General features: G+C 33.4%; 1 protein-coding gene across 1 annotated transcript; it reads right to left on the bottom strand.

The window, feature by feature from the left end:
• Positions 1-44,669: 44,669 nt before the first annotated feature.
• LOC110996202 (lachesin-like) lies at positions 44,670-112,199 on the bottom strand. The gene is made up of 9 exons (XM_045632404.1): positions 112,064-112,199; positions 99,936-100,215; positions 88,437-88,564; positions 86,998-87,183; positions 56,182-56,371; positions 47,931-48,062; positions 46,589-46,717; positions 45,393-45,575; positions 44,670-45,142 (listed from the first exon to the last, which is right to left on the bottom strand). The coding sequence occupies exons 2-9, from the start codon at positions 100,042-100,044 to the stop codon at positions 44,778-44,780; spliced, it is 1,422 nt and encodes a 473-aa protein (XP_045488360.1). The 5' UTR covers positions 100,045-100,215; positions 112,064-112,199; the 3' UTR covers positions 44,670-44,777.
• Positions 112,200-114,118: the final 1,919 nt, after the last annotated feature.

Below are 114,118 nucleotides of genomic sequence, written 5' to 3'. Positions count from 1 at the left end.
GGTGAGAATAACGCTGTTGCTGGTGATAAACGAGCCACACAAATATTCTAATACCATCCTGTTTTTGATGTGAAACATCTATAGCCGCACGTAAAACCGATTTCTGGCGTGGCGACGCATGCCGTGGCGACGCGTCGCCACGCTATATGATATACAGTCTAAATGCAGTAGTAAATTTCACATGAAAAATGTTTAATGAAAATAATGTTTATTCAACAAATAGTCATCGTTATCTGGAAAAAAAATCGTAATATTTTATTTTATCATTATGACATATTTAGTTCCTATCACAGTCTGTTCTTTTCTGCATATTACTTTAACAAAATAATGTCGATGTTTCACATCTGCCAGGCGTCCCGTGACGGCTCACATTTTTTTGTATGTAATAGTAATTTAAGGAGACAAACGGGCAGAGACTCACCTGATGTAAAGTGACACTCACATTGCCAGAAGGCACGCTAGTTTGGTGCCGAGAATGCAAGAATTAATATGCTATTTTCTTAAGTCGAATTGGTTCGGAAATACTTTACTGGGCAGCTCGTTCCATATAGCGATGATTCGTGGCAAACACTGCCTTAGATAACGCTCAGTTGCGGACGGATGTCGAGGTGATACGGATGGTATTATAATATGATAAGTTTATAATAAGCCTTAAGGTTAATTAGTCATTTACGACTAAACATCCCTAAGCTTAAAATTGTAATGTAATTTATTGTTTATGCACGTCAAAAAACGTATTAAAAAGATGAATCTAATAGATTTTATTAAGTCAATGTATTACGTAAGAGAGGCAGAAAACTACTGCGCCTGATCCAGTAATACTCCGGACTCGAGTATTACTCCAGTAATTTGGACTTTCACCAATCGAGCAAAAGAAAATAACGACCTTGTGATGGCGATACCCGGACGTAAATCGGTATCGCCGGTTTAACTATACCTCTTGTGAATACATTTTTTTTAAACAGAAATTCAGAAATTAAAAATTGTGTGTGACATAACATAATATACTTTATCAATAGCATCAAAATACTTATCCAATTATTTTTACTGATTAGCTAATTTATTTCTAAAATGTATTGATTTACAAGTATTGTACGAACAAACGCCTACATGTGATGTGCCAAATTAACATCGATCAAAATAGGTTTTAATTAGTCATATTTACAATAAAAGGCGTCTATTATAGATATAGACAAAATACTTTTTGTTTAAAAAGATTTCAAACTTGGCCCTTATCTCTGCATATACTTTAATATTAAATTCCATAAAAGTTATGCACAAATAAAAACCGGTTGATCAAACTACTTCATAGTTGATAATTGAAAGCTTTATCAATAGGATCATACTCCTCAAGTACAGTAAGTAACTATTTATATCTTACTTTTTTCGATGAAACATCTGTCATGTGGCTGTGTGTATAAATTATAATGTACAAAAATAATGTTTTTTACCCATGGGCCATTGTATGTTGGCCTATCCTCTTCAAAACATGAGAGTATTTTACGACAACACAAAACCACATCAAAATTTTTAATATTCTACAACAAGTTTCGTAGAGATATTATCAATAGTATTGAAAAAAGTTATGCATTGTGAATTTTTGTTTTGATGTTTAAAAATTTATAACCAAGCTGAAAGTTCCTGGACTAATTAAAAAGATTAATTTATTACCTGTATTTTGAAATTTACTTACGATACGATCATATGAATTTAAAAACGTACTAGCTATATATAAGTAAATTAAGATCTATGTATTGATACGATTCTGAATGTAATTGTATAATAATCTGAAAGGAAGTAATTAAATCTAGAAAACTTAGTAAAATAATACTTTATGATCACAAAAATATTACTATTTCAACTTAGTTAGCGTATCTACGCGTATAAAACCGCTGTGCATTGCTAGTAAAGAATAAACACGGTTTTTAAGTTTGTCTAAAGACCACAATTTATTACGCCTCACTTTTTATCACACTCTTTTAGCACACTCAATAAAACTTGTTATATTTTATGCTCAGCAATTATTGTGCAGTTTCGTTAAACGGCGCGTTAAGAAGCGAAGGACAATGATGAATGGGACACCATTAGCGTGCTAATGCATTTTTCGTGTTGCACTTGAATTAATGCGTCAATCTTATACTGTAAATACAGAAAATTGCTCTTAAAAATCCGCTGAAGCATTGAGGAATGTTACATACACTTTGAGGTACAGTTAGCGATGGTACGCTGCGACTCAAGGTAACATTTGAAGATGAGATGTGCTCCATTGAACTTATATGGTACAGGAAACATTCCAAGAAATGCATGTCAAAGTCCCAACTATAAACAAAGACATAAGAAATATCGAAAAATAGAAGAAACAGAAATCCAAGTATTAAAAATACGAAACGTATTTCTGAAAAATCTTAGTATTCTACGAAGATCTCTATAACAAGTCAAGCTTAATGGAAGGTTTAATGAGAATACTTATATTCACAGATATCGCATTGATATTCTTTACGCGGCTACCCCGTGTTTGGTTGAAAATGCCAATTTACTTTCCGGCTGAGTTGCTACAAATTTACTGATAAACTTTTATAGAAATTATTTAAGAGAACTTTTGAAATCCTACTAATGCACTCAGGTAATTAATTGTTTATTAAAGGGTTTCCTGGGTATTAACGCATTGTATTTCAATGATAATCTCTGTTTTTTTTCTAATTTTATTATTATTAACCTTTTGTTCAATCCATTGTCAAAGTGAAATTTATATTTGTATATAAACGATTAATTATCAATTTCTAAATGTACTAATTACTTTATGCACATTATTATATACTTTTACCGCATAAAACGCGTTCAATAGTTTTCAATTATGCAGAATTTAAAGAATAAAATGTCGTGAGTTATGTAACCTAACATTAGTTAATATATTTTAGTAAACAATTGAAATCGTAAACTAAATGTTAGCAATGATCACACACATGAAGCCAAAATAATTCATACACTTTTTCCCATACTCATAAATTGTAATCTAATTTTCTTGTTTCCGATAATGTCCAAAAAGGTCGACTGGCCTTATATAAAAGTGACACTTAGATTTAAGACCCCTATAAGCGAAGTTAGTTTTTTGTTAGCGTTGCAACCCCACTACCCTTAATTTTATGTTAGGTATAAGCTCATATTTTACACCCGAACCCAATAATTAATCCACTAACCAAGATAAGACATTTTTGGCAAGGGATAGAATGCAATCCCTTCGCTCTTTACACTCATATTTGATAATAATAAACCAAATAACGTATCTAAAACCGTACCAATAATATTAAAATATACATGTCTATGTTGAAATCATATCAAATAAGTTTTTATCTATTCTAAAAACTGGTGTAAGTTAAAATCTTAAGATAGGCTATTGGCACAGTTGAACTGTCATTTTCATACAAAGGTCTATCCACATATACCGATCCGACCTACAATCTATCGATTGGTTATATTTGGATTAAGATGTCTATTATTATACTGTGATTGGGTTTGGGCGTTAAACTGCAGCTATTTATTTATTTATTTTATTTATTTTATTTATTTAAGTATTCCTACAGCTAATACATTAAACAATAACCAAACAATTACATTACACACAAAAGCCAAAACGGAATACACATATAAACAGAAACATAACATAACAGTTTTACAAAGCACAGAATCGAGATGGTAAATCAAAACATATATTCAACATGAAACAACAAACAAAGCCATTATTGGTAAAAGTTACCTGAATTTTTTAAAATATTTTTTTAAGAATTTTTTAGTTACATTAAATATATCGATTTGCTGGTAATTTATGTTGTAATCTGTAGGTATGCGATACATAACCGAGTTTCGTAAATAGTTGGTCTTAGAACGAGGAATCTCGAATAATTGGATTTGCCTTGTATTGGGTGATGAAGGGGTCTTAAATAGTAAAAGCGATAACAAGTCAGGGCAGTCAATAAAACCATTGCAAATAGCATGTAAAAATATAAGGTCGCATTGTTTACGTCTACATTCAAGGGATTCAATACCAAAGTACTTGCAGGAATCCAAGTAGCTACTAAACTTTTGGAAATCCTTAAAACTTAAAAACTTAAGGAACTTTTTTTGAATGTTTTCTATTGCTTCAATGTATTTCTTGTAACTGGGGGACCAAACAGTGCTTGCATATTCTAGTGTACTCCTAACAAAAGCAAAGTATAGACATTTTATACAATTTATGTTATTGAAAGATTTGCATACACGTTTGACGAAGCCAAGTTGTTTATATGCTTTTTCTGTCATATTATCTATATGATTAGAGAAACACATTTTATCATCTATTAGTATCCCCAAGTCTCTAACTAAATTCACTTCTTTAATTGTTGTATCTCTTAATTTATAACAAAATTGTATTTTCTTATGTTTGCGAGTAAAAGTAATTTTACTACATTTTCCAATATTCAAAGAAAGTTTATTTTTCCTGTAATAGTTTTCCAATCTACTAAGATCCTGCTGAAGCTGAACACAGTTATCCATAGATTTAATTTTTAGAAATATTTTTTTGTCGTCTGCAAACATGAGAAATTGTGAATACTTGAAACAACTTTTTATATCATATAGATAAGCGTTGAATAACAACGGACCCAGTATGGACCCTTGAGGTACACCAGATGTCACATTTATAAATGTGCTCTTATGCCCCCCCGTAACTACCGCCTGCCTTCTATTGGTTACATATGATTTGATCCACCTGTATAGATCTCCACGAATTCCTAGCGCTAACAACTTATGGAGGAGAATGACATGATCGACCCGATCGAAAGCTTTTTCGAAGTCCGTATAAATAGCATCTACTTGTTCTCCTTCGTCCATTCCCTTTAATATATACTCGGTAAAAACAGTCAGGTTGCTGACAGTTGACCGATTTTTCGTAAAACCATGCTGCTGTTGTGGTAGTTGTCTTAGGATAAGGGGACTTAACGTTTTACTAACTAATTTTTCAAATAATTTGCCAAATGAATTTAGAATCGAAATTGGTCGATAATGTTCTATTTTATTTCTAGATCCTTTTTTGTGGATTGGAACAATGTGGGCTTCTTTCCATTTGGATGGGAAACTACAAAATATATTAAGCGACTGATTAAATATATTTGTCAAAGGTTTTGAGAGTTGTCTATAGCATTTTTGTACAAAAATTGAAGGTATTCCATCGCTGCCTGAACCTCTATTAATATTTAAAGATTTCAACTCTCTACAGACTTCATCCTCAGTTAGTACTACTTTGTTGCATATGTCGTCAGATTCAGGAAGGTGTTGAAGATTGTAATTAACATCAGGGGCTTGGAAAACGCTTCTAAAAAACTTGTTGAACCCTTCGCAAGCTTCTGCTTCAGTGTAGTACACTTCATCTCCGAGAATCATTGTGCTGGGGTAGCCTGGGCTGCATTGGCGTTTATTTCTCAGATATGACCACAAAGCTTTGGGATCCTTACTCAAATTATTTTGGATACTCTTCTCAAACATATCTAAGCACTTTTTGGATACAAGTTTTTGCCTAGCGCGTAACAGCGAAAATTCATCGTAGTCTCTTGGATTCCTATAAGTTTTCCACCGTTTGTGAGCTTTTAATTTATCTTTTATTATATGAATCAAAGACCTTGAGTACCAAATAGGAAATTTACTTTTACTAATATTCCGGCTCTTAGGAACAGAACTTGAAATTATTTTATTTAAAATTACATAAAAATTATCTGTCACTTCATCAATAGTATCTCCAATTAAAACATTTACCCAATCAATATTCGACAACGCTTTATTAATATCCTCATAGTTAGCGCGACGAAAGTTATATTTTATTCGTGCTTTTGGGATGGTTTCACGTAAAACTAAGTCGGTAGCATCGATTTTTAAGCAAGGATGATATATGTCAGATTTTACTAGGGCCATATCAGTTTTTGAACAGTCGATGGAAACGTTACTTAAAATTAAATCTAAGACATTATTACTACTATTAGGCGACAAATTATGTTGTTTTAGGCCGGAAATATAAATTTCATTTAAAAACATTTCGGAAATATTTTGTATTTTAGAGGTTCCTTTTTTTAATAGAATGGGCCCCAAAGGCGTCCAATTAATATTTGAGAGGTTAAAGTCACCGGCTATTATAAAGTTATCGTTTAAATTTGTGTCTATTATGCGGCTATACGAGGAAATAAACGTTTCAAGTCTTTCAGCCTGCATAGAATCTGGAGGTATGTAGACAAGGCCGATGTGGAGATTGCGCCGGCTATTGACTGCCAATGAATTATGGGGTATAGTTATCCAGAGTGTTTCAACATTATTGCAGTTCCACTCAGGCCTTTCATATGCTTTCAATTGACAAGATACATAGATGAGTAGCCCTCCCCCTATATTTTTACCGGAAGTTTCTTTCGTTCTGTCACGTCGAAACAACTGGTACCCATCACTGCACAGTTCATTGTCATAAAAACTGCTATTAAGCCATGACTCGGTTATCAAAATAATATCAAAAGTACAAGTAAGAAGATTTTGATAAAATTCATTTGTTTTTGTACGCAAGCCACGAACGTTTTGATAAAAAAAGGTTAAACTTTTGTCAACCATTGGAATATATAGAGATTGTACTAACTTTAATGTAGACTTTTAATAGAAATTTGTTATTTGGCTTTGTTATTACGCTGTTAAAACTATATTTTAATGACCAATTCAATCCAAGTCGAAATGAATAATTTAAGTAATCTACAAAACTAATAGTGAATTTATACACCGTTAATATCATAACAAAATATTGGTTCATATGGAACCAGGAAATCTCGTCTAGTAATTTTAAGAAGCAAAAACAAAGGAAGTAGTTTAAGTCTACCATGAAATACATAACAACTCTCAAATAGTACATACGAATAATACATAGTAGTAGGTTTAACGAACTATTTTTGCCAAATCCCGTTCGCAATTTATGGTTATAGCAGGGGACTCTTCGTTTCGGCGTAAAAAAATTCCACAGTTACGAACCCATACGTATTTAAAACCTTTATCGATTGCCAGCGCTTTCGCCTCCTTAAGAAGATGCTTATTATCTGGGGTCAAATGCTCATTTACGTAGAATCTTTTCGAGTCTCCTGACATCCCTATATCAGATGTATGGATTCCCCGTTTTTTACGTAGGCCAGATAATATTTTGTCTTTTACTTCGCGTGTCTTCAAGCGCACCACGATTGTTTTTGATTTGCCAGGCATAGATTGCTTCGGCTGTACACGATTGGCGAATTCAATATCGCCCGGTTGCAAATCCACATCAGCATGTTTTGCGATTTTTTGTATTAGTGAGCGTGTCGACTCGTTACTAGTTTGAGGTAAACCTACAATCTCTAAATTATTCATCCGGTTCCACTGTTGCTGCTTCCCGATTTGAGATTTTAGTTCACCTACCATGGCATTGCAATTCAAAAGATCATTCTTAAGTAGACTCAATTCCTCCCTCAGAGATTTTGTCTCTTCGACGTATGGAATAATGAAAGACTTGATTTCTTCTCGCAACTCCACAATAAGAGAAGCTTTTAGAGTTTCAATCAGTTTATTCTGTATATAACCTAGTTTAGTGTCGATTGCCTGGTTTATTCCCTCTGTAATTACCTTCTGCAAGTCATCCCTTGACAAGTGCTTGTCGCTTTGTCCTAAATCCTTTTTATGACGCCGCGTGGAGGCTTGCTGCTTTTCAGGCGATGCATCAGGGCAGCGCAGTCCTCTTCGCATACAAGGTGGGCATATCCAAGTATCACTCGATTCCTCCATTGTAAGTCCTGTACATTTACTGTGGCAACCTCTAAAGCACTGTTTGCATTGTATCTGCGTGCTTACGTCTAGGTCTTTAGAGCATGCAATGCATTTAAGCATTTTAACTAATAGTTTATTCTTTTTTCTTTATTATATATGGAAGAAAATAAAAAAAATAAAAAAATGTAATGCAAGTTTAACAATATGTGTATGTGTTCTCGTCGCTCGGAATCGAACTGGCGTCTGTTACACACTGCGATAAGAGCTTCATGCACAGAGCCACGACGTCCGTGACGGCACAGCTGAATATATCTTATAGTATTAAGAATTTAATTTTCGTGAAGATCAATGACTAATAATATTAATTAATATATAAAATAATTGTATTTCTAGTCACGCACTCACTTTGACAGTACTGACCTTGCACTAAATCACTTCATGTATCCACAATATAACTGATTGTAGGTAAATTTAATTCACTGTATTCACTGTATTTTTCCGAGAAGATCTAACATGCACTTTTTCTGCTTTTTAGCGGCTGATAATGTTTGACAAGATAGTTCCTCAATAACACAACTCGATTATCACATTTAATTTGATTATTTCCGTTTATATTAATTTTTAAATATTAAATTTATTGAGACGATACGTGTCGACGCGGACGCTACCCTCAATATGTGTTATATAAACATAGTGTTTCATTTAACATATTATATATTTGAACATACCTGCAACTACCGCCACCTAAACACGTGATATATGAATTTAATTTTGTAAAAGCTGCGTAATTAAACAACACATTCATATTTCATAATTTTATTAGTACGTAATTCGTACTTAAATAAAATTTCCAAAAACACGATTTATAAAAAAAAATACTGAGCTAAGCTCGGTCATCCAGGTCCTGATCATATAAAAAGAGCCATTTGTTCAGAGAGGTCACTATGGCAATAATCCACCTAATCCTAATAAAGTTACAATATATTTCAGATAATGTGAAATCGAAGGAGCCTTTTGTAATGTACCAATTTAAAATCAATGCAGAGCACTAGACACCATATAAATCTGATAATCACAGCGTTGTCTGTTGAAGTCTGTTGGAAATCAATACTCAATTAACATGTTATCCGAAATCAACAGCATTCCACGTAACTCGTCCATGTCTAAAGATACTGAGTTTTTGTTTTAAGGTCATGAAAAGACGAAGTCATAAATTATAAAGGTGCTGATACAGTCTATCTTGTTAGAAATTCAAGCTGATATTTATGTGATATCGTTTGAATAACTTTGTTAACTTACGCCCATTATTATAAGCGCGTTTATTCGTTTTATATTAAAGTGATTTACAACCAATGTAATGAAGACATCGACTTCAATCATCTGTCTACATTATTAAGTTTATTTAATCTTTATTTCTGTAACAAGTTAGTTTCTAATTACATAGACATATTTATATACTATAATTAGTCTTCATCGATTTATACAGTTACTAGTACTAGTAAATAGAAGTAATTATAAAATTACTTATTAAATAATATACTTCAGTGGGCAGCTGTTTCCACAAAGTGGTGGTGCGCGGCAAAAACTGCCTTGAAAATCGCGCAGTTGTGGAACGGCGGAAGTCGAGGTGATACGGATTAATAGAAGATTATTCCCTAACTTATAATATTTAATTGTAATATAATTTAAAATGGACATGATATGACTTTGAGAATTTTGTAGACATACATATACTAACGAAATTAAACTCGCGAGCTCGGTAGCCTAAGAGTAGTGTTGGCCTAGTGGCTTCACCCCGCGACAGTAATGCTTGAGGTCAGGATCAAAGCCGGCTGTTCATTAATGGATTTTCTACCTATGGGCAGATACTACTTGTTGCGTGAAGATAAACAATGTAAGGAAACCGGGGTTCCTTACACCCAAATAGTTAACTGATCGCCTATTAAAAAGTATATTACAAAAATCTGACGAAAATTACATTTAAAGCACTAATACATTATATGATTCTAAATATTATCATAGTACTACAATTTTAATTAATTGGTTAGTAATTTATTGGTATAAAATAAAAAAATCAGTGGCGTTACAACCTCTTTTAGGTCCTGGCATCAGATTTCTGTCTGTTTCATGCTCATTTTTAAATCTAATAGGCAAGTACGTGATCAGCCTCTAGTGCCTGACACACGTCGTCGACTTTTTAGGTGTATGGTGTCGGTTTCCTCACGATGTTTTCCTTCACTGTTCGAGCAAATCTTAAATGCGCACATAGAAAGAAAGTCCATTAGTGCACAGCCAGGGATCGAACCTACGACCTCAGGTAGAATAAGATGAGAGTCGCACGCTGAAGCCACTAGGCCAACACTGCTCATTGCAATTTATTAGTATAGTATTTTTTTAATCGAAATTGATAACAAGCCTTATTAATTAATATAATTATTTCCGCTAATTGAGCGTTAACAATAATTGTGCATTTCAAAGGGCGATTGGACTAATTACTAATGTTCTATTCAGGATTAGGTCTTCCCAATTACTGTGTCACTAATATAACATTTGCTAAGATCACCTTAAGCTCATGCTAAACGAAAATTAAAATCCTTGCTTTTGGTTTAAGATTACTGTATCCCCTTTTTTATAATGATCAAATGGGCAGTCGGCTCTTCTGATAGAATATCAACGCGTATAATTACAATGTAAGGCGGATCGCGGATAGGCTTTGCCTTTGAAAATGCGTATAGATAAGTAGTAGGAGACACCCACGCTGTCTTTGTTTGGATCTGTTTGTCAATTAGACTTTTACTTTTTGTCTTTGCCCACAGTATGTATATCAATTGCACATAATTTACGATTATTAATTGTTGTAAAGTGTATTGTATTGTATGTATGGATGTATGTATATACATTTTCAATAGATTATATGATATTATTTGTGTACATAAATTAATACTATTTAAATAGATTATATTACATATATCTTTTCGTGTTATCTGTATTTATTTCCCCGGAGTTGGTATCGACTAAAAGATGTAGGGTTTTTGCAGAAACTGCTCACGGTGTCCTCCATTTTCGCGGATTGTTTATATATGTAATTATAAGTTTAAATACAATAATACATAACTATAATCCGTTAAAAAGTGTTTTTCTTTAAATGTGTAAAAGTTATGTTAACAAAAGACAATACTATGTAACATTGATATTTGATATAGTTCTGTCAATATCTGTGATGTCGTCAAATTGCATTTAGTACAATAACTAAACAGCAATCGATCGAGTTACTTGTCATATTAGTATTATTAATATTTTTTTAATTCTAATTACTCTAGATAAGATGTCAGTAGGGGAATGTATCTTTAATACTAAACTCTCTCTAGGAAGGGAGATTTAGTAACTCTCTATCGTTGTAGTAACTCTACTTGTCGGATCAACGACTATGATTTGAGAACTGGGTATAATAACAAAAAAACATTGATTGACATCTACAATGTTTTGATTTATACAATTCGAAAGATAATATTTCCATATGCAATTTCATGATTACAAACTACATTTACAATAGATTATATAATATTGTTTATGTACATTAATCTGTAAACCCGTGTGAGCTGTGTGTGGTATAAAGCTTAGATGTTTTGGCAAGGCAACCGTGGATGGTGCCTAAACCTTGTAAATGCGTGGACCAACTAGAGAAGAGTCAGGTCAATTGTGATTATCATGAACGCGCCAACGCGCATTAGCTAAAAAAAACATATAAACGTAAAAATCAGTGGTTTGACAGAGCCCTATTTGAAGGCATCAATAGAAAGTTCACGTGCTACCGATAAGGCTCAAGAGTCGAGTTGAGAGTTCCATCAACATAATTTATGCGGAGCGGCAACTGAAGTGCCCCGTACGGACGATACCGTTATTTTTTCCTAACTCGCTGAATTTTGTCCCGCGCATTTTTCACGAAAACTTTGATTGCGGAACGCAGTCACGTAGTTTTTTAGCATCACTTGAGTGGAGATGCGCTTGAGTTTAATAATGTCGTGTGTTATACTGAATATCTTATAATGAAATTGGCATTTTTGACATGTTGGCTTTAAACTGACTGAATCACAGTACGAAGCACTACACAGTACTCAAATAAAATTATTTATAGTTTATTTGTAGTTGCACGCTTGAAACAAAAGTGTGTTATTGTGTTTAAATGATAGTTTGGCTTATATTGTATACAACTGATAAAGTATAACATGTGTTGTGATAAAGCATTCAATTTATGGCACTTTTTAGCACATTGTTTGCTTGAAGACTCAAAGTTGCAGCTGTATATTGTACTACGAAGTGTATCATATTACATATAAAAGATATACAGTAAAAGTACACTAAAAGAAAACTACAGTTTTAAGACACGCATGTATCTCGTAAATAATTCATAGAGAGAAATTGCTGCCAGTTTCCAGGTGCGTGATAAAACAATCACAGATTTTTCATTAAATAAAAGGGTGCGACTCAAAGCGTCGAAATTAAAACCTTTCAAAACCACTCGGATGTGTTTCCGACCTTTATCTACCTCATAATTCAATGGTTGTCATCTAGGTTATAATATTATATATTATAAATATATTTATTATAATATTATATTTAAGACTGTGATGTTTAGGATATAAGTAACTTTATATAGGCCCAGGATGATAGCTGCAAGTTGTTGGCAATTTTACATTATTTCTTTGGACATAACAAACCGAACACTTCCGAAATCTATAAAACGATAAATAATAAAATCTATGACAATGCACAACTGAACACAGTCACGAACACTCACGATTCCCAGCCAATAAATCTCTCACAAAGCCGAAAAAACAAACAGAACCATTGTGATTTGCGGTACACGTTACAATTGTATGCACCATACATACCGCCAATGTGCTAGTGCGCTGTCATGCGATTGTAATTCTTTGAAAACGCTCATGACAGCTTTTTCACGAGAGAAACGGATTTAGCACATCACTTGCGCTAAGCTGTCGAAGTTTTAAGTGCTAAAAATATAATTTTGTCTGTATTTTCGGTGTTTTATTTGTTACCATAGATTAAGTTTATATCAGACCGCCTGACAGGTTTATGGTCGCTAAAGAGAAAGAAAATTCAATTGTTTTTACGAGTTATTTGTAATTAACGTAACGGTCTGAGGATTAAGAATTTATTTATTATTATTGATTAAAGTCTACTTTACATATAAAACACATTCAGTCTTCTTATGTTAGATATTGTTTTTGAAGACCCGTAACTCATAATTTTTTTAATTAATGTAATGTTTTTTATGTAATGGGAGGTAAATCTGATGTTAAGTTATATGGAACTCTGGACTTTAACATTGCTAGAAGGCTCGCAATTGCATAGATGATTTTTTTAGAATACGTTTGCTCTTTTCTTAAAGGAGCCTTCCGAATTAGTTCGGAAATACATCAGTGGGCCGCTAGTTTCATATAAAATAAAAATAAAATACGTTTATTTTGGAACATAAATAATAAAACGCATATAGTAGTGATGCATGGCATGCAACGGCAAGGGATATAGATCAGAAGTGTCTGCGTCGCGAGCATCGTATTCCATTACAATAATAATTGTAAGCTGTATTTCAATAATTATTATACATATTTATTTAATTACAGCATACGCCAAATGTTATCTAAACATATTACATAGTAGAATATGGTCATATTGACATCATCAATTATATTTTAAATATCTTAGGATTTTACAGGGTTCCATTTTGTTATTTACTATCCTTGTTATTTACTATCGCTTCTTATATTCTGTTGTTAACATATGTATATGGAAGTGATAATAGTACAGCTCATAGTAAAACTACAATATAAATATATATTATAAATATTTCAAAGTATTTATAACTTTATTGATTAAACAATGAAACAAATTTAAAATGTAAAATTCATTGTTTTATATCGTTATATTTACAGTAAATCTAAATTGTTTCAGCAGTTCAAAGTTACTTATTTTTATAATAGAATATGTATACTGTCGTAGTTCTGATCTAAAATTGGTTACACGTAGGATATGGGACGCGAGGGCGGTAGTAGGGACCTCAATTCGAAAGGTGATCAATCTACAACTCGGTGCGGGACGACGTATGGACAGCCAAAATATCGATGGCCTGCTGAACGTATAATAAGATTTTAGATAACCATTTATTGCATGAGAAAATAGTCCTCCTTCCAAAGACAATTTAACATATACAGATGATACGCGACCCGTTTAAACCTTTGGTTAATGTTATTTATTTATCGTACACTTTCTAGACATTTAACTATGTCCTTGTTAAGAACAGATTATTTAATGTTTTACTTAAGTGACTTTAAAGACGTGATTTATGATATTTTTCTTTAATAAATAATTGTAATGTAGAGGGAAGGTAAAACTTGATAAGTTTCTTGCCCGTTCTACTCAGAACAAGACCTCCTGGTAGTTTTGCGAACGAAATATAGATATTCATATCTATCTGTACACCAGAAGCGGCGAAGAAATTAAACATTTAAATAAAAATAATCTGTGTTTAATCCATGGCTGTGCACTAATGGTGTTTTCCTTTCTTCATGCTTCACACCGTGGAAATAACAAAAAAATAACAACGAAACTGGTATATAAATATTTCCACTACGTGTATACTTAATTTTATATTACTTACTTACATCTTGTAGTGAAAGAAACTTACCCGTAGCTTGAAAGAACATTTAAATGAAAAACAGTGTAATGACTTTGTATTCCGGGTCTAAGCGCACAGCTCCAACGACTCAATAAATGGCGGCATGTACCGTTACTAAACAAAACTGCCAGTCATTAGTGTGAACGGAGAAAATATTCCCTCCAATTATCTCCGCGCGGTCAGGGAAAACGGTACGAGCGTACCTAATGACGATGTCAACCAGCCCATCAATCTATTAGGGCCTTAAGACCTAAATATCGTCTCGAAAAATCCGATCTTGAAACAAATTTAACCTGTCCGAGAAAATTATTTACGAGCCGCTCGCTTTTAGAATTAGCGCGTCATATTTTATTTAGTACCCACTTTAACAAAATGGAAATGGTAAATTATTTGGAACAATGAGGTTTTTAAAGTGTTACACGATTAGTGAATTGGCTATTTGTTATTTTAAAAATCGTTTTAGCTTATTGTTTTGTATTGGTTTATTAAAGTCTAATTAAGCATTCATAACTTCTGAAAAGGGCACACATGATTCGGTGTATTAATTTAGTTAACGAAATACATAGGTTAAAGGACCTTTTTCATTGTCCGTTGAGTGAGCTGGCAAAAGTTATATCATTTGTTAGTGCCTATAGTAGTTAGTTAATTTCTTATATTTTTTGTCATGTAATTTCATGTTTGTTTGGTTTGGTTTAATTTTTTGGTGTAATGTATATCACTTTTATACAGCGTTAAGCAAAATAACTAAGATAACAGATGTCATCTTAGTTAGTCGAAAGTGGAAATCGGCGAGACTCATGGCAAGAGGAAAGATAGAAAGGTGGAGCAAAAAACTACTTAACTGCTGCCCAAGTTACAGCAAACGCAAAAGGGGGAGACAACTCAGAAGGTAGATAGACTACATTAAAGAAACAGCAGGTGGTACATAGCAGAGAGTGGCACAGTGCAGAGAGGAATAGCGGGATTTGGAGGTTGCCTTTGCCTAAAACAAGCACACATATACACTAAAAGAGGATTAAAATGGAAATTTTAGTATTTAGTACACTAGTGTTAAGTAGGGCGAGATAGTAATGTAAAATGATGTGTTTGTGAAGAAACAATTTATTAAAAAGTGTTAGTGCCAAGTGAAAGTGCCAGTTACTCTCCTTTTCATTTAACTATGTTCAATTTTTATATTGTAATGTAACAAAGTGTCAATAAATAAATAAATAACAATAAAAAATGTTCTACAGAAATTACTCTCAATAATAATTTTGCGTGCAGTTAAATTATGCAGTGTTATAGGAAAGGTGTAATGGACATAATTTCTGTAAGCTAGTGGCCGAGACTCAAGATGCCAGCTGCGAGTTCAAATGAGAAAATTATTTTTCATTAACGCTTCGGTGCGTCCCAACGTACTCCGAGTTGAATTAAAATCAATTACTTCCAACTGAACAAACTAGAAATTTCTCCCGATACTAATGTTTCTTTACTATCGATTTATTTGGATTGCTTAGCGGAATACAGTTGTTGGTTTTGTAATTAGTGGTAAATAGAATCGTGTAGCTGATTCTTTCGGTAGATGAAAGTACTAAATAGAATTCAGGATGGAATTAAAGGACTGTCTGTCATATAGATTTATCTGCTCACAGATCTTTGTCTGTATACATTGTTGCAAATGAAAGGGCAGCTAAGGAAATTTACGTCCTAACGTCGATGTCAATTCAATAAAATTTAATTATCTGTACTCTTAACGGTGTAAATTACGCGTGAAGTGAATTCTAGCATGTTTTGTTACTTAATGTTAAGAATTTAATCACACAAACAAACGTCACACTGATAAATGAGTAACTATTGCACATGCAAGCATAGCAAGATTCATAAGAATATATTTCATAAACATTGTTTAGAATTCAATTAAATTAATATTAGAAGCAAACACAGTATTCCTACATCGCCTGACCACACCACAGTACCAATACCGAGACTACAGTTATAAATATTGATATAGGCACTCAGGTCCCCTGTTTTCTTGAGTCTCAATTCGGCGCAATAGGGCTGTACGCTGTGCAGGTTTAAATCACCTCTTTATCACCTTCATATATGTTTATTATAGAATATAAGATACATGTATCATTTATTCCACGTCATTAAGTTTGTGTCTGTAGCCATCCCTACTCAACGGCAAGGAAGTGAAGGAGGTGTCGGTCGAGAGAAGAACTAAAGAAGGCCCGCATAATAACTGTAGTTACTCGGTACTCTTTAAAAATATCAAAACAGCATACAAAGCCTATGGCAAACATAGATAGAAGAAACTAGAAGTACGTAGATACGGTCCGCTGTTTAAAAACAAATATCACACACTAAAAATTCAAAAACATACAAACATACAGCTGTTGTAGATTTGTATAAAAATTATAGATAAAAATAAATAAAATACGTTTATTTTGGATCATAGGATCATCATGGTATCACTTATTCCACGTCATTAAATTCGAGCCTGTTAGCATCCCTACTCATCGGCAAAGAAGACAGAGGGTGTTGGCCGAGAGAAAAAGCCGGCGTAAAAAACTCTCGGTACTTCTTTAAAAAAAAGCAAATCATCAACACCTGTAAGAGACTCCTACCTTTTTTTGTCTAGCTTAGCCTACTACCTCGCCTAGGTTTTTAACAAAATGATTGTTTCCGCATTAATGTCCCAGCACCACAACCAATAATATATGTATATTTAAATGAATCCAAAACTCTTCTAAATTGCTAAATGAATATATTTACATTCCTTTATTATCTAATTCCTAAGACCCTAAAGTTTTTGTCAAACGTTTTCCGAGGTATAAATAGTTAATGTTTCCGATACTGGAGTTATAATAACGAAGGAGCTCGCCCCACGTTTCAAAATAATAGAAACAATTATGACGATGTCTACAATTTGTACTCTCAAAGTAAACGTTAACTTAAGTAAATTAATACCTTAAGCCTTAAAGCGGGGAGTTTCCCAAAACAAAGCAAAATACAGAGAATACTGGATTCCCTTTTTCCAAATTGTCTTTTTTAGCTTTTTTAGTTCGAGTTCCAAGAGAAATAATAAAGTGTAAGTATACTTTTTCCTAATTATTTTTTAGTTTTTATCATTCCAGTTTCAAAAACGGTAAAGGTAGTCTGATTAACAATTATTAATTAAAAGGGATTTGAACAATGGTCTACTTATATAAAGTTGGTAAACTTTTTATATAACTATAATGAGGTTTTATATTATGATTGTTACTGCATTTTTGCACATTAAAAATGAGTTTGAAAATAGAACATAATACACTACTTGACATTTCTCTAAGTTACCCTAAAAACACGTTTGGTGTTCTTTATAATGTCAATGCATAAGATATTGCATTGTAAATTCTACATATATAATAAAAATATTTCTATATTATAAGATAAAAAAAATCGAAGACACTTTTATGTGTATATGATGAAAAATGAGTGAATGAAGACAGAACTGGGAGTGGTATACAAAGAATTGACAATGAAATGGTATGAAGTATCATAGTACTAACGAATGTATGCGGACCTGGGTATAATTATACAGCTTGTGTAATAGGTATATAATATAATTTTCATACATTCATAAAAATTTTTGCTTCAGATGACTTACAACACCGAAACTACAGACAGTTCTATAATTTAAAACTCGCTCAACATTTGATTACTAAGCAGCAGTTTATTGTATGTCAAAATGACCAATTGAAATTACTACAGATATATAGAAAAAAGCAAACGAATTTGACTAAAAAATTAACACTATTAACCTATAACTCGTAGCAATTGACGATATTTTAAATTTAAATGGGATAAAATATTGTGAAATAATAATATAATTGTAAAAACTCAAAAATTGTTTTGATTAAATATTCTGTCAAATAATATTTTTTATAGACGATGTTTTGAATTTAAATTCGACATAATATTGTGAATATTATCTTAAAACTCATTTTAAAACGTAACTTATGTTGCATTCATAACTTAAAAAATCGTTTTGATTAAAAATCCTGTCAAATAATAATTCCTATATGTATGAAATATAACTATAACGTCAATCATAAAAATTTAGATCAAAACCGATCAAAGGCACAGCGGGAACCCTTTTCGGGGTAAAATTCAATAAGTGGGCCTACTCTGGCCTCAGCAGCCTGTTTATGATATTGTTAAAGAGCCACTGACACTAAAAAGTACGTGACTCGTTTATACGATCTTTTTGGTTCAAATGTCAATAAAGGTCGACGTCTACTGAACTCTAGACTAAATTAAAGTATAAGTTAGTTTAAGAACTGCAATATTATTGTATTTATATAAATAAAAATCTATTGGATTATATGATACTGATATCTATTGAAAATATTTATTTATCCACGATTGGGTTTAAAGCCTTTTTTTCCTAAAAAAAAATAAAAATGTCACTTACATGAGAATAATACTTTAGATTAAGATTACAGTCGTTCTTAAAATAATCACAATAAAAAGATAGCTGTACATTTAAAAAAGTAAAAGTGATCAAAGAAATATGAATTAAAAGTAATTATAAGAAATAAATTTAAAAGTATTTTTGTCTAACATATTCACTGAGCTACGATTTGAATGAATTATAATATTAGAAAGTAATATTTTTTACATTTCTTGATACAGTTGATACAGCTATGCGCCATCGTAGGTAAACATTTTTTTGCCGTAGTTCATATGTATTTTAGGTAATGCGAGATATAACTGGTTCGACACAGTTTTTGCGCATAGTTAAATAATATTAACAATAAACTTAAAGAACACAGCACAACGAGTGGTTTAATACTAAGTGATGCAATCCCAAGTTCAAAAACAAAACCCAGTAAAAAAACTATTGTGAAGAAATTCCAGATTGCGAAGCACAATGTTTAATACAAAAAAAGTAATATCAATGAAATATAAATACTGACCATCACTAACGAGCATGCCGAGCAAGTAGAAATGGGTAGGCCATCCACTCTGAAGAGATTAATATTTTACCTAGGCGTGGCCATCCCAAGCTAACCTGACGTCATACAGTTGCAGATGAGGCAAAGAGAGCCGGAAAGACTTGCAGCGAGATAAAATACAATTGTGAATGCTCTGTGCCCCATGTAGACGTTATAGAACATTAAATCAATTAAGTCATACCTTCTTGGAGAATCACAGTTTTAATTGCGTTTTTTTGGCAACCTTATTTAAGTTAGCTTATTGGTATTTTTATGTTTTTAAATAAGATTAGGAGGTATTAAAAGAGCTGTTTTAGATGAAGATCTAGGCTATAACTACTAAAAGACCAAGAACGATTTATTTTACACGTTTGGTAGGTACATTTGCCATAGAAGATGTAAATAGTCAATGACATAATCAACCATCATATCGGGAACGAAATACATTTACTTCATAAACATAATTTTGTGATAATATCTATGAATATCGACAATTCAATCTTTTGTGACTCCAGTATGCGGCAAGGTTTAAAATACGGCTCAAGTTTATAGGATTATTTTTTTTCAATCAATTCTTATTTTTAAAAGAGCGATAAGGCTTTCTCATAGAAACCAAACGTTTTTATATACATATGTACATGCATTATAGCCGATCGTATTCAGGAAGGATTATTTTTACTTTTGTTATTCCATCGATAAAACGCGGTAACATTGCCTTTAGGTTGTAGTTGCTGTGACTGCAGTGAATATATTTGAATCTGTACTAAATAGCTTAGCAAATTCTTAGAATTTGAAACCAATGACAACTTACTCGATGACAACAGCATTTAGGTTTTACAAAACCCCGATTAAGTATATTAATGCCACCTAAGTAATTACATTAGTAATTAACTAATCCAGGATTCCAGTTCAAATCTCGTGTAATGTATTTCGATGTTGTGATGCATACCTATGTCTAATTCAATACCAATCAAAGATTAGTAGATATTGCAAGCATCAATTAAATCGGATAGGTCGGCTTATAGCCATAGTTTACAATTTTTTTATTTCATTATTATACCTAAACGATTCATTACATTTAAAAAATGTTCACACACACAATCACTTAACAACAACAAAACAAAAAACATTTCTTTATTCATATAGGTAAACAAGTACACTTATGAACGTCAAAAAAATTATATTAATTGTGAATTTACATTTACTGCCAGTTCTCAAGGGCGTATAACGGAAGAGAAGAACTGGCAATAAACTCTACGTTAGCTCTGGTATCATTATAGAAGGAACGATGTCATTCGTTCTTCCATTAGTCATATTCCGTGACCATGGTGGTATTTCAAGTCAACATAATGTACACTTATGAACGCCAAAAAATTTGCATTTCTGATTTACTAATAATTAATTTAGATTATAAAAATAACCTAAAAAGTTCATCTTGGCCCATGCCATGATGTTATAAGTTCAGTTGTTTTTAACACAACCAACCTTTATACGTTTGTATTGATACCAAAACCTACACAGATACATAAAATGTATTTAACCGATTTTTCGTTTAAGAGCTCTAAAGAAGGGTTCGTTCCTGTCACTTGTACAGCGTGTTATTAAATTTTTTTCCTCGCTTATAGCAATCGTTTCATTCAATTACATGCCAAAGTAGCATAGAATCGTCTGACAATGTGTTCAGGGCGGAAAAATTTATCCATTGAAAATGTTGAGTTTATTTAATTTTGTCACAACAAGCGTACTTGAGAGTGTGATTTATAAATATAACGAAGAATGTATTTTATTTTCGATTATAAGGCTGACAATATACAAATTTGTGTCTCTTAAAAATATCGTTTCATAACGTGGATTTTACGACGTCCATCTTGACCTTAATGTAGTGGACGTTGCCACATTAATAAAAAAGACTGCTGGAGCCAACGAACATAGGCTGCACCATCATATGAATGTCAAAGCTATTCAACTCTTTGACACCACGGGGCGAGAAGACTGAAGAGAAAAAATTACCATTACCATTTAAACTAGTGAATTAGTGTTAGTGCACGTTAGAATTAAGTGCTAAGCAGTGAGTGATAAAATGGAACACAAGATCAGTTTCTTCCCCTAAATAGTTATATTAGAAATCCTTGTTAGTACATTAGGTTATTCTTAAATTACTTATTAGTCTTAAGTTAGACTGCTAGATCGTAATGTTCCAGTCTTAGTTATATAACATGGATGAGAATGTGTGTATTTTTTTAATTTACATAAAATATCCTACAGATTTATTACATATCGATCGATTCGTACATAATTTATACATTCGGAATCGTTTGAATATAATAAAATAAATGTTGCAGATAACATTTATTTTGTACATTGTGTAAAGTTTCTACCAACTTTAGAACCATATGAACACATTGTAATCAAAGGAATGTCTATATTGAATTCAACTGAAACGAAAATATTCAAATTTAATTCTCAAACAAAAGAATACCATTTAGTACACGAATATATGCAGCCTTTTTACACTGAAACTCTCGAAATGGAAAAGTTTTTTAATTACCCAGCTACCGTAAACGTTAGGGTAACTTAAACTGAGCTATTAAATACAGAAAGAACGCCAGTTAAAATTTTATTTGTTTGCGGTTAGGACATAAGTCTTATTCCAAAGCTGTATTTGACATATCTCGCAGTTTTGATCAGCGAAGCGGATCTGTAGGTAACCTTTTTCCGAACATTTCCTATTTGCTCTCCACAAACGTACTTCGTGGCTGAGCGATATTTTGAGTACTGTACGATTATAAGTTTTTAAGCGACTTCAAGAAACGCTGAAACGAATTGGGTTTACCTCAAAGTATGAAGATTTCGAAATATAAATTCCTGTTTACGTAAATCATATCATACACGTAAACATTCATCGTTTCTATTAAAATATAGCTGGGATTTTGCAGAAAATAATTGTTTTTTCGTAGTAAAGGAATTCTTTGAAGCTTAGAGAAATAGTAGAGTAGTGTTAACCAAGTGGCTTCAGCTTGCGACTCTCATACCTGAGGTCGTAGGTTCGATCCCGGGCTGTACACCAATGGACTTTCTATGTGCGCATTTAGCATTTGCTCGAACGGTGAAGGAAAACATCGTGAGGACACCGATTTGTCTTACACCCAAAAAGTCGACGACGTGTGTCAGGCACTGGAGGCTGATCACCTACTTGCCTATTAGATTTTGAAAATGATCATGAAATAGATTCAGAAATCAGAGGCCAAGACCTATTGAGGTTGTAGCGCCACTGAATTTTTTTAGAGAAATAGTATGGCTTAATAAATAAATTCTCTTTTCTCAACGATTGGAGAGTTTTTTACTGTAAAAGATATGAAAAATGTGTTTTATATATACGAATTTCTTAAGTTATTAAAGTGGCTAAATGAATGTCAAGAATAGTGGTACTTGTTGTACTGTTGTAATTACTGTAGTCAGTTACTTTTCTATCAAATGCAACAGATCCCATTGACAAATAAAACATTAATTTTAAGTAACTGATATTTTAAACTAGAAGCTTATCTGCATTTAATTCCACAGGCTGCAACGTTCATTTGTTTTTTTATTATTTATCCTTATAGCCAAGTGGTTCTATGCCGTACTAACAAGTGTCATATAGACTATGTGCATATGACATGTCTCAAAGTGGTGGCTGAAAGACACAACCTCGCCTCGTAATGCGCCCAGCACACGCAGCCCTTTTAAATATTACTGCCCCAAACGTAAAACTCAAGACTTTAGACTACATTAAACCAATAAACCTATATATCTATCTTATATATAAAATTCTCGTGTCGCGGTGTTTGTGGTAAAACTCCTCCGAAACGGCTTGACCGATGCTCATGAAATTTTGTGTGCATATTAGGTATGCCTGAGAATCGGCAACATCTATTTTTCATCCCCCTAAATGTTAAGGGTAGTCCACCCGTATTTTTTTTTTTAATTTTTAGATAAATTTTTATTTGTTTATCAACTGTATCAACAGCATTAAAAAATACATACAACCCTTAATTTTTAACCCTCAAGAATCAACCCCTATTTTTTATTATAAATTATATACATGGCAAAACGACGTTCTCTCGTCAGCTAGTATACGTATAATAAACATAACGATATGATAATTCTCCGTCTATTATATGGGTCGGTTACGGTCGTGATCCCAAAGGGAATATAAATTTTCAAAGGTAAACGCAAAAGGTATTCCTGTGAATCTTTTTATGACACGATTGTATGGAAAAGCTATATAAAAGTGGCAGTCTCGGTGCTTGAGCGAAAGGGGTTCAGAGCCAATTACCATAATAGTATTCGAAAGTGAATTTTATATGTTATATGAGACATATTAAGTTGCTTTAACTTATAGTTTAAGGGTAATGCTACAAGAATTTATATACGTGCATTACTTACAGACTTATTTGCCAATAATTCTTAATAAAGATTTAAGAGAACTGCAAATATATATGTATAGAAATGTAACCTACGAAAGCATTATGAAGCGAAACTTCTTTACGCACGCTTGACTTGGGGAGTAAGCTGTCGAACGCGTAACGTAAGCGTTACGAAAAGTGTGATCGGGCAAGGCGAACGGAAGTTGCGTGGTGGATATAAGCAAGAGCCAGCAGTGCAACATTTTCTTTCTCTCTTCCTCTCATAGCCAAATACGTTCCGTATATTTAACACACTATCTGTTTTTTTTTATAAGCCTATTGTCTCGGTTTTACAATCAAACACACTAATTACTGATGTATCCAATAATGAAAATAATGAATAAAAGAAGAAAAAGAACCATGCAAAAATATTAATTTACCAATGAAAACATGAAATACATTTAAATATTTGTAGAAAATTTATACATGTATATATTGTACATATATATATATATATACAGATGGAGCGAAAGAAGTTTTATTTCAGTCGTGTGGTCATAAGTACACGCGTTTTTCGGTTTACTACATGCAATTTATTAGTCCCTATTACTTATTAAGTATTAATTTCATTGGTCTGTCATCGTCGTCGTTAAAAACAATAGTTTTTATATATGATCAAATAAACCTACTCGTAAATAAAAAATAATTTTTTAAAATGAAAGTCGTTTACGTAGTAAATAAAATGTAGAAGTTGCGTTTACATTAAGAAGACCGAAATTAGAACCGAGATAATACGAAAACAATTACGAATTCCTTTGTCATTGAGGGATACTTACGCAGGAATATAAAAGAAAGCTTCATTAAGCTTTAAGGCATTAAGATGTTACATCGAGCAAATAAAGCTAAGATTACAAGTTAACCTCATGTAGATAAAGCCCCCAATGATAAAGCATCTCAGGAAGATCAAGTCGAGGGTCTCTAATCCCTCTTTAGCAAAAACGTTTCCAAAAACCGGAGAATTCTCAGGACGTCATTACCCGATGTTAGCTGTTGGGCTTAGGATAAGTTGCAGATTTAAATTAAAAACCTTTCCTCTGACCGATAAAATGTAAGTCTACTTTTATCAATGTCAGTAACATAATGTATACGGATCATTCTAGTTTTAAGAATATAGATTTAATTTATTATGTTGTTTTTGGTACTGTATAGCGAGATTGATGTGATATGAAAATATATATATCTCTCTATAGAAAGATCGAACCATAGTTTGCTTGAGAATAGGATTTCAAAGGCCTGTGCTTACAGCAACTATTGTAGCGATATATCGTGTAGAATTCAAATTAAAATAATATTTATTAATTAATATTTAACTTTAAAATCTTAACAAACTAATATAATCTTAATATAATTAATATTGAAGTTAATGGTAATACAATTATTTACATTTTAAACTACAACTGTCCCACTGCGTTCACATTTAGCGTAACAGCTTAGAAACTAATTACATCTGTCTATAGTTTATTTTGAAATATAATTTTACAGATTCAAGCCTGTTTTTGCAACTATTATATACTGTAAAGAATAAACTTATGCAGTCATCTGAAAGCGCAACCGTCTTAGACCGGCACGGCTACCAACCGGCTTCCCTCATAAAGAAGGTACTCTTAGGTATTGGACTTAGTTTTGTAATTACGTAATTTATGTTTAAAATTATCATTTATATAATGTCCGAAAATTTTAAAATTCGTTCTCATTATCAATGAAAAGGTTGAAGGTTAAACTAAGCATTACAATTAGGCATTCCGTTAGGAAAGTCTAACTATTATTTGTTTTCTTCTGACTTAAATTACAGAAATGGTTTAACTAATTACAAGGTTCAACGTTTTGATTTAAAATGAGCAGTTACAACTGTCTAATAAAAGTTATCTTTATTATAACTACCTTTGTGCTTCGGGTCTCTGAAGCCAATTTGCTAGCATTTGTCTGGTCGCCTTCATTTTCTGGCTGAGCGGACGCGCGTGGACGATAAATAAGCTTATATTTTTTTAAAGGACGTTGTACGTTATCGACTCTGATGAATTTAAAAAGCTCTTAATCCCGTAATTCTTGAGAATATTATTATATTAAAATGGGGACTATATTCTCAGCTCTTCTCGTTCGTTCTATGCTTGATTTGAGATTTTTTAGAGAACTAACGTTTTATACACATATTACGTCAGTGCAGGATTAGGACTGCGCTGGTCCTGTAGCAAATTCTACCCTTCTCAAGTTAAGGATATTAAATAAAACAATTAATAAATATTTTTAGATTAAATAACGGCAAATATAAAATAGATACTTTCAATCAGACTCATTTATGCAAATCGTGATCTATATTCCACAAAGTGATTAAGACATTTTTATAAAAAATAAAAATCTGGCCGCTTGAAAGGTAGACGTGGTATAGATGCAAGTCTAAATATATCGATTATAATTTAAGAACATTACCGTAAAAAGTTTGTAAAATGCCTACTTATTTTTACGATGTAACGTGACAAATAGTTTTAGATTTTTAAGTGGTAGTGATGCAAGATATAGTACGCTGCTATGTGGATACGTTGGAGCGCGGGGCCCCTAAATCCGCGGGGCCCTTAGCATTTGCTTGCACTTGCTACGTGGCTGCACGTATACGGCCAAATCTTTCGTAACTCTTAAATGAGATAATTAGCTGGCTCGTTCGTAGATGTACCTGTTTTTATCCATTATCTTTATACTCTATACTTATCTAATCTTGTTTACAACTAGAAACTCCTAAATATCAAAATTTGGTGTATTACAAAAATTATACTAATTTACGTTTCTTTGAAAGTATAAGTAAATAATTGCGGTAAAAATATGTTAATTCTTACATTCGATAGATTTTGATTTTACAATTCGAGCACTTATAAAATCAAAAGATTATAAATTCAAATGCATTCAGTAAGAAAATATTCGATTATAAGCGCCTCACTGGTCAATATAATCAAGCTAATCATGTTAATTCAGATATCTGATTGTCAGTCGGTATTGTATGAGAACAAGGGATAGCCGGGGATATTAATTCTACTCAAACCTCCTACCCTACTGCAACTGTTGTTTCAGTACAATTACAGTGTTATACATAGTACACGGTAGGGCGATGCACTGTATTTTACGGTCCATTTAGGAGAATACTAATTCTATAAGAACAATACTAAGGTCGTCTCAGCCTCTTAACATAAGTGCATTTCAAAAGTAATTGAGTTTAAATATTTAGAAAAAGATACATACCAATGGCGCTACATGTCTAGTTCGCATAGTACTGCATACTGTACTGCACTTAGCAGAGAACATAAAAATGTCGTATACACAATAGCTCTATAGTTCCTGATAGACTTCTGGACATTCAAGTTCAGAATTCTTTTTTTTTTTAAGTTTAAAATTCTCTGCCAGCTTCTCGATCATAGCAGAGCTTTGTTTATGGATTTCGAAAAATAAGGTTTTATTGAAACTACATATACAATTATTGTAATAGTTCTCAATTATTATTAAGAAATATAAAAAGTTTTAATAATAAAAAAATATAAAGCTAGTGAAAACAATAACAAAATGAAAAAACAACTATATTGTACTGACAAAGGAACTCTAAGGTATTGCCTAGATATGTAATCTAATAGATGTCTATTAGATCTATTACATATCTAGGCAAAACAGTTAAAGCCTAGGCTAAATATCTTCGTTTTCTCTCAGCAGAGCATACATGTTTGATGAAAATTGGCATTATTTCCGTCTATTTCAGAAACATAAAAAATAACTTGTGGTTTACGATACGTATAGATCTAATTACGTATAGGAAACCGCGCAGTTCCCATGTCTGGACCCAAAAGTATTGTTTTTCTTTATTTTCTACGAGTAGAATAAGTGAAAAAAATCCCAGAAAAAACAAGTTTTTAATAAAAATAAAAATTAATTAACGTCATTGGAAGTTTTATTTCCTCTCTCGCGTTAATGTTAGAAATAAAACCAATTGTATTGGTGAAACGTAAGGCGAACGCAAAAAATATGTACGAATCAACAAAATAAATTGTTTCTATGGATATAAATATCTGTGCATCATTTCAATGTAATACACCTTGGAAGCTAAATAAGACGGTAATGCAAAATTCACATCACGTATCTCTCGAGTCTATCGTAGTTTTCAATCCGAACTTGGAAACTAGGAGATTTGTCACGTACTTCGCAACTTTTACAAAGGACCTTATCATCTCATCTTATGGTTTTATCCGACTACAATTGATCTAATCCACTTGATATAAGCTATGGATCGACGCGTGTCATACAATTGTTTTATATGATGTCTGACAGAAAAAGCAGTGGTGGTATCGCATCGCATCACGTTGCGATTTTAAACCCTGAGTTCGAGTATTCGAGTCACGGCTGTGCAATGGATGTATCTGTCTTTTTGCACAATTTACACTTGCTTGCTGTGAAGGCAAAGTACTAATACGTTTTAGACACAAAAATACATGACATCACTTTGGCACAGTAGACTATTTGTTAATATAAAACAATACTCATCATAAATACCAATTAGGTAAAGATAGGACAGGCGTCATTGGAATATTGTAATTCTGACTTTCCGAAACTTGCTGCGGAAGCTATTATCCGATATATTAAAGTTGCTACATTATTTTTTAGTTTTTCTATCAGTACATATGTAATATATTACATCCTTCTTGTGCAATAGTAGTTTAATTATAAAATTGTAAGTGTTATATATAATTTATTAAAAAGTAGGTAAAATCAAGTAAATATCAATAGACTTTCAACTGTACTTCTCTTTTTGTGAAGTGCATTAATAAAGTTTTTTTTATTACTTCATTTTTTTGATAGTTATATAGATAGTAGACTACGGCGTAGCTCCCTTTTATATTTATTTAAATGGCATGAAACTTGCGCATTAATGGGTCTACTAACATATTAGTAACAAAGACGACGTTAATAATATTATTTGTACGACTTTAAAGCAGCGATCGATTCTAAATGCTCAAGAGCGTATGATCAAAAGGTTCTCGATCATGATCCATCATGCTGAACCAAAAGCCGTACTGGGATAGTTTCAGGGATATGAAATTCCAATGACATGATCTTTTTAATATTAAATGTATTTATTAAAGTACATCATATCAAATCATCACATCATTTCCTACAGTATAAGTACAATCTATCTATTCTTAAATACAGTGATTTTATGAAAAATAATAAAAATTATCACTTCCTATAAATGTTAGTAGGTAAGTTAGTAGGTATATTAAACAACTATGAAATAGTTAACAGATATTTTTAATAGTTATATCAATTGTTTAAAATAACAATATTTCCAATATAAGGGGTACAAAGTTTTCCATAAAAGCGAATTGCAGGAACACCTGGGGAAAAGGGCTTTCCTCCAGACAAAAGCTCTTCTGTGTAAGCCTCTCAAGGTGACACTTTACCCGGATTAAAGTTATCGTTGACTGCCATACTGAATACAAATGCAGAATCCCTCAACCTGCGGACACGACTTTTGACGACCTTAATATTTCTCCTCGGTCTCAAAGGAAAGAAGCTTTTTAAAATTGTTCGAATAAAACAAGCATTTTATTTTTAAATGTATGTATTTTTTCAGGAAAAGTGGGGTAATTTCACTGCTCTATCTATAAATAAAATGTTTTTTTAGTTAAGTTGGATGGATCTGAATGAAATTGGGACCAGATATTTCCGTTGCGGAAATCGCTTTTTGATGAAAATCTCAATATACTGAGTCCTTCACTACAAGTGTACAAAACAACTTAACTGTAATTACTTACATACTCACTAAAAAAATCAGTGGCGCTACAAACTCTTTAGGTCTTGGCCTCAGATTTCTGAATCTCTTTCGTGATCATTTTAAATCTAATAGGCAAATGCATTTCTACCTCGAATAAAAAAAAAGACGGTATGTATGTTCTCAGGTATGTTTCTCATATTTAAATAAACTGAATGAAGACTGAACAGAAGCGAAGTAACTTTTAAGACTAACTGCAGGAAATCTCATTTAAAATATGCTAAAAGTTAATTATTAAAAGAGGAACTCTCAAAATCCTTTTCTTTAATAAAATGGAAGTCACAAAAACGAATACGAATGCTTCCATCCGTCCCAAAGGAACGGAGTTTTATAAATTCGCAAATTCACGTTCAGGGTAAGATGACTATGGTTTTTCTCAATTCAATGTAATATATTATACCGTCATATACAACTAAAGTGAAGTTACATGTTGCCCATAAAAAGTTTAAGGCTGTTGTAGCGCCCCAAAACTTAGGGTCCTGTGGAACCGACTTGGGGTCCTTCAAGAAAAGATCGTTACAATTTCCTGAAGACTGGTAATGCCAGAGTCCAGTGGTATCACTTAACATCAAATGAGTCTCCTAATTGATTTCTCCCTGTTCTATAAAAAACCCGCATTTTGTTGGGACTTACATATAACTTTTAAATCGAGCCGTTGTGGTATGGATATAGTTACTGGCAAAGCCATAGATTACTTATAAAAACAGAACCTGCCCCCGTAAAAAACGAAATTTGAGACTTCATCTCTACTCCTAAACATTACGTTAATTACTACTAATCACGTCCAAGGACGATACAATATCGAGATATCATAAACTTCTATTGAATTTTTTACTGAAAACAGTTTAACAACTTAATACAAAACACAACATATAAGTACTAAAGAAAATTCAGACCTCAACATTGCAAAAATAAAACCGTATAATCGAACGTGTTCCTTCTTGTTCTAAATTATTTATTCAATACATCACTGTCATATTTATTGTCGAGGACAATAAATGTTTATTGTCGAATTACTCAAGTGAGAAACGGTAAAGCAAAAGAATGGACAGGGCCGAAGGGACAAAAGGTTTCAAGTCGTGTTGGCGCTTACATTAAGGTTATCGTTTTGAAGCGACACAAAGCCTGACTCACTCATTCATACTACCTGTTTATTATTAAATAAGGATTCATAACGAGAAAGAACTGGTTAAATAAACACATTTCTGGTTTGCTAAGGATCTTTATTACTTGGTTTTACTTTTAATAAGACGTCAATACGTCACTAAGGGCCTGTTTCACAATGTCCGGACAAGTTCCAAATAAGCTATTATTTATTGGTAGGATAAACAGTATTTGTAGTCATACAATGTAGTTAGTAAATTCATACCCAAAAATCTAATGATTGTTTGAATTTAAATATCCGTATAGTATTTCATTTCTAATCGATTTTCAAGTGTTTACAGACAGATTTGCATAAACATATTGTTACGAAGACGGGTCAACTGCAATGTTTTTAGATTTTTCCACTACTTAGAGAACTTTTCAGCAGGCTGAAATATGATTTATGACCGTTTCAGGAGAGGGTCAATCACATATTAGAAAATCGAAATTTACAGAATGTTGCCGTAGTTTTCAGGAGGCTGAAACATTTTTTTCAGTCGGTTTCAGAACACGTATAGACGAATGGTACACTTTTCAGCAGACCCGTTTTCAGGCGTTTTCAGGCCTGGTTATAGCCCTTCGATGAAGGAATATTCTAGAACGAATTTTCTAGGTGTGGGACAAGCACTGTTTGATACGCGAAAGAGAGAAAAGTTAAGAACCTTCTCGAAGCTAGACCGAGAACTCTAGAACGCCGTACGACAAGCACGTAGCAGTGTGCGAAAGAGATAGCAAGTACGCGCGTTCTAGAATTAGGCGATCGCTACTCAGTAGCGCTCCCGCCTAGAAAGTTCTCGTAAACATCGGAAACATCGTTCGAGATTCTTCCCAGGGATATATAAGCGAGCCAAAACGCGCACTAATGAGTTTAGTTTTGAATGCGATTCCAAGCGATAAACAGCGAAGAGAAAAAGTGCGAATAAGTGCGAACCAGTGATAAAGTACTGAGTGTTTTAAGTGATTAGTGACAGTGTTTAATTGTGTGTGTTATTAGTGCTTTTCTGTGCGTAACTTCAAGATATTAGTGTAAACGAATTCCTCGTAGATTTTATTGAAATAAACCCTTGAATAATTCGACGGCGTTTTCTATCCGATCCCCTAGCTCGTAACATTTTGGTGTCAGAATTGGGGATAGAAAAATGCCAATTACTCCAAGGGAGAATAAAGAGGAGTTCGTGACAGTGTCTGCAGCAGATGCGGAGATGCAGACAAAGAAAACGGAGACTCTAATATCAAAGTTTGAAAACCTGGACAGTAGGTTTTCCGAACAGGAGAAACGCTTGTTTAATTTAGAAAGGGAGGTTCAGTGCCTTAAGATGTCTGGATTTGTGGAATCATCTGGAACGCTGGAAGCACCCACTTTTAATGGTTCTTCTTCTTGGGACGCCTACAAGGTACAGTTTGAGGCTTTATGCAAGATAAACGGTTGGAAAGATAATCAGGCTGTGGCTGCCCTTATGTTGGGGTTGCGAGGTGAAGCCCTGGACGTGTTGGAAGTTATGACAGGAGATGTGACGCTAACGCGACTGCTGGATGCGCTGGAGGCACGTTATGGAGACTCACATTTAGAGCCAGTCTACAGGGCTCAATTACGGGAGAGAATGCAGCGACCAAGTGAGAGCTTGCAAGAATGGGGCCTGGAAATAGAGAAGCTGGTAAGGAAAGGTTACGCATCCTTACCAGATGTAGCAGACAAGATATTAGTGCAAACCTTCATAGATGGAATAAGAGATCGTGAAGTCAGGCTGAGAGTGAACCTTGCTCACCACAAGAACCTGAAGGATGCTCTAACCCATGCGTTGGAGGTAGAGGCGATTCAGAAAGATCCTCGACCTTACCGCATTAGGGCTGTCACGGAAAGAGCTACTGGTCAACGTGGGCCAACCTGTTACATCTGTGGGGAAGTAGGGCACATGAGGTTTTCGTGCCCTAAGAAAGACTTCCGAGGGGATGTAAAGGCTAGACGTGGAAATACCTTAGTCATCGACGGAGAAGTCAATGGAACTAAGTGTGATGTGACACTTGATACTGGAGCTTCACGAACAGTAATCAGACACCAACTTCTGAAGACATTTTCTAGAAGCCCTTCTAGAGGAATTGCACATCTTGTTACAGCTACGGGTCAACGCATAGCCGATCGGGGAGAAGGTATCGCGACCTTCAAGATTGGTGAACGTTTTTACAGACACAAGGTTGTTCTTGCCGACATAGTAGATGACTGTATAATCGGGTTAGACTTTATGAAGTTTTACAAATGTAAGATAGATCTGGAAAAAGGGATCTTCAAGTGCGGAGAACAGGAAGTCTCCTTAAAAGGCAACTCTTCAAATGGTGGTTATGACGTCTGTAGAGTAATCGATGTGGACGGACAGGCCAGTAAGCAACAAGAGTGGAACGCAGTTCGAACATTTCCGGATAACTATGAGGAAGCCTTGTCAATACACCTATCAAAGGCAGAGGAACAATTAAAGAAATTTTCTGATATGTTATCGATCCATGAAAGAGAGCTAATAAGGAGTTCAGATGATGCGTCTCAAAGGCCAAGTGAAAAAGTCACCAAACAGAACAGAAGGGATGGTCACGTGAGGATGCTTAGAACAGATACCATTCGTTCAGATTTCGGTGGTAGATTGATGCAGATAGCACAGCAAGAGGATTGTGACATTAAACCAATTCTGGACTGGATGAAATCTTCAGCTGTCAAGCCACAATGGAGTGAAGTTGCATCTACAAGTAACACTACTAAGAGTTACTGGGCTGAATGGGACAGTTTAGTTCTACATAATGGAGTGTTATGTCGCAAATTGAAAAATGCTCAAGGCGATCATTTGCAGCTAGTGGTGCCAAGATCCAAGGTTCGCGACATACTAGAAATGTGTCATATTGAGTTATCTAGTGGACATTTAGGAGTAAAAGGGACTCTTAGGAAGGTTAAAGAAATATTTTACTGGATTAATTATCGTGAAGATGTAGAAGACTGGATCAAGAAATGTAAAGCTTGTCCAGGCGATAAGGATTCGCAGACTCGGTCGCGATGGAAAAGGATAATGATGAAAGGAAGTGATGATGCTCGGGACGAGCATGTCTAAGGAGAGGGTAGTGTTACGAAGACGGGTCAACTGCAATGTTTTTAGATTTTTCCACTACTTAGAGAACTTTTCAGCAGGCTGAAATATGATTTATGACCGTTTCAGGAGAGGGTCAATCACATATTAGAAAATCGAAATTTACAGAATGTTGCCGTAGTTTTCAGGAGGCTGAAACATTTTTTTCAGTCGGTTTCAGAACACGTATAGACGAATGGTACACTTTTCAGCAGACCCGTTTTCAGGCGTTTTCAGGCCTGGTTATAGCCCTTCGATGAAGGAATATTCTAGAACGAATTTTCTAGGTGTGGGACAAGCACTGTTTGATACGCGAAAGAGAGAAAAGTTAAGAACCTTCTCGAAGCTAGACCGAGAACTCTAGAACGCCGTACGACAAGCACGTAGCAGTGTGCGAAAGAGATAGCAAGTACGCGCGTTCTAGAATTAGGCGATCGCTACTCAGTAGCGCTCCCGCCTAGAAAGTTCTCGTAAACATCGGAAACATCGTTCGAGATTCTTCCCAGGGATATATAAGCGAGCCAAAACGCGCACTAATGAGTTTAGTTTTGAATGCGATTCCAAGCGATAAACAGCGAAGAGAAAAAGTGCGAATAAGTGCGAACCAGTGATAAAGTACTGAGTGTTTTAAGTGATTTGTGACAGTGTTTAATTGTGTGTGTTATTAGTGCTTTTCTGTGCGTAACTTCAAGATATTAGTGTAAACGAATTCCTCGTAGATTTTATTGAAATAAACCCTTGAATAATTCGACGGCGTTTTCTATCCGATCCCCTAGCTCGTAACAATATCTACAAGTTTTCTGTATTCCTGGAAAGTGGAATATAAAAAACATAAAACACTTTTTACGGGGCTTAGCTGCTAATTCTAAGCATTTCATTTAACACTTTTTATTTTAAGCCCGAATACTACTACAGCTGGCTAAAAGGCTGTGTATATTCAGTACAAATCCGGACTCGTAAGCATCTTATCTCCGGCATATTGTGTCCGGCGTTATCTAGTACCTCCTAAACGAGTTACGATTTTGCACCTTTCTTCTGACCACAGGTTTTGGCAAATCTTCCTGTATTTTAGGGACAAAAAGTATTCTTCATATTACGAAAATATCCTAGTTTAGTAAGTCTTTCTATCGTTAACTCTTAATACACAGTAAAATCTAACGAATAACAAATATATAAAAATGCTGTACGTATGAAACATTTCTGAGAAATTACAACGCTAAGAAATAAGAGAAAAATAACTGTTATAACTTAATACTGTACTCATTTTTCTACGTTAAACGAGCATACGTAGCATTACAGTATTGCAATAAATTTTCATATTGCAAGAGCAACTTAATGTTCGGACTAAAGTGTGCTATAGTTCATGTGGCCGTCATGTCTACATAAAAGGCTATTAGCGTGTTTTTATGAGCGATTCAAATAAGATTTTTATCTCAAACAAACAAAAATCATTTATTCATATAGGTAACATAATGTACACTTATGAACGTCAAAGAAAAAAGAAATATTCATTAAATGAGTGAATTTTACATTCACTGCCAGTTCTCAAATCAAGGGCGTAGAACGGAAGAGAAGAACTGGCAATAAACTCTCCGCCCCTCTTTTTAATCGCCAAGTTTTTCTTACATAATGTTTGTAAGGAGCTGCAACCATTACACCATGTTCCATATGACATCTTGAGTAATAAAGAATAATAAAATAAATTAAAAACAAAGATTTGTCCTCTATCAGCAGGAGGCATGGTGAAATAGGAGCACGCACTTGTATGTAAGTCGAGAGATCTTTCTTCTTTATCAGTATCATTAAATTCAGGCTACGTATTACTAAATCCAACCCGTATTTACTTTAAATTATAGCTATATATTATATAAATTCTAAATTATAAAGCAATTTTATAATAAGACAAATATAATCAAATTAAATGATGATCACGACATATTTGCATCCGCGTTTGTGTATGGCCGACCTTCAGTAACAGACGAAGTTGTTTCCATTAGGGTTTCTTTATTTATACGTTAATCCTAATTGGATGTTTAGGGACTGCAAGTCATGTAGGTATTATGCCGAATGACCAATCATGAGAACACTTTGTTATTGTATTCTAGTGTAATTAACGGTGAAAGTAAAAGGAGAATGACTGAGGTAGGCTTAGTAGGCTTTTTTATTGTAAATTTATCTCCCTTACCTCAAACTCATGTTAGTGGTATACGGTATTGTCCTTTGTAATATTTTAATACACTTGTAAGTTCTATTATACACCGGAAATTTAATTATTGTGTTCGATCTACTTCTACAATGTTATATATTTATTTCATTTTACAACTTAATCATTAAAGTCATATTTAATACAGAAATAACATAATACATAAAAATATATAATAATAAACAAACCTTAAAATTTAATTATTAAAATTATTATTAAAGTGTACAACTTAGCAATTCATGTTTATTATTACTCCACAAAATCAGGGATTTTTAATGCAATTCTTTTGTAAATCTAAAATTAGAAGCATTTAATGTATATTTCTTTTTTGACGTTCATAAGTGTACATTATGTTACCTACATGAATAAATGATTTTTGAATTGGATTTTCATATATTTGTATAATTATAAACATCCTAATAACATAATATAAAAAATATATAGAACATTTGTTTTGTGTTGAATTAGCTTACGAACGGCCAGCCTACACATTGTTATTACATTATTGTAGATAAAGAACAATAAAATACATGATTTAATGTGACAATATTTAATAGATTATTTTATATTTTCGGAATAATAACTGCAGCTGAGTTTTTTTTTTTTTTTTTATAGAACAGGGGGCAAACGGGCAGGAGGCTCACCTGATGTTAAGTGATACCGCCGCCCATGGACCCTCAATGCCAGAGGGCTCGCGAGTGCGTTGCCGGCCTTTTAAGAATTGGTACGCTCTTTTCTTGAAGGACCCTAAGTCGAATTGGTTCGGAAATACTTCAGTTGGCAGCTGGTTCCACAGAGTGGTGGTGCGCGGCAAAAACTGCCTGGAAAAACGCGCAGTTGTGGAACGGCGGACGTCGAGGTGATACGGGTGGAATTTCGTATTCTGCCTCGACGTCCGATGATGAAACTCAGCTGCAGGTATTAATCCGAACAACTCCTCTGAACAGTCTCCATGGTAAATGCGGTAGAAGATGCAGAGAGACCCCACATCTCTACGCAACGCCAAAGGGTCAAGCCGCTTGGAGAGATTTTGGTCGTCAACGATTCGAACCGCTCTTCGTTGAATACGGTCAAGTGGAAGAAGCTGGTACTGGGGAGCACCCGCCCAAAGGTGGGAACAGTACTCCATGTGGGGCCGAATTTGCGCTTTATATAGTTGCAAGCGGTGGCCTGGAGTGAAGTACCGTCTCGCCCTGCTGAGCACACCGAGCTTTTTGGAGGCTAATTTTGCCTTTCCCTCCAAGTGACCGCGAAACTGAACGTCGTTCGATATGTCAACGCCAAGTATTCCAATGCTAGCTGTGGCTTTAAGGAGAGTGTTTTCGAAAAGAGGAGTAGCGACAAAGGGTGTTTTTTTAGCGGAAAACGCGCAAACTTGTGTCTTTTTGGGGTTAAATTGGACTAGGTTTAGTCTGCCCCAGTCAGAGACTCCACGTAGTAGGGTTTCTACTTCAGACACAAGTTTGTTCCGGTACTCATCGGCATCTGCCCGAGAAATACTTGCCCGGCCAGTGTAAAGAGTGTCCCCAGTGCTGTCATCCGCATAGCAGTGAATGTTGCTAAGTTGCAACATATCATTGATATGCAGAAGAAACAGGGTCGGGGATAAAACACAGCCTTGTGGGACTCCAGCGTTCACGGGTTTAAGGTCGGAACATGCTCCGTCGATGACGACCTTGATGCTCCGATCGGCCAGAAAGCTAGAGATCCAATCGCATAATTTCTCGGGAGGCCCATAGGCTGGAAGCTTCGAGAGCAGTGCTCTGTGCCACACCCGATCGAAGGCTTTCGCTATGTCCAAACTAACCGCTAGAGCCTCCCCCTTGGACTCAATTGCCTCCGCCCATCTATGCGTAAGGTATACAAGAAGGTCACCAGCCGAACGACCACGACGAAAGCCGTACTGAGAGTCACTTATCAGCTGGTGGCCCTCCAGATACTCGAGGAGCTGGCAATTAATAATGGATTCCATTATTTTGGAGAACAAGGAGGTTATCGCTATTGGGCGATAGTTGGACGGTTGAGTTTCATCATCGGACGTCAAGGCAGAATACAAAATACCATCCGTATCACCTTGACGTCTATACGACGTATTGCATATAATATAAGTTCTTCTTGCTAAAAACCGTGCGATGGTCTACGCCTGAGATACTAAATTTTCCTAGGCATAAATACATAGTAACTGGGATATTGATGGATTAAATTGCAGATATAAATTTAGTCCACTACGAGTATTAGCAATTCGCTGCACTCTCATCGATATTATATACAGAACTTAGTTTGTAAAGTTTGTTGGAGTTCCTTCCGTTAATTCTACAACTATTCAGTATCTATGGATTGGAGTAATGTTGTAGTATACTCGAGATTGCACGAGTGTATTGATTTCTTACCTTGTATAAAGAAGATTAGTTAAAATAACACAACATTAATCGAGCTTAATACTCATTGAACTAATTAGAATTGAACAAAACACGCAACCTTATTTTTTTTTTCTTTCCTGTTCATATATTCATTTATTTATTTATTTATAGCCTTATATCAGAATCAATATACACATTATAGCTATTGTTTTAGTTGTCTATGATAACTGATTCTGTGTGCCCACTGGCAAAGGCCTCCCCCATTTTTTTAGTGTTAAAATTTAAATTTGAAAGGACATGACAATCTTGTACATTTGGGAGGTTGTGGTCTAATTCCCCACGGGGACCAGCCGGGTTGGGGAATGCTTCTTTTGTTTGATTATGTTTATTTATAATATATATTAAATATAATAATAAATAAAAAAATAAAATAAAAATCATACATTTATAATAGCAGATAATATAAGCCGTAATTATGTAGTTAAATTATCAATTATTCTGTACAAGTTGAAACGTATATTAATCAATATTTCAATCAAAGAAATCGTCCGAAGGATAATAAATAATAATTAAAAAAAAGCTCATAAAACCGTATAATGAAATACCGTGAATAACTTTTAGTTAACATTTAATAGTTGTTAATTAAAACGTCATAATTGTATTTAAATTGTAGGTATATCATTGCTACATATAATAATTCACTACACTATCGTTACATAACCTGAACAATATAATATACTTAAAATTCAGTATAGACATGTAACACAAAGCCGTCATAATACGATGGCACGGCATAAACTGAGAAATATCTCAGTGATATGAAGCAAGAGTGGCATATTTGAGAGTTCTTCGAACGACTTCCCGAATATTGATCAGCTGAATCTCATACCGCAACGCCAGATGCTAGCTGAAAATTACTTTCAAATAAATCTGCTGAACTTACACATATGATACACTCACGTACGAACCCGACTCGTGACAATGGAAGTGATAATTTATGTATAACTGTTTGCGATCGAGTTTCACTGTGCAAGCACCTTTTTCTAAGCAAATTTGAATTTGGAACCAACGAACGTTATTCATTTGTTTATTTTACGATTTTAAAAATTAATGATTGAGTGTCTAATAGAATAAATGTAATACAATTTATATATTCACTAGCTGACCTGGCAAACGTCGTTATGCCATGTCTATCATTTATAATAAAAATAGGAGTTAATCGTAGAGGAGTGAAAATTACGTGTTTTATATATTTCTTAATTATAAAACAATAAAAAAAATATTTATCTAAAAATAAAAAATAATAATTTAGGGGTGGATTACCCTTAACATTTAAGGAGATGAAAAATAGATGTTGTCCAATTCTCAGACCTGCCCAATATACACACAAAATTTCATGAGAATCGGGAAAGCCGTTTCGGAGGAGTTTAACCACAAACACCGCGACACGAGAATTTTATATATAAAATATAAAATCAATAAAACATGTGACATATGTAAATGTCAAATTGCTCCAGGGTCTTATTACATAAATTTAAATACGCTATCGTTATCTCAAATTATCTTACGCTTGGAAAGAGAGATTAACATTTTAGTTAAAACTTAAACTTGTTAAATGTTACAATAAAATACCTTTTGTAAAACTGAAACGATTTTTTTATTAAAAGTACACTTTATCAACAAGCTTATTAGAAATTAGAGGATTGTATTCAAGATAAGAACTCTTGAAAACATGCTGGACCTGCTTCATAGGACAATCATTGACATAATCAATTGATTGATTTATCAATTATTGTCCTCTGATCTAATTTTACATATTTTTGTTATTTTTTTTATAATACGACAAATTGTAATTATTTCCTTTTTATCTTACACACTGTTTTTTGTTTTTATATTACTCTTTTATTTATAATATTCTACGGTTTCGATATTTGTAAATATGTGAGGAACATGCATACTAACAATACAAATACAATAATAGACTTGTATAGTAGTTTTTTTTGTGTTATTTAACGAATGTATACAAATATTGTAAATTATAACTTATGAGAGTAAGTATGGAGTTTCTTGTCCATTCTTCTTAACATGAAACTAGCTTTTAGAAGGGACAACTAGAATCATCTTTATATTTTATTTAACGTTCAAAAGTGGCATTTTAGGTGGTCTAATTGGAATAAATGATTTGATTTGAATAAAAGTATTAATACTAACAAACATCAAATTGGTCATGAAGGATCAAAAATTAAAAAGTTTCAATAGTTTATTTACTTATTGCCACAGTTCTATCTTCTCAGTTACTTATGCGACAGAACTACACAATATTACACCGATAATTCTACTAGATCTAATAACTAATAAGCAAGCAACTCTAATGAAATCAGCCAGCGTCCAAACAGATAGGTCTACCTCCAGAGAAAAATCTATTTATTATATGTATTGCTCGCGTGAGTGACAATTGCCTAACCAAGTTAGAGAATACGCGTGGTACATCAAGAAGTTGAGAGTTCCGCCTTAGATTTTTGCTTGCTATCCGTAGACCTAGTATTGAAATTATATCCAGATTATGAACCCAACCCGTAAGTATCATAAATAAATACACTGACAAAGCAAGCTCTCTTCTGAGGCGTAGCTGGTCAGAACCCACAATAGAACTCACCCAGAACAAGCCAGGTCGGGTAATTAAGCAAATACAAGGGATACACTCCGTATAGCCTCTTGGAGAGGTCAATTTAATTTTAAACACGCCTATGAGACTGTATCTGTAGATTCATGTGGGGCCTACACCATCGCGTTGCTCTCCAAGCGACTTCTAACGCATTGTATACAATCTTAATTGCAGTGACATTCGTAAAGCCACAAGCTATTCGTTATATAAACTCCAGGATTGTGTAAGCGTTTTTGTATGTCTATCTATTATCTATGTGGTCCGGAAAACTAAAAAAAAAACTGAAGAATAGATCTTTTACCTCTGATTCTAGCCAACGTTAGACCACGAATGGTATTTGTATCGGGTGGACAGTTTAAACATTAAGACAATGTGCTAATGGAATGGTAAATAAGTTCATAGATGTTAGAATACCCGACTCTGAAACACATAGACACAATTAGCTTGTATAAGAAAACGTAAGACGTGTAGTAAAAATATATTATTGTTGTTATGATGACACCTAAAGACCTAGCGTAACACAGTTTTTATTTAAACTAATCCGTCACCCAAGAACGAGACAATATAGTTCTTACTTTAGTTACAGTAAGAATATGTCCATGATACTTGTACTTAAGATTTTAAATCAATATTTAACTTCGTGGGCCGATGCAACGTGACCGGAATATGTGGCAAAGCTTGTAGCGCCACGAATATTATCCCTGCGTTAATCAATATCAAAATAAACTATAAATAAATTTTATGCCTGATTGGTAGAGCCGACGAGAAGTATTTTCGAATCAATGCGGTCGGTTTAGAAAAGAGCGTACGAATTCTTAAAATGCCAGCCACGGCAGCGGTATCACTTAACATCAGGGGAGTCTTATGACAGTTTATCCTGTTGCATAAGAAGAAAGATGAAGTTTAATTGTGTAACATAATAAATGGAGAGTCCACTCGTGTTTGCTCACTTCCATATAAACAAATCATTGTTTGATTAGAGACTGTCATATTTTTTCAGTAGTGGAACATTAAAAAAATACCAAAAGTTAATTGATCTAATGATAAATAATACAACCATATGGCGAGGTGTGAGTGTTCTCGGACGCTAGTGGATTACCGAGCTACAACGATAATCTTACCGTATCAATAGGTTTATTCAAACCATCCATAATTTTAGCTTTACCTTCATTTTAACATGCACCAAGTAACGGAAGAATTAGGGTTGGATCAATTTTGTCTCAATTTCTATAATTTATTATTATTTAACCTATAGTAAAAAAAAACACACTTTCAGTATATATTTTATTTTAAAATAATGATAAAATGATATCAACATCTTACTTTTAACATTGATAAAATACAGTCATGCTAATAAATAAGCTTATATAGTTAATACATTATTTACAAAGTTATTTATTTTATTATCGGATATTATTGTCACTTAACAACGTAATGTCTATGACTACAATTATAGTTAATACAATAGAGTATTGTTAAAAAAAAACAGCGAAGTATAAGAAAATATTTTTCCAAATCGACACAGTAAGCATATATAATCTTGATCATAATTGATATGTACAATTAATAATTGGAAATTATTATATTGCATTAAAAATAAATCTACGTAAAATTATAATAAGTGCCAATCGTATGTCAAGACGTCATCTATAGTCGATGGAAGACAGATAAATGACTGTTCAAAAGCTATATATTTCGTATGATAATAGTCACATGGCACAGCATTTTTGACTTTGACGCATATATGTATTGAAGTTTTGTTCCTGGTGTCCTGCACTAAAATATAAAAAAATATTTGTTTTGTGATTTCAGATAGGACATACTTTAAACAATCTATAAAATAAATTCACTCAATGTTAAGATCGTTATCCCAACAAATATACAGGAAAGTCTATAGAGATACAATATTTTTTAAATAATAATCTTAAGTCTTTAGACATTCCCATTCGGCTCAGACATTTATGTTATTTGACACACATGTTTCGTGCGTAAACATGTTTTTTATTTACTTAAATCCAAAAGTGTTCCGATCGACAACGGCGTCATTTGCATCGTGTGGTTTCTTTTTACGTAGTAGATCTGTCACTTTATATATATATTTATATATCAGTGAAATGCCTGAATATTCGTCCATAAAGGGTTGAATCTACGTCTAAAATAAATTCTCCCAAGACTTAATATTATCCTATATCTAATAATAATAAAACAAAATTTATTAAAAATTATCAAAATTGTAAAAGCCGAAGTAAATTACCTCTACGCGGAAGACAAATTTATTATTTTATATTCAAATATGATAGTATTCTAATTATAATTAAGAATAAATTTTCATATAAAAATGTACATGCATAATCTTCATTCATATAAAACGAAATCGTAAGAGCATTCAATTTTGTTGATAACAAACCTTTCATATTAGAGGTTTTATATTTGTTAATAACTGTTGATTATAGACACTAATCATTTAAGAAATGAGCTAAATATTGTCCTTAGATATTAGAGATAACATCTTAAAAATGTAGACAATTATTTAAGAACGCTTATATTAGACCACTTGTAGGCCCAAAGTTTAATCTAAATTACAAGTTATACAAATATATTATTCCATATTTATTGTTGGTCACTATTATTGTCTTTGCGTAACATATAATATACAAAATATATTACATTCTAACACTACATATTTCATTTATCGGATTCAATTTACGGACTCCGAACATGTGTTGTGTTATAGAACTTCATTGTATATAATTTATTGTCTTAAAATGGATATTTTATTAAAAGTCCTGAGAAACTCGACTTCAAAGCGCTAATAAGATGTTTACAATTTATCTACTTACAGTTCAGCAGATAATAAAATACGTGGGCTTTATTCGGATCTGAGCCAAATTATTGGACTTCTCAATTATTCGCTGACAGAAACTCTCTAGACTCGAAACAGTATTTGCTTTAAAGGTAAAAGTCACGCACTAACATACATTTTATTGTCTTCAATGTGTAAAATTAGTTTAGTTTGTAATTTTATGTAATGACGAAGTCTATCTTATTATAATAGATAGATATATAAATAGTAAAAAGATTGTCACGAAATAAAGATGATCTCAAGATGAACTCAAGATGGCTAATGGTCATTCAGGGTCAAAACTCAGCACTAGGTATGACTTCCCTGTCAAAAACTTATTGGCTTTGATAAATGGGAGTGGTACGCAGCGTAAAGTCCCGACACTGAATCTAGCCCTTATCAACAGTTTTGATTTTGTACTTATAAGTTTTTAAGAATTTAACAATAATTGCAATGATATTGCATATTTATTAGCATGATATGCCAATAATGATATATTTATGAATTTTTTGAGTATATTTTGAAATATACATTACTTTACTTTGCTTGCAATCTTTCCTGAGATATGCAAACAAAACATTTTCAGAATTTTTCTGCTCAAATGTATACAAAACTTTATATGTTTTAAAAACCAGCTACAAAAAATTATTGTTACACCACATCTAATTTTAATAATCTAAGGAATTCGTTACATTGTAACAATAACATTGAATTACAACAATGCTCAAAATTTTAACAGCCATCGTTTTACTAAACTATTAATGTATAATTATACAATCAATAATAAATTTATGAATAAAAATATATATTTGTATACAAGACGTATACCATTGTTATACACTACATAATGCCTTGGTGGGCCTGACGGTCGAACTTTTTGACGTTCCACTCTTTGGCTGTATTCATTATGATGAGTTTGGCTACTGTTCGGTGTTCCGTATATGTTTATGTTGTAAAAGTTTAATGCGTTTACGCCTACGTGGTTATTTTCCATATCCAACGCATTTTGGTTTTGTTGCTTTTTGAGGTGTCGTTTGGGCGGGCGGGTCGTTGTTCGTATTGTTGTTGTTGGTCGCTGTGTTGTTGTTGTTGTTGTAGTCGTCGTCGTAGTTGTCGTGGTTTTCTGTGGCGTTTCTGAAATGTATATTTAATTATTAATAAATGTTACATAACAAAGTGGCTTTGTAATAATCGAAATGATGGCTTTATAATTTATATAGATTAATAATAAAAGTGTAATAAATATTTTTTATATTTTTTTTATATTCACCTTTTATTATTTTTGTTAAAGAAATTATATTTAATTTTAATAAAATCTCACTAAAACAAAGGACGAAATCAATGTGCATAAATTTATTTAAATACATTCTAAAAAATCACATACCTTTCAAGGTGATCGTAGCATTAGCTCTTCCATAAGCATTCACAGCGGAGCAAGTGTAATCACCGAAGTCGTTCTTTTTCAAGCGATTTATCGTCAAATTCATCCGAATTGCGTATTTATTCTGATTGTTATGATTATTGTCCTCAGATATAATATATTTCGAGCTGTTTAGTAGCTTTGCACCTGTAGAATAAAATTTAATATATGTATCAATTAAACTCTAAAGAGAGCAAATTTATAGTTATACAATCGACTCTGCATCGAAGCAATTCAATAATAATTCGTATTTAAACGCGAATTAATTGATTAGATACCCTAAAAATCCGATTTGACTTCATTGACCTTGACATAATATGTATAAAATAAAAACTTACAAATACTAATTTTTTGCAAAATTTTCCTTTCTTTATAAACCTATAGTTACTAGAAAGAGTATCTCGAGTTGAGGTCAGTGGCGGGTGCTGTATGGAGATGTTCAAATAAAACACTATGTAAGAAGCTGGGTAACAACTGACTTAAATGGTTAGAAATATGAGCTTATAACTAACATAAAATTAGGGGTAGTTAGTGGGGTTGCGACGCTAACTAACTTCGACGCTAGCTAAAAACTATCTTGACGTAGGGTACACAACTCTAAATATCAATTATGTTAATTGGCTATTGTCAAAAACGAGTAAAATAAAATACAATAAAAAGTAAAAGGCTCGATGATTGTTTACAGTTTTTATGCTCCTAATACCAAAAATATTTATATGTAACTAAACTAAAGTAAGGTTACATAACCCGCGCTTAGACTTTATAAATTACTAGTATATAAGTACGTGGTACTTAGCCACTAACTAATTTCAGTACACTACACATTTGTGTAGTTTTATTTTCCAAACGTCTAGCCCTTTTCAATGAACCTTCCTGTGACCTCCATGATAATACGATTTGACTGGCATACCATGTTGGAGAGAAAAAAAATCGATTATAAGTACTTGGTAGATCGTTCCACAGTCAATTAAAGCCAAAAATCTGTATCCAAATACCACATTATGCAAATCTTCCGTGCAAAATTTAATCTAGACTGCAAAAACAATAATTTGTATAACAAAAGGAATCACTGAGGCGCGTGATAACAACTATACAAACAATTAAATATTGTCAACAATCGTTTAATTATTCATGCGGTTAATTTAAAATTCATGAGTAACCTGTATGTGATTTCCCACGTTGCCATGTTGCCAGGGATTTAGGCGATGCCTCGACGTAGCATTGTAATGTCACTTGCATGTCCACCATTCGCCACACGACCACAGTTGCTGGTCGTATCAGCGGCGGAACTGTAGACACGCCAAGAATTAATAGTTAACTAATATGGTTCGGTTTGGGTAATTTATTAGCTCGAGAATTGACAGCAGAGGAAATTATGAAGAGTCTTAGTTATATTCGTTAATGGATTTCTCTTTTTTTATGAATTTCTCTTTGAACAATTAAAAGAATACTTAAGACTTTATGGTTGTTGCAAAATTCGTGTTAAGGTAGTATTGTATGTTCGAAAAGGTGGTTGAATTTATTAATTGTTTTGAATCGGTAAAATTTATCTTCATACATTTAATAAGCCCGGCAAACATCGTTTTGCCATAGATATTATTTCTTGGAAACATTTTCTTAGTTAAGTAGTATAACTATATTAAAAATAAGGATCTTAGAGGAGTGTAAATTAAGAGTTGTATGTATTCTGTATGTTGTATCATAAAAAAATGTCTAAAAATTTTTGAGGTGGACACCCCTTAATACTTAAGTTTAAAATATAGATAGTAGCCGATTCTCAGACTTACTGAATATGCTTAAAAATTCAAAGGAATCGATTGAGCCATTTTGGAGGAGTATGGGAACGAACATTATATTTTTACATTATATTATATATACTATATACTATTACGATAATACATAGACTATGAACTTGCTTGTCAGTAATAACACGATTAATTTCCGAAACGCCGGCTTCATATAACAATTAGAAACCTAACAGGACGACCACTTACTCCACAAAATAAAAGAGCCATATCCCACTTAATAGCCTATAATTTCTTAGCAATTAGAAGCCTCGTAACTTTTTATGTTAATTGTCCAAGTCATCATAAGTTTCTCTTTGTAGAATTGTGATTTTACATTTTTAGATTTCAAATTAAACATTTCTATTACATTAAAACGTTAGACTGGGATTGATTTTAATTAAAGAAACTTCTTTGGTCTCCTCTTTATTCTCTGGTCTGAATTATATATCAATTTTTGAATAGAATTTTTATACATATGTATTTCTTGGGAAAAGTCCGTTATATTGTAATTTACCATTTAATGCAAATATCTAATGGAATGGAGACCTCTTGCTTTTTTAAATTAATACAAATCAATTTAATAGGACAATCTAATCATTGGTAGGATTTTTAAATATAAAATCTAAGGACTCATATATACAAAAAATATTCTTCATATTTATTACATCACAGTATTTTCTATAGAACACAATTCAAACCAACACCGGATACTCACAAAGTACAGTGACCTCATATTTCCTGCTTTTCCTGGGCGGCACCCCATTCGACGCTATACACCAATAAGTGCCCATGTCAGCTCGTCTAAGCCCCTTCAGTAACAGGCTTGGACCCACGTAACTTTCCACCACTGTAAATATCACTCAAATGTTATGTCCTTTGAAAATATGTTAAAGTAATCCTTACTCATAATTCTTTTAAGGGCTCTATTAAACGTCATAAATATGCCTATTTGCAAAGGTGTGAATGTATGATACCAACTAGCATGCCATAGATTAAAGACTCTTACTAAATGTCATACCTCCTAGGAAAGAATAATAATAGTAACTCTTTGGTGAACTTCGTGACAACCTTTGACTTATAAATTATGTTTTTTGTTTCAATATTATTACATACGCATTTATTTATACGTTCGAAGTTCAAAAAATACGATTCGAGATTAGATAAAAGTATTTTCATATATATATAAATATTTAACGCCTCCACATAATGATAATGTGAGGTTGTGACACATAACGGCCTTTAGTGTCGCTTAAACTGCTCCGTATTTTCAAGTCGTTTTATTTCACAGGCACTTAAATTGTAAGTTTATAAATAAAAGTTTGATAAATGTGCGAACGAGGCATCGCGTTGTATTTATTGCCATGCCATAAATGAAAAACCGCGTTGGCAAAATCGCCAACAAAGGTACGTTGCGTTGCCAAACCAATGTCCACCATGTGTAGGCTATCAGTGTCTGGGTGATTCTGTTATAAGAGCCATATCATAACTTGGAACGACACTACATTGTGACAAATGCGTTGCTCATTAGCCCTATTAAGAATTCGTTATTGTTCAAATTTTAAACTTGGATTTTTTGTCAGAGTACATTAGGTATAGGTATGTGTTTTTACTGCTGCGATAGGCACGAGAAATTTTTACACACAAATACAGTATGTGTATTTTTACACACAAGTAGTGACATTAAACATCACAAGAAAGATCGCGAAACTTCGCGCATGTCTTAGACCCAAAACAATTTATCACATAAAAAACTATTTAAAAAACATTTATTTTTCCCTTTATGTCTAAGTACTTGTACATTGTAATGGCTTCGCACTTCTTGCTTAGCTAATTTATCGAAGTTATACTGAGTTCGTCTGCCGCGTTGGGGAAAAATGATGAGAGTGAACTTTTACGATGAGCGAGCATATCGTCACAAAAATCTAACACCATGAAGTTAGCTATTTAATTTAGTCCACTTTTTTATTTGTATTTATATATATAAATAATATAAGGCGAAAGATAAAAAAAAATGTTTTTTTTCTTGTTCCACCAAAGAAGTATAACTTCTAACGCGTGTACATAAGTACTTTTTTTTTTAAAAACACCTTACAATGGTTGGATGACAGAGATCGCTCGAAAGCAAGCCACCAGCCACCCGTTGCACTCTTTATTATTAAATTATGCTGTATTTCTTGTAACGAAGCAAATACTTACGCTAAAGTAGCTTGAAGCGCTGGAAAACTACTTTTGTTTTAAATTTGTATCAAAAAATAATAGCACACATTAATTTATGTATGAATGTTTAATGTGTTATATAAGTCAAGAGACTTTTGACGACATTTACAGTGAATTATTTTTACAAAGACTCTATTTGGCAAGAAATTGATTAGGTCATTGTCGTTTCTTTGGGCTTTAAATTTAGTGGTTAGTATCGATGAAAGTGAAAAATTCGGAATATATTCATAAAATTCAGTAAGAATGCTTGAAGTGGATGTTTTTACTATGCAGTAGAATTGTCGATTGGAGGAATTGAGGAGGGACAATAATCATAAGTAATAAAAAACTAATTCATAATATCGTTTAAATAATTCGTACTATAGAGTTCTTCAAGAATAATTGCATCAAAATAACAACCGTTACTTAGTCACATTATATTCCTACGAAAGATGTTATACTATAAGAATAATTTACAAATTTTAATTGTATACTTTTGAGGAAACATATTTATATTAATAAAACAGCTGAAGATGGCCTAACCGACTATATTACGAAAAGCTTTAGTACCTTGTAACACCTAACAAAATAACAGTAACAAACTTCAAAGAAATAATGTTGAGTTAAGGGACCAAATGCTTGCTGTAATATAAAAAAAAATTTTACCTGAAACAAGTTGGTGCTTAGCTACTGATTACAAATGCTGTTTTGCTAAGGATAGATATATATGTTAATTAATACCTCCAACGATAATATAGGTGATAGCCAAAGAAAATATATTAAAAAAAGGTATTTAATTTTAACAAACAAGAGTAATATTTCACTTTAACTCGTTCCTGAATTTCCCCTTAAAGTCTATAAACCTCACATAACGGTTACATAATGTTACAGAACATTGGACCTAAACTATTAGAAATAAATCGTTTCAACCACAATATAATTTCTAAACTGTCTGAAACTAGACCGCAAACGCAATTAACCATACGTGTTAAATTTAAACTAATAACGCATTGAAATTGTCCAAATCCCCGTCAAAACTAAACTTAACTCCTTAATTAACTCCGGATCGCTAATCTTGGCACGCTTTAATCAAAACATTGCGCCAATCCGCCGTTTAACGTTAGCTGTCAAATTAAATTTAAATTGAAACAATTTATAACTTTATTATGGTATACGACCTCTGATCCTTAATCTCAAGGGCGAATTTAAGTACTGTACGCATATAAAGGAGCGATTTCACTCACCTACTGTTAAAAAATGCAAGAATATCTTAATAATACTATGCCACACATCTTCTTGTTCTTCTTACAGTGCCTCTTCATTACTGGAAGTTGGCCGAGAACATAATGGCGTGAAAATTTGTCTTACAGAATTAGAAGGTGGTATTTTATAGCAGTTACATATACATATACACAGTTACACATTATCAATCATATCATCTTATTATCATAGTCAATTCTTATATTATTGTATGTCTACATCATTAAATTAATATAATTAATTAGATATCAGTAGTAGATAGTATGAAAGTCGATTATTCATTAATTTGTATTAAATCACTTGATCCATACTCTTTAAAACAGTTTAGTCCGTTATTAAATAAAATTATACATTTAATCAAAATCCCGAAATTACATACGTTCAATAGAGCTAATGTGAAACAACTTGGACTCACAAATAACTCCCATATAAAAGATTAAAGAAAACAATACGGATATGTGCAGTTGAAAATCAACAATTGTACAATTAAGAAATTCAATTTCAAACGATATCGTAACTAGCTATAAACACACAAGTAGTTTTCAAGTGGTCAAAAGCGTTCCTTATAAACAATTATTCGGCCATAAAACATGTACACTCGCCCTTGCTCGAACAATATCCGAGCCTGTATGAAATTGTGTTTTATTAACGGCATATAAAGTTGGGCTGTGTCGTTGGCAACTTGTTACTCACTCCCTCAATTTCATGTTATTATTGCCTCAGCTAATTGTTTCCCGATTCAATTATGAAACTCCGCTTTTCTTTGAAATACTTTGTCAACTATTAAATATACGAATGCAATTTCGAATTCCCAGTTCTGAGGAATATTTTTATTTTTCATATGCAAACTGTTTGGAATTTTTTTCTGGATATATTATAGAGATTCCTTTAAAAATTTGAATTTCGAACAGCATGCGTAGATTTAAAAACAGAATAGAAATGTTAAAATGATAGATTATTTAATCCATAGATATTATATTTAAAATATTACTGCAATTTAGTGGAGAGTACATCGGAGCTGGTTATAATATAATTTAGCTTTTATCGCAATTTATTAATTTTCAATTTATTATCGTTAAAATACTACTTATGCATTAAAGTACTCATAAAATATTTATTAATTGATAATATATACACATATAAAATATATTACAAAATGTTTACAAACATTTACAAATCTGTTAATTTTCCATGTGACAAAATGTCAACAAGGGAAGAAACTCCCTCGTTCATACAAATTCAGTATGAATAAAGTTTAAAGCAACTTAGTGATCTTAAGCGATGTTTTGTAATGACTTAATTAACTCTGGTACAGCCTTCGCCCGTCACGAGATAACTAATTAACTAATCACACACTCGCCTGCTTGATTATATTACGAATTTGTGACATTGCCTTGTTAATTTTGTAGGGAGGTCGTATTTGCATAATTCCTTTATTGAGTTATTGAGTAACTTTGAACGACTATAGATGAACAATATTTAGTTATGAATAATAATAAAAAACTATTTCTAAACTAAAATAATGACTATACATACTAACGTAATTTTGTAATGAAAACCAAGGTAAGGTTTTATATGATTGATGTAAAAATATTTTTCATTGAAGAGCTACAATACAAGCTTATATCGAAGTGAAACAAAAACTATTCCATATAAATATTTAAAGAATAATTAAAATTGTAATTTCTAAAAGGCAGTGTTGGCCTAGTGGCTGCAGCATGCTACTCTCATACCTGAGGTCGTAGGTTCGATCCCGGGCTGTGAACCAATGGAGTTTCTTTCTATGTGCGCATTTAACATATGCTCGAACGGTGAAGGAAAACATCGTGAGGAAACCGGACATGTCTTAGACCCAAAAAGTCGACCGCGTGTGTTAGATACTGGAGGCTGATCAACTTCTTGCCGATCAGATTTAAAAATGATCATGAAACAGATTCAGAATTCTGAGGCCAAGACCTAAGGAGGTTGTAGTGCCACTGATTATTATTATTAATTTCTTAAAGCCATTCCTTTTACGAACTACATGACCAAAGTGAGTGGTGTAAACTAGATGTTAATGGGTATATAGACAAGCTATTACTCAAACATACGCGGTGCAAGGATAATTAGGTCCAGATTAATCTAAATTACTATGTGTAATTGCGACCCCAAATATAATTACTAATAGCATCATCGTTTGTGGACATACAAAAGGCAAGGGATCAACCACTATCCGTCCTTCTTTTGTTTACGCTTAATGGCTTAAACAAAACGGGCCAAATTCGTATAGTAAAACCTTTAATACGCACTAAGGGCGAGTCCCTTAAAACAACATTAAGCTTAGATACGGAATTACAAACGATTATGCATATGTTAAAACCTACCCAATGCCTTTAATAAGTTCGTGCTATTCATTTATTTAATTTCCTGACCGAATCTCGGATTGCCACGTCATATTGTTTAAAGAGTAATCGAGTTCTTTCAAAACGGGCTGAAAGGAAATGAATCAGTTTACGACCACTTTTGTAAATTAAAATTTTTTACATAAAAGATTTTTGAAAACAAAAGAGTTTTGAAAAAAGTTTGAGGTTGTATTAAAAGTAATAGTTTTGAAATTCGAATGTTTATATTTAGGTGGCATTTACCTAGCCTAGGTTCCGTTTTGCAGGGACACTGTTCAGAGAGAACTGAAAATTAATTACATGCCTGAACATTAGGCATCGAGGCACTGCGAGGTTTTAGGCAACTTTAATAAAGGTTTTTAAATTTTTCGAAACAATCCGTTTTCTATTTTCCACGATTACTCGAAAACATCAGCAGGGATTTGAAAATTGTTTCGTTCAGTTAAAAGGTGAAACTTTTCCGGAGTGCCTATGTTGGCGCTAGGTTCTGATAATAAAATTTAGTTAGGAGAATTAGGAATCCTAATTTGTTAAGCTCATTGGTTATGAGGTTTTATCTTTTGGCTAGATGAATGAACATTTTAGTTAAACTTGACTGTTATAAAAGAGGTATATTTTCACTAATACATTTATTTTCTATTTTAGATATTCGTTCCAATATCTTAAGCGATATCTTAATAAATCCCATAAAACTCCAATGTTTTAACCGAGCCGCCACCTGCGCCCGATCCAAGCGGGCTTTGAATGTAAAATTAGCCTTGTTTCTTTTTTACCACTTAGTAGGATCCTCAATGTGAATAGAATTCAAAGGAAAATCGACGTTTTATGTCCTGCTTTTTATATGAACGACTATTATTATCGTTCGCAATGAAATTGAATAAGAATTTCGTAAGAGAAGCAAAGACAGGAATGATTTATTGAATGGAAACGTGTATGCCATACTTTGGTCACATTTTCTCGATAAAAATAGGTAATACATTGATTTAATACTCAGAGTTGCCAAGCGAAACATATTTCGAGTGCAAAATGTTTTAATAGTTTTTATATTAGTTACGTATATTAACACGATACAGCTTTCGTTTTTTAATTAATAATAATCCTTTGAGTTTATTCATCATATAGACTTTGTTTTCAGGTTTCTAAATCAGTGTTGCTTTGTTATTTTTAGAAATGTTGGCTGTTGGTTTGAGAAGGGTTGTGAGTCTCTAATTTTGAATTTTATTCGCCTATAAATAAATAAATCTGTGACGCTAGAACATTTTTAGGACTAGGCCTCAGAGTATCTGTTTCATGATCATTTGCTAAGAATAGGCAGGAAGGTGATTAGCGTCCTGTGCTTGATACGTCGTACGATGTTTTTGGTCTTAGACAAGCCGGTTTTATCACGATGTTTTATTTACCGATGTTATATTTCGAGCGAATGACAAATGTCAAACGAAAGAAAGTCCATTGGTGCACAGCTCGGGATCGAACCTATGACTTAAGGAATGAGATTCGCACGCTGAAGCCACTAAGCCAACGCTGTTCTTAGTTTATGATTATAAAATTCGGGACACTATTGAATAAATAGAAATAATTTATAGTATTATAGCTCGCATTACTTACAGTTATTATGATTATAATACTTTTAGCATGTCTAATACTTTGAAATACCATACACATTAGAAGATCTTCCGACTAGGGTTTTTATAAATTGACTTTAGGCACATTTAGATGGGGAGAGTTTCTCGTCTCGAAGGTACGATTATCGAAAGAATATAAAGAAGTTTCGTCGTCTAAATATTCACACAACTCGCTCGCTAGTTTGGGGACAATTACCTCGCAATGCTAAATTAATTGAGTCCGTGTAAACATAATTTCAAAAGCAATAATCGTATTTCTGTGCCAGTTGCTACTATGAGTGCAGTGCGTGCGTTTTAATTACATTTGCTCTTCTAAGACTAGAATTAACTAAACGGCGAAAAAAGTTGGGTTAAAAATAGATAGCTAGGAGAAACCATTTCAGAGCCCAATTTTCATATTTACTTCTAGAAATTGGACCGTCTATACGAAAGAAAGATACAAATATGCGTCGAGATATACATTCACGGACAAATTTAGAAATAACGTTAAAGTTTCTGGCTACAGGGGATTTTTTTCAAACATTATCAGAAATATTTAGAGTACCGAGGTATACCTACAGGTAGTTTTAAATTTTTATTTAAATTATTTGTTAAATTATTATTATTACTATTACAAATCTATATCATGACATATGAAAGTTATATTTGCGGAAAAAGAATGCTTGTTTATATAATTATTTAGACAGATGTTAAATATGATTTGTAATTAGTAACCATAAGTAGAACCATTTAAATAGTTAATTGAACTAGATCACTATAATAGTTCTAGAATCTAGAGCATTCATAACGTTTTGAATTTCAAACCCGCATAATAGGAGTTACGAACTTGCAACTGTACTGGTCCGATTGGGCTTATGTTTATAACCCCACTTTGCAAATCCTCTTATATGTTTAGTTGTAATTAACTAGTACTATCCCGCGTGACGTCGTGGAAACAATATAAACGGTCTACAGCGGAAAGTGATTTATTTATAGTTCTGTATTGTATATAAAAACTCTTGAACTTTGTCCAGTAAACAATGTTATCAGCTATGTAATATTACACTGTATACTTTTTATTCTTTCGAGGCCTATGCGTTAACCATCGAAATTTTCTCTTTTGTTATTCTAGGAATTTTTTGTGCAATGCGCAATAGTTTGCGTATTATAAAAAATATGAATTAGATCTATTAATAATAATAATAAGGTCGACAACGTATATCCGGCAAGGCAGATTACCTACTTGCATATTATAAAAAAAACATATAATCACGACAATATCTTAGGCCCAAAAATAAAATAACTTGGATTAAATCGGAGTTGTATGATATTCCTATATTTGATACTAATTAATGAGTCGAGACGAATCGTCGCATTTACAAATATATAATGACTTAACTCAGTTAGGATATTTACTCTGGCTTTACTGAGTTATGACCGTTATTTAGTAAGTTTATTTTCTCATCACCGATTTAAAGAACTCCTTGTAATATATCAGTCAATATGAAATACCTTAAATATTACTTACCTCTCACTTCGTTCCCATTTTCATCTCGGAAGATGATATTTCGTCCGCCCTCTCGCTTCCATGCTGTAGAAGGCTCAGGTACACCATTAGCTTGACACTTTAATTCCACTGATCCTCCCTCAACAGCACTGGCCTCGGAACCTTCACTGTCTGCTATGTCGGGAGGTATAACTACTGACAGGTGGCCCATCTATGGAATAACAAAAATCATGTTCATTTGTAGTTGTTTAAAATTTATAAAGATTCAGGGACAAGTCAAAGTTGCATTATGGTCAAAATATTAACTGTCAAAACACTAGATATCAAATGCAGTTTGACTTACGGACAATTTGGCACTTGATTCATAATTGATGAAAATGACAGTTCGTGTCGACAAATTTTAGTACAATTTAGTTTTCGACTTTCTACACACACTGTTAAGGCATCTTGACTAGTGCCAAGTGCAAACTGCTCTCTCTGTCAAATTATTTTGAAAGAGAACCTCTTCTGTACTTCAAATTGTCTTTGAATATAATGTTTAAAGAACTTTATTTCTCATTACAAAACAGAAATATTTTATTTACATGAGAAACTTAATATTAATATGTATATATTATATACGAGCGAGATACACGTCGCCATTAGCCGTAACAATTTTAGTCATCAGAATCAGAATATATTGACACAAACTATAACTATAACAGTCTACAAAACATTGTCATTTTTATCTGTTATCTGATGAATATATCAGAATTCTTATTTTATGTCAGAATAAAATAATTTTTTTTTTTTTTAGAATAAAGAAATACCATCAGTCGTATAATAGATTATACACAAGACACGCTTCAAGAGACAGACCGCCAACCTCCAGTAATGGAGAGGCACTAAAAGAAGAAGATTCATAATAACATCTTTTTACACTAATTTCAATAAAATAATGAGACTATAAAATGAAAAACGAAGAACAACAAAAACGTTTCTTCCACAGAAAAAAATAGAGTTTTATCGAATAACCGACAGATTAAAGTTAAACTTGACCAAGCCATAAAGCATGCAAAATGTCATTTTATATTCAACATACACTGATGATTAATGGCATATCCAAACAATGTCACTGAATTTAAATTTGTAAAAATCGTATAAATATTTCGTCCGCCCTCTCGCTTCCACGCTAGAAGGCTCAGGTACTCCATTAGCTTGACGCTTTAGTTCCACTGATCCTCCCTCAACAACACGTATATAATATAACCACCGATAAATGTCTTTTTTGAAATTTCCCGCCGTGTCACAGTAATTTTCCGTGTACGAAACGAACAACGTGATGACCCTTCAGCCAGTATGGAGTGTCCATGGGCGATGGTAGCGCTTACCAGTAAACTATTGTATACAATTTTTTTATTACGAATGTCAAAACTTTATCTTAGAAAACATTGAATTCTTCCCTTTGATTTTCATAATACCTATGTTTTTTCTAAGAAACTCTAAAATTTAGAATGCCTTATCAAACTATAAGGATAATTCCCGGTAAACCACTCTCCGCATAAATGTATTTAAGCTTAGGTAGGAGAATTAAGTGTTAAGCCAGAAAATGGGAACTAATTTTACTTTTCTCCATAATTATTTTACGCTTGCTTTAACTGGGATGGAGCATGTAGCGTTTTCCAGCAAAATTGTTGGTAGCTTTTTTAATGATTAGCCGAGTGTGTATTTTAGTTACATTAAGTAGATAAACTATTTCATTGTATAAAATTTTACTTAACAATACAACTCAACAATAAACTCATGATAATTCAAAGATAATCTTAATATATATAAATCTCCTGTCACGATGTTAGTCCGCGACGGACTCCTAAACAACTTAACCGATTTTAAATTAAATTGGCACACCGTAAGAGATAGGATAGCTTAGATCTTTAATTATAGTCGCAATTTTATTTTATTGCAAATTATTATTTGATACAATTCTAACAGATGGCGCTGTGTTAAAAGTAAATACGTTTCACATAAGTTCTCCTTCTGTTTCCCTTGAATAGTTTACTACTATGTAATATAACAAAAACCTTAGCCACAGCCCTGCTTGGCCGAGTCTGCTAATTAAATATATATTGCAATTGACTTCCTATTATTTTTTGTTAGTTTATCCCACGCCATACATATGCCATGAGATACCATACGATTTATTAGCACTAAGAAAACTAGATTTTGAGTTTTTACATATAAATATTATCTGCATTGATTGAAAACAGAGTGTAGTTACAGAAAGTATCGACTAAAACGAAACGTTTCTCCTAAATTTAATGAAATCAAGCACCTACTTGTTAAGAAAAATACAAATAAAGGATAAAGACCTTTACAAATATTTCTATTATTGTTCCACTAAGCGTAATGAATCCGAGTATATCTTTCATGTCGTCTATAATATGTGGCGGTAAACGCTATTATTCGGCAGTCGACAGTGACTAAGATTGATATAGATATTCCATTTTGCTTTGTACTTGATTGAAGGGAAGATATACGTATCGTAAGTACCTATATAAAATGGAGTTTATTGTCTAAGCTTGCAATGAGGAATGAACTGTCAACAAATTTTGACAGTTCAGTTTAAAAAAATTTTAATATTCATTTTTTAAGTAAAACAGGGAAATGGACAAAGATATTATCCAAGACAAAGCAAAAGAAAGATGGACTACCGTAGAGTTGCTGCAGGGCTGCCCGGTTTATGTCACAAGACAACTTGACCATAATCTGGTTTAAAAAAAATGTTTTCTTCCCAATCGTCTATTAACCTATATATAATTATCAGCATATGGATCTTTTCCACCTCAAAAAGAAAGTCAAGAAGTTCTTGAAGAAGCGGGAAGACTGATTTTGCTTAAGTAGTAGTTTTACATTCTAAGTATTATTTGTTGTTTTTAAATGTAAAATTTCAGTTTTGTTTTTTTTAATGTATCTTTATCTATTAATGCACTTGCTTGTTTGCTGTTTTATATACATAAATTGTTTATCTAGGTAATCTGTTTTGGCTTTATGTTTTGTCTTAGTATTTTGTATTATAATATGTATAAATATAACCTGTTAGATTACTTATAATTAAATAAATATATAAATGAAAATGACAACTAAAACCATTACCACGAGACGAGTGGCAGGAGTGAAGTGGACCATAGTGGCCGAAGAAAGGTATGAATGGAAAAGGTTGGAGGAGGCCTTTGCCAAAACCAGCAAGATTTACTTCGTTTAATGTAATCTATGTTTATAATTATGTGTACCCAAAAAGTTGATCTGAATAAAAGGCTTATTTATTATTATTATTATTACCACAACTAAAGGTTCCCGTCTATACTCTAGTTTATTCTAAAATAATAATTCCTGAGAATTCCTCGTTTCATTATATCCGTATCAAGAAGAAAGGCACACAATTGTCAGGCGTAAGGATATGGAGAAATTATATTAGTTTGGGAATAAAAAGAGGTTAGACTTATAAGTTACTGATATCTTTCCTTACAATAGTCGAAACGCACAATCACACTACAATATTAGGAAATTGAGGTCGTATCTACTAACAAATACAACGCGTCCAACACTATCCAAGTGAAACCAAACAGTAAGTTAATCAAAAAGTGTTGATCACCCTCATTTAAATTTATGTAACTAAAATGATGTACGTGGGTAACATTGAAAATGTTTAGAACTGGCCAGTCAGAAGCATTGCTAATAAAAACTTTTTTGAATTTCAATTTTAGAACTCTTTGGTAGCCTTATGTAGTTGCATCCATTTGTCAGTTGTTATTGTGAATTGGCGGCAAATCTAAAACTCATGTTACACGTGAAAATGAGCCTAACGCGAAATTTTTTCGGTTAATGGTTTATTAAGACTTTCGTTATGGGCTTACTCAACAACAAAGCTGCGAGTAACATTTCTGAATGAAGCGCCATCTCGTACCACTTATTGTATTATCAAATCTCAAAGATGATACACGTGAGGGACGTCCTTTAACAGCGACTACTGAAGATAACATCAATGCTGTGCGACGCATGGTAGAAGAATATAAGAGAGTGACGGAAAATACGGGCAAGCTTGGCATTGGTATGAGTCAAGTTAAAAAAATATTACATAAACATGTAGGCGTCAGAAATCTTAGTACCAGACGGATTCCCCATACTTTAACCGATCACCAGAAACAATATCTCATGAACTGGTGCCAAATGTTAGATAAGTTTAACGGCGGTGACTCAAATGCTGTATTTGACATTATTTCCAGTTCTGTCAAGGTTCGGCTAACTAAGGTAAAGAAAGAAAGTAGTCAAGGAAAAAAGATGATGCCTCAATCTTTAGTACGGCAGCTATTTCGCGACAGTTGGACTAGAAGATGGAAGGACAGTTACTGCAGACTGGTATGTCAATCGCTGCTTGTCTGTTGTCTTGAACTCTGTTACAGATATGACGTCATAAATGTGTGTGTTCCATTATATTTTGGAGCAATATACTTGTTATTTGTATTATACCAACGAGCAGTTATGCATTATAAGTGCAATACATCGCAGTAAACAAAGCCGAGTTATCGTATTTCTCTATAGTCCACGAAGTTTTGAAATTAATAGACTTTAGTTGAAAACAATGGGAAATCGGTAATTATAGTACGCTGCCGCGGGATGAGAACTTACATTTAAGACTAAGTTTGTATTTGTTTACTGATGTGTTTCCATTATATCTATTTATTTAACGTTCATATTATGTATTTACTTTGTATTTTACATGTTTTGTTTAACATTAGCTGTTTCTTGTTTGCTTGAAGAAAGTAAGACATTGTCTAGTGAAGTTTTTATTGTATATTTTTTTGTTATAGTTTGAACTGTTTAAATGGATACCAAACCGTAAAAAACTGGCTAATTTAAATACACCGAATAAATTTATTAAAATGATATAATTTCGATTATAAATATCTATCTTATATACTTCAGCGTTGGTTTTTGTTTTCTGCAACTTTAAGATCCTATAAATTTAATTTTAACATTTGTTACATACACATATATAATTAATTATATATTATTATTATTATTATTTAATGCATAAGCTTTTAGATAACTATTAATCATTTCAGCATTTTCTTGAATTTTTTATCAGAACAGTGGTGGCCTTATCCATTGGGAGGCTCGGAGCGGCAGGTCTTTAGAAGCCCTTTGTCCTTCGTGAAAAGTATGTGATGCGAAATAGCTCTGGTTGTTTGGTTTAGATATTTAGATTATCATATATATCATATATAGAAATGAATTTTTCAATTTTGTTTTGAGTGAATTTAGTTAACTAATTATTTTAATTTAGCGTTATGTTACTAAGGATCTTTATTACTTTTATGTTTATTTATGTTATTAGGAAATATATTCCAATTCAAAATTAATAAAAATGTAGTTAAAAAAAACGATTTTTTTTTAATTTTCTATGGTATTTTTTTTAATTGTTGCGCTAGGCCCCTGCGAGAGCGAGAATCCGGGCGATTGCCCTGAGTGCCACTCCCTAAGGCCACCGCTGATGCTGAAAAAAGCTAAAAAATATTGCTAATTGTTTACACTCTCTTAAACAAAACAATAATTTTCTTACCAAACGAAAAATTATCTGTGTCTGCAGAACTTTAAATAATTTTTTTATTTCAACAAACACAAAATAAATAGATAAAAGGTCAGTCGAAAAGGCTCGCTTGAAATCAAACCTTTGGCTCAGCAAATTAAGTTTTCAAAGTTCAAACGCCAAAGAAAATAAATGTAAGCAAGTCGCTTCAGTAAATAGGGAAGAGCAAACGCGATCAAAGATCAGTGGGTTATATTAGCGTGCTTCGTTCGTGCGTGAAATGATATGGATCACGTTAAACTCGTATATAAGCAAATCTGTGAGAATTTGGATTCAAAAACAAATGCTAGTATTTACCGTTCAATTATCGATGTACTACCCTCAATTGAGTATATTTATAATTTAGCTACCAAACATTACTAATTCGTTTAATATTTTTTTGTCGCGTTGTTGTCATGTAACTTACTAAAAATTTAAATGTAGGCGTATAAAGTTGTGATAGTTATGAATTTCGTTTATTCATTTAATTTGTAATCCTACAGCTAAAAATTATTTATAAGCAAAAAGTTACATTAAAAATATAGCCAGAGATGGAATACATAATATTTTCCTACAAAAAGATTCAAAACTTTACAAAAGGAAACAAATAAATAAAAATTATTAAATAGATCTAACTAAGTGATAAGTATACAATATACATATTGTATGTATAAAGTAAGGGAAAAATTAAGTTCGTAAAGTTGTGTATATGGAGTATGCTCATGATGCAAGTGATTTTGCACTATGCATATTCTTAATACTCCTTATAAACATATTCCGCGATAGCTTCACAAGTCAAAGCTTAAAAACGCGAGTAAGTTGCAGGCCTTTTTAAAATTGGTAATTGAAGGACCAATTGGTTTGGAAATACTTCAGTGGGCAACTGGGTGGAATTTCAAATTCTGCCTACTAACATTAATAAAAAACTATGAAGACTATGATTGACATTTCAATTTTAACGCATTCAGGCATTATTCTTATTATTCTTAATACGTAAAGTATGCAATGAACATGTATATATTTTTTATAATCGTACATAAAAACGTCTTTGATATGATATAACTAAATTAATGGACTGCATGCAACGCGGTAACATTTAACTGTAAGTGATCTCTGCTGTATTTTTTTTTAAGTCGTTCTCCAGTTTGATTGGACCTTGCGCTTTCAGCGATGTACGTTTATGCACTATAATCTTCTACTTTATTTAAATATGTATTACTTTTCTTGGCTTTCGTGTATACTATAATAATACTAGCGAACCCTACAGACGTCTTCCTGCATGATATTTCAAGCGATCAGGATATTAAACAAAGTATGAAAGTACCGACTGCAGCGCTATCTACCGGGCTTATTTATGAATTTAAACCAATTCCGTAACGCATATAAAAAATACAATCAAATCGGTCTAGCCGTTTAAGAGGAGTTCAGTGGCATACACACATACAGTAGTATAAGAGGAAAGATTTGTATATGTTTGTAACGAAATGTCTCAAAAAGTAATGTTCTGATTTAAAAAATACTATTTTTTTCTACATTATTACCTATCAATACAGGCTATTTTAATTGCAAGAAAAAATAAGGATCCCTACTAAAACTTCAATAATATTACCCAAAGTGTAAAAGTCAAAAGAAATGCCTGTAAAATATCTTTCATTGCATGCACTGCGAAAACTATACGTATACTTAACAAATTTTAAAAAATGTCCACCCGTGCAAAGCTGGGTCGGGCCGCTAGTTATTAATAACGGTCCAGTGCATTGTGAGTGATATATGCCGTAGCCTCAGTTTGAATCTTTATGTAATCACATTAAAGATTTTACTCATGAGACTTTAGAATCACAACTTACGTAAGTATTTATTTTCAATGTTTTTGACACCCTTGGGGTCCTTCAAGAAAAGAGCGTACCAATTCTTAAAAGGTCGGCAACGCACTCGCGAGCCCTCTGGCAATGAGAGTGTCCATGGGCGGTGGTATCACTTAACATCAGGTGAGCCTCCTGCCCGTTTGCCCCCTGTTCTATAAAAAGAAACAACACCCGGAATGTGATTGATTAAAAATATTGTAAACTCGCTTACAATACGACCATACTTTTACTATTCTCTAGTCATAAACAATTTTGGCTTTAACTATAGTTGATAAATAAGTTGCATACTTCATACATTCGAGTCTTTGAGATATGAATCGGATGTGAAGGCACGCGCGAGGAAGGCACAAAATTCCAGAGACGATCCAGTTCAAACCTTCCTGGATATTTTGGTACATTTTACGCTTTATTTAACTTATATATCATGCATGTTTTTACAGTAATACATTACTTGATAGTTAAAATAAAAGAAAAAACGAATTTAGTTTTAAAGTCGCTTTATTAATCACAATAAAATTTTATTGTTTCTCTAATTTCGTACGGAATTTTGTAACGAACTATAGTTCTATGCAATATTTTCGTGCTTCAGTTTGAATTCAATAACTTTTTTAATACAATTTGATGCACTTATAACGTTAACAATTCCAATTGATCAATTACGCTTTCGTTAGATTGTGATTGGTCAGCATCTCCTGTGTAATCACACCAACACTACAGACTTTACATTAGACCAATCACAATTACATGGATGACAGACTGGTGTCGTAATGATGGCAGTGTACGACTAGTAAATATTTCTAAAGTCATCTAAAAATCAAAAGACATAGAAAAAGCACTGAATTAGTTAAAACATACCCTGATGCAAATATAGGTTCAGACCTTGTGGTCGCAGTGAGCCATGGTTAAGTCAATTTTGTAGCCGCCGTGGGTTCTGAATTGATAACAATGAATGACAATAAGTCGAACACCGGAGCTTCTTACGCAACATATTGTACACTTCAACCATCAGTAGATCATACTCTCTAGATCTAAGGAGATGGCACATAAGAAGGACAATAACAATTCGTCGAAACGCATTGCGTCGTTGGTTTTACAATCTCGCTTTTTTAAATGTTAATTAATTTACAAGTAACATACCTTAACTTTCAAAGACAATTGAGATTTAATTTAGACAGTAATATTAATAAAATTGAAGGGTTCCTTTAATTCTATTTAAATTAACACTTTAGACGAAATTACAACTCAGACTTGGAGATAAGAGATTTCATGAGAATTTAAACTATTAAGGTTATTTAAATTGCCATTTTGGTTCCATAGCTTTATAATTCTAATGAAAAGTGAGTTTTAAGGAATTTGTATAAAGATTAAATAACTTATGTTTTAATTTTTAGTTTAAGTGTGGATGAAATTGCGAAATCCGCTTGAGCAAATACTTTTATGCCGGTAATCGAACCCAAATTCGACGTCATATTTTTTTATTCAAAATTTCGGAAGGTGTGTATGTATACAGTTATTGATTGATAGAATTTTATTTGTCTGATACAAATAAAAATAGATTGCCGTAATATTTAAGATCACGTTAATTGATAACATAATAATATTTCTTCGTTTAAAAAGGCCACTAATAAAACTTACAGACATAGGATAAAATTGTAAACAACCTGGAAAACTGATATTTCAAAGAGAATTCCAGGAGCAAACAATTTCTAATAGTATTTTTCGGAATACTGAATGTATACGTAGTTGGTGCTTTGACAAAATTCCTTTCGGGAGTGGCGCCTGGAGCCCGCTACCATTGAATGGGTCACATTCTCTCTCCAAATAATATGCAGTTATAATTTTAGCGACATTTCAAAACTCCAACTTGCTCCCTACTCACATTTATACGAAATTTTAATTACGACCTACGCTACACGGAATTCTTTTAGCATTAAACGTAAAAGCTAGAAAATTACACCTTTCTCATTTTTATAGTGTCTTTTTGTTGTCAATAATTGGTTTATGAAATTTCATATTTAGATAGTCTTTTATTTTTTACACATTATTTTTTATTTCGCTGTGCGTTTTGTACATTATACAATTTAAATTATTTTTTTTATTTACTTTAATAGATTGTTTTGTAAATCATTTATAAGTTTGTAAATCAATAAAGCTTTTTATAAATTTGACGATTACTTAAATCCTTATACTTGGCATTCATTTGCTCCAGTGGCAGTCTGTCTGATTTTCCTTATAAACAATTTGTATGACTTCATACTTGGCGATTAAAAAGAGTGGTGGAGAGTTTCTTGCCATTTAAGCGAACTGGTAGTAAATGCAGATTTAAATTTTTTCTTTCTTTTGTCGGTCATAAGTGTACTTGGTTACATATGAATAAAAATATTAAATAAATTAAATATTCTTCTGATGGTAAATATATTTAAAAAAAAATTTTCATTTCTATAGTAAGAACTCTATTGCTATGTTTTATTATTATTTATTTATTTGATTATAAGTAATCTAACAGCTAATACTTATACATATTATAATTCAAAATACTAAGACAATACAGAAAGTCAAAACAGATTACATAGATAAACAATTTATGTATAAAAAACAGAAAACAAGCAAGCGCATTAAAATACAAAGATAGATTAAACATCATGCAATATAACGAATCATTGAAAAGCAGAATTTTAACAGTTTACATTTTATTATTCATCATGTTTCGCTCTAAAATTGTTGTTTATACAGTATAGGGTTCTCAACCGAAAATCACCATTTTACTCACACTGTGATACTGATACTATTCACTTGGATTGAATTTAATATCTATCAAGATTTAGAGCAGAAACAAACCTGTGCTGCTGTGTTTTATATTTTATTTACTATTATAGGTAATGTCTGGGACTTATACCACCGTGTGTATTGAATGTACTTGATCTATTTTACTGCTTCGCTTCTATAAGCGTTGGACAGCCTCCCTCTAGATGGATAGCAGACCTGGTGTGGGTGGATACAAAGCACGGGGTACTGAAAATTTATTGGAGAGGCCTTTGTCCAGTGGACGTCAACAGGCTGAATCCACGACGGCTAGTTCCTTCTATTTCTACTAATTCTTCTATTTCTACTAGTTTCTTTTGGTTTACATAATAACATAAACGTGATGTTCTCTCTTTTGACATTTGGGACTAATACTTAGCGCTGTTTCGAAAAAGGAACACTGAAGATTACTATTAGTTATTTTTCTATTATTAAACACATTTCTAGCTGCCAAGAAGCCCTAAGGATTAAACTCTATACCTTGAATAAGAACATGTTTTCGATTTTAATATAGTGTTTCTATTTGGACTCCTAATATATGCTTTGAACATAGCGCGCCACTGCAAAATATGTGTATGTATACAAAACTGAAGGTCTAAGTTAGTGCTAGCCCGTGGACAGTATTTACTTGTAGAAAGGTTGCATGGCGCATCATGAATTATGCAAATCTCAAGTGCAGACAGCAAAGTGAGGGAGTCGTGATACGACACTGTAAACATACAAAAATGTTACACTAAGTTAATACAACCAGACGGCAAAAATATGAGCCTTGGACATTCCAAACGTATTCCTTGACGATCCAATATGTCAATATTAATGTTTTTTGATCAATTAATTATCTTAATATATATAAATCTCGTGTCACAATGTTTGTCCTCAATTGACTCCTAAACCACTTAACCGATTATAATAAAATTCGCACACCATGTGCAGTTCGATCCAACTTGAGAGATAGGATAGTTAAAATCTCAAATTATAATCGCAATTTTATTTTATTGTTAATTATTTGTTTATTATATACAATTCTAACAGATGGCGCTGTGTTAAACGCACCAATGTTTGACATAAGTTCTCCTACCGTTTCCCTTGAATAGTTTACTTCTATGTAATATAACAAAAACCTTAGCCACAGCAACGCTTGGCCGAGTCTGCTAGTTATTTTATACAGATATGTTAGATATGATACCCAATTTTATTTCTTATTCGTTTAAATTCCGAATCTCTGTGATAATATATGTGTGTGAATATAGTTTCACTGCGGTATAGATGTGCCTTTTGGCAAAGGCTTTTCTCAAAAGCCTATCCACTGTTCTGTAACTTTTTTATTTCGAAATCCTACAGCTAACATAAATTATATATTATAATTACAAACAAATACACTGAAAATATAGCCAAATATGGAATACATGATACTGCAAAAAGATTTACAAAAGGGAACAAACAAACAAAAAGAATTCAACTTTGGGACTCTTTCCCAGTTTTGACTACAACTACTTTGATTAAGATTAAATTATCTTGGCTTTATAATATAACGCATGATATCGTGTGACAAGGCAAAAGAAATCTACGCAAAATAATTCTGAAATGACATAACATGTAAGATAACATGTAAGATATACTTAAATCTCTTACTGTGATACATACTTCTGAATAATAAATTGAATCGTATATTTGTCTCTCTATTACACAGAAAGTGACAGAGTATCTGACATTAAATTTTTTCTGAAAACATTTTAATCTAAAGAAGAAAAGCCTATCAAATTGAGGTGCTATACTTGTGAGAAGTATTTTTAGTATTCAGCAGATAGATAATGCAACACTTTAACACGACTGAATACATTTTAAGATGAGAAATGTCTTTAGAGTTTGAAGAAGGTATTGCTCGCATGAGATTGATAGCGGGTAAGCCTGAGCCGCCCGAAAAGGCATCAACAGGTAAGTGAGTCATTTGTTTCGTAGGCGAAACATTTCTCCCAGTCACGCCGTAAGCTACAGTGCAAACTATAACTTGTAACACGCCTTTATACTATATTTATGAGGTTTTCTTTATGTAAACGTTATTAATATAGAACGCGTTCTTTTCAGCATTCGTTGAATTCCAGGTTTTTATAAAATAAAACTAGATCTATTCCTGTTGTTATGCCAGGGCTAGGAAACGATTTTACAGCAGAAGTTATAGTTTGGAACGCTATCATAGGGAAGGTAAATAGATTTTAAGAGGTAATGTATGTCTTGACTTTTAGCATCTTAAGTTTTCACAAAAATTGATATATAATTAAAATAATATATTTACTATTTTCATTATTAATACATTATCAAAATGTCATTTGCATGCCTATTTTTTTTTATTTTTATAATTAATCAATCTAAATGCACCACATACTTTGCAAATAAGCGATTTATTTATTTATTTAGTAGGTTCAAGATAAGATATCATTAGAAAGTTAGGCACATTCTAATGATATCTCACCTTGAACTTAATGTAGGAGTTCATTAAGGTAATAAGATTAATACATCTTTTTTGCAGTGTTTTATTGCTTGTCATTTCGAAAGAAGAATGGCAGTTTTACACATAAGACCTCTTCTCTCTGGCGATAATATTGAGATACTGCATGTTAAAGCACGTTCTGATATATATTTTTTTTGTTGAGGTAACACATGTCTTCGATCAAGATCGAAGCGTGGTTACGTATTCATTCATTCACCTAAAGATCAAAATTTCTTGAACAAACAAAAATTCGATGTAAAATGACGCGTAGTTTTGTCAACAGATGGCACAACATGATGTTCGCATTCGTATAATTATTTTTTTAATTTCTTGTTATTCAATAACTTATCCGATATTTTATTACGTATACTATTTAGTGTGGTGAAGAATCCACCAAGAAAGAAATAACAAACCTATGTTTGTTATCTGGTTATGGACTGAGTATGTCGTCTTAATAAGCTTCCTTTAAAGCTTCCAAGTTAGTTTAAATACATTTTCAAGTCTTTTATATGAACGCCAAAGGATTATATTAGTTCGAAGAGCATTCTAGTGGCTTAGAATGCTTTTCGGAAATTGTGGTCCGGTAGTGTCCTGCGGTCTCATATCGACAATCGCCAAAAAATGATGGCGTCTCTAAGTTCAAGTCATAAAAATTACAGCTACAACAGCCGGGAAACGCCATATTTATATTAAAATAGTGTTCCTTTAAATGATAATCGTGTTAGCAAAATAAAATACGTGAATTGTTTTTAAGAGTAAATTAAAAAGATTATTAACTAGAAACTTTTTAGTAAAACAAATGACTGTTAACTCTATTCTCTACGTCCCGAATGCATTGAGACCGTTTTACACATCAGTCAAGCTTAACTTGACTAACAGTACATACTTTACACATTTTTCACTGTTAGACGGTACACAAACCATTTCACATTGTTTGTGTAACACTTTGTTGAGTTTTCATATTTAAGAGTGGCGAGACTTTTGTTTGCGTATAAATTAACTCCGAGCTTTTATTTTATTCAACCGGGGGCAAAGGGGCGAAAGGCTAACCTGATGTTAAGTGATACCGCCGCCAATGGACACTCTATGCCAGAGGGCTCGTGAGTGCGTTGCCGGCCTTTAGAACAATTTTTATAATATCTGTATTATAAAATTAATTGTAATTAGTAGTGTTTTGGTGGCGCGTGTTTCAGTTACTAAAGATTTTTTTAATTGCTCGAAGCAAGGTTTTTTTTTAAATATTTCGACATGAATATAGCCTATATTAGCAATATTTTTGATAGTATTTTTAAAATCTGTACATTTTAGGATGACGTTACAAACAAAAATTTAAATCTTTAAAAATACTGTAATTTTACAACTTATTCAATCGTATTACCACAGTGTACTAATTGTTTTTAAAAAAGATAATACGTTTTGAAAAATTATTATTTCTTACTAATAAAGTAACTCTTATATTATACTGAAGTGTCAATAAATATTTTATGTTTAAAAATCGTCAATAAACGTTATAAATCTTGACCTGATTTCCGATACTCGAAACATTAAAACGGAACATAAAAGTGCTAGGCACACATTAAAAGGCGACATCTTGTGTCAGGTGTGAGGAAAGGATCCTTATAAAATGGCAAATACTCAGCTTAAAACGCACCTGTAGCTAAAGAGCTGTGAACTCGTCTTTTAGTATAAGAGTCTTCAAAGATTTGTGTACATTTTTGCTTTATTTGATTTAAATATACTACACTATTCCCACAAAAAATAAATAAGTTTTTATTAACAAATAATTAGCTTATAAGTTTTATTTCAATACTTGTAATTTCATTTCTGTATTATAGTTAATGGTTACATTAAAACTACAGCACACACTATGTATTACTTCACACATGATATTGACTTTCAACAGACGTATAGACGTACGCAGATGGGTGTTGAATAATAGTTTTTTTTTAATAAAAACAAATTGCATCAAATCTTAAAGAAAACCACTACAGAAAAAACAGTTTACATTTTGATGGTGTGATCCTTTGATTTTATTTATTTTTAAATAAACATAATATTAGAACCGATTACCAACACGGCAAAAACAAAAGCAAACAGTATAATGTATTAATTGGGGGGGGTCTGGGCCTACGCTTTTACGGTTCCCTGCACGACATGCTTGCTTTGCTTCGCTTCGCTTTGCATGGTAGCACAGATACAGACCTACTCTACCACATCCTTCTGATGGGTAGGGTGGCGTGGTCTTGGGAGTAGCGCACGTCGCTGAGATCCCCAAGGCAAGTTTGGTGGACTAACCTTCTCGAGGTTGCCGACCCCGTTCTTGGTCTAATACCTTAAGTAATAGACGCAACTGAAACCACCAAGCGGACCTTTGCAGGGATGGAGAGGTCATGTCCTTGCGAGTTCATCGTCCAAGAAGACAGGACGGTGGACAGTCAATGACCTCCCGCGTGTTTGTGCCGTGCGCGGGGACCCGTACGGGGGGATGAAGGAATCCTGGTGGTTGAGTGTAGCAGTGCGCCGGACAACAGTTGTGCGCTGCACACAACACACCTCTTTGGTCTGGATTTCCCCTCACACGGGAGGCCAGGGACTAGCTAGCCTTGGTCAACCGGCTGTGGTATCCCATAAGCGGGCTACTTAGCGAGAGTCGGGGTGTGGGGGTGAGGCCGTCGGCGCCGCACGGGACTCGGGGTTAGTGGGCATCATTGTCTCGTGGTGCAAACAGCCTCGTACTCCCTTGCGGCGTGCGGACGCGTCTACCTGCCTACACGCTGGCTCTATACCGGAGGAGTAGCTCTGACGTCTGCTTGTTGAACAAGCGACGTCCCCGACTGAGGGCTCCGTGGCGGGTGGAGAGCTCCAACGGTGAAATTATTTTAATTTAACCTCATGGATAAAGAGGCAATTTTTAAAAATAAACCAAAACAAAAGAAACAAACCAATAAACCCAGGGTGGCGTCTCAGGACGAGCCACGGTGCATGTCACCAGTGGCACGACACTCAGATGCCCCCATCTCACATATGGATGCACCCATTCGGGCAGCGTCCATAACTCCGAAGGAAAGGGAATCGACTGTGGAAAAGCCACACCAGGCTGTTCCCAGGACCGTACCCTCTCCAGCGGAACAAACAGCACCACCGCAAAAGGAAGCGTCCACCGTTGCGGCTAGGTTGACTGCGTCGGTTGAGCCAAAGGTAGCAACTCTGGACGATGCAACAAAACAGTCTGCGTCTGAAGGTGAGGCACCTGCGGCAAAAGCGATGCGGGAGACTGAGACTGCGATGGCGAATGCACCTGGTGCACCGTCCTCGTCCATGGACATGACGGCCCTGAAAACCGCTATTCAGGAACCGGCTATGACCAGGGTTTTAAGCGCCTCAAAGAGGCGTCGACTCAAAAAAGCCCGCAGGGCGGCAGAATGGCAGAAGCGGTCAAGCACCGCTCAAGGGCCACCAGTGGACCCTAAACCAGCCCCTGAAGCCACCACGGCAACAGGTGGAAGGAAAGGGGTACCTAAGAACCCAGCCAACAACAACCCCAAAAAACCAAAAACTAACCAACCGACGAAAGGCCAGAAACGCGTACGGCCGGAGGACTCCGTAACACCGACCGGAGAACGGAAAAGGATAAAACCCAATAAACCTCGTACGGTGGGAGGGACCTCGGCGAATTACGCGGAAGCGGCAGCATCATACAAAGCTAATAAGTTTTGTGTTGCCGTAATGACTGAGCCTTTCCTAGATATGACGCCAGAACAAGCGGAAGATATCCGCCTACAAATCCAGGGTAAGCTACATGACGAACTAATGGCGGACTATGATGCTACCCTGACAACAGAACCAAATGACATCCGGTTCCGGGGTAAAGCCCATTTCTCGGACGGTGTCCTCAAGATTTGGTGCGAGGACGCGTTCGCAATGAGGTGGCTAACCAGAACCTGCGAAGTCATCAACAACCCCATAACCGATACCAAACTAGTGGTTCGGCCTCAGTCCGCAATCCCAAGGAAGGTTCCGTGTCTGTTACATGTTCCAGAGTACACTGGCAGTACGGAGAGCCTAATGAGAATTGTAACGAGGCAAAACCGCCACTTAAACATTAGGTCATGGACCCTTACACACGAAAGGAGAACACAGGACCCAACAGGTGTCTCTCTCTTCCTTCGTGTACCGGAGTCCGAGATCATAACGATTAAAGCACAGGAAAGGCGGATATACTACCTGTTGGGGAACATTTATATCCGGATCCTAGAAAAGGAGGAGTCCTCACAGGTAGCTGAAGCCCCACCTGTAACCACCGCGAGTACATCGGGGACGGCGACGACGGGGCCAGTGCCTCCCATGTCACCGAAGGGGAAGGCTGTGGATGACTGAACAGCCGAAACTCAGTCCCCCATGGAGGCGGCACAACTAACCTCTGATGAAGAGTTATTTCAGGAGACTCCTCCCCCTCGCCGAACTGACCTCATTCAAGCTAATCTCCAGCATAGTCAAACAGCGACGGCTTCCCTGCGCAGACTGCTGGAAACCAACCCCAAGACCATCGCTGCGATCCAGGAGGCGTGGATCCGGAATGGCAAAATATGCGGTCTGGGTAACACTGTTGGTAAAATTCTACTGGACACCTCCGTAAGTAACCCAAGAACCTGCATAATAATACCTAAACATGTACCAGCATTATTAATAAACGAACTATGTTCAAGGGACCTTACAACTGTTAGGTTACCCAGAAACGAGCAACCAGACATCGTCCTGGCGTCAGCCTACTTACCGGGCGACGAGGATGTACCCACTCCGGAACTCAGCCTTCTGGCCGACTACTGCGAGAGGGACCAACTGGAGCTCATCATCGCAGTAGACTCCAACGCACACCACACACTATGGGGTAACAGTAATACCAACGCTCGAGGTGAGAATATGCTTAATTTCATTCTTAGTAATAATCTTATCTTAGCAAACATCGGTTCAGAACCAACCTTCATCAACGCGCGTTCACATACCATAATTGACTTAACATTGATAACGGCAGGCCTGACAAATCACATACAGGACTGGCACGTATCAAGAGAATTATCATGCTCGGATCATAGGTGGATCCGCTTTGCAATCAAAGGGGAACTACCTAAACCACAACCAAGAAGAATACCTCGAAGAACTGATTCAGCAAAATTTTACAGACTTGTCAGCTCCGGGGTAGACAAACTAACGATACCAACAAACATTGACGTACAGGACATAGATAAACATGTTAACAACTTAACGTCCCTACTCCTGACATGCTATGAGCAGTCGTGTCCCCTCACCATTCCAAGATGGGGGGGTAAACAGAACTGGTGGTGCCCCGAGCTGGAAAGGCACCGCCGGAAAGTCAGGAAGCTTTTCAATAGAGCGAGTAACACAATGTTACCCTCCGACTGGGACAACTACACAGTCGCAAGACGGCGATTCAAAAAACTTCTTCGTATTAGAAGGCAGGAGTGCTGGAGGCACTTCTGCACTAGTATTGAAAACAATAACCAGGCAAGTAGAGTCAAATCGTGTCTCTCCAGTGAGACCCATCACTCGATAGGTTGCCTTAAAAAACCAGACAAAACATTTACAAAAACCGAAACTGAAACCTGTGAATTACTACTGGAGACTCACTTTCCAGGCTGTGTAATCACCAACGAGCAATCATGGCAACCCCATTCGGAAAGAACCACCATCAACTCCGACTGGCAGGTAGCTGACAAAATAATCACGAAAGAAAAAGTAACATGGGCAATCAACTCATTTCTACCATTCAAAGCGGCTGGCTTGGACGGCATATTCCCAGGTCTACTAAGATGGAGTGGGAATATCTTGGTGAACCATCTGGTACCAGTATTTCGAGCCTGCTTAGCTCACCGCTATATACCTCTGAAATGGAGAGAAGTGAAAATCATTTTTATCCCAAAACCGGGTAGAGAGGACTATACCCAGGCCAAATCATTCAGGCCCATCAGTCTCACTTCATTCTTTCTCAAGACGCTGGAGAGGCTGGGAGATCTGGAGATTCGTAGTCGGGTATCCCTGTCTAGATTTTTACATCCCAATCAGCATGCCTACAGCTCAGGCAAATCAACGGAATCATCACTCCATAACGTTGTTTCCCGCATAGGCAACTCATTGAAGATAAAGCAGTCAACCCTTGGCGCATTTATTGACATTGAAGGTGCCTTTGACAAAACGAATTTCGCGAGCATTACCAGAGCGCTTGTATCTTGTGGAGTACCAACGACTCTTACAGAGTGGATCAATAATATGTTAAAACAACGAGCTATACAGTTCACCGTAAATACCACTACAAGAGGCATTGTCTGCAGGGGCTGCCCACAGGGTGGCGTCCTTTCGCCGCTCTTGTGGAATCTAGTGGTAAATGAGCTCATTACAGAACTAAATGCTATCAATCTTTACACAGTAGGGTATGCGGATGACATAGCTATCTTAGCATCGGGAAACTTTGAAAGCACCTTATGCGATCTCATGGGAAGAGCTTTCAGAGTAATTGAGAGATGGTGCAATCAGCACGAGCTATCTGTCAATCCATTAAAAACGGAACTAGTGCTATTTACAAACAGGAGAGTTCTCGGACCGCACAAGCTACCGAAACTCTTCAACACTGAACTAAAACTAAAAGAAAGTGTTAAATACTTAGGTGTGATTCTGGACAGTAAACTGCTATGGAACAAACACCTTGAACATAAACTAAACAAAGCAACGATCGCCTTTTATCAATGCAAAAAGATGCTAGGCGTCAAATGGGGCCTATCACCCAGAATCACCCTATGGCTATACACTGCCGTAATAAGGCCAATGCTAGCTTATGGTGCCCTGGTATGGTGGCCGAGAACAGAACTACAAACGACAATAACGAAACTTGGGCGCTTCCAAAGGCTCGCTCTATCGGCTACCTGTGGTTGCATGAAAACAACACCAACTGCAGCAATGGAGTTGGCCCTAAAAATTGTACCCCTGGATCTACACATACAGCAGGAGGCAGCATTAGCAGCCATTAGGCTTATGATATTGGATCTATGGGGCAAAAATCACTATAGCGCACACACAGCGATTCTCAACAGGGCAATAGAGTACCAACCTCTAATAGCCGCGCCATGCGATAGGATCGTTAACCAACATATAATAAACAAGAAATACCAGGTCCAAATGAAAGAAGAGAAATGTGATCGATCGATCCTGAATGAGCTTCGAATATATACTGATGGCTCAAAAACAGGGCGTGGCTCCGGCGCTGGCATATTCTCCTTGGATCTCAACATTAACACACACTTATCTCTAGGCACGCACAGCTCGATTTTTCAATGCGAATGTGTCGCCCTGACAGAAGCAGCCAGAGTCGTGCAGCGACTAAGAGTAAACAACTTTTGCATTAAGTTTGTATCCGACAGTGCGTCTGTGCTGTTGGCACTAGCAAGCAAAACGACAAATAATTTGCTGGTACTAGAATGTCATAATGCACTGGAGGAAATAGCCCTGACAAACAGGGTTACCCTACAGTGGATTAAAGGACATAGTGGATCTCTTGGCAATGATGCTGCCGATGAACTTGCGAGAAGAGGCTCGGACATATTGCCTGCTGGCCCGTATCCTCTCCTGCCCTTGCCCTTCTCGCAGGTGCGAGCATGGATTCGCCAAAGATCAGAAGAACTCCAGCAACAACGCTGGTCACGAAGTGAGGACTGTAGGCAATCCAAAATGGCTATGCCGGCAGCTAACCCAAAAATGACAAAACAGCTACTAAACCTTAACAGAACTAGTCTCAGAACAATGATAGGTACAATCACGGGCCATTGTCTCCTCAACAAACATCTTTTTGTCCTAGGCGTGACAGATAGCCCCGTGTGCAGAGGCTGTCTCAGCGCAGAGGAAACAGTCACCCACGTAGTCCTGGAATGCGAGGCTGTGGCTAAACAACGTACAGATATCCTCAAAACAGTGAGGTCGCTCCGAGAAGCCTGCGAAGTGCCCAGGAAGCTTCTGTGCTTCTGGAAGGAGTTAGGCTGGCTTAGTTAGCCAGGACTTCACGCACAACGGACCTGCTAAGAGTCTAAGTGCGGAAAAGGAGTCTCTACATTCTACATTCTAATGTATTAATTATTTAGCCTTAGTTTTGGCTTCGAAGATTTGGACAATAATATTCACTGTTATTCGTAAATTGCAAAGGGATTCTCAACACAACGTCGTTATAATGTGTATCTACGACAAGAGATTTAGAATGGTTAGAATTCCCCAAACTCCTTTGTCTGCTTCTATTAATGTTAAATATATCATAAACTAGAATTATTTAAGGCATTCCTTTCACTGTTCCAAATTCCCAAGTTACTTAGCCAGTGTAACATATACCCAACAATGTGTTAGAGAATGCGTTTATAGTGTGAGGCACCTTCCGGATTTTCTCAGGTCGTTAAGCTATCGGTTTACGGTGAGTCTCTAAATGTATGTCAACGTTAAATACTAAATACCGTATATAAACAAAAAATATTACCCTGATTTTTATTATACAGAAAGTTTGTTCTTTTTTGTTACACGAGCGAATATAATGTAATTGCAGTAATTTTAGTTACTGATAGCGACATCTATTATGGCGTTTATAACTTTTATTAGGTTGAAATGGTGGGAGAACCCCAGAAGGATGTTTATGGTTTAACCTACTCCAGACCCTATAGCTAACAGTCATAACAAAGACAATTTAATTGTACTATTGTAATTATTTCCAATAATGATGTCTAGTTTCATTAAGAATGTGTGGCTCTCTGGTACTGGCTGTATAAAGCTATTTAATTATTTTATCAACTTATGAAATTATATTTATTTTTTTATAAATTTTTCTTTTCTTTGATATTAGTTTAATCTACTACTCTACCACTATACCTGACTCACACTAACTTATCTGTCTCACATCTATACTCTCATTCTAACGAGTTTTAGTCGCACCTATTCATCGTCATCGTGTGTTAGGTTTTTATTTTCGTAACGGAATTTCTCAATTCGGTCGCCGCGCTCAAAATCTATAGAATAGCTTAATAATACTTCTCTTTCTTTTCTACTTTTGTAGTTTTTTTATATAATTGTAATACACAATTTATAAGCGTAATCTTATTGTAAAAGTATATTTTCTCATGTAAGTGCATATTGTAATGTTATAAGTGAAAAATATATACAATAAACCTTTATTGTACAATGTGTTGATATCGAGAATAACATTCAGTAGCGAGATATATTGTGAACCACGTCATGTTAAATAACAGACCATCTATGATATGGACTTTCCTATATTTTATAGATAAAATATGGGAAAGTCGATTCATCGCTAATAGACAAGTTTATTTAAAAATTCCTACGTGTTTGGTATTCTATCTTCATCGCTCATTTCCTTTAGAAAATAGAACATCAATATTTTATTACGAACACCAAAGATAATATTGTTCGATTAAAGAGAGTAATTATACGCTGCATGTTATCGTAATTATTAAGATTGATATACCCATTTGTTATTTACATTAATGGTGTTCTCTTCTTTACATAAATCCTTAGTTAAGTAATGAGGTCGAGACTATATTTAGAGTTTAGTACATAGAATTCATCTTAAACACAGTCCAAGATCTCATAATTCTAATATCATTAGTAGTGTTAGTACTTAGAGTAGACATAACATCCTGTAGTCTGACAGTAAATATCTAGATCTTCTGACAGTAAAAACGCATTAACTTATAAATCTCAAACCAGATTCTTCAATGCGTGGACTATAAGTAGCTAGAGCAATATTAATATAATCTTTTGACTCAATAATTGTATCGTTGAATAAAATTTTGTGAACCATCGTCCATGGACATCGGCAACGTTACTTTATGGGAATTCAATACAAATACAATTTCCGTTCTAATGATTTTTTTTTATATAATACGCCGTACAAATGTATAAATAGTATAAAATAACAAATAAATCAGTGGCGCTACAACCTCTTTTAGGTCTCAGATTTCTGAATCTGTTTCATGATCAATCTAAACCAAGTGGTTTAGATTTAAATATGATCATGGGGACACTGGAGATTGATCACCTACTTAGGTGCCTGACCCAAGTAGTATAAAAAGGAACCATTAAATTTTGTTTCATTAAAAACTCTTACCCATAGGAAATAAATCTTTGCAATATTAAATCGAGCATCTATAGTACAGATGGGCTCCGATTTCGGCCGTAAACATTCGCAGAGGGCCTTAATCCCGGTCATAAAAGTAATCCGCACATAAAGTTACGCGACGATGGACAACATAAGGGTAGAGATTTTCTCGCACAAAGATTCCGAAGTAATTAAGATAAAATGCCATGAAACGTAAACGAAGCCAGCCGTTTTTCAACGCTCATACCCAGTTAATCCTCGAGTATGCAATAAAGCGCCTAAAGTATTTGTGTTTCAGGCGAAATTACCCATATTGAAAATACCCTTCAACGCTAACCGTCTGAAGGCTTATTTTAAATATTCCCCTCTGTAAGTAACTACTTACATTAAATTCGGAAGCCCATTTCCTAAATATACCCGCAAAATCAATACGGTCCGATACATCCAAACTTTGGTTCGCAATTATTTTGAGATAGCTGTTTTGAATTGTTTGACTCATCAAATGTTTGCGATTAGAATCGTTTGTGAATCAACCTGTGTATTCAGATAATTGGATTTTTAAAAACAGCTATTTTAATAAGCATAGTATAGACGCAAACCGTGATTCCTTGTCTTCTACTTTTGTAGTAATTACAATGTTATCAATAGACAATCATACATATGTCCTTAACTTATCAAATATATGAAATAAACATCAAACTAGAGAATTGGTATTTGTTAAAGATTTTTAAATAACCTACATTCCTGAGCAATTATAGTCCAGTAACGCACACATAAAACGCGTGTGTTCGAACCTGTGTACCATTTCTCTTAATCCATTAACAGGTACAGTATTGTGAAAAACCGGTTTGGTCCAAAAATCGGCAACGTCTGTCAGCCGATCACCTACATGCTCAATAAAATCCAATAGATACAAAAATGTGTATTCCCCATGCCATTAGAGGACTTTAGACAATCCCGATACTAAAGTAGATTTGTAACTTCACCTAACTATATAATCCTTGACTGGGACAAAGGCGACTTTTAATATACGAAAAGGCAACTCTATCCTAGCCTTTTATGTATCCGGTTGACTAACAAAAGACACCGCAATATCAAAATCTCGTTAGGGTATCATATTTAAATCTGACCGAGGGTTCGGTTAAAAAGTTTGATGTATTGGCATATTTACAATGCGTAGTCATGGGCGGTCCAAACGAGAAAAAGGGTTGGAAAAAGATCGTCTATCACGGCCTCTGTCAACAGTATGGTGTCAACGCGAAAAACAATTAGTAGGTTAATATTTATTTGATTACCGCCGATTGAATAGTGATATCAATGAATATTTGATTATGACGTGACTTTTGTAATTAGGTTTATAATTTATCGTACAATATATTAAGTTTAAAAGTGTGATACACTTTCCATACTTCGATAAGTGTTTTTAGTCGCGTGCTTAATATAAGGTTTTTTTACTTAAGATTGTCCGTAAGATGAGACCAAACGGTGATATTTCTGATAGATACAGTAACAGTACACTATCGGTTTTTTTTAATTAATATTAATATAAAATAAATATGTATATATAATTCTATAATATTTATAATTATATAATACATATTATTATTAATTTAAAAAACCCGATCCCGTTTTATCCTACCAATAAGTAATAAATAATTTATTTGGAACTTATCCGGACATTGTGAAACAGACCCTTAAACTAATCTTGTCCATAGAAAGATATATACCTAATAGATATATTTAACAAAATTCTATATTCTAATAAATTATTTGAAACAAACTGTTTATCGTCATTCTAATAATCTTTAGTGAAAATTTTATGTAAATAAACGAATTGAAACATCGTTCACAGCCTTTGTTGGCAAATAAAAAGTTTTCAAACAATTTTCGCTCACAGAAAGAATGTTAATTGTGTTCTTTCCCTTTACAAAAACCTGCGCGTTTCAAGCATATTTAAAAAAAGGAAATATATACATTCAAGTTTCGGTTTTTTCCATCTCTTACTGAATACTTGTGTAATTGTGCGGGCACTCTCAAATTTGCTTTTACACTTAACAAATGTTGGGAGCCCGAGCAAATAAAAAGCCTTTTTTCGACGCTTCGTTGTTACTCAACCTGAGCAAATATGGTGCGGGTGTATAAGACGAGCAGTCCCTTTTATACAAATAAATATACCGACGTTGAACACAGTAATTGTATAAAGAAAGAACTACTAAGAATTACTTTCCAAAAGATAATTTAACTCTTTTTATAAAAAAAGATTTAGCTCTTTTAATTAGGTGTCATCGAGTCTTCTCAATTAGGAAACCTAAAACAAGTAAAACGCAACCAAAACTAATATCTAGGTTTTATATTTAATATATTATTTATATGAAACTATACTTTTCTTACAGGCTCGCTTGATTTCAAGTGATAACGCCCATGTGCATAATTCTCGCGAGTGTGTTCATTTATTATTTATTTATTTATTTAGTACTCCTACAGCTAACATAAATTATATATAATTACAAACAAATACACTGAGAATATAGCCAAACATGAAATACATGATGCATTTAACAACAAAAAGATTTATAAAAGGGAACAAACAAACAAAAATTATTTAATACATTTGACTAATTGTGATTTAATTTATTTAACTAACTGCCGGCCTTTTACTATTTTTTACGCTCTTACACTATTTGCTAGTAGTAAAGTGACACCTGCGTATTTATATAGTATTCAGGATGAAATTTATAATAAAATCACAGACTAAACAAGCTAGTGTAAAAGATGAATTCTAAACGACATTTGAAACTTACTAATGCTACTAATTATTATAATACCCACTTAAGCAAGATAAATATAATTACAAAACTTAGCGGCACGGCAAACGTGCCAATACAATACTTCCCGCATTAAAACGAAGAGCAAAACACGTATGTTAATCGTGCCATTCTCCACAAACGAGGGAGCGTTAGCTGGAAACTTGTTTCGCATGAAGACGTCGCGGTCACATTCCACCCCTTTGCAAATGCTTGCATTCCTTCACAAAATTCCGAGCGACCCGTACCTATCGTCACAATGTTACACCGCAAAGGTAAATAACTTAATAAATGTCAAGCCGTCTCGCGCAGGTCACTTCAGAGGTCGCTACGCCTTTGTAATTGAAGATACCTTCACGATAGTGGAGATTTCGTGCACGTAGCTCATCGGCAAACAAAATTGTACCCTTGTCTTTAAGTAATTAATTATAAAAGTTAATTTTAAGTAATAAAGTTAATTAATTAATTAAGGTTGTCAAAGGTACGTAAAATTGTTCACCTGAGTGTAATATTTAAAGTTTTCGACATACGGGAGTCTTACTTAGTGCTAAGTTTTGTCAGCTTAATTTTTCGTATATTGCACTGTATTGATACAGCTAAAAGGATTTAAGTTACAGCATTTAAAAATGTATAGGACAGTCAAAAACCCTATTAGGACTTTATAAAGAGTTTTCTTGTTAAGTTTACCTTTCGAAGTAAATTCGATTAATATCTACTGAAATTTTCAATCAAGTTAAGATAGCTTATTGCGCGAAATATTGAGAACAACTTTCAAAGTTTGTAGTGTAAAAACTTTAAATCAATTTAAGTATTTGCTGAATTTATATATACCAATTATTTTGTTATTATTCTTTAAGAAATGTTTTAATAGCATAATTATAAATATTACAAATTAATTACTAACGTCAATTTTCTTTTAAATAGCTTGTTTTCAACTCAATATTACATTTTTTGTGAATTATATTAATTATATTATTATTTTTTATTTATTCCGTTTAGTTATTACTAAATACACACTTTTTTAACTGTTATATTTATTTTATTTTTTTATTTATTCAATACATGTGATAAAAAAAATACATGAGGGTACATGCAAATAACCATGCGCTGAAACCAACAGATTTAAGTGCGGCATGGTGTGGTCGCTGCTACTCGACTGTTTGATTACATAATTAATTTAACACTTACATAGTATCTTATTTTATAGCATAAAGTACAGTCATACGCCAATATTTCTAGATACAAACAAAGTGCCGGAAATATGTCTATACCACTTTAATGATAATATTATTACGTTCATTTTGTTACACAATATCAAGTCAGTCTTAATGAATTTTAATGGATCCTTGCAATGATATAGCTTGTACAACAGAATAACACTTAGGCTACAATTTTTTATCGAGTTTTTTACACAGTTATGATCTATTCTACTGTAAATTACTGTATTTATTATTTTTGATCACAAAACTGTCTCAATATTTGTCTGAGACATTCCAATTTTGTCACATGATTGGAAGCCGCAAGGAAAGTGTAAGCGTGGCTGTCGCAAGCAGACCTGGAGTTACAGATGAGGCATGAGGGAAGACTTAGAGCGAGGTGAAATACTGTGAATGATCTCTGCTCGGTCTAGATGTAATAGGACATTAAGTCAACCAAAAAGCAAAGAACTTTCTTATTAAACATTATATTATGGTTAATTAATAAATTAGGTTATACTAATTAGTCTAGAATAAAATCCAAAATAATTGGGCATTACAATGCTCGCTGAAGTCTCAGTGAAAAGACAATTAAAAAAAATGTTTTAATGATTTATTTAGTTTAAAGCTGATGGCTGTATTATAATTCTTTATAAAAAATAAATTTCACGCATAAACTGATATCGCGAAAAGGCGGCAAAATGCAAAACTATTTTTTTCAAGGCTCACAATTCATTTTGCCCTACATTCGGAATTTCTAAATAACAAGTCGCACAAAATGCACGTTTCTTTGTACATCCACACGTAAAGTGATATCAAAGTAGTATTTTGCATAAAACTTTTTGATGCTTGAAATTTAGCGTGAGGTTTGTGTTAAATGTTTTCTCTAATGGCTGTTACAGAATATGGGAGAGTTAACATGACATTGTCAAAGTCATGTAGATTTATTTTGGCGCGAATATGTCTTTATTTAGGCCTATCTAAAATCGAAATCTAAAATGACAGGTTATGAAGCTAGATTTGTTTGACTGACGTTTTTAATACGGCTCGACACAGACTATCATGTAAGATAACGTTATAGAAAAGATTACTCTGTTTTCGTTTATAATTATTCGTACACAAAAGGCTGTTATTCTACATTTTTATTTATTTTGCCCTATTAAATTATTTACCCTTAGAGCTTACAATACACAATAATATTGAAATAAAATCGTCAATTTAAAGTTTTACAGGCTAAACAATTATATAACTTAGTCTGGCCATAAACACCATGACATAAAGACTTACTTTTTAAATATTTGGATTTGGAACGAGTATATTAATTTAAAACTCTTTAAATGTTTGTGCCATTTTTCATTTTTTTTTGTACTCATTATATAATTAATGAAATGTTCTAGCAAATAAGATTGCAGTGATGGCCTTGCACGAAGTGGGTATGGAGCCACGGTCATTTTCCAGACACCTCAAAAGCTTCAGTTAATGTTCGTATATCGTACTATCAACAGATACAACAACACCTCGTCTGTTGAAGATCAGAAAATATAGAGGGCCGCGTTCTGCTAGAACTACAAAGAGTGTTAATTCTGTTATCGCAAGATATAAAACGACAGAATCCTAGCTGGGAACCGGTATGCAGGTGTTTTACTAAAGCGAGTGTGTTAAACTCTTGATTTAGTGACATTAAATGTCTGACAGTGTTTTATGGATATTTTTGAAAGAGTTGTGTAGGGAATTGTATATGTGAAAGTTTGAAAAAGTCGTTATGTAGTGCAGATAGCCGAATTATTATTCAATAATATATATACTCTTATCTCTGAGGTCGTAGAATCGATACCCGGCTGTAAACTAATGCGCATTTCAATTTGAGTATTTAACATTCGCTTTAACGGTGAAGGAAAACATCGTGAGGAAACCGACATGTCTTAGACCCAAAAAGTCGACGGTGTGTATCACTCACACACACAGGAGGCTGATCACCTACTTGCCTATTAGTTTGTTTTTTTTATATAAAATTGAAGAGAATATTTTTATAAGTAGATGTCTCATGTTTAAATGCATAAAATTTAGGAAAATGTCATAATCTTCTATGTACCAATCTATAGTGAATACAGTCACAATAGTCGTTTGTTGTACAACTTTAGTATGAAAGTCAACGTTTCCTTATATTGAGCGTCTTATGTCCAGCGAATGAATCGATAATATAAAACTGAATATTAAAATCCAAGGCAGCGTTGAGTCATCTATATTGCATAAATTTTAATATAATTAGCTTTCTAGTGATGCCGAGAACTTGGAATTAGCTAATAACCTTCACTCGCGTAAAGAATTTCCCTTTACTAGAATAATTGAAGTAGAAAAAACGTAATATTCCTATTAATCAAACACAAAAAAAATAATATTGAGACCTAGATATTCAAGGCTATGAATTTTCTTATCTATCACTCCATTATCAAGAAAATAAGAGTAATTGTCATTGAGATGATCTAGAAATGAATTTTACTAAACAATGTTTTATATATTTTTATTATCCTACTTTTTTAACACATTAAGTGCTCTTTTCTCGGATCCGAGTGGAGCGGGGCCATAGTAGCCCACCGCTCACTCGGTTCCGTGCAAGCGTCCCGTTAATTTAAACCATTGCCATCGCTAGCTCTCAGATCCAAGTATTCGGTACCCGACGTGCCGACCACTCGAATCCGAAAACTGTTTTTTCTTTTATATGCATTCATACATATTTCAAAACTTCATATTTACTTCATCAAAATTCGCCATACAACAGTTCTGGTTTCCGGCTATTTTGTATCCATTGTTTAAGCATTCAATGTGTATCTAATAACGGACAATCATCTGTTAAGTGATATGGCCCATGCCCCCGTAGTCTCACAATTGCGAACCCTTAAAATAATTAATACGAAACGCCTTATATAGTACTAATTTTAGCAATATCTATTACAATGTTTTTGTTTTTAATTATATATTTGAAATAATTCTCGGTTATAAGCTGTGCAAAATTAGAGATGCATCGTTTTAAAACACTAAAAGGATCGACAATCATCAGAAGTGCCTCGACAATTCTCCGCCAGCTCGACATCGAACAATTGCATTAGCATAGAGAAATGAAATACAAAAAGCCTACTGCAAGACTTTTACTAGTCTTACCTTGTATTAAGAAAAGCTTTTAACATTTCAGATTGAATATAAAAAATATCTACGTTTTTTGACGACTTCAAAGATCTGTCTGATTTCCATTTCCATTCTATTGCAACATATTTAAAATGTAAAAACGACTGCATGGATTTTTTGTGTTAATTGGTTTGAACATAACTATCATTGTTAGGGCCTGTTTCACAATGTCCGGATAAGTTCCAAATAAGCTATGTGTTACTTATTTGTAGGATAAACAGTAGTTTTGCGTTTCACGACTGTCAGATAGCGCTATTTGTCATCAAATGCCAAGTATCTTATTCGGAACTTTTATCTTTCGAATAATTTATGTGTTGCATAGCTATTTGGCACTTTATCCATACATTGTGAAATAGGCCCTTAGTATAACAAATAAATGAATGCGAGTGTAAAAACTTTAAAACAAAACGGGACTGAAGGCACGCACTGAAATGAACACGCACTTAAAGTAACCGCCCATTGACACCTAGCCATACGAAGAGGTTTGCCAGTGCTTTATCGGCGTTAAAAGTGGCACGCATTTGTCTTGTATGAGGATTTGCATAATTTGACTATCTCAGATTCCATAGATTAGGAGATTTTACATTAAAGGAAGGGGCAACTATATGCAAAGATGCGTGGCGCAAAAACAGTCCTTTGTTTTCACGTCGGGAATACATAACGTCTGTGCCAAATATTCAAAAATATATTTTTCAAATAAATCCCCAGACATGCGAGAAAGTTAATTTTACATACCTGACTTTTCATTGGATCTGTGTTGATTTGACACATGTAAGTTCCCGAGTCCTTGGGCTCGACGCTACTTATGTATAGCTTCCATGTGTTGTGTCCGTTGTGTGTGACTGACAGGCGAGGATTGATGTTCACCATATGAGTATGGATCGCTAGAATGGTCTTTGTGTCTGATTTTATCCAGGCCACCTACAAAATAATCGATCGGTTAAAACAGATATAAATGCGATAATTTACCACTTATACATTTAAATGTAAGTAAAACGAGCGTATTAAGTTTTATAATAGTTTAAAAATAGAATATATGCTACCTATGTAGTGTATGTATGTTTAGTTTATTTTTTTGTGGTTGTTAGTTTTTGTTTTTCCTTTCATTGATTGCGGATGTCTTTTTTCTTATATTTTTTAGGCATACACATTGTTTTAAAATATATTAATATTATAATTAATGTATTCATTATATAAATACAAAAACAAATATCGCCTTCCTGATCTTTCCTTTGCTATTTATTCTTCCCAGGCTACCTATATACCTACGTATAATGTATATAGTAGATAATGTTCCATTAAATCGGTACAAATATTTTTACATTAATAAATAAATTCACGTATTTGAATTTACGGTTGAGTAGTAAGTTATTTAATACACATATTGCGTATAAGTTATATGTTTAAGAAAAAGATTCGCTATGCGTAGTTTAGATTAATTTATTTATTCCTATTTACAAATAACGGAGTGATTTAAAATCACGCATTACGGTGTATATATTTTATATATACACCGTAATGCTATAGTTGCATGCGTATATAGTATATAAATGGACAATACTAAAATTGGTTGAAAAAAGGAGTGGACTTGGAGATGCGAAGTTTTTACCGACTAGTGTGATAGATCTAGTTTTCAACTAAGAGAAGTCAATGGCTTTGTTCGCGACTACACATTGTATTGTGTCACAATGGCGCAAAGTTTTGCGTAAACATTACCCGTGAATATTTTATTAAAGCTGAATTACAATGTGTACTTATTGTCCTGCTTGATTACATTACTCTTACACCATTCTATAATGTGTGTTAAGTAAGACTTAAGTTGTTGGGTAATAAACTGTTTTAATATCTTAATAATGATAAATGCATTAACTTCATTCAAGTATTATCTTAAATTAACATAGCTTTTACACATTTAAAGAAAACAATTTTTTACTGGATTGAAGCTATGTATTATTATTATTGTAAACTTATAATTATTTAACATAATTTTAAATTTTTCCGACGTTTCGCGTGCTTTACAGCGTGCGTGGTCCCTATGACTGAAGACAAAAGGTGTTGAATATCAAAAAAGTCCAGATAATACAACTTCTTTTACAGCTGTGATACTTATACAAAAACTTACATATAAAAAATCGAATCGAAAGAACTATACGAATTTCACTTGATATTATTACCTTGTAACTGCCCAAATGATTGACCGTACAGGTGAAGTGCACATCGCGTCCCATGGCGACAGTAATATTTTCCAACGGGGCGAGAAACTCAGGCTCCGCCTCACTATATCCCGGGCCTTGCAGCTGACCTGCAATACACCCTAAGTTATCACTTTAATATCAGCACTGCGCTTTGCAATAAACCTACTATTAATGTGTTCAATTGCAACTGTTTTGTGAACGTGTACTGCTTTTGTATAACTTTGCAAGAATTATGTTCTTTAATTAATGCATTGCTGTTTAAATTGTTTTTTCATCAGTGATGTTTAATGAAAAATATCTCACTTAATAGTTATTGGATCATACATTATCTTATATTAAGTCCCATAACCAAAGGGTAGACGCCTTTTGGGTACGTTTAATTGATCATTATAATTTATATAATGTCCGCCGTTCCACAACTACGCGTTTTTCAAGGCAGTTTTTGCCGCGGACCACCACTTTGTGGAACCAGATGCCAACTGAAGTATTTCCGAACCAATTCGACTTAGGGTTCTTCAAGAAAAGAGCGTACCAATGCTTAAAAGGCTAGCAAGGCACTCGCGAGCCTACTGGCAATCATTGTCCATAGGCGGCGGCATCACTTAACATCAGGTGAGCCTCCTGCCCGTTTGCCCCCTGTTCTATATAAAAAATGTAAGATTTCTATTTGGGTGTGAGATAAGTTGTCGATACACACGATATCTGCAAGCAAATGTTATTGCATATAGAAAAATCCTTCAGGGCACTACTTAGATTCTAACCTATTGAAAACAACACACCCAAATTACATACACCTGGCTGTATTCAATGGTTGTAAAAATTTAATTAATATACGAGTAAACATGGTGGCAATTGTGTTTGTATACGACACGTAAATGTACATATGGTCTCAGCAATTATTTGTAACAGTCGTATTGATTCCTGGAAACATTAGAAAATTCCATGAAAACACACGTGCTCACCCCTTTGAATTTTCCCTTTCACTTGCCACAATCCCATTGGAAATGTTTCTACTTTAATCAATTTTTACAAAAATTGTAAAATAATAATAATTCTTAGTAAAAATTTCGCATTTAGTAAATTTTATATTACAAAACCAGTAATGAGTTTCATAATTAAACTCCGGTCTAAAAATTGATTAAACTATGTTTTCAATTTTATGAAACAGGAGGGATTACATAGAGGACAATTTTTTTAAATATTAATACGCAAGTAGGTGATCAGCCTCCAGTGCCTGACACACGTCGTCGACATTTTGGGACTAAGACATGTCGGTTTCCTCACGTTTTCCTTCACCGTTCGAGCAATTGTTAAATGCGCATATAGAAATAAAGTCCATTGGTGCACAGCCGGGGATCGAACCTACGACCTCAGGGATAAGAGTCACACGCTGAAGCCACTAACACTGTTAGTTTTCTAGCGCAATTTATTATGGTTTTTACATAAATATAAGTTTTGTAATTATTTTGCAGTTAAATTACTAAATAGTTATGTCAATATACTCTAACCGCCGCATATTAAATAGGCATCAAGATCAACACACCGCGGTTTGCAAACAATAATTATTGGTCCGTACACAGCATCACATAATTATCTCGCTCTAATTTACATTTTGGTCCACGTGTGATCAGCATTTTCATTGATACGTGATCTAAAGATATATATAATAGACTGGCTGCAAAATGTCGCTTAAATTCAACATATAGTTGAGGTTTGGAGTTGTGCAATGTTGCGCTGCTCACAAATATTTAAACATCGTCATAATATTTAAACGCGAGTTGCGTTTCGACAACGTTAGCAGCGCAACTTGAACACATGGGCCATAATCGTGTGGTGAAGGAACAGCTGCATCGACAGAGTGCAGGAGGGCCTGCTGCAGCTGAAAGCAATGGCACAGAACAGGGAGCGCTGGAAGGTTCCCTTTTACAAGGGCAAGACACTTTTTGGGTCGCAGTGCCAGTGGAGTGAGTGTGTAAAAGTGTGTAATTAAAATAATTGGAAATTAATACAGCCTTTGTTACACGGGGATAAAAAAACATTGTAATGGTTAAAGAATAGTTTAACTCAGTCCAGTTTTTGATTTTATTTGATACAAAAATACCACTGCTTCTATTTTATTTTAGTATTAGCTGTCCCCACGAATTTTATTTAGCCTTAATATGTTTCTTTACTTAGGCCTACCATTTCTGATACTATCAATATTTTTTTAATTTGATTTTAATTGTAGGTATATTCTAATAGTCTAGTCAACAAGTTCAAAAACGTAAAAATATAGATAAAGGCCTGCACCAAAATCCTACAAAAACATTTTTCTAGAGGTGATTCCGAATCGAATGAGCCATCGCTAATATTTTTAGGACCTTTATCTCTATTTTTCACGTTATATACTATCTAGAATAACCTATATATAACCTTTATTGTTAAGGTATATTTTAAAGTATTCAAATGTTGTTTAAGTATTCTTTTGTCGGTCAGAACGGGGATCACAATTTCAAAAATCGAATCGATCTTAAAAATCGGCTTATGAAGTTGGATATACATTTGGTTTTTTATTTTATTTGTACGGTGATTAGGAGTGAATGGAAAAGGTTGCGCTTAAAAAGGGTCACACTAAATGTCCCATACTGTGACATCGGAACGATTAATGGCCTTGTGGCCGAAATTCGGACAGCTGAATGTTTTCGGCAAATTGGCCTAATGCAAAAACCTAATGTATAGATTTATGATCGTTTTCAACTTTTTAGCAATAGCTACTCTCTTTTTATTATTGGCACGTAAGGTAATTTTCGATTTATCAATTATTTAGCTATATTCAATACACAATTAAAAAAAAGAAAAATATGAGATAAAAGTATCGATAAATAGAGACGAGTTGAAACGATGAATAATAATATAACTATCTGACATTACATTACAATAAATACTATCTTATTATTACGTTTTTTTTAACAGGTAGCTATCGAATAGAAGACCCGTAGACACTGTCAAAAGGCGTACCGGTATTTTAAGAATTTGTACGTTCCATTTTCAAATGACGTCGTACCTACTGGTTCGAAAATCGACGAGAACCTTTTAAATAGAAATGAAGTGCAGAAAATTGTATATAATTAATGACGTTATATTCTGTCGTGACGTTTAAAGATGATACTCATCTCAAACTACTCTAAAGAACTTCTCCTAAATGTTGGTTACATACATTTAATTAATAATATTGATTGATGAATGAAATCGATTTGTAGAATTTAGATTAGATATCCTCTTACTTGAAATTAATTGAAGCTGATATATTTAATTTGTGTGAAATCACTTTTGTAAAAAGGATTATATATAGTCCATAGAATTAATCAATTCATAGCAATTCATAATTTTCTCTCATTATTACAGGGCATTTTATTGATTAATAAGTTAAAATAAAGGAACTAGATACAAAAGTAGAAAAATAAGAACCACCTACTACAAAACAGCTTCATGTGTCTTTAACTTAAAGATTAGATTAGACAGAAACTTAGACTAAACTTTTTCCTTAGTTTACTATCTATATAAATATAAATAAATGTACATAATTCATCAGAAATTTTATTACAGCTCATTTAAAGTAAACAGCTGAAATCGACGTTCATTTAATAATGCTTTATCTGGTCCGTCAAATTAGCCGGATACGAAATCGTGGCACGGCCATCACGTCATTATTCAACCCGCATCAATTAATCCCTATGCAACTACCCGTTGATTTCCGCCTTTCTATGTATCACTTACAGCGGAAAATCATTCGAAAATTGAATTGAATATGTTTTTCCGATAATATCGCTTAATGTGAAAGCCGGCATCTCCGTTATCTGTGGAGCTTTGAGTGCGCTTCCGCTACCTGTGAATATATTTTAGTAGTTATTTAAGCGAGCTTTAAGAAAAACACCATACAGTATCATGAAGGAAAACATTGTAATCTAAAAACTTAGGTGTGTAGGATGATTATTAAATACATATATAAAATCAATATATCATAACTAAATAGTTGAGTATAAAGTTGACACAAAATTTTATGTTAAATGTTAGTTAATAATTATTTAGAGTATTATTGTGTAAGATTCTTTACGTGAATAATTCAGTACATATCACATACACACACACACTCACACACATACACATACCCCATGTGGTTTTCTTATAATATATACATTCCTTATGTATATACTATTATAGATAAATGTATATATTTTCTTATTTTGTTAACGTTACAACCTACTATAACCATAATTGTCTATTCTCTATTATTTATTATCGATTCGAAGTTGTGGAGGCCTGATGACCTGTAACACAGGTGCTCAACCTTTAGCAGGCATCAGTCTCACATAAACATTAACAATCCCTCAAAAGAAGAATAGCAATTATTTACATACATTAATAAATAGTTGTGACTTATCATGTATGAAGTTTTGTGAGAAAATAAATAAAGATTATTATTATTATTGCTGCTACTACTATACTGGTATTCCATTTGAATAGGAAATTAATACTAATAAATCATATTGAGCGAAAACCAAACTTGCGTTGTGTCTTAAATGAAGCCAATAAAGATTATTGAAGCGAATCCGAGCCTGTTATTATAATAATTACAAGTAACCTATCAATCTGCACTAATATATACATTGCTACTTCTATACTGGTATTCCATTTGAAAAGCAAATTAATACTAATAAATCATATTGAGCGAAAACCGTTTGCATTGTGTTTTAAAGGCCAATAAAAGGTTATTAAAGCGAATTCAAGCCTGTTATTCTGAGACAATTAAAAGTGCTCGCTGTAACTGTCTCGTTTGCAAGTTATAGAACTTTAGATCCCGGCCAATGTACTATCTGCCAGTTATCCTACAATGTGCTACTTTGACACAAATTCTACGGACCAACTGTCCTCCCTCGATAGTTAAGCTGAGTACCTACTGTTATTGAAGCATTATTTTGTCTATTAAGTCTACCTTTGTAATTATTCTTTTGCAAGAAAAAACCTTGACAAGTTATGTATATTACAAGATAGAAATATTTATAAACATATTTTAAGTAAACGATTGCTTAACTAAAACTAAAAAACAACTAATTTTAAGGTTCATGTATTGTTAGGAAATGTATTTGTATATTGCGTAACGTTTAACAAGATTTTTTTTAAAGATTTGTTTTCCAACAACACCTTGTACTACATTCACCGCAATGTTTGAACACCCGTTTATTTTCAATTTTGTTACGTTTCATACAGACTTTGACCCGTATCTCACAGCTTCGATGCATTGTTCTAAATCCATTCAACATCAAACATTGAGTTATACTATCCTAAAAATATAATTTATAAGGAGAAATTCGATAGACACATAAAATGCCAGAAAGTACGCGAGTGCGTTTGGTAATATGTTTAATACGCAAGTTACTTGAACTTATCGATTTGTATAATGCCAGCAGCTTAAAAATAATGAATAAAGCGTTCAGTCTGGCACCTGACCTACAAAATTATCCTAGTATTTCCACCACATGAGCAGTGTTGGCCTAGTGGCTTCAGTGTGCGACTCTCATACCTGAGGTCGTAGGTTTGATCCCGGGCTGTGCACCAATGGACTTTCTTTCTATGAGCGCATTTAAGATTTGCTCGAACGGTGCAGGAAAACATCGTGAGGAAACCGACATGTCTTAGACCCAAAGAAAAAATTGACGACGTGTGTCAGGCACTGAACAAATACTTGCCTATTAGATTTAAAAATGATCATGAAGTAGATTCAGAAATCTGAGGCCAGGACCTAAAGAGGTTGTGGTGCCACTGATTTTTTTTTATTTCCACCACAGATAGAACACTCGATATTGAAATATTACTGATAATACAGTCTCCGTACTCTGAACATTCAATAGCAATGCCGGTCTTTGTATGCAAGTTCGATATAGATCTTCCGCGCTAATGTTACAAAAACTCATAATTGTAATCGGGACTTTTGGAATGGATTTCACCTGACATTGCCATCTTTTTAAAAATGACCCCTGTCTGAAGCCATAATAATTGTCGATAATTAAATTAATTATTAATAATCAGCTTTTGAAAATGGGCCAAAAGAAAAGTTTTTTCTATTTTTTAAGTCTAAATTATAGATCGTATACTGGCTTTTATATTGCAAAAAATAAATCCCGTTGTGGAGGTGATATTAATTTTTAAATTGAGCAACGACTTATAAAATTAAAATTACCGTGACATACGACAACTTGATGAGTATCCGGTCAATTGGAGATTTAATTATATTTCTGGATTATTTAATTTAATATTCAATTTATAATTGCGAATACCCTTTATTCTCAGCGCCTATTTTAAACTATAAACAACAATTTCTTGGTAACCTGCGGGGCTAGCGGGAGGGGGGAGTGGTTGCGTTCATTAGATGACGACAGACGAGTGCGGATTTTTTACGCCCGAACCAAACTCAAATTGAATACAATCTGAGATCAGACCGTGACAGTCGATCTATCTCATATCTGCATTCTAATAACCAACTCCTACGAAGACAATCCATTTTTGGCGACGGATAGAATGCAATATCTTAGCTAAATAAAGTAAAGTTAATAAAACCATACAAATATTATTTAAATATATCTATGTTTAAAACATATCAAATAGCATTTTAATTATTTTAAAAACTTGTGTAAGTTAAAATCTTCAGATAGGATGTTAACAGTTGGTTAGTCATTTTCATACAGAGGTCTATCCATATACACCGATCTGACCTACCATGGATAGCTTGTATCGACAGACGGCTTTTTATCAATAACGAAGTCTAACTCAGAAAGTTAAAAATGGATTGAGATATTTTATCCAATTTTTGCGTAAATCGGTTTGTCGCAGTAGTCTGACGCGTATCGCGCGTACGTAATAGACGTGTCAATTTGTAATAATTCTTAGAGTGAAGCACAACGCAAGTTTTGTAATCGCTTTGAAAAGAGCAGTTTTTGTGACGCCCCTAACATTCAGTTAATTAAATCGTCGTAAAGTGCGAGAAGCGACAGGACGTTTACTGAATCACTCAATTCGCCCGCGAAATAGACCTGTGCGATCGATTGAAACCGTCGACTGCGTCGCCGCTGCGTTCGCGGTACACCCACGATGACCAGTTAGAAAACGTTCTTTGAGGTTCTTTGAGCCTCCACCGTTCAAGTCTTCAACGAATTTTAGCCTTAGACTAAGATCACATCCTTATAAAATCCAAAGACTACAACCATAAAAAAATGTACTCAGAACATGTTAGATATTTTTTGAGAGGAAAATGGAATAGACAATGTTTGTTTTAGATCATACTTCTTATGTTATCTCAAAGCACGATTTTGAATTTAAATTTCTTTTTAATTTTGGAGCTGTCAAAGACTGAAATAACGACAGAATTGACAGCCATATCAGTTGACGGTCTGCGGCGTGTCTCTGCAAATTGAGTGCATTCACCGTGATGAAAGATCTTGACGGTGTATTCCGCACATAAAATCCGCACTAATACATTATAATTTACTGCAATTGTAATATTACAATTGCAATAAATTTTTTTATTTATATTTAAAGTTTAAAATTGGCGCTGAGACCTATATTTTATTTTTATAAGCTTAAATAAAAAGGCCTAGTAATAAGAAAACACAATTTTAAAATTACTTAATATAATATATTCCTTCTATATTGTTTTTTTTTAATAATTAAACATTAAACTTATTTATAAAATCAAAAGCATATTATTTTCCTCATTACTTAGTTCCGAAAGATATTTTTATCTGTTTCGGATCCATTCGACCATTCGGACCAATCATTTAGTTTTGGAAGCAATATTTTAATATCATTTTTTGCTTACAACAGCGAACCAAAGATAAAAATGCTTTGAGAAAAATCACGTTTAAGTTACAGCTTTATTTGACAAAAGCAAAACATTCAGCGATTCTTTCCCAAACAAAAGCTGTATAAATCTATCTAGTGTCAAAAATGTAACGTCAAAAGTTTTTCATGTTTCAGCAGAATGAAAATTAATAACTGCGAGCCTCACTCAATGTTCACTTTAACGACACGGTTTGTCTTATTCACTCACGGATAGTTGAACAGGTCGTTTATAACGCTTTTTAAAAACATAATCGACTGACAAGTTTTATAGCACTGATATCTTCTTCAGTCTTCATTTCTGGTTGTGTTGTTATTTTCCACAAGTCCCTACTCTCTCCCCTGTATTTGACATTTGTAGCGGTGATGGTTAAAACTTAAAAGTACCTTTACTTAATCTGTCCAGCATGTATGAGGCTCTAATATTATTACACCATTATCAATTTTATAGAAATAAATGTTTAATTTTACTAATAGAGTCTAGACCTAATTTCATTAGCAAATTTAGATTTTGGATCCTCCTTCAATGTATTATTTAAATACGTGCTTGGATTAACCATTTATAAATCATACATCAGTATGATGAAAAAAAAAATTTTTTACACTTTAATTTTATTACTTGCTATATATTTACATAATCTATCTAATCATCTATCTAATTACGGGAATAATCACTGGCAAAATACCCGCGGGTTTTAATCAAAACATATTATCACCTATAAGCATTTTCCCTAATTGAAGTTCCGATTCCGTATTTCAATTATCAGTATTTTGTGCCTGTCTGTAATTACATTCTGATAGAATTGCATTAATTTCACCACACGTCCGTAATTTCCATACAGATAATGCAATGATTAGTGCATCATGTTACTTGATTTCTTTTAGGTTTAAATAATAATGTAATTTTACAATTATGTTATATTGTGCGGCTTTGTACAGCTCTAGCATCGAGAGTGTCCATGGGCGGCGGTATCACTTAACATCAGGTGAGCCTCCTGCCCGTTTGCCCCCTGTTCTATAAAAAAAAACAAGCTTCGTGTTTCGTTACTTATTTTTTTAGGTAAATAGGTTTTATATTTTTTATAAAACTGTTGTATTTCTTTCCGTATCTATGTTATAATTTTTTTACTGTACCTACTTTTACTAACTATACGAACAAGTCCTAATCTGTGTGTTATAAAGAGTAAAATATTATTAGTTGTAACGCATAAAATCGACTCTAAAATAATTTCACCATTCCAAGACAGACCCTATATATTTCCAAATTTAAAAATGTCCCTACTATAAGAAAACGTGACCGGAAGTTGTTTATAACCATTAGCGTTATTATAATCAACTAGATGCAATCTTAAATGAAAATCAATTTGCGTTTAAAAAACAATTGACAACATTGTACCAACAAATTGTTATATTGTGTATTATTTGATATTTTTACATATAAGTAGTTTAGTATAGTTATAGTTCGGTATCGTATTTATAAAATTGGTATATTATTTATGTTTGAATACTTTACTGCATTCAAATCATCTGTCTTTATTTATTTAATCTTATTTTTCTTCTGTTTTGTGTTACTATTACGTTAATAGAGTGTTATTATTATCATGAAGATCAGCCGTTTCTGACATCTTCGATTATTATCGTCATCGTATCCATATAAATATATATATTATATAAATTGAGCGTAAATAAAAATGCAACAACAGCTGGGCTGAGAATCGCACGATAGTCCTTTGTCAAATTATTTACATGAAATACCGCGAATTCCTCTGTGGGGTCGCCTAATGCAATTAAAAGAAGGTTGTTTAAAGTGTTTTCAATTAAACGTGGAATCTGCTAAGGCAACGTCTGTACGGATGGGTTACGCCGGGCGTGCCGACAACGTGAGAGAATCTGGGTCGGCATTGCTTCTAAACTGCATTCAGCGTAGACAGTCATTAAAGTGCAACAATTTGTTCGATCACATATGTAGCGGTCCATTTTATTGTTCCAAGCGTACATTGCACGTATACGCTTTCTGTTAGGACGAGGGAAGTCTCCCAGAACAGGAATTATGCTTAAAAGGTAACTACAGAGCAATAAGTGTGGGAGTTTTATTATTATTTTTATCTATGCCTTTTAATTTTTATGAAATGTATTAAAGTAAAGCTGTGTAAAAAGGCTAACTATAAAGTTAGCGATTATCTAGTTGATAAAAGTGCCTGGGACTAGTGCTGGGCAGCCTACTTCTTATTAATTTGCTATATTTGTTTTAAGTGTTGTTTGATGATTTGCTATTTTAAAAGAGAGAGTGTTTTACACCGGCTTTTCTCTCGTCCTACACCCTTTGTCTTCTTTGCCGATGAGTAGGGATGCCTACAGGTTAAAATTTAATGACGTGGATTAAGTGATACCTGTCTTTCTTATGTTCCATAATTATAATATTTATAGATATTTGAATACTCTATGTTATCTCCACCATTCGTAAATACATAAGGATTCTACACAAAAAAATTATATACGAACCAGTAGTTCCTACAATGTGCGTAAAATTAAACAAACTGTAACAGTATTATAACTGGAAATTCATAAAAGTATTAAAATGGCGAAACCCAAGTTTCTATACAATGTAAAAATTATATCACTAATCAAGAATGTGATTTTAATTCAAAACCTTAAATTAAAACCCTTAACCGAAAATATCTGTGATATTTCATTTCGCCCGCGAATAGCTGAAATTATTTTAACGTGCCCTACATTCAACATTTAATTACTCTAATTAAAATATAACAGTGACAAAAGTATCGTTTAAAAGATTGAGAATAAAGCTGGCATCGTCGTTTTTAATTTAAAGCACAGTTTGTAAGAGACGCGGCGAAAATGAACATTGGCCGGTGACTTCGAGGAAAGATTTAGTGGCACTCACATTAATTTATTCGGTGGCAGGAAGAGAAAATTAATGTTTTCAAAGGCGTAAATAGGTACTGGACAGGATATTAAGCCTTTCATCGTGGTTTAGTAAGCCTAAAATCTGTCTTGTTCTGTGGCATGTTCATTAAGAACGTAGCTTATCATTTTATCTAACACTTTCTAGTTACTGGCATTATAGTTCTTATTTTTGTAATGATTGCTTCTTTTTTATTACTACTCATGTAGTGTGTTTTTTGTTTAATGTCTTACTTCTTTTAGTTTAATAAATTTAAAAAATCTGAATAATACCGATTCATTACATGAATTCGTTACAGCAGTTGTCAGTCACTAAATTATGTACTTAGGCTTAATTCCGTTATATATATAATATGGATATCTATATTTGATATATTTATATCATATTATAATACTATTTGTAGGGACGTTCTGATCCTAGAAGACTAAAGTTACAAAAAACTGTCCGATGTCTATGTAAGAGAATAACATTCTTCAAACCTAAATATATACTTGCGTAAAAGAAGTAATATTAAAGTTATATAAAATTGTGTATTTATAGTGATCATCATACATAAACGATCAATGCATACTTTCCAATTGGAAATATTTTTAATTATAACTTATATGGTCTCTGTAAAGGTTCACATTTGCAATACGTATTATTAAATTTGCTGAATAAATTCCTAATGAAATTGTTCTTACCAGCGACGATAGTGAGAAGTGCAAACGTAGCCAATGGGAGCCCTCCGGTTTCCATGGAAACGGTTCGTGTTCGCCTCAGTGCTTCCGTAGCCATAATGTCAACAGACATCTGATTTCAACCAGCTCTATCTCACATTTCGTTCGTTATTATCTTCATGGAATTAAAATCGTATTGTCTTCTCTGTATACAAAGCATTTATTCTATCTTTACAGAATTGTATACGTTACTTAGTTATGTTAAATGTTTTATTGTCATATTATTGTTGCGTCCTTGTTACATCTGAAACAAACACAATAATAATTATATAGCTAATAAAGATAATAAATGAGTGAATAAAAAGGACTGAATGAAATCCCAATTAATAAATCTTTAGTATAAGTCTAATTACGCACGAAAATTACTTATCAAATTTATACTTTAAATTTACAAATTTTTAATGTTAGGAATTTAAAGTATCGTATTCAGCTGTTCAAAGACATAATACAAAATTACTAAGTTAAAGTAAGAAGACAAAACCGTCTTTGTAAATCCTATTTTAAATGCACAAGAAACAATACGTGAGCCAAGCCAACCGTATTTCATACATGGACAAAATAACAGGTATAAAGGTATACGTCACAAGCGTATAAAATAACCACATTGTGTACACTCAGCGTACGTAGTTTTTTATTACAACAGTTTCCAAGCGCGGCGTGAACAAACTCTGATAAAACAGGAATGATTGCCGTTTTGTTGGTGTATTGTTTCAAGTGTTTTGTTCTCTTTGGCTCATCACATCCTTTTATAAACAAATAAAGAATGTATTCATATTGTGATTAAAATTATTGAAACAATCTTTATAGACAATGCTTTTATACACCGAGATTTGAAATGAGTTCATGTGTCTACCATAGTTGAGCGATGCCATTTGGCAAAATCGATTGAAACGCGTTCACTCTCGAAACATGCGGCTCTGCTGTCTTTGCCGAAGCAACGGGCGTCGCGACAATAAACAATACAAACAGCCCTGCCCTGCGTTTGACACTAGCTCGTTCAGAGTGGATTAGAGCGCTCTACAGAGAGTTCGGCAGCATTTAGGGAACGTAATAGCCTTCCACCGTGACCTGTTTTAGTTGCGACAAATAGAGATTTACGGGATTGCCTCCGGCCTTTTCCGAAGCCGTCTATTCTGTCTTATAAAATTCAATGCTCTTTACTTTGCGGCAACTTTATCCGGTCGCGTTTAACACGCTTTACATTCAATATGCCGTCGTACGCAAACTCTAACAGCAACTGTCACTCGATTATTCCCATTCGACGAACTGTCCAACAAACTTTCGAACAATTTAATTCCCTTTGAAATATGCACGAAAAATTTCCCAACGTAAAATAGGGAGCGCTTAAATGCGGACATTAATAAAAAATGAACGAGTGTTAAATAAATGTTGGAGCGAAAAGAAGAGACGTCAATGGCGAGCTCGAACTAAAATCAATCGTTTTTATTGACGCGGGGAATGCGAGTTTAATATGAATTAATGTAAGGAAATGTTCGGTATGTAATTTCGTAATGAATTCTCAATATTGCGGCAGGAAGCCCGCCCTAAGGAATTCTAAAGCTTAATTTTACATCTGTATACAAAGACAGCGTTCGGTTATCTCGCGAGTGGCACGCCACTGATATGAGTTGAACCAGCCCACTTTGCGTTCTATTGTCGTATTTACATTGTTTATGCTCATTCTAAATTACTGATTAATAACGCCGTAATGGTATCAAAACTAAGTTAGCTATATAGCTGCTCTTGTGTTTCCTATGATACATTGTTTCTGTCTGCGGTGTCACCGGCATGTTATAATGATCGCATTTACTTTATCAATTGCAATGTTAGCCTTACTTTGATTTGTTACGGTTCGTTCACTATGTTCATAAAATGACGATTAATTTATGAAATCACCCTTTTTGCTCTTTTATGATCTCCTAAAAATAGGTTCAATATAAGTAGTATTTCCAATCTTCCACTTCAAGTGATAGGTCCTTTTTATGCGAGAAACTCGACAAATCTTAAGACACTCGAACCGAATAAAACTTCAAAGGCTCTTTTACAAGTTTGGCTTCTTATTTATTATTCTCATGTACGAGCTCGGTCAAATGCGAAGGCTGACAATGACAGCGATATCGCATATCACAAAAATTAAATATCGGCTAAAATTTAGAGTGGCCCTAAAGCCTACTCTGGCTGGTTGCCAAGGTAACGTTAATACTACAACTTCAGCGTGAAATATCTTTTGAATACATCGGGACAAAGTTTATATTAACCTTACTACCAACTTCTTCTTAGCTTATTCATTTATTCATTTATCTATTCACTTACATTATACATGGCACTCATATTAAAAAAACTAAAATATTTAATTGTAAAATAACATAAAATACAATTAAGTTACTAATCCCCTCCAAGTGTATTCATAAAAAGTAGATGATAGAAATTAATTAGAATTTTAAAACTCATGTTTTTCTGTATATGCAAATAATTATTATTTCTGTGACCACAGTATTTTTATATTTAAATCCGAATGAATTTCAGATAATAATAGATTTTAAACTGAAACGTTAAGTAAGAACCTAATTCATGCATTATCGTATAACTGAGATTATATTTTATTGTAAGGAACAGAATATTGAAATTATATTCCTACCTCTGAAATTTATGTTTCAATTTATTTAAGCTTAGAGGAAAGAATAGGCCTGTATCAAATTTAAAATTACTTCAAATTTTTTTATAATTTATGTAGTAGTAAGTAGTAGGCTAAAATTTTAAAACAAGTGGTTGTATCAACCGTCGGGTCGTCAAACCCACAATTTAATAATTGCGCCTGACTTAAATTACGCGCAATGATAAAATATGAAATAGATCGGGCCATAAAAATAAGTAATACCAATTTGAAATCTTTACTAGTGCTAAGTATATCTATCTATTTATTCATCTACAATTCATAGTTTAAGTTAATTCATAATTAAAACTTATCTTTTTAATTACTGCCATTGTGGTTTCTATTGTTCAGCTGCGAAATTTTACGTAAAAATCTCGACGCTGTTAAATCATTATGACTACTTTACTTTTTATGTGACCGAAGCACAGAATAAGGATAACCATTTAATATATACTGACAAAATTACATAAATTTCATTATAGCCCTCTGGCATTGAGACTATCCATGGGCGGGCGGTATCACTTAACATCAGGTGCGCCTCCTGCACGTTTGTTCTATAAAAAAAAATTAAAAAAAAAAATAGAAACCCGACTTTCCGGTCGGTTACACATGCGGGAGGAACTAGTTAGTTGTTTGGTTTTGTAATGATTATAGGCGCTAATTTTGTTCTGGTCATCTTGGCTTAGTTGTAACTTAATTGTTACCAAATTCTAAAATTATCTTTACAAGATGTTTATTGAAAGGACAGTACTGGACTGGTATGGTTGTTGCCTGGAAGATATAACTCGAAAGCGATAAGGCCGCCAGTTGCCCTCCACTTCATTTAAATGTGTTAAATTTTTATATTGTAATATAACGAAGTGTTAATAAATAAAAATAAAATATGTACTCAAAACAAAAATCATATGGAACACCATCACAACTAGTTCTATTACTAATATGTTTTAATAACAAAATTTTCTTCACTATTACCAATTTTAGTCAATTATGCTCTTGGCGTACTCAAGTTGACTGTAATCAACGCGCCGTGAACGCTGGATATTAAGAATTCCACGAATGCACTCATTTTTCATTTAATTTCAATAAATTACATTTTTTGTTAGAAAAATTTACCATAACTAAAATATCATTAAATTAAGAAAATATATTGATTTTTATGACTAGTAATTGTAGTATATTTATTGCATATATTATTTTATATGAATGAAAAATGAATGGTGCTTTCCAAGAACTTTTTTTCATAAATATATATATACTATAATTATTTCTAAAAATTATGACGATGTGGTGACTATAGATTTTTTGAATAATTATGATTAAAAATAATGAAATGTAATGCCTTTAATTTCAAATTCAATTAGATAAAGTTTTACTACTATATATATATATATATATAGTATATTTTCTGTTTGAGCTTAAAAAGGAATTAGAAGGTGTTGCTTAAGATTAGTAGTATAAAGATTTGAATTAACCAGTAATATTTATTTCAGAAACAAATAAATTTAATATTTAAAAATTATCACTATTAGTTATCCTTACCAAGAAAATTCATCTTAAATTACACTAGACTCAATAACCATTTAAGTATTTATAGCACGGCTTAGATTTTCGGAATGTAACGAACCTTTTCGATTTCGAAAAAGTTTGCTCCGAAGGTATTCTGTATTCTAAGTCACAGACTGTGACAAAGTTAAAAAAGTTCTCAATTAATTACAACCATTGCGGTGAAAAGTTCGCTCGTTAACCCACAGTTTCCCTTAAATTCCCATTCAATTAAGTGAATCCCTTTACAAAAGTTTTTGAAAAAGAACTAGTGGTCTGTCACCTTTCCGTGACAATTTAAGATTCAACATATTGTCTGACAACGATAACGTTTTTAAAACATTGGCTTGTAAAAGAATAATGTATTACATAACAAAATAGATGACTAAACACAATAGGAGAAACTGAATTAACATTTTAAGCTGTTGCATAGATTTTATCGCGGGCTATGAGCGAGGCGACCGAATCGAGAAATTCCGTAACGAAAACCTAACACACGATGACGTAATACAGGAAACGCATACTGCGTATTCACATCTCTCTGACGGGATCATGACGTAGCGTAAGCGCGGCCGGTGCAGTATCTATATACTGCACCGGCCGCGTTTACCTACTTACTACCTACTACCATTCTACATAGAATGGTATTGGGAGATTGAATTAATATCAAAGAAAAAAATATTGCATAACCTCTCTACTGTACGGGCCGCACGACTGTTTATATCTCATCTGTACATCTACTCACGCGGCCTAGACCCTCGCGCACCGCGCCCGATACATCGCAACAAAAACCATTATATCTGTTGGAATATAAAAACTACAACTATGAAAAAAATACTAGAAAATAGCTTAAAGGATATAGATTAAAATACATTTAATAATAATTAGATGCCCGTGACTACAATATCTTAAAGTTGAAATCAAACTCAATTTAATAGTACATTTTCAATTTAATTTACAGAAGTTGTTTATATAGGCTATTAATACAAAAATAGCGTCATCTTTGAAACCTCAACTTAATGAACCCAATGTATAAAAAATACATTATTTCATTTACTTACCTTAAAATATTTAAGTTAAAGGCCAATATATTAAAACCGTTTGTAAAATTCTAGGGTGCAGTAAAATTTCATTTATCGCAAAGTCTAGGCAGTCGTTCACTTGTGGCTAAGTGCTGCCCAAATATTGAACCGCTGCTTGATCCGAAGTGATCTATATGTGTAATAAAACAATTGTCGCTTTTCATACGTTTTCAAGGATTTCAAATTTCGGTTACAGTTGTAGATTAATAATAAGTAAAGTCCAGACCCTTATTTACAAAGTCAATTCAATTCAAGTCAGTCGATATAATATGTATCTGGTAAAAATATAACATTAATATTTTTTCTTGACTGTTGTCAGAAATCTCTTCACCGGAATCTTTTTACTTCAAACTTACCATTGTAAGTTTTCATTAATATCATCTATATTAATGAAAACCACCAGGAAGCTACAATATTAAATATCTACAAAATTATTTAACTGATATAGGATAGTGAAAAACTTTTGTTACCCAAGGCAACGTAATGCACGTGCAACGTGCACGCGTTTTTTTTGTAACAACACAACAATATATGATTAAGGGTCTGTTTCACAATGTATGGATAATGTGCCAAATAGCTATGCAACACATATAAATTATTCGGAAGATAAAAGTTCCGAAGAAATTTCGCGCTACCTGACAGTCGTGAAACGCAAAAATAGTGTTTAGCCTACCAATAAGTAATAAATAGCATATTTGGAACTTATCCGGAGATTGTGAAACAGGCCCTAAAACTAAGATTTAAAGTCATTTTACATTTCTATGCGTTCATTTGCGGCAGTTAAATGGGACTCCTATACAGACGAGCCCTACAATAGGCCGCATCGCACTTAACATCACGTAGGATTATGGCCAAATATATGTCCAGTTCCATATGTTTTTTTAAAGACATTCCAGTGGCATATATGAAAAAGTGTTTAGAAAACTACGCAACTATAGTTTAGTTACTAAACTAGTTTCACTTTGACATGGACGTTTGCATCAAACATTTCTCGGATATGCTTTGTTCAAAAAAGCTTGTTGTAAAATTCACCTTCGGCAGCCCTGTTTCTGAGAAAGCTTAATAACATAGTGAATTTCCTTTACGTATGAACACAACGTTGCCATCTAATTATTTATTAATTAACTTTTCTAAAGTTACACGAGGAACAATGTTACTTATTTAAGGTCGTGTTTCATTTTAATTAACATATTCAATACAGCTTGGCGTGTATTGGAAAATTTGTAAAGTATCAAAATTGTATTATATGCCTTCATTAGCTGTCTGATTTAGTACATAAAAAGTGTCCTATTACTTCTTGTGATATTCAAAAATACAATATATTTATATACTAACTCGTTACGTAACAATGGAATAATAAAGTGGGTACATAAAAATATTTTCTTATACCCTCAAAAAACACACCTTAAAACTAGTATATACATGCGGCAAAATGATTATAATAATTCAGTGGCACTAGAATCGTTTATTCGATCGATTTTATTTTAAAGACAAGTGGTAGGTCACATGTATGGACAGCAAGAACCAAACATCGGGTCCAAACATAAGCGAAGCTTCTAGGTCAACACTGCTCTCTCCTACTTAGTCATCTTATTTTGTAGTGATTTAGTCATTTTAATTTTAAACAGTACTTCACGGGATTGGACACATGAAAAACTTAGTTTTAATAGCAAACATATGTTATAAAGTATTTAATAATGAATAAAATTATTCGTACATATATGCTTTGTTAAATTTTGTTCACAACCGTTTGTATACCAATATAATTCAATTGTAATACAGAACTATAGGAATTAAGTTCCTAATTAATTTTCGATGCACGCTATTTATCATTGTGAATTCCAATGGCATTAATACACTCTGTTCCATTATACGCTTCGACATGGGAAATTTATCGTTTGCATCGAAAGCAATGATGTTTTTTCCACAGTTTTTCCGTCGGAGTTTTCCTAAAATCACATTCTAATCGCTTCCCTTGGAGCAATTTCGAACATTCCTCTTTCACGTATATTGACGAAAATGAAGCGATATCGAATGTTATATTTTGGGAATTGAATATATTAGATATTCACTATTATTGTTTACTCGAATAACGTGTATTTGTTTTTCATTTGATTTGGTTCCTGAAGTATTTAGTTAGATTGGTTTCTAAGCTATTTATCTACATATATACAATTATATTTATTTGTATATATCGCGCCTATTCAAGAAAAATACGCAAAAATTTCAAAAGGCCGGCAATGCACTCGCGAGCCCCCTTAGCATTCAGAGCGTCCATGGGCAGATAACATCAGGTGATCCTTCTGCATGTTTGCCCCTGTGCTATAAAAATACCTGAACTAACCTAATATTGAAAAAAAATCTATATAATATATGTTATATATTACCCGTGTATGAAAATTATAACGTGATTAATGTTGTAAATTTTTCCCAAGGTCCTACAATTTAACTGAATACAATTCCATGTTTGCACAGATATAGACAAAAAGATATGTAAACCTTATAAAATATTTCAGTATCAAAAAGCTAAATATTCGAATTTTTGCAACATTTGCAATACCTTTTCAAAATGATTTCAAAGGATAAAGTGAAAAGTAATAAAAATGTAATGCTTTTATTTAAGAACAAGCTATCGAAGATAATGTAATAATCTGTGCATCATATTTTCCTGAACTCAGGCAAGAACGTATTTGATGGAATAATCCGTGATGGCCGCCTGGGGCCTGGCGCTCTTCGAAACGCGTGCTATGAAATGTATATATTATGTATCTCATTTTGAGTTAGATATTAATATTACTGTGATTAAAAAAATACTTATATTAAATGATGCTGTTAAAGTTGCATTATATTATCTTAGTATAAAAAGTATATATATAGATATATGTATATAAATAGTTACAGTTTCGTATATGTAGAATTTATAGAAAATATTTTTCATCATCAATCACGCACTAATTAGAATAATTATTAAACTATTCTAATTAGTGCATGATTATATAAGTGATTGTGACAATTGAAAAACAATTTGAAGAAAAAACAAATGAACACTTTTTTCTTTTGTTAAATATTTCAGGTAGAAAATATAATGATTTAACATTTTTAAAACCAATACGCATATGCATATTGCTTCATGCAACAAAAATCAAATTTTCCATTTACATAATCGCAATTAGATAAGACCACAAAAACGTTATGTGTAAACAAATTAATAACTTCTTATTAAAATAAGGAATTTAGGGACGATGGAAATTTCATTACGTAATCTAATAAGTATATTAAACATTCCTATGGAAAATAATAATAATGACTTTGTCGATTATTGACAAAGTTCGTCCTGTATTTAATCTGTTTTAAAATTATAAAATGCATCATCGTTTATTGCTAGTTCATCTCTTCCTACGCCCTTGAATTCAGAAGTGTAAAATTAGAAGCATTTAATGTATATTTCTTTTGACGATCATAAGTGTACATAAGTTACCTACATGAATAAATGATTTTGAATTGAATTAAATTAAATTCGTTATAGCTACCTTCTACATATTATGAAGTATTAGTTATTCAAAACGGTAATAAAATATAATAAAAAGTAAGTAACTTTGTGTGAAATGTGATAACATCTGGAAAAAACACATTTTTTTTTAAATTAAAAGTATTATGAACTTAATAAAAAAAATATTATTTCAGTTCGTTAAGAAAACTTTAAATTAAGTTAACAATTACAGTAACTTTTAACTTTTCTATCGATCTAATCTTGATGTAGTATTTCATAAAAATGTATAGTTTTTCGTAAAACTGTGAAAATCAAGGTTTGATGACGCGAAATCAATTGAATTGCAGCACTTTATCATTGTAATCATCGCTCGGCCGCGACCGGAAATTGTTCCCGTTCTATCAATACTGATTCTGCTAAAACATGATACCGCAAATTCTAATAAACTCCACAACATTGACTCTGTTTAGGGAAACATCTAAAATTTACTTCTAAGCAGATCTTCTGAATCAGTACTACAATTATTTTGAATTTACCTTAAAACTGACCCTTAATTTGGCTGTTCATTTGAGTAATATTCAGAGTCGATGCTTAGCGCTAAGTATGACCGTATTCCCGTATGTTAAAAATGTGTTGACTACTTGTACTTATCATTTTATTATACGCGCCATTTTTATTCTCTTATAATATTCTTTAAGTTATAACTGATTAATAAAAGACATTTTAGCCTGTTAACCGAAGCGGAGTCTAGTTTAACCATCTACCTACATCTACCCCTAAAAAAAAAATCCCTGCTTCTAAACTTACATAGATCATATGTGGTTGACACTGCAATTTAACACTTACGCGTTACTACGATTATTGAGACGATACACACGAAACCTAGCGATACTTTAATGTGTAATCGTAAATAAAACCACAATATTCACAGCAAAAAATCTCGAAATACAGAATTCGGGCACAAACAATAAAATTCAAGAAAAATGTAAAAACATTGAGGTCGCCTTGATACAAAACATTAATCGTGCTACATCCAAGTAACTGTTGACAGAGTTTCTTCGAAGATTAAAGATCCACCAGCGGCTTTATATTTAATCCACGTCTAGATAGGAAAACTTATTATACAATACGGTGAATTTAGAATTGTTTAATATAATTGGTCAACCAGTACTCACGATGCCCTATTATTATTACAAATCTTCGAAAATCCCATAGACGAAAACTTTAATTTACTGCCTATAGTCTTTATAGTTGCAGCATGGTTGGGGTACCAATACAACTTCTGTTGTTTAATCGTTTCCAAGAACGCTGAACCTCAAAAAATCAACTTTATAGACACATAACATATTCAATTTTTCGATTGAACTGTAGCAAATGAAGCATAATTTATATATATATAAATTTATTATATATGAAATAGGTATATTATTTTATTTATTATTCTACTTTAACTTAAGTTAAAGTAAACCGACCTTGATAAACATTACTATTTTAATTACATATATTTAAATTTAATATAATTAAATTTTAATTTAATGTTCAGTGACAGTTAAAATAAAGTCATGACCTATCGGCATGTACATGTACATGTCATCTATAATACAAACACAGTTCTTCAATATTTCATTAGTTCAATACTTATTTTATTTAATGCAGGTAATTACGCGATAATAATTACGTAAATCATAGCACTTCAGAGTTTATTAATTTCAAAAACTAAAACTCTAACATCGCATTTTGTCAAAAAGGAAGCCAGTTGTAATCAATTGTAGTTCATAGTAATTTTACGTTTACTAATTAAACATTATAAATGTTTGTTAAGAAATTTCCAGAAAACCATTCTGTTTTCTTCTAACATCTATAACGTGATCTTCAGGTATTTTCATTATTCAGCGTTTTTTGTTCGGATTACTAAGTGCTGCATACATTTCACATTGTTCAAGATTTTTTGTTGGCTCTAAACGGGTTAACAGGCCAGCTGCTACGCCGCTAAACTTCAATGGCGAGGACGAAATAAAAACTTAATCTTTTTATAAAAATCCTACAAATTTGCGACGATATTTTTAAATGGGTTTAGTGTTAAAACGAATTTAGAAGCGGTCGTTTATCTATACTAATGGAATAGCGGAGTTTGTTTGTTTATCTTTGTTTGATTGGTCATTGTTTGACCAATCTAATCAAGGTCGAAGGAACATATTGAAAGAATATTATCCATATTTACTATGAATAATTCAAATATAGGAAGAAACATAAAGTTCCATTATGCAAAGGGAGCATTTTCGGTGTTTTTACAATTTGAAGGTTAGACATTATAGAATTTGGACATTACCAATTTCTTTCAATAAACATATTCTTGTTAATATGTATATAAATAACCCAAAGCGATATTTTTGTACCAGTATTATGAAGACTAACATTCTTGTGTATTTGCAACGAATAAATGTAAAATTACTGTACCGATTTCAAAAATTATTTTACCAATAATATTACCTAAGTTTAGGGCAATTCCATGACTAATTTAATATTCAAATTAAAAGAAAATCTACGAAACAAGCCGCGCTATTGAAATACCTATTCGTTCTTAAATAAGCAAAACCTACAACATAAATAACTAAATAAAGATATTTGTTGGCCCTATAAAATATTTCAAAAAGCTTTGTTGTTTTGTTCTACATATTAACGACCGGGGAAATAGCACTTGAACAAGGGTATTGATATATGTAATTCATTGCAATCAGTTTGGCGTTACACGTTAAGGTAATTTTATAATGATAATAAGAATCAAAATCACCTTTAATTATCACAACATTCCGAGCCTTTTCTAATAAAGTTCTTAAATTTTTCTACCTACTTAACTTAATCGTGCAATTGTATTATCATTTGAAATTATAAATCTTTATGTTGAACTAATTAGTGACATTATTTTATTCAACCATAATTAATTATGACTGACGGGGAGTATTGTTGTTTTTATAGTGACGCTATAAATAGGTCAGAGAAATGAGAAAAGTTATTATTGGCTACAATAGGCGGTGTAAAGAGACCTACATCAAAACGTTGTCACTGGAAGTATTCTCAGTTATTTTTTCGTATAACGTCGACCAGGGTTTTTATTCATCGACACCACTTCATTCATAACTTTGACAGTCCCTTTGTATCGGCGAACAATACAAGCACGTAAATCCTAATGAAAAACTGGGAAATCAAATTGTCCATAAACCCTATTATTAATAAACAAAACATTAATCATTATTTTACGCTATCAAAAAGTTGCATAAAGTTTCATGATTTATCATGAAAACAAAGAAAGTTAGCGAGCACTCACCTCAGTTTGACAGTATTTGCGACACCGGCTCCTCGTGAGAGGGCGCGAGGGAGCGGAACTTTTCGCCACGCGTCGGACGCAGCTCGAAGCACGGCCACCGACGATTCATTAACAAGGAGCGTGGAGGCTGTATGCCGCCCGCCCGCGGCGAGCGCCCGCGTACGCATGCGCCCGAACCTCCAATCGCGCTCCTGTTGCATCTCTGGACGTCAACGTAAACGCCATGAATACGCTTAATCGTCGAACTGATGACAATCGTGTTCGAGAAAACCTTGAAGTGTCAAACTGTGATTTTCGATTTACGGACGATTTGTTGTTCACTTCTCATAAATTTAGGTTCTTATTAAAATTTATCAATTCAATATTGTATTGATACTTTTGCAACATTTTATATTCTAACCGTGTAAGATATTTATCACACAGTATTATATTATTACGACATTATGTAAATGCTTCTATTATGTGACATAATAAAATTAATGACATTTGCATGCCGATTTATATATGGCGGATTGTGCGGATTTTTATAATAATTGTATCTAATTGTACCACTTTCTTAGCAAATAAACGATTTCATTTTATTTCATAAACACTAAAAAGAAATTTCTCCGAAACTCGATATAATAGTTTTATTCTAAAAGTAAATACAATTCAATGCTCATTAAAGATAAGCTATCAAGGATAAAAAGGCGAAAGCTCGGAAGATTTATTAAGCTAAGATTAGCTAATTAAATAATAATATAAAGTCTCTATACGGACCTTCATCAGCCGAACAAGCAAAATCGTAATCCTTCGAAACACGACGGTCGTTATTTATACAGGGCTAATAGCCTAAACCCCAGCCGGGCTTCTCTGAACATGAAGCACTTCAATCCTAATCGATATATAGTACACAAATTTTATTAAATTTACACCTCGAATTTAACTCGGAAAGGGATAGGTTTTTCATAGATTTTTTAAAAACACATTCCAATTTCAAATACCCGACGCTACACGATTTTGTTTTAGATATGAAAAAGTTTTTATACCCCCAAGGCCGGCTAGAATTTAGTTTTAAATTTTATCATAAACAGTGTAATTCAAATTTAGAATTGAATATTAAAATTATGAATTTAAGACAATGGAGAAAAGCCTTTTGGCATTCTTTTAGCTACCGAATGATAAGCCCCGAATGCCATATAAAAGAAATAATCAGATAAATAATGCCCTTGAGCGTTCCAGACTCGCCCTTTGAGAGAAGATTTCAGAGATAAAGAAACGTAGACAGTAGAGGCGTGTAACAGAGCGATTTTGCCAAAATCCACTTTAGGAATTCTTTTGAAATTATGTTTTTTCAAAGTTTGAGATTTCTCGTTCTTTCATAAATAATAATAAAAGCTCGTAATGTTTATTCTGATTTAATAATAATTGAAAACGTACAAATAACAAAAAATATTTTGAATAGCTCTTAGATTGGAATAAGAAATCTGTTTTTGAACGTAAAAATTCGTTTTGTAAATTTTATATAAGTACCATCTGTGCGTTGTAATAATAATTATTAATCTTAGTTTATAATGTTTTCTCAGTAAGCGAATTTCTACGAAAGTACAATAAGATTGATAGTAATAACTTTGTATGTATATAATATGGACTTGCAATTTCACGAGTTCTGAATAAACATATTATAACAAAACCCCTTACGCGCTTACAAATGAATAAGCGTACAACAGACCGTAAATGTTGTTAAAGATACCAACATCAAACACTTATATTGACCATGGATAAAATTGACTCAACGCAAGGAGTCCGTTGCGTTCACAAAGGAAATTCCTTAGAAACGATCACAAGTAGAAAAATAACAACGGACCCTGGATTTGAGAAAACCTTACTTTATTATCCGTATTCCCTTTAAATAGCCAAAGAATGTATATATGTATATATGTGATTTTCTTACCTTGATCGATTTTAGTATGTATTCGGTAATTTTATTCGCGCTTGTTATTAATTTCAAAGATATAACACTTAAATATTTTAGATATATTCTAAATGCAAATACATACATTCTACTCTATTCTA

The sequence above is a fragment of the Pieris rapae genome, chromosome 19, assembly GCF_905147795.1.
Source record: "Pieris rapae chromosome 19, ilPieRapa1.1, whole genome shotgun sequence".
In the NCBI taxonomy this organism is placed as follows: Eukaryota; Metazoa; Arthropoda; class Insecta; order Lepidoptera; family Pieridae; genus Pieris; species Pieris rapae.
The sequence above is the reverse complement of the archived record's forward strand: the minus strand, read 5'-3'. Positions and strand labels throughout refer to the sequence as shown.

What these genes read in the sequence shown, in the direction of transcription:
- LOC110996202 (XM_045632404.1), bottom strand. Translation starts at nt 100,044, where the DNA reads ATGTCTGTTGACATTATGGCTACGGAAGCACTGAGGCGAACACGAACC. An exon ending in ATCATTTGGGCAGTTACAAG is followed by an intron (nt 87,184 to 88,436) that starts GTAATAATATCA and finishes ATTATTTTGTAG; the next exon opens with GTGGCCTGGATAAAATCAGA. An exon ending in ATATGAGGTCACTGTACTTT is followed by an intron (nt 46,718 to 47,930) that starts GTGAGTATCCGG and finishes GCGTGTCTACAG; the next exon opens with TTCCGCCGCTGATACGACCA.